Source organism: Lathyrus oleraceus, chromosome 2 (assembly GCF_024323335.1).
Source record: "Lathyrus oleraceus cultivar Zhongwan6 chromosome 2, CAAS_Psat_ZW6_1.0, whole genome shotgun sequence".
Classification (NCBI taxonomy): domain Eukaryota; kingdom Viridiplantae; phylum Streptophyta; class Magnoliopsida; order Fabales; family Fabaceae; genus Lathyrus; species Lathyrus oleraceus.
Window position 1 is genome coordinate 83,236,885 of NC_066580.1, and position 144,179 is coordinate 83,381,063.

At 38.8% G+C, this 144,179-nt stretch overlaps 3 long non-coding RNA genes across 6 annotated transcripts; 1 reads left to right on the forward strand and 2 right to left on the reverse strand.

Moving 5' to 3' along the window:
- Positions 1–74,973: 74,973 nt before the first annotated feature.
- LOC127118233 (uncharacterized) lies at positions 74,974–78,577 on the reverse strand. 4 transcript variants are annotated; one of them, XR_007802135.1, is made up of 9 exons: positions 78,199–78,577; positions 78,078–78,103; positions 77,916–77,993; positions 77,560–77,636; positions 77,229–77,467; positions 76,600–76,808; positions 76,405–76,516; positions 76,101–76,314; positions 74,974–75,707 (listed from the first exon to the last, which is right to left on the reverse strand). It is a non-coding gene; the product is annotated as an uncharacterized LOC127118233 (long non-coding RNA). The 4 variants fall into 4 exon arrangements; XR_007802133.1 differs by having other exon boundaries at positions 78,217–78,575; XR_007802136.1 differs by lacking the exon at positions 78,078–78,103 and having other exon boundaries at positions 78,199–78,576.
- Positions 78,578–92,259: 13,682 nt separating this feature from the next.
- Positions 92,260–97,254, reverse strand: LOC127118236 (uncharacterized). Its single transcript, XR_007802138.1, has 2 exons — positions 96,707–97,254; positions 92,260–92,566 (listed from the first exon to the last, which is right to left on the reverse strand). It is a non-coding gene; the product is annotated as an uncharacterized LOC127118236 (long non-coding RNA).
- Positions 96,341–99,512, forward strand: LOC127118234 (uncharacterized). The gene is made up of 4 exons (XR_007802137.1): positions 96,341–96,741; positions 96,941–97,044; positions 97,157–98,124; positions 98,212–99,512. It is a non-coding gene; the product is annotated as an uncharacterized LOC127118234 (long non-coding RNA).
- Positions 99,513–144,179: the final 44,667 nt, after the last annotated feature.

Below are 144,179 nucleotides of genomic sequence, written 5' to 3' on the forward strand. Positions count from 1 at the left end.
TGTTGAATAAATGTTAATTTTAAGATATTACAGTTGTTGAATGATTTTATCCGCTGCGTATTTTGCAAGGAGTTTTATGTTGAATTAAATAATGAGCATGACTGCTTTTATGTTGAAATTTTGTGAAGAAGTTGTTATGTGACACCCTTGAGTTGCAATATTTACTCTGATATGTATGAATTATTTGTTGTTGTTTTAATTAAATATTTGGGGTATTTAGAAGGGTGTTACAGATTGCACATCCCTTCTATCTGCCAATGCCTCTTCACTTAGGAGGTCTTTGAATGTACAAGGCACAAAGATAAACAAGCACAAACATTGCCTCTTAAGGAGGGCTTAAGACAGGTGCCTGCCAAAGTAACATGACAGGTCTTCCAGACTACATGAAGAGTAGGAATTTAGCTAAGTGGTATGCCAACCACAAGCAAAGCAAAGCAACTCAAATAATGAGTTAAAGCGGCTAAAGTACTTGTGTAAACAACCAAACAATCAGTATAGTATTCAGACAAACTATTCACAGACAAACAAACAGTACAAGGCCTAAGAGGCAAGCAACTCAAATTGTTTCATCATTCAAAGAACCTACAAAATCGCAAATGTTAGTGGAACACATCATTTTGCATCTCAATTTATGAGATCAACATCATCCATCAAGACTAGAAGCTTGAACTTGAAATGCACAATTCAAATGTGAGTTCAAACCCCTAGGTCAAAGCCTAGGGTCAAAAGTGAGGAAAAATTTCAAAACAGAAGCTAATACTCAACACAAAGCAACTTTAATCAATCATGAACATGTCCTAAAAAGGACCAAATCAAAATCATTGAGCATGTTCATTTCATGTGCAATAGAAGGCAAGGGCAAATTCAAAGCTCACAAGGGATCATCATGAAACAAAATTTCCATATCAAAACAGAAATGACTCAAACAATTCTGGAAATTTTATGAGCATTCAACACATCAAACACAATCATCATACCAAAAATCAGCATCATCAAAGTTCAATTGATATGGAAATGAAAATGCATAAGCAAACCATCCAATTGTGTGACACGAATTGTCACACCTAAAGTACATGTGTCCCAAATAGTGAAGACAATAGCACAAAATGCCAAATAAAATCACACGAGTCTATCCACATGTTAAGAATCATCATGCAAAATTTCATGGCATTTGGATCATGTATGAGCATTTTATGGTAGGATGAATAAAGCAAGGTCACCAAGGCATACATGTTCAAAGAGTCTAGCACATTTTAATTTCCAGGCATGGTAAAATCACAAAGTTACTACCATAAAATTCTAGACATCTCAAGGATCATGTAGAAAAAAACCTGGCATTATTTGGATCATTATTCTATTTTTTATGGTTTTTTGAAGTTCATGGAGAAAAATGAAATAAAAATTGAAAAAAATTGAAATAATGATGAACAAGGCCTAAAACTACGTCGTTTCATTAAGTACAGGAAAAATGAAAACAAAATTCCAAAACGCTGGAGCGGGGATTCGAAGGGAGGGCCTGGATACACGAAACAACGTCGTTTCAGCATGCGCCCTAGGGTTTTGCAGAAGCGCTGGAGCACTATTCCTAGCGGCGGCCGGTGCGGTGGAAACCACCGTCTTCTTCATGAAGACGGTGGCGCGAACAGTGTCAACCACGAAATTTTTTCCAGAATCACAAAAATCTTATATCATTTTAAAGCTTGTGGCCTGTAGATTCCGAATCTATAATTATTTTGGCCTAATACCTCCTAAATCCAGAGAATCGAAGAAGAACATGTTATGGATCCAAGCCTTCAAATCATCATATCTCCATGAATACACGTTCGTTTTTAATGAATTTTATGTCAGAATTCTCACCATGAAACACTCTACAAGATTATATGCATAAAAGAGGTAATTAAGAGGTTCGAAAATTGCACCTTCTTGAAGCTTCAACAATGGCAGTGGTAGATTCAAGTGTCCAGCAACATCCAAACCTCTTCTATCAACCTTGTTAACACCTCTGAAGCACAAATCAACCCTTGGAATGACTTGGATCTAGCTAGATCTTCAAAACTCCATGTTCATGTTCATGATTGGAATTGCTTGATTCTTCACCAATTTCTGCAAATCAAGGCTTGATTTGTACCAAATGATGATCAAGAATCCAGAATATGCAATAAAAATCAAGTGTTCTTTGAAGAATTTTTGAATTTGGAAGAAGAGAACGCCGGTGCTACCTACCAAAGAGCTATGACGACTCTCTTTCATGACATGATGCACAAAGAAATTGAAGTGTACGTGGATGATATGATTGCGAAGTCTCAGACAGAAGAGGAGCACTTGGTAAACTTGCAAAAGTTGTTCGAAAGATTGAGAAAGTTCAAACTGAGGCTGAATCCAAACAAGTGTACATTTGGAGTGAGATCTGGAAAGCTGTTAGGTTTCATTGTCAGTGAGAAAGGGATTGAGGTTGATCCAGCAAAAGTAAAAGCTATTCAAGAAATGCCTGAACCAAGAACGGAAAAGCAGGTTCGTGGGTTTTTAGGGAGGCTGAACTACATTGCACGGTTCATATCTCACCTAATAGCTACGTGTGAACCGATATTTAAATTGCTAAGAAAAGATCAAGCAATCAGGTGGAACAATGATTGTCAAAAAGCTTTTGATAAGATAAAAGAATATTTGCAAAAACCTCCAATTCTTATACCTCCAATTCCTGGGAGGCCTCTGATAATGTACCTTTCAGTAATAGAGAATTCGATGGGGTGTGTATTGGGACAACATGACGAGTCTGGTCGAAAAGAGCATGCAATATACTACCTTAGCAAAAAGTTTACCGACTGTGAAACAAGATATTCGTTGCTCGAGAAAACTTGATGCGCTTTGGCATAGGCTGCTCGCCGACTAAGACAGTATATGTTGAACCATACTACCTTGTTGATTTCTAAGATGGACCCAGTAAAGTATATCTTCGAAAAGCCAGCTCTTACCGGACGTGTGACTCGTTGGCAGATGATTTTGACAGAGTATGATATCCAGTACACGTCGCAAAAGTCCATCAAGGGTAGTATTCTGTCTGATTACCTTGCCGAGCAACCAATTGATGACTATCAGCCGATGATGTTTGAATTCCCCGATGAAGATATCATGTACTTAAAGATGAAAGATTATGAGGAGCCTCTTGTCGAGGAAGGACCGGATCCCGATGACAAGTGGACACTGATGTTTGATGGGGCGGTAAATGTGAATGGAAATGGTGTTGGGGCAGTACTCATTAATCCTAAAGGTGCACACATACCTTTTTCTGCCAGATTGACTTTTGAAGTAACCAACAATGAAGCTGAATACGAGGCTTGTATCATGGGGATTGAGGAAGCCATCGATCTAAGGATCAAAACTATGGATATTTATGGAGATTCTGCTCTAGTGATTAACCAAGTCAATGGAGACTGGAATACTCATCAGCCGCATTTGATTCCTGATAGAGATTACACCAGAAGGATCCTGACTTTCTTCAAGACAGTAAAGTTGTATCACGTACCCCGAGATGAAAATCAAATGGCTGATGCCTTAGCCACATTGTCTTCCATGATTAAAGTCCATTGGCAGTATCATGTGCCACACATCACTGTGAATCGACTCGAGAGGCCTGTGTATGTGTTTGCAGCCGAGTTTGTTATTGATGAGAAGTCGTGGTTTTATGATATTAAGAATTTCCTCAAAAGCCAAGAGTATCCTGAAGAAGCGTCAAAGAATGACAAGAAGACACTGAGAAGGCTAGCTGGAAGCTTTTACTGGAACAAGGATGATGTGTTGTACAAGAGGAATTTTGACATGATTCTGCTCAGATGCGTGGTTAGACACGAAGCAGACATGTTAATGCAGGAAGTACACGAGGGATCTTTCGGTACCCATGCTGGTGGTCATGCAATGGCCAAGAAATTGTTAAGAGCCGGTTATTACTAGATAACCATGGAATCTGATTGTTTCAAATACGCTCGGAAGTGCCACAAATCTCAGATCTATGCAGATAAAGTGCATGTACCACCAAACCCTCTGAATATTATGAATTCTCCTTGGCCATTCGCAATGTGGGGCATCGATATGATTGGAAAGATTGAACCTACTGCTTCTAATGGACACCGCTTCATCCTAGTCGCGATTGATTACTTTACCAAGTGGGTGGAAGCAGCTTCCTATGCCAATGTTACCAGACAAGTGGTTGCTCGATTCATTAAGAAAGAAATTATCTGTCGTTATGGGGTTCCTGAGAGAATCATCACTGATAATGGTTCGAATCTCAATAACAAGATGATGAAAGAGCTTTGCAAAGACTTTAAGATCGAACACCACAATTCTTTTCCTTACAGACCAAAGATGAATGGTGCTGTAGAGGCGGAAAACAAGAACATTAAGAAGATTGTGCAAAAGATGGTTGTGACGTACAAGGATTGGCATGAGATGTTGCCTTTCGCTTTACATGGGTATCGTACTTCAGTGCGTACGTCAACCGAGGCAACTCCGTTTTCACTTGCATATGGCATGGAAGCAGTCTTGCTAGTAGAAGTTGAAATCCCTTCTTTGAGGGTGATGATGGATGTAAAACTTGACGAGGCTGAGTGGGTTCAAGCCAGGTTTGATGAGTTAAATTTAATTGAGGAAAAGCGATTAGCAGCTGTGTGGCATGGACAACTATATCAGAGAAGGATGAAGAAGGCCTTTGATCAGAAAGTGCGTCCTCGAAGCTATCAGATAGGTGATTTGGTTTTGAAGAGGATCCTTCCTCCCGGTACAAATAACAGGGGCAAGTGGACTCCGAATTATGAAGGTCCATATGTTGTTAAAAAGGACTTTTTTGGTGGAGCCTTGATGCTTACAACTATAGATGGTGAAGATTTTCCGTCTCCTGTGAATTCAGATGTAGTCAAAAAATACATCGCATAAACTGACCCGCTGGACAAAAAAAGAATGTTCAGGCAAAAAAGGGCATCCCGACGAACCAAGAGAAAAAGAAAAGAAAAAAGGTTCAGGCAAAAGTTAGGGATAAAGAATTAAAAAAATAATAATATGTACACCCGGTAAGTCGAAAACCTGCAAAGGCGGCTTAGGCAAAAATGGGTATCCCGGTGGATTGAAAACCTGAAAAGGAGGTCCAGGCAAAAGAGGGATTAAAGCGAAGACTACAGTCTAAGTTATCTGTACTTCATCGCGTTTCAGTGTCTACCATCTTGAAGGATATGATCGGTCAAATCACTCTTCTCAGAAAGCAAAGAATTCGGGGGAAATTGAAGATCTATAAGGCATAACAGAATTGGAAAATAGTGATATGCCGTGTTCGCATTGCCAATAGGATAGTTTATTTTCTCTTTTTGCGCAATTACCTCTTCCTAGGAATTGCTTCCTGATGTATTTGCCTTTATAGGCCATTTTCAATCAATAAAAGTCGTTATTCAGTCAAATTTCTCTCTTGTGTTTTTATTTTACTGTTTTGTTTGCAAAAAACGTCCGAATTTTTTATAAACATCGCATCTAAAAACATGAAGGCTAGACAATGACGTGCGGAAAGATAAAACATCTGAAAATCATTTTGAATGATGAGTACACTTGAGTATATCTTGTCCATACGATCCCCTGGGGCATGCATGTCCTGCCGTTTTGCAGGTTACTATCTTTGATTGATGGTTAAAGCAGATGAGCCAAAGTTTGTTCGAAGGAAGACCCTGTTGTTTCAACACAGTCCAGCCAGGTAAGAAGTTGGGTCGTCTAAGTCGAGTTCAGAATTTGTTTCCCCAGCATGGTCGAGAGGTTGATGTTTTCCCAACATGTGACTCCCTAGTTGAGTTAGTTTCTCTATCATTCCGAGAATGTCAGATCACTAAGTATCCTCAGCAGAATTATTGTATGTCCCCACAGAGTTGGAAGGTCGAATCAGAAATTGTATGCTCAGTAAAGTGATCATTTGCTTTCCCAGCAGGAGTTTTCCTCCCTTTGCATCTTGCATGTAGTAATCATCATTTGCATTCACATTCTCAAATCGCGTAGCATTTCCATTAAGTGTGGAGCATTACGCCATAGAAAACTCAAACATATGCATACATGTATTAAACCAGATTGGATCATATCTCCGGAAGAGACGGATCATTTTTCAACATCAGTGTGGCACATTTGCAGCAATTGCTCTTGGCAACATTCAGAATTAATAACCCCAGTGAGATTTATTTTCTCACCAGTCCATGAAAGGAAAGCTTGATTCTCTTCCGATTTAGTCACCAGTAAGTCTCGGCCTTATTTTGACATATTTAGATGTCATCCTTGCAATACCGGTAAGTGTCGTGTTGATCCCCGTAAATGTCTGTGCTTTTCTTTGGTGTCGGCAAACATCATCTTTCGATGTCGGTAAACGTCGAATTCCAATCGTTGGCGACCAATAAATGGCATGTCTCTCATGGTGTCTACAAAAATCGTTCTGTCAACACCCGTGTGTGTCCTTTCCTTTTTTTTGGTATCGATAAACATCATTGATTCGATGTCAGTAAACATTAGTCGCTTGTTAACCATCGGTAAATGGTTTGGTCGTTTAAGATTCCCCAGCAGATTCGCTATCCATAAATATCGAGTGTTTCATTTTTGCCATCGGTAAATGGTTTCGTTTCATAAGTGTATTCTTTCTTTGACATCGGTAAATGTATGGTCTTGTTTCACTTATAAATATCCTTGTTCGATGTCGGTAAACATCGAGTTCCTTCCCAGTCATCGGTAAATGTCTGGTGGTGTAGCGCTTTCTTTGACATCGGTAAATGTCTGGTCTTGTTTCACTTATAAACATCCTTGTTCGATGTCGGTAAACATCGAGTTCCTTCCCAGTCATCGGTAAATGTCTGGTCGTGTAGCACTTTCTTTGACATCGGTAAATGTCTGGTCTTGTTTCACTTGCTCCTCCCCAGTGAAGCCGCCATCGGTAAATGGCCTCGCTTTCCTTGATATCGATAAATATCAAATCTGTTTTGAAGTCGCCATCAGTAAATGGCCTCGCTTTCCTTGATATCGGTAAATATCAAATTTGTTTTGAAGCCGCCATCGGTAAATGGCCCCGCTTTCCTCGCTTCGTCACCTACAGAGTGCAAATTCTCCGGTTCTTTTGGTATTCAATCCCTGTTTACCTTGAAAGTCTGATAGCCGCTGCTTTCATCCGTTCAGGTTCACAGTTGATTGAATAGGGGCAGCTGTAGCACCTCAAATTTGCCCTCCTCATTCATGCATTCATTTTTTAGGTCATTTAACATTTCATATTGCATTTCATCATGTCAATCAGAATTAGCTCCAAGAGGATGTCATCCAAGTCACTTTGTGGGTTCTATCTGAAGGATCAAGCTTAATGGGCTCAGTATAGTTCAAAATTCAACTATGAAGCCAAAAGTCAACTATTGGTCAACTAAAGGTGAAATGGCCAGGGAATGACTTGAGTTACTTCCAACATGTTCAAATAGGGTCTATTCATCATTCAAAATGTTAATCTTGAAGGAGCAAAAGTTTGTTCATGAGCTGTCATGCTCGCTAGGCGAGCAGAATGGGTCGCCTAGCGAGTCCCAAGAAAAGCCACCAGAATCACCTGCGCTCAGAGGAATTTCCTGAACTATCATGCTCGCTAGGCGAGGCACACGCGTATTTAAAAAAAATGAAAAAAAAAATTAATAATAATAATAAATAAATAAATAAAATATAGCAGAAAAATCTTGGACTTGGACCTCTCTCATTTGAGCCCACAAAGCCATGAAAATCAGGTTATAAATTCTAAAAAAAATCAGTGGAAAAACTCTAGAGAGATTCTAACTAATTCAGAGCAACCTCCAGAGACTGAAGGGAACTCATCTGCAAAGAACCAATTCCTTCTCATATAAACCCTAAGATTGTTCTGCAAAGACAACGGTGCAATTCAATTTCAATCGATCTCTCCAATCAGTAGGTATGTCATGTCTTGATGTGTGGATCCTTGCCCCTGACTTTGAGTTTTGATACCCTTTTGATGCATTTGTTTGACAAGGGGTTTAGGCCTCCTGTCCTTGGTTGCTTTTTGTGAGCTTTTTTGTGAATTTTAATGGCATGATTCATGTGGTTATATTTTGATTCTGGTTTGGTGTAACTCTTGATTGCACCCCGTCTTGTTATTCTAACCTGTTTGTTGAGTTTTTTTGTGAGGGCTCATATGACTCTTGCAGAGATAGCTTGCTTGGTATTCCACTTTATTTGTGGGATACCATTTGGAGATTTATTTTGATTGATTTGCTGACTTGTTTTCTTTGATGGTGCTATCCTGAGAGATCTCTGGGTTTCTTATTTCTTTAGTTGCTGTTACTTCGGATCTTTATCCGTATGGTAGATCTCTTGATCCCTTTTACATCTTTCCCGTATTTTACCGTTTTCTTAGCTGGAAGACCTCGATATGAGGCAATGTTTTTGTGTATTTACTTTTATGCCCAAAGACCTCCAAGAAGAGGCACCAGTGCTAAAGACCTCCCTGAAGAGGCAATTGACGGATAAAAGGGATTAGTAGTCAATCCCCCGTTATTCAGTGTGTCGTTCTTTAAGCTCGCACTACGTGTTGATGCTTCAGAACAAAAGCCCAAGATCTTTTGTCCGGTCAGTCAGTGGAGAGGGTTCCACCTTCCTGAATCCCCACTTTTTGTCATGAGCTCACCCCGTCCAGGGTTAAGAGCTACGAGGTCTTATCCTCATTACCCTTTTGATCTGCTCACCCTGACGTTCAATGTCAGTGGTTAAGAGCCCATTTGATTACCTTTCCATGGCTTGTTTGTCGAGGTTGATATGACTCCTCTTGACTAAAGCCCTACCCACGTATGTTTGAGCCCCCTTGTTGGCGTGTTTATTTTATGCATGTTTGTTTTGTATGGTGTGATCATCTCCCCATAGGATTGCTAGGCTTCGTATAGTCTCTCGTTTGCATGTCAATTAAGGTAGCACGGTTCCTTCGTCTAGGACTTCCTTTTTGCATGAGCATTCCTAAAACAAACAAACTCATTGATTTTTCTTCTCCTAAGAACATGTTAACTCCTTCTACTACAGGAGAGTAAGTCTCCAAAGGTCGAGCATCCGGTAGATTGCGTAGTAACATCGTTCATCTAAAAAACACAAAACAAACAAAAATAGGTTAGCCGAGCTACGGTGCTCTGATTCTCAATCCTTCTTGAGATACGTATGCAGTAGGGTAGGGCCTGTGCGAGCAATAACTCTTTCTTTTCCCTACTTTGATTTTCTCTCTTTCGCATCGCATATAGGACTTTTTATACACATACTTTAGACATAAATAGCAATCGTGGATCATGTGGAGTACCATAGACGTGAAGGGGTGCGATAACCCTCCCTTCACGTAACCGGCCCCCTTACTCAGTTTTCTTTGATTCGAGACTTTATTTTATCTGTTCCCTCTTGGTTATGCAGTATTACCTTTCCCTCCTCTTGGGATAAAAGTACATAGCTGGCGACTCTACTCTTTTCTTCCGCGCCACTCTTTTCGCGTTTGTACTTGGATTCGGGAAATCCGGGGAGCGACACATAGGTGCCCCAACTCTCTTCTCAACAGCAATAGATAGGGCTTAGAACGGAGTTCCAACCTCATCCTCAGCTTCCACATACGAGAAAGATGACAGATGGCTAACCAACAACGCTTTCTCTCCTCCAACAATTACCAACTTGTGATTCTTGACAAATTTCAGTTTCTGATGCAGAGTGGAGGTAACATCCCCTACCTCATGAATCCATGGCCTTCCCAATAAACAGCTGTAGGCCGAGTGAATATCCATTACCTGGAAAGTAATATGAAAATCACTCGGACCTATCTTAACTGGAAGGTCCACTTCTCCAATGGCTGTCTTGCGAAAACCATCAAAGGCTTTAACAATCACCCCACTATATCTCATTGGAGCTCCTTGGTAAGATAACTTTGACAATGTTGACTTCGGAAGCACATTGAGTGACAAACCGGTGTCAACGAGCACGTTTGACAAAGAATCTTCCTTGCAATTCATTGAAATATGCAAAGCCAGATTGTGATTTCTTCCCTCCTTAGGGAGCTCTTCATCACAAAAGCTAAAATTATTGCATGAAGTGATGTTTGCCACAATGTGATCAAATTGATCCACAGTAACATCCTGCTCCACATATGCCTGTTCAAGAACTCTCTGGAGTGCTTCTCTGTGCGCTTCAGAATTCAAAAAGAGTGACAACACGGAAATCTTTGAGGGAGTCTGGAGCAACTGCTTAACCACATTAATTTCGCTCCTCTTAATCAGTCGGAGTACCTCATCATCATCACTGGCTTTCAAATTGCTGGATTCACCAGACTTATCCTTTGAACAACCAATAAGATCTACATTAGGTATCTCCACCTTCTTGCCAACAACTGTTTCTTCTTTATTCTCCGGGAACACTGGTCCAAAAACTCGACCCTTGCAGGTCACCTTCGTAACATCTGCAATGTTCACCATTGAACTAGTGGTAGGTAACAAGACCTCTTGACCATTCTCTATCATCGTAGCATTGTATTGATACGGTACAACCTTATCAGATGCATACGGGACTGGGCCCACTAACCGTATTACCAACGGCGAAACTGGTCTATTGCTGACGTTCTTGTTACTGCTGCTATCATACTGGATCACCAACCGCTCAAGTTGCTTAAAAATGGGCACTATGACATTGACATCGTCATCTTCATGACGAGATTGACAAATCTGGATCATGCCTTCATCCATCAGACGCTGGATGCCCCTTTTCACCATAACACACCCTCTTGGTTTCACGCTACAAATATCACAACCATCGTGATCATGTTCACAGTCACTCACCATACATATATCCTTGTGTATCTGCACCAAGGATCCATGGATAAAACGCACATCAAAAACTTTGTACTTACCAGGACAACCGTCCACCATATTAACTGAAGAATTCCCATGAGCGGGCAAAGGGTTAGCTTTCACATTAGGCGCGCGGTCTTCAAAGAACACCATGCCACTCTTCATAAGCTTTTGCACCTCATACTTCAGCGGATAATATTTTTCAATATCATGCCCAGGTGCACCCTGATGAAAAGCACAGTGAAGCTCAGGTTTATACCACCACGAAAGTGGTTCTGGGATCTACGGTGGGATCCTCGATTGAATCAAGTTTTTGAGGACTAATGATGGGTACATTTATGCATATGACATAGGAATTGGGTCAAAAGAGACCTTCTTCCTCTCGAAGTTCTGTTGCTGATTATTGTTAGAATTGTTGTTGTTGTAGGTGTTTGTTCTTTGTTGCGGTTGTTGTTATTGACGTTGATTTTGATATTGATGTTGTTGTTGTTGTTGTTGAGTTGGTGTTGTTTGTTGGTTAGAAAATACTGGAATAATGGAAGATACTTGATGATGATGATGATGTTGACGAGGTGGTGGAACTACTCCCATACTTCTTACTCGTTGATGCCTCCTCTTTTGACAAACGTCCTTCATGGACCCCCTCTTCAAGTCTCATCCCCATATACACCATTTCGGTAAAATCACTGGGGGCACTGGCGATCATGCGTTCATAGTAAAATGAACTCAGGGTTTTTAGAAAGATTTTTTCATCTCTTTCTCCTCTAGAAGAGGAGTGATCTGGGCAGCCAACTCCCTCCATCGTTGCGCATACTCCTTGAATGTCTCCTTATCTTTCTGAGACGTGGACCTCAGTTGGTCCCTATCCCGCGTCATATCTACGTTGTATTTATACTGCTTCACAAAAGCCTCACCTAGATCATTGAAAGTGCAGATGGTTGCACTATCTAACTCCATATACCAATGGAGTGCATCAATTGGTCATTATCTGTCTGGGATGACATCTTACGGGTATACATAACAAGATGAATGAGTGGACAAGAGTTCCCCTTATACTTCTCAAAGTCAGGCACTTTGAATTTCATTGGGATTTTCACACTGGTGTAGCGGGATATTCGTTACCATTAGAGATATTGACTAAATCCAAGGTAAATCATACAAGTCGAGTCGCCACCGCACTTCTATTTATCCAAAGGAATGGTTAGAAAGCGAACAAAAATCTAATAGTTTTAACAAAAACTAGTAAAAGAAACAGAGATTTGGGTAAGGGGGTTGGTTATGCAATGGAAGGTGTTAGGCACCCAAAACATCCTAGGTACTCCTAGGGAGCCCTTTTCGTACTTGTTGTGAAGGTTGTTGTTTTTGTGAAAATTGGTTTGTGCAAACATGATTGAACAGATGAGAAGAGAATGTACAAGTTATTTACATTTTGTGTTTGGATGGATAAACCCATTGCCTACGTACCATCTTATAAAAAGATTAGGATCAAAACCTCGTAGTTCGGGGTAAAAATTTCAAAATGAGTTAGTGAATTGATTGGTCCAAAAGACTTAAGGTCTTTTCTTATCAAAGGGAGAAAACTCAACCAAACCACAAATCCACCATGTGAGGATAGCTTTAACATGCTAGTGAGGGGTTAACCCTATAATAAGCATGGAAGACTCATTGTCCATCACTAAGGATATAGGTGAGTATTACATCTACCACAAAAATAACTCAAACCTAATAGCTAAAGGTTATGAAAAATTTGATTAAGAAAGTGGCCATTGGAACCATAAAAGACATTTGAATGGGTTATATTCACCAATTAGAAGTATATACAAAAATGGTCAAAGTTGACTTAAAGATTCAATTCAAAATAAGTGTTATGAAAAGAAAGTTTGAAAATCAAAAGCATAAGGCTTATGTTTCTAATGTTTGAAAACAATGGTTAAATGTTTGCACAAAAAGTTTTGGCTTGGGTTAGAGTGGAGAGAAGAAGAAGAAGGGCTAAGTCCTAAGTAAAACAAAAAGGTGAAGGATAAAGAAACAAAACCACAATGGAGTCCCTCTCTTGAGATCATATTGATGATCCAAGTAATTCCCATCCTTTAGAATAAGCAATCACACAAAGCATAAGCAATCATCAAACAAGCCTCTTAAAAGATACTCAATGTATCTTACATCTTCCACTTTGGATGAACATGGCAATGGTCCTCCAATTGAGCTCAAATGGAAACTCCTAGCACAAAAAACACACACATCAAAAGTTCCATGAAGTAAATCAAAAATGGACAAGAGTGAGTTTAGAGATTTGGTCCTTCTAATCCATCTTCATCATTAAGATCCATTTACTCTAATTTTGCATAAGGAAAGTCCTAGGATCTAAGTCCAATTCTCCATTTCTTTGCATAGGGAAAGTCCTAGAAACTAAGTCCATTCTTTGCATTTGGTTCACAACAATCAAAATAAAACACAAGCACAATAATATATATACACAATTATGTGCTCAAGTGAGCAAAAGGCAAATGGCATTAACATAAACATGTGCTCAAGTGAGCAAAGAGAAAAACAAATAGATAATATGTGCAAGAATAGTAAATTGCATAAAAGTAAATTGCATAAAGTAAATGTTAATTGTCAATAGTTAGTGTTAGTATTTAGTGTGCCATAAGGCAAATTTAGCGCTATGTTAAGCAATCGTAATTGGACTTATGTAGAAGTCACAACTATCTGAGGTCGGTCAATAATAATGTAGGCAACAACACAAGTTACGAGTCTTGATTAGTGAACCAAGTCCCAATAACTTTCCATGCAAAAAAAGGAAATGAGAATTGATCTTGTATTGGTTTAAGCCATTTGCATGATTTAGAAGACAACCTATCCTTAACGCAAAGTCATTCACTTGATCAATTGATCAAGATGAATTAGGTTTGAATCAAGGAAGATTAAGTCTCCCTAATCAATGCTAACTTATCAACCTTTAACTCATTGATCAAAAAGAAAAAGAAGAAGAAGAGGAAGGAGATGAATAAGAGAAATGGAAATGGCAAAATTAAAATGCATTAAATGAAGTAACATGTACCAATCCTTATATGTTGACCAATAACATTGAAAGTCAAGGTCCAACAATCAAAAACAGAAGTGAGATGAAGATTGGAAGTCAAGAAATGAATAAAATATTTTTGGCATTTTTTTAATATTTAATTAAACTTGAATTAAAAATAAATGGAAAGGTCAAACTTCAAAATTACTTCAAATCAACCTTGGAAGGTCCAAGTAATTTATCCCAAGTTCAACAAGGTCAAACAAAGTTTGACAAAAAAAAATCAGCATTTTTAAAAGTCAGAAACTATTTTTAATCAATTAAAAAATGAATAAAAATAACCTTATTGAACTAAAATCTCAAATAAATCTCAAATCAATTTAAAAATTGATGCGAATATTTTTCATAGATTCATCATCATTCAAATAGGTTAGGAAAATATTTTTGTATTTTTTGAATATCAAAAACTAATTAAAATGAATTAAAAATAATCAGAAAAGAGAAAATTCACAAAAAATATTAAATGACAAAATAAAAAATATTAAAAATTAGAAATAGAAATTAGAAATTATTTGGAGACTAATGCAATTGGTCCCATAATTTTTGGAATTAAAATGAGAGAGATATGATTTTTTGAAATAAAAGGAATTAAAGAAAATAAAATCAGAAAATAAAAAATGCAAAAAAACAAGGAGCGTTGGATCTGAGCACATTTATTTAGCTGGCAGATCACACGCTCCTGAGGCGCGCTCCCACCATACTCCTTGGTCAACTGAACCACACACAGCATTAAAACAAGTCATAAGAACCAATGGCCAGGTTTAGATCTGGAAATGCAATCACACGGTCCAGATTGGATCTGGCAATGATGAAGCCATCGGAGCCACCGTCTTCTCCGGTGAGCTTAGATTTTCCGGCCAAAATTGCAGAGATCCAAACCTTAATGAGAATGCACGATCTATACATATTTAGAAAGCTGGGATGATGTACATCATCCCTGTACCATCCATTTTCACTCTAGATCTCCATGGTGTGAGAACTTAAAGGTTGAAAAATCTGGTGTTGATCATGAACTTAATGGATTTCAAAAATTGAATGCATAATCATGATGCCTCTATTGAGGGGACTTCAGCCAACACAAGATGCAACCAAATAGGTCAATGGATGATGAGATTCGAAGAAAATACCAGTTGAAGAGTAAGCTTAAATTCTGGTAACTTGAGCTCGATTCTTTGCTTGCTTTGCTAAAACAGAATATCAGTGAGATGAATGATGAAGGTTTAGAAGCTTAAGATCCAAGAATTCAACCAGATGAAGTTGAATTTTGGATTTGAAAAATTTGAATAAAATGAAATTGCTTCTTTGGTGAGAGGTTGAGTTTTGATTTCTGCAGCAATTCAGGTTGAATCAGGTGTGAATTTTGAATGGCATAGGGTCTCTATTTATAGAGGGAATGACAAGGAAATGATGAATTGATCCGTGTGCATGAATTTGGATAATCCTTGCATGGGCTTGCATGATCATGCACAAGGCCCAAAAACAATGCCAAATGCAATCTGAGTTGAAATGCTAAAGGTTTGGACGTGCAATTTGCTTGGAATTTGCTTGTGCATCAAGAATTTATGTGCATTCCATAATTTTGACCTAAACCTTCACCTCTTCGAAAATACCATTTCCCAAATCCAAATATGATCATGTGAGTAATGTTTGGAAAGGTCTTGGTGTAAGGAACAATTGTTATGTTGGGCAAAAATCCATTTGGAGTGTGGAAATTTATGAAATTTGAGTTTAAAGTGTGATGTGCAAAACATGTCAATGCAAGGTTTCTAAATTTGGCCAATTTTCAAGCCCCACTGTTTTGATGATGCAAGCCTCAAATTAAAAAACCTCCAACATACAAGTTGTAGATCTTTTCAAGACAATAAAAATGGACTTAAATTTTTCATCATTTGAATTTTTGATAAAAGAGTTATGGGCACTTGAAGTTGGACTTTTATTACTTTTAATGCATTTGACCCAAAAGGACCTATAATGTCTTGCATTATCACATGCGTTTTCTTTGAGAGAGACTTTGGGGGGAGTAAAAGGGATGAAAACGTGTGAGCAGGTCACGACTCAAAGCTTGGGGAACAGAATTCCAAAGGGAATAAATCCAATGGAAAGACTCGAGTTGACTCGAAGGTGCGTGTGTGTTGGGGAATATGCCAACACAGCAAAATTATCCACAATGGATACTTCGGATAAAAATCCGGATGAAGACAATCCACTAAGGGACTCCGCTGGGGATATCTAAAAGGACTCTCTTAGGGGAAGCAACGGGATGAGGTATTACCGGTTACTGGGTAATAAACTCAAAGAGACGTGTGATCTGATCACCGGTATAAGGGTGAGAGAACAACATGCTCGGGAAGAATGAATATCTACGACCGGTATAAGGGTGAGAGATATAAATCAACCAAATCATCTAAGGAAGACCTAAAAAGGTATATTTCAACTCAGGAAAATCTGACTCCGTAGGGGACATAAAGTCATAATAGGGAGCAGAAGGAAGGAACGCCAGGGATGCCGGTTATTGGGCATATAATAGGTGACCAACCAAAGCGTGAATTGGGGAATATTCCCAAAGCACTCATCATCCAAAAAGAGGGCAAAAAGCAAACTCGATTATGGGATGGACATTCGATTCCAAAATAGGGATACGAATCTTACTCAACTGGGGAAGAACAAAAGGCTTCGACCAAAGAGTGCATGAGATATATTATCTATTACCGTCAGAACGTAGATAATACACTCGCATGGAAGATTATCCATAACCGGTTACTGGGTTAATAAAGGGTAGATCGACTGAGAGAGAAAGGCATCGGGATATCGAAACTAGGTATATAATGATGACCATTCAAAGGGAGCAACAAACATTATCGGCAACCGGCATGAAAGATGACTTGCCAGGGGGAAACTGCCTAATCAGAGCAATTATCCAACAGAATGAGGGAATATCAATACCGAATATTGGATAATTATAATCGTCAAGGAGGGGATTACATCTACCGGATACTGGGTAGAAAACCACGGAAAAGTAACCGTCATCAACTAGGATAAACAACAAGGTTAACTCTGCAAAGGGGAGAAAATAGGGTTTACAACTACCGGTATAAGGGTAGAAAACCACAGGCTCTGCCGAGGATAAGATGAATGATTACCGATCACTGAGCAATTATTCATTTATCATGGAGAAACACAGGAAACAATCTCAAGAGGCCAATTTAGGATCAAACCAAAGAGGCAAACTGAATCAAGACTTGTCCTAATGAGGATATAACTCAATCGGGTAACCCATCCCAATATATGTGTTGGGAGGAAGCAAAAACAACCGTCGTCCACGAGGATATGATCTCAATGGGGAATACGGAAGGAAAGATAAACACTTTTTGCTTAATGGGCTGACTTTATATTGAGGGATCAGACACCGACATCTGCTTGGGAAATTTATTACCAACTAGCAGAGGATAACAAATAAAAGATATATGGCAAAGAATGCAATCAGGAATATCTGCATGTTTGAAAACATGTGCACATATGCGTGGTTTATGTATGATGAATACTGACAAACAGACATTTCTAACACAAACAGCTCTAAAGGATAAGCGCACAAAGATCCGGTACTATATCTCGAGAGAGAAAGCCAAATTTATCGGAGAATATCCAATCTGCCGGGGATCAGAGATACCAGGAAACAACAAAATCTCTGCAGGGGATGAATCATCGGTCAATCCGGCTGGGGACAGGAGTTTATTGCATAGATAAAATCTGGCACATAAGCAATTCTATTGGGGACTCCATCCGAGGAGGTAAATGGATTTTGAGGATCAACCACCAAGTACCGTACCCACCAAGGGGATCACGTCTGCTGAGGAGGAAAGGTAGCTACTCCACTGAAAGGGGGGGGGGGGGAGTGGATGAATATCTCAACAAGCATTTCACTTAGTAGGATAAACCACAAAAAGGTTCCGGAGGAAGAAGATACAGGCATGCCAGGAATATGAACAAATGTCTTACCCTGTTGGAGATCATACCATCCTTGGGAGAGCACTGAGGATCTCCTAAGTATCTTTTCGTCATTGTGAATGTTCACTTTGTTTAAAAATAAGTTATGAAAAATTCATTTATTCAAAACAATGATATTTTCTCAATTAAAACGTGCAAAACATTTGTTGAATAGAAACAAATAAGAGTGCAAATAATTGGATAAAAGGCTCAAATTTATTTGATGGAATGGTAGTCTGCAAATGGCAAGACTCCATAGATCTTTACAAGTTTGAAATTGGTGATATATATTGGAAAAGGGCTACATTGAACATAATGACCATTTCTCCACCAATACTGAATTCGATGTATTCGAAGCTTCGGTTGATGACGAATGAGCAAGAATCTCCGACGGATGACAGTTGTAGAACAAAGTCTTGTCAGGATGCAGTTACTTGCCAAATCCCTAATTTTTGCCTAGATTGCCCCAGGATGAGGTACTCAATCTAGCGGGATACAAATATTCATTTTTTCATGTCTCTAACTTTTGCCTGGACCGCCCTTTCGGGTTTTCAATCCACCGAGACGCTCATTTTTGCCTAAGCCGCCCTTTCGGGTTTTCAACTTAGCGAGCCATTCTGTTTTTATTTCTAGGCGAAGTATTTCTTAACTGCGTCTGAATTCATAGGAGGAGTGAAATCCTCCCCATGCATAGTTGTAAGTATCAAAGCACCGCCTGAAAAGGCTCTCTTAACAACATACAGACCTTCATAGTTTGGAGTCCACTTGCCCCTGGAATCGGGCGTGAAAGACAAGACTTTCTTGAGCACTAGGTCACCTTCTCGGAACACACGAGGATTGACCTTCTTATCAAAAGCTTTCTTCATCCTCTGCTGATACAACTGACCATGGCACATGGTAGTCAATCTCTTCTCTTCTATCAAATTCAGCTGGTCATAGCGACTCTGAACCCATTCAGCATCAGTCAACTTGGCCTCCATCAAGACTCTCATTGATGGGATCTCCACCTCTACTAGGAGTACAGCCTCCATGCCATAAACAAGAGAGAAAGGGGTTGCCCCTGTTGAAGTGCGGACAGACGTACGATATCCATGTAAAGCAAATGGCAACATCTCATGCCAATCCTTATACGTGACAACCATCTTCTGGATAATCTTCTTAATATTCTTATTAGCAGCTTCAACAGCCCCATTCATCTTGGGTCTATAAGGAGAAGAATTATGGTGTGCAATCTTAAACTCACTACACAGCTCTTTCATCATCTTGTTGTTCAAGTTGGATCCATTATCAGTGATGATCTTATCTGGCACACCATAACGGCATATAAGTTGATTCTTGATAAACTTCACAACCACCTGCCTGGTCACATTTGCATATGATGCAGCTTCAACCGATTTGGTGAAGTAATCAATTGCTACGAGAATAAATCTATGTCCGTTAGATGCTTTGGGCTCTATCATGCCGATCATGTCAATTCCCCACATGGAGAAAGGCCATGGTGATGAAATCACATTCAGGAGTGTCGGAGGAATATGAATCTTATCCGCGTAAATCTGACACTTATGGCATTTCTTCACATATTTACAGCAGTCAGACTCCATTGTCAGCCAATAGTAGCCTCCTCTCAACATCTTTCTAGCCATGGCATGCCCATTGGAATGAGTACTAAATGAACCCTCATGGACCTCAGTCATCAACAGGTCTACTTCGTGTCTATCCACGCATCTGAGCAGAACCATGTCAAAATTTCTCTTGTACAACACATTGCCATTGAGGTAGAAACTGCCCGACAATCTCCTCAAAGTCTTTCTATCTTTTACAGATGCCCCAGGCGGGTAAGACTGGTTCTGAAGGAAACACTTGATTTCATAATACCATGGCTTATCATCTTTCACTTCTTCAACTGCACATACATGAGTTGGTCTGTCTAAGCGCATCATAGTGATATTGGGGACTTCATTCCAAAGTTTAACCACAATCATCGAAGCAAGTGTAGCAAGAGCATCAGCCATCCGATTTTCATCTCGAGGAATGTGATGGAAGTCAACCTCAGTAAAGAACGTTGAAATCCTCCTCGCATAATCTCTATATGGAATGAGACCAGGTTGATTCGTTTCCCATTCACCCTTAATCTGATTAACAACGAGGTCCGAATCACCATATACATCAAGATGCTTGATCCTTATATCAATGCATTCCTCCAAACCCATAATACAGGCCTCATACTCAGCCATATTATTTGTGCATTTGAAAGTTAGCCTTGCTGTAAAAGGAATATGTGTGCCCTGAAGAGTAATAATCACTGCCCCAATACCATTTCCATACTCATTTACAGCGCCATCAAAAACCATACTCCATCTGGAACCAGGCTCTGGCCCTTCATCGAGTGTAGGCTCATCACAATCTTTCATCTTAAAATACAGAATCTCCTCATCTGGGAAGTCATACTGAACTGACTGATAATCCTCAATAGGCTGATGTGCCAGGTGGTTAGCCAAAATACTATCTTTAATAGCCTTCTGAGCTCGATACTTTAATAGCCTTCTGAGCTCGATACTCAATACAGAATCTCCTTGAAGGCGATCGTCTGCGGTAAGTGAGAAATAAACCACTTATACAACAGAGGCAAACAACACACAATGGCGCCACCACCCTTTGCATTCCTCATATGCAAAGAGAAATAAGTATCACCCAACAGAGTCAGAACGGGATTAAGAGTAGAAAAGATCCTAACAGCGTTCACATCCACAAACTTGTCGATGTTGGGGAACAATACCAATCCATAGATGAGAAGTACAAATATGGCTTCAAAGGTGTAGCGGTGTATTCGTCACTTTATGATTTATTGATTAAACCAAAAGCAAAGTATACAAAGAATCGAGTCGCCACTGCACTTTTATTTATCCAAAGGATTGGCTAAAAAGCGAACAAAAGTCTAAGAAGTTTTACACATAGAAAACTAATGAAAGATCAGAGATCGGGGTAAGGGGTAAATTACGCAATGGGAAGGTGTTAGGCACCCAAAACGTCCTAGATACTCCTAGGGAGCCCTTTTCACACTTGTTGTATAAAAAAGTTTATTTGTTTATGACATATTGTGCAAACATGATTGGGAGGATGAGAAAAGAATGTACATTTTTTATGTTTTTGTGTTTGAACGGATGAACCCGTTGCCTACGTACCCTCCATGAAAGGTAAGGATCAAAACGCCGTAGTTCGGCTAAAAGATTTCCAAAATATGAGTGGGTTCATTTTAAAACAAAAGCCCTAAGGTCTTTCGTTATCCACGGGAGAAAACTCAACCTTATACAAACAACAAGTCCACCATGTGAGAACAGCTTCAACTTGCTAGTGAGGGCTTAACCCTATAATAAGCAAGGAAGTCTTACAATTCAATCACTAAGGACAAGAAGGTGAAATTAATATCAACCAACTAGGATAAATCAAACATATGGCTAATGTATGAAAACTTAACATGAATGGACAAAGCCACAAAACAATTGAATGAGTTGGATTAACCAATTATGATTTATTCACAAAAGAGGGTCAAAGTATGATTAGAATTCAATTCAAAGAAGTATTATGAAATGGAGTTTGAAAAGTCAAAGGCCTAAAGCCTAGGTTTCTAATTTGAAAAGAGATGAAAATGTTTGCACAATATATGTCAAAGGTTTTGAATTAACATGTGAAAAGGGAGTTTTGAAAACACACACAAACAATGGAAGGGTGAGGAAGTAAAACTTCTTAGAGGTTCACCTCTTGAGATCATATGGAAGATGATTCAAGTGTGTCCTTTGGAATGAGGCAACAAAACAAATAAGAAAATGAACAAAGCAAGGTGATACCGGATGCCAATCAATGGACTTATACCAATCTCACAAACAAAGGTGGATACCGGATACCAATCAATGGATTTACACCAATCTCCTAAAACAAAACAATGATACCAGATGCCAATCAATGGACTTACACTAATCTCACAAAACAAAAACGGATATCGGATACCAATCAATGGATTTACACCAGTCTCCTAAAACAAAACAATGATACCGGATGCCAATTAATGGACTTACACTAGTCTCACACCACATCATTGGAACAACTGCCAAGTAATGGACTTATGCTTGTCTCCTCCATGGACAAGGCAAAAAAAATGCTATAAAGCAAAGCTTATGAAATGATATACAAATGATGATGATAAATGCACTAAGGCACACTCAAACAGATATGCACAGATGAATCAAGTAAACAGACAATCAATTCAGTTAGCACATACTATATACAAGCAATTAGGCTCAAGCAAGGTTAGACTTTACAGTCAACTGGAATGGGGTAAGTTGTGCTCTTAACCTTAACATTGAGAGTTAAGGTGAAGCAGATGAAAAGGAGATGAGGGGTGTGCCTCATAGCTCTTATCCCTGGCCTGGGAGAGCTTTGAATAATAGAAGGTGTGGGAGTTCAGAAAGTGGGAACTCTCTCCACAAGAGAATGACTCTATAGATCTTGGGTTAAGATCCACAATGCATCATCATGTAATGTAAGCAAAGGGATGACACACTGAATAGTAGGAGATGGACTACACATCTCTTTTATCTACCAATTGCCTCATATGAGGACTTTTCCTGCTTAGGACAAAGATAAACAAACACAAGCATTGCCTCTTAAGGAGGACTTCAGACAGGTGTCTGGCCACATAACAAGCCAGGTCTTCCAGACTACATGAAGAAGAGAAATTATACCTAAGTGGTTAAGCAACCAATCAAAAGCAAGTTCAAAATGAACTTAAGCAACTAATGTACCTGAAAACAATCCAACTCAATGAGTATACAACTCAAAAAGTCAAACAGATAATCCAACAGTCAACAGACAATACACAATCAAACAAGCAAGGCTACAATGTGCAAGGCACAAACTCAACTCAAATGAGCTAAAAGCATCCTACAAAACAAGTCAAGGTTAGTCAATATCAATCAAATAAACCAACTCAAGCAATGTGAATTAACTCCTTATGGCCATGTACTTCTTAACCTGAAAACAAGCTCAAACATGAGAAGCAAACCACTAGGTCAAGGCCTAGGGTCAAAGAAGGAGAAATAATCCAAAACAGAACATGAAAATTGACATGAATCAAACTCAACCAATTAAGAACATAATCCAAAAGGTCTCATGTCAATAGCATCAACCAAATTCATTTCACAAATCAAATAAGGCAAGGCATGCAAATTGAAAGCTCATTGAAGCAACAGAATGAACAAATGCACATTAATTCTAAAATGGTGCAATAAATCTCAAGAAAAATCATGGCTAAACAAAAAAACATCACATGATCAACACACCAAAAATCAAGGTATTTGGACAAGTTTAAGAATGGCAATCAAATTCCATAAGGCAAGGCAATCACAAACAAACTCAATTGAGGCACAATTTGATGCACTAACTTAGCACAAGCCTAAAACAGAATGGACAAATTATAAACGACCCAAACCAAAGCCACAATAAACTTCAAAGTGTCTAGAATAAATGTGCAAAATTTCAAGTTCATATGATAAAGCATAAGCATTTCCCAAATCATTGAAGTTCAACACTCTTCAAAAGTTCAACAATGGTCAACCAGCAAAGAAAATCTCAAACAAATCAGAAATGGATCCAACAATTCCACAAATATTCATGATCAATTCTAACATCCAGAAGAAACATCATGAAAAAAATCACATCATTTGGCATTTATTTGGCATGGCAAAGAAAATCATCAAATTGAGCAAGCAAAGGTGTGACACACATTGTCACACCTACATTAAACAGATCATATCTCAACAACCATAAATGATAAAAATGCAAACTCAAAACCAAACGATCAAGAAAAGAGTCTAGTTTAAGCATGCCAAATTTCACATTCATTGGATCAACCATCATCATTTCACAAAGAAAATGGCAAGCAAGGTACAAGATAGCATATGCATACCTAAACCCTAGGCAAATTTAAATTCCAACCGTGCACAAATTCTGAAAAAATAATCGAAAAAACGTAGACAGGAAATAGGACCTAACACAAAAAACCTCATATATTTTGGAGTTGTTTTCAATTATTTATGGATTTTATAAAGTGATGAAAAATTAAAAAAAAGAAAGCAAAGGCATATGAATGAATGGAGATAAGGCAAATAAATCATGAAGCAAACTTGGAAAATGATGGAGCGGGGAATCGAACCATTGCAAAATTTAAAAGCCAAGCGCGCTAAACCTAAACACAGTCGTTTTTGACCAAGCCCTAAGCGCATGCACAACCATGATCCGCAGGTAACGCGGATGAACACGCGGGAAAATCCGCAGGAACTAGCATGAAGGCCGTGGGAGAATTCGCAGGTAAAACGCAGCAAACAAGAACACGATGAAGATCTTCATGATCTTCATCATCAATTTTCCAGAAAATTTTCAAAGTCTCCAGAAACATGAATTAGGCATAGCATTATGAAGATCCAACAGCAAGCAACAAGAATCAACAACAATTACATCCAAAAACAGTATCACACGCATGAATCGAGCCAAGTAAGAATCAACATGAAAACTTCAAATCATCGAAACTCAGTGGATATAGCATGAAATCAAGTGAAACAAAGCTCAGAATCATCACACAAACGAGATCTATAACAATCACATAACAAAATTAAGAAAAGGGAGGATCGATTTCAACACCTCTTGAAGAGCAGCTTTCAAATTCGTGAATTCCAGGCCTTGTAGTGATCAAATCTTCCTTTAGCAAGCTTATGGAGTGGATTGGAGGAGTTCTTGATGCTCAATTGGTCACGAATCAATAGTTTGAAGAATCCACCATTGTTGATGTCCTTGCTTGGAGCAGCTTCAAGACGCACGAATTGGAGTAATTCTTGCTTGAATAATGATCAATGATGATACTAGATGATGAACTAAGCAAGGATTTATGAATTGATATGAAGAAATGAGAGAAAAATTTGAGAGAAAATTGAGAGCAAAAATTTGAGATCTGAAAAAAATGAATTGTGGTTACTGAATTCTGTTAGGTTTGTGTTTAAATACCCTCTACTAATCACCCTCTAAACATGTTTAATTAGTTGGTTAAGTGAATTAGCAAAATGAGGTGTTTTGGCCAAAATTGCATTTCACCCTTATGCATGTGCATGGTGCATGAACAGTGCACGTGGCTCACTTGATTTCACTTAAAAACACATTTTAAAACCATTGGCAATTGTAAAATATTCAAATGAATTACCAATTTTAAATTGTGAAAAATCCCTCCAAAAATCAAGATTTTTGCAAATGATCATGAAATGAGAAATGATGCAATGTAATGCAATATTTGGATAATAGAGTTCAAGAGAGGAATTTAGCAAAAAGAACCACTCCATTTGGCCATTTGGTTGAGAAGTTATGCATGTTTGAAGCTCCATGTACACCTTGCCATGTTTTGATCATATCTCTTCAACCACGAATGCGAAATTCATGTTCTTGGACATTTTGGAAATGGGAGAGAAAGATCTACAACTTTCATGTTCAACAAAATTTCATTTGAAGCATTTTTGGTCATGTAATCTTGAGGAGAAAACCTTTCCATTTTTGGCAATTTTGAATTATAGGTCACTTTCTATTTTTGGCAAATTTTCATCTGACTTTATTTTCTTCAATGTTGATGTTTGAAATGTCAAATGAGACTTGTTTTAACATGAATGAAGTATTTCTAGGCTCTTCCCACCTCCAAAAATCACAGTTGACTGGCAGTTGACTGGCTAAGGCTTCAATTGACTGAAGAATGCCTTGATGAGATTCAAGCCTCTACCACTTGAGATTCTGATTCAAAATAACATCATAGCTCATATGAACTCTTGATTAATGATCATGGTGCCCAAATTCTCAAGAATGGCCACCATCTATGGCTCAATGACTGCCTTGACCTGTAATTGCTTCATCTGCAAGTAACAAGGTTAGATGACATATTTTTGTACTTTTGGTTAGTGAACAAGTGAAAAGCAATGATATACAGATGCAAAATATGCTTGGTGATCAAGAAATCACTCTCAAAAGAATAACACACCCACAGGGAAGCAGGCAAGGTGCACAATGATCCTTGAGGCAATGATATGATATGATATGATGCCATGAGGGATCTTAGGGACAAAATTGGGGTCTTACAAAAGGCATCCTCACTCATGGCCTTCCCATAGATAGTAGCTTGAGTAAGGAGGAACTCAAGAGGGAGACCTTGAATTCCACCTTTGGTAGTCATATGAGCACCAACCAGAGATTCATTATGTGCAACATGTCTGCTATATCTTGAGAGGTAGGAATACTCTCCAAGCCACTGAACGGCAATTGATCTAGAATAGGTATACCCACAAGATAGGCATACTCCTCAAGTGTAGGCAAAAGCTGAAAATCCGGAAACGTGAAGCAACGGTACAGGGGATCATAAAACTGCACCAATACACTCATCAACACTTCATCCACCTGAGTAGTCAGGAGAGGAAGAAGCTTCCCAAAACGAGCTTTGAAACCCAAAGGATCCAATACATAGGATGTCAAATTCCTTAACTCTTTCAAATCCGGTTGTCTGAAGCTGTACTTCTTTGTATTCCTTCTTTGTCTTTCCATGTCTGAAATTTTTGCAAATAAACCCCTTAAGTTCCTTGAAAATTTTCTTCATTATTGATGACATGGATGCAAATGAGTGCATGGATGCATGAATGCAACAATCACACTCAAGAATCAAGCAAAGCACACCAAACAAAGGTCATGGGATGGATCATATCATCCTTAATATCAATCATCCATTTTGGTGGATTATGGTTTACACCTTATCAACACCCAAGTTCCATTGATATTAAGGATATATGAACGAATCAACCATGAATCAAGGGTTTGTTGCAAGTCACGAGCATGGAGTTTAGGTTAAGAACCACCCCAAAGGGAGTGTACTGGGTTTAAACCTGCCAAACATGTTCTACAAGAGGTTCCCATAGTCATCATCTCATCTTTCGGATATTATCGGAGAAACGACTACTCGTATTCCAAAAATATTCTCAAGAGAGACTCTTATGAGTGTAGTATCGCGTAACAATCGTACCAAATCTTACATTTGAACGACTTTCGCACTACATCCTAAGAACAGGCCAAGATGGGCTTGGTAAACTAAGGTCCTTGGCTTCTAAGGTCCATGATGGAAAGAGTAATGTCTAACCACAACTTACTTGTGTGACATTATTGATCCCAACATGACCTCCACCAAGTGAATGGACTTGCAAGTCAACTTGCTAAGGAATAACTCCACACAAGTCAACAAGACTACGCCATTCTCCTATCCTAAGAGCACTCGAGTCTGGGTATAGAACTCATCTCACAAAGATCACCAAGCATACAAGGAATTAATATCAAGCAAATCAATCATTACATACAATACAGTAATCCCAAATTGCACAAAAATATGTCACAAGACAATACAATACAACAAGCATGAAAAGTTGGCAAAACCCACCAGGGAAAATAAGTCCCCAACAGAGTCGCCACTTTTCTGTAGCGGGGTTTCATTATCCTTCCTCTTGCTGAAACTACTCCCATACTTCTTACTCGTTGATGCCTCCTCTTTTGACAAACGTCCTTCATGGACCCCCTCTTCATGTCTCATCCACATATACACCATTTCGGTAAAATCACTGGGGGCACTGGCGATCATGCGTTCATAGTAAAATGAACTTAGGGTTTTTAGAAAGATTTTTTTCATATCTTTCTCCTCCAGAGGAGGAGTGATCTGGGCAGCCAACTCCCTCCATCGCTTCACATACTCCTTGAATGTCTCCTTATCTTTCTGAGACATGGACCTCAGCTGGTCCCTATCTGGCGCCATATCTACGTTGTATTTATACAGCTTCACAAAAGCCTCACCTAGATCATTGAAAGTGCGGATGCTTGCACTATCTAACCCCATATACCAACGGAGTGCAACACCTGTCAGGCTATCCTGGAAGTAGTGAATCAGCAATTGGTCATTATCTGTCTGGGATGACATCTTGCGGGTATACATCACAACATGAATGAGTGGACAAGAGTTCCCCTTATAGCGGGATATTCACAAAGTCAGGCACTTTGAATTTCATTGGGATTTTCACACTGGTGTAGCGGGATATTCGTTACCATTAGAGATATTGACTAAATCCAAGGTAAATCATACAAGTCGAGTCACCACCGCACTTCTATTTATCCAAAAGAATGGTTAGAAAGCGAACAAAACCCTAATAGTTTTAACAAAAACTAGTAAAAGAAACAGAGATCTGTGTAAGGGGGTTGGTTATGCAATGGGAAGGTGTTAGGCACCCAAAACATCCTAGGTACTCCTAGGGAGCCCTTTTCATACTTGTTGTGAATGTTGTTGTTTTTGTGAAAATTGGTTTGTGCAAACATGATTGAAGAGATGAGAAGAGAATGTACAAGTTAATTACAATTTGTGTTTGGATGGATAAACCCATTGCCTACGTACCATCTTATAAAAAGATTAGGATCAAAACCTCGTAGTTCGGGGTAAAAGTTTCAAAATGAGTTAGTGAATTGATTGGTCCAAAAGCCTTAAGGTCTTTTGTTATCAAAGGGAGAAAACTCAACCAAACCACAAATCCACCATGTGAGGATAGCTTCAACATGCTAGTGAGGGGTTAACCCTATAATAAGCATGGAAGACTCATTGTCCATCACTAAGGATATAGGTGAGTATTACATCTACCACAAAAATAACTCAAACCTAATAGCTAAAGGTTATGAAAAATTTGATTAAGAAAGTGGCCATTGGAACCACAAAAGACATTTGAATGGGTTATATTCACCAATTAGAAGTATATACAAAAATGGTCAAAGTTGACTTAAAGATTCAATTCAAAAAAAGTGTTATGAAAAGAAAGTTTGAAAATCAAAAGCATAAGGCTTAGGTTTCTAATGTTTGAAAATAATGGTTAAATGTTTGCACAAAACGTTTTGGCTTGGGTTAGAGTGGAGAGAAGAAGAAGAAGGGCTAAGTCCTAAGTATAACAAAAAGGTGAAGGATAAAGAAACAAAACCACAATGGAGTCCCTCTCTTGTGATCATATTGATGATCCAAGTAATTCCCATCCTTTGGAATAAGCAATCACACAAAGCATAAGCAATCATCAAACAAGCCTCTTAAGAGATACTCAATGTATCTTTCATCTTCCACTTTGGATGAACATGGCAATGGTCCTCCAATTGAGCTCAAATGGAAACTCCTAGCACAAAAAAGCACACACATCAAAAGTTCCATGAAGTAAATCAAAAATGGACAAGAGTGAGTTTAGAGATTTGGTCCTTCTAATCAATCTTCATCATTAAGATCCATTTACTCCAATTTTGCATAAGGAAAGTGCTAGGATCTAAGTCCAATTCTCCATTTCTTTGCATAGGGAAAGTCCTAGAAACTAAGTCCATTCTTTGCATTTGGTTCACAACAATCAAAACAAAACACAAGCACAATAATATATATACATAATTATGTGCTCAAGTGAGCAAAAGGCAAATGGCATTAACATAAACATGTGCTCAAGTGAGCAAAGAGAAAAACAAATAGATAATATGTGCAAGAATAGTAAATTGCATAAAAGTAAATTGCATAAAGTAAATGTTAATTGTCAATAGTTAGTGTTAGTAGTTAGTGTGCCATAAGGCAAATTTAGCGCTATGTTAAGCAATCGTAATTGGACTTATGTAGAAGTCACAATTATCTGAGGTCGGTCAATAATAATGTAGGCAACAACATAAGTTAGGAGTCTTGATTAGTGAACCAAGTCCCAACAACTTGCCATGCCAAAAAAGGAAATGAGAATTGATCTTGTATTGGTTTAAGCCATTTGCATGATTTAGAAGACAACCTATCCTTAATGCAAATCCATTCACTTGATCAATTGATCAAGATGAATTAGGTTTGAATCAAGGAAGATTAAGTCTCCCTAATCAATGCTAACTTATCAACCTTCAACTCATTGATCAAAAAGAAAAAGAAGAAGAAGAGGAAGGAGATGAATAAGAGAAATGGAAATGGCAAAATTAAAGTGCATTAAATGAAGGAACATGTACCAATCCTCATATGTTGACCAATAACATTGAAAGTCAAGGTCAAACAATCAAAAACAGAAGTGAGATGAAGATCGGAAGTCAAGAAATGAATAAAATATTTTTGGCATTTTTTTTAATATTTAATTAAACTTGAATTAAAAATAAATGGAAAGGTCAAACTTCAAAATTACTTCAAATCAACCTTGGAAGGTCCAAGTAATTTATCACAAGTTCAACAAGGTCAAACAAAGTTTGACAAAAAAAATCAGCATTTTTAAATGTCAGAAACTATTTTTATCAATTAAAAAATGAATAAAAATAACCTAATTGAACTAAAATCTCAAATAAATCTCAAATCAATTTAATAATTGATGAGAATATTTTTCATAGATTCATCATCATTCAAATAGGTTAGGAAAATATTTTTGTATTTTTTGAATATCAAAAACTAATTAAAATGAATTAAAAATAACCAGAAAAGAGAAAATTCACAAAAAATATCAAATGACAAAATAAAAAATATTAAAAATCAGAAATAGAAACTAGAAATTATTTGGAGACTAATGCAATTGGTCCCATAATTTTTGGAATTAAAATGAGAGTGATATGATTTTTTGAAATAAAAGGAATTAAAGAAAATAAAATCAGAAAATAAAAAATGCAAAAAAACAAGGAGCGTTGGATCTGAGCTCATTAAATGAGCTGGCAGATCACATGCTCCTGAGGCGCGCTCCCACCATACGCCTTGGTCAACTGAACCACACGTAGCATTAAAACAAGTCATAAGAACCAATGGCCATGATTAGATCTGGAAATGCAATCACACGGTCCAGATTGGATCTGGCAATGATGAAGCCACCGGAGCCACCGTCTTCTCCGGTGAGCTTAGATTTTCCGGCCAAAATTGCAGAGATCCAAACCTTAATGAAAATGCACGATCTATACATCTTTAGAAAGCTAGGATGATGTACATCATCCCTTTACCATCTATTTTCACTCTAGATCTCCATGGTGTGAGAAATCAGAGGTTGAAAAATCTGGTGTTCATGATAAACTCAATGGATTTCAAAAATTGAATGCATAATCATGATGCCTCTGTTGAGAGGACTTCAGCCAACACAAAATCCAAGCAAATAGGTCAATGGATGATGAGATTCAAAGAAAATACCAGTTGAAGAGTAAGCTTGAATTCTGGTAACTTGAGCTCGATTCTTTGCTTGCTTTGCTAAAACAGAAGATCAGTGAGATGAATGATGAAAGTTTAGAAGCTTAAGATCCAAGAATTCAACCAGATGAAGTTGAATTTTGGATCTGAAAAATTTGAAGAAAATGAAATTGCTTCTTTGGTGAGAGGTTGAGTTTTGATTTCTGCAGCAATTCAGGTTGAATCAGGTGTGAATTTTGAATGGCATAGGGTCTCTATTTATAGAGGGAATGGCAAGGAAATGATGAATGGATCCGTGTGCACGAATTTGGATAATCCTTGCATGGGCTTGCATGATCATGCACAAGGCCCAAAAACAATGCCAAATGCAATCTGAGTTCAAATGCCAAAGGTTTGGACGTGCAATTTGCTTGGAATTTGCTTGTGCATCAAGAATTTATGTGCATTCCATAATTTTGACCTAAACCTTCACCTCTTCGAAAATACCATTTGCCAAATCCAAACATGATCATGTGAGTAATGGTTGGAAAGGTCTTGATGTAAGGAACAATTGTTATGTTGGGCAAAAATCCATTTGGAGTGTGGAAACGTATGAAATTTGAGTTTAAAGTGTGATGTGCAAAACATGTCAATGCAAGGTTTCTAAATTTGGCCAATTTTCAAACCCCTCTGTTTTGATGATGCAAGCCTCAAATGAAAAAACCTCCAACATCAAAGTTGTAGATCTTTACAAGACAATCAAAACGGGATTACATTTTGCATCATTCAGATTTTTGATGAAAGAGTTATGGGCACTTGAAGTTGGACTTTTTTGACTTTTAATGCATTTGACCCAAAAGGACCTATGATGTCTTACATTATCACATGTGTTTTCTTTGAGATTTTGAAATTTTGTTCAACATAACATTTGAAGTAGACATCTTAAGCTTTCCAATGCATTTTATCCCACCTCAAAATCATAAAAAATGAATGAGTTATGTCCTTGGGAAGTTGACCCAAAATTAGGGTTTAAGTCAAAATGACCTATAATGTATTGGAATGACAGATGGCCTTCCAAGCTTCAAATCAATTTTTGATGAACATGAAAGTTGTTAATATTGTCCTTAATAACATTTTTGCTTTTGGAACCATCTCCATTTGACCAACACATAAAAATTTAGGTCTCAGTGCATTTCAAAATAGTCAGATGAATTGACTGATCAACTTCTCAAGTCCATGACTCATATCTTTATGAATTTATGATTGAGGATACTCAAATAAGTTCAAATATGCATGAAATGAAGAGTTAAATAACTTCCCCTGATTGTATTTGATCATGGGCTGAGGTTGCTTCAGGAGCAAGGCATTGTGGTGCACAGATGAATTAGGGTTTCCTTGGTGCACAAACCTCAAATCCTTTGACTTGCTATGACCAAAATGATGAATTGAGATGCTGGGGAGGCATATTTGATGGGTGATAGCTTTGCGAACCATTGCCATGCTTGCTATCATCTCCTCTTGACCATGTCTTTGTACCAATGATCTCCTTGAAGCTTTAAACCTTGTGATTGCTTAAGCTACAAACAAAAGATATTAGTGACATATTTTTGTGCTTTTAGTTAGTAAACAAAATGAGAAAAACAATGATATACAATTCAAGCATGCTTGGTGATCTCAAACCACTCTCAAGAGGTCCCACCCAAAGGCAAAGGGAACCAAGATGCTAATGATCCTTGAGGCAATGCAAATGCAATGTTATGATGCCATGAGGGATCTTAGGGACAAAATTGGGGTCTTACAATTGGGTACCAAGTGTAATACCCCAGAGTTTACCCTTCATTTTTCCTGGAAGCATGGGATTGTGTCTTACATTTCATTAGCATCATACTAGGTCATACTCATTGCATACTGCATCAGTGACTTGGGAAATCAGGGTTTGATTGATCACTCCTTAACAGAAGGAGCCCACACAAGGCAAGACTGAGAATTGAACTTCATTCTCCAAATATACAAGTCTCAAGGTGGTCCAGGTATCTTATGGTGGTCTGTAGTTCATCAGTGGAAGATTCAGAGCTCTCAAAGTGTGCATCTGCATTTAATCGGAAATTAGGGTTTCATGGCTACCTGCAATAGGAAATGTTTGGTTGAAATTAAAGGGGGCTCATTCATGTCATGATTGGAGAGGCATCTTGGTCTAGGAAGACTCACATTTATCTCAAAAAGATCCATTGGCAATCAGTGCAATCAGTTCCTGATCATTTTGCCCTAAAACTAGGGTTTGGTATAAAATAGGTTTATTTCTGATTCCTTGGTTGAAACTCTTTTCCATGGCCCTCCGCATGTCCATAAGGGTCTACATACAAAAAATCAGCTCTTTATTTGAGCCAGAGGTGCTTCAATTGATCAATGGAATCGGGAATCAGACAGTTTGGGAAACGTCAAATGTGGGTCAGAAAAGTCAACTCCTGACATTTTGAAAGTGGAATCTCAAAATTAATGCCTAAGGGAGCCTACGTATGAAATTTGATCAAGGTTGGATCATGGATTCATCATTTAATCAGGAGTTGGAAAAGTTACTAAATTTGGAAATAATTGACTTTCCATTTAGGGCATGTTTTCATGATTGTTGCACTCACTGTAAGCCTATTTTCCATCAAGATGCAAGCTCCATTTGAAATTTTCTCCAACATGAAAGTTGTTCCTCTTGTTCCAAGATTTCTAGAGATATAAAGTTTGTTTCATTTGGATTAGAATTGAGAAAGTTATGCTTGGTCAAAGTGAGACATTATTTTAGAACACTTAGAAAATTTTCTAAGTCCAAAATTTGCAAAATTTGTCAAGACTTATGGGCTAGTTTTCTTGCACTTCAAGGAATCTTTTGAAAATACTTTCTTCATGACAATTGTACCTTGCCATGTCCTCTTTCACATCCTTTTGGAATCATCCCATTTGGATCATTGGTTTGGGAGATGCACTCATCTAAAGTTGGCATCATGGACTGAATTTTTAGGCAGCATTTAGGCCAAACTGGCCCAACCATTTTGCAGTTATGGAACCTGAACTTTAAGGCCATTTTTCACCTTTTTCCACACATCATTTCAACTTGTGTTCAAATGAAATATGTTAAGCTCCATGCACTCTTCCTATTGTTTGCATTGCCTTGCCATTTGGTTACATACTCATCAAGATACAAGGTCTCAAAGTCACCATGTTGGACTATTTTAATGCTGCAGCCAGACAACCAATAAAGCTGCAAAATCGACCAACCCTCTTTCTTTACCTCATTTGGCCATTTGCTTTTGGTCTCACTCACTTAAGTTTTGCCACAATTAGATCTTCTAATACACCTCACCTTTTGCATTGCATTTTACACATAAACAAAACCAAACACTTCAAGCCCATTAAACACTTCAAACCCTACATATTGAAAGCACATAAACCCTAATCTGAAAGGGTGGCTACTATTTTCGACCTAAGAAAGAGCAAGGCAAGTGGACAAGGTTGCTTTCCTTCCATTTCCATTTCACAAGTTTCTCAAGCACAAGCATCAAAACAACACCTCATTTTCCTTCCATTCCTCCACTATCAAGAGGCAGTGGACCTTGCATCCACTAGGTAAACATTTTATCATTCTCTTCCATGCTCATGCTATGCTTTCTCATCATATTTCCCATGTTCAATCCATGTTTGTTCACCATGCTTATCATGTTACCATGCCATGCCATGCTTACTTTATGATGTTTAACAATATACCATGATTGTTTGTGAAGCCCTCAACATGAGGCATTGCTATTAGGTTTGAGTTTGTGACAATATTTTTTGTTGTATCCGTGTTCATGAGGGTCCCTTGTTATTCACTTTTCACCATGTTTAAGTTACCATTTCCTTCAAAATAAAGCACCATGATGATCTACTCGTTCCATACCAGAACTTTGCTTTTTATACCATGTCATTTGGAGCACTGTAGCGAGAGCATTGTTGTGTGGAAGATTGAGAAAATGTACTGTTGTTGGTCGCGTTTTCATTCATGCATGAAGTTAGGGTTTAGTTTGCATGGAAGAGACGACGACGTGTCCGTTTAACAACCATTAGATCAAGCGCGCTCCTTATAATCTCGTCCGCCCATTCACCTATTTTGTCTTTTGTGACTTAAGTATAACTGGACCGATGCATGTTACATAGCCTTTAATAATAAAATGTTACATTTATTTTAATGTCACGCTGATACATCACGTGGATTGGGCCTGGCGCGTCAAATGTTGTTCCCACCTCCCACATTCAGGGCCCATGATCCATTTCACTTCATTTTTATTTTCTTTTCTTAATTCTTATTCTTTATTTTCTGTTTTGCTTTTTTATTTATAAAAATATTTTATTTATAAAAATATTTTATTTATTCATAAAAATACCAAAAAATACTTTTCACATTTCTTAATGTCTTATCTAATTTTATTTAATTTTTATTTTCATATTTATTTAATGTTAATATTTTATTTTAATAATTTGTTTCAAATAGTACATTTTAACAGACTTATTTTTATTAATTTTATTTTCATGACTTAGAATTATTTTTAACTTCTGATTTTTGGGATGAGGGTTGACCAATGTCTCATGGTCAACCTGACCTTTTCTTGGAATTTTATTTCCCATTTTCAATTTATTTTGGATTTATTTTTGACCTAGTTTGTTTGGTTGACTTTTCATTTGACTTCTGTTTTATTTCAATTAATTTATACACTAATTCACATTATTTTTAAAATATTTTTGGGGGATGATTATTTCCTGACGCCACCTTACTTAGTTTAATTTTTCTTGATTAATTTGCTATTTATTTCATATTTTTTAAGTTGACTTGACTTTTCAGTTGACTTTTCCATGATTGATGTTTGACTTAGGGATTGCTTAGGGCAATTGAAGAGATCTTTTGATCCTCCCTTGTTCATCTCATATGCCATGTATTAGAGGCCTTTTACCTTGATTTTATTTGATCCTTGCATCATTTCCCGATTAAATTATTCAGTGATCCCTTGTGTGCATAGTTTCACTTGTCTGCTTCATCTGGTACTTTTTATACTTGTTTCTTTCATCCATGCTTCTATTGTTTGATTGCTTAAAATGTTTATACTTCTCATGCATTGTCTAATGCTTCATTATTTCGTTCTTTGATTCTTTGATTTGATTATATACATGTTTGCTTATCTTATCTGTTTGATTAACTATTGCCTACGTGTATGGTGTATGAGGCATATATTTTTATTGTTTGATTGCCATGAACAACCCCCATTCATAACAAATGTACCCCTCTCCCATAAAGTGTATAATATTTATTCTTTTATTCTTTATTCATATTTTAATACAAGTGAAGTTCTAGTTAACAGACTTTCGATGTCACACGGGATGCTATGACATCCAATTCTGCGCAGACAAGAATTATGCAGAACTTAAAAATAAAGTGCAGTAAATAACACAGGGAGTTGTTTACCCAGTTCGGTGTCACACACACCTACGTCTGGGGGCTACCAAGCCAGGAAGGAAATCCACTATTAGTAGTAATAATTCAGACCTTAAACCAATTGTTTAACCCTATCACTTAATACCTACCCAATGCAATTTCAATCTTACTCTAAGATCAGAGTTCCTACTCACTCCCCCTCAATCACCTCAGTGATTACAACCTTTAATTATATTAAAGTTTATAGTGAAGTCACACTTCAAACAACTCTTGATTGTGCTTAACAACTTTAATTAAGATACACAGCACTCACGCTTAAAAGCTTAGAGTGACACAACACTTACAACTCAATGAACACCCTAGTCCAATACAATCATCTAGGTGATAATTGCTTGGCTCACGAGATACACCTAATACAAGACACACACAAAAATACCGCACTGAAGTATGATGGAACACTAAAATCTTCACGCCTAAAATCCCCGAGTTCTGAATGAAGGATTGCCATCCTTTTATATTGCAGCACTTGCGCCTTGTACTTGTATTTCCTGAAATTAAGGTCAAGCAAGTTAACCTAATTTCCACATATTAGGGTACTAACTGTAGCACCTCAAATTTGCACCTATCATTGTACATACATTTTCATTATTAGGTCATAACATTAACATAGTCCACTGCATAGCATTGCATTGTCCTTTGCCCAAGTGCAAGTTCAACTGACAGAATTAGGTCAAACTAGTCAGGAGATCAGTCCATCAAGCAAGCAAGTGCAATTTTCATTGAGACAAGGCCCTAGGGTTGGTCCAACATGTTCACATGACCTAGGGGTCCTTTTGAAGTGTTTTGGTCAAGGATTGGATGCTCAGAAGTCATCAGTCAATGTGCAGTCCACCAGAAACCCTAGAAAGTCAACTATGGTCAACTGTGGTCCACTGTGCCTGATTTTATGGATTTCAAGGTGGGAGATGGTTTTAAAGGGTTCATTCATGTCCATACAAGTCTCATTCAATATTTCAAAGGTCAAGATTGAAGAATTTGAAGTCAAACAAGAAATTTCCAAAAATAGAAAGTTGACCTGTAATTGGAATTTGCCAAAAATGGAAAGTCTTGATCCTCAAACTTACTTCATCATACAAGCTTCAAATGAATTTTTGCCCAACATGAAAGTTGAAGATCTTGTTCTCCCATTTCCAAAAGGTCCAAGAACACTCAATTCCCATTTATGGTTGGCAAGTTATGATCAAATCATTCTCAAAAATTTTTGAACTTCAAAGTGGCATATCTTCCAAACCATTTGGCCAAATTGGGTGGGGTTTTTTGCTACAAGTCCTATTTGATGTGCTCTATCCAAATCTTTCATCACAATTCACCAAAAATTTACCAATCAAAATGGCCTTTTTCCAAGTGACTTGAATTAAAATGAGTGAGGTGAAAAAATGGACTTTCAATTTAAACATTTCCAATTATTTGTACCAATTACATTTGTTCAGAAATCATGTTTGGGGTATGTTTGAAGCCCAATTTCGTGCATATACATGCACCCCATGTAATTTGGTGTGATTTTTAGCAAATGGCAAAAACATTTCATTAAGCTAATTTCCAATTACCACTTCAATTAACCAAGCTTACAAACACTAAACAGGGTATATATTTGACATTTCAGACTGCAAAAACCCTAGCACACTTTGTAAAACCAGATCAAAAACTGCATTTCCTCTCAAGCTCATTTTTGCTCCATTTGAACTTTTTCTGAAAATTCCCAAAGAAGCCCGTGCTCTGTTGTTTGTTCCATCATCCACCAACATTGTTGAAGCTTTTGCAAGCCCTAAACCCCAGCTGTAAAGCCATCTCATACTACTGTTTTGAAGAAGCTTCATCCATGGCAGAGTTCAATTGAAGCTGTTTCGAAGATTGTTGAGCCAAAGTTCTCCTTCCATTCATCAACGCCAACCTTAGTGTGCACCTGTTTCAGCCATTTGAAGCCAAAAAACCACTGTATCATCACAGCTCTTCAGATTTGGTAAGAACTCGAACCTCACCATTTTCAAAATTATGACATGCTTTAGAAAGATCCTTCCATGCTGAGTCCATTGATGTTTGTGGTTTGAAAAATGGTTGAGTATTTTGAGTGTTATGCTGCCATGAAGTTTGACATTCCAATATGTTTTTTCTTGGTTCATGCTGTTTAGCTCGATTTAATCGAAACTAGGGTTAGATTTGGATCATATGTTGTTTGCTGGTTTGGTTAGTGTGCTCATTTCCAATTTCTGGGATTTTTGTTCTTCATCATGATGAATGTACACTGTAGCGTGAAAACCCTAGCTTGTTGTTGCCCAGAATCACTGTTTGATCGTGTTTGGCTGTGTGTTTTTGTGTTTTGCATGAGGCACCACTGTTACATTGCCATGCACCACTCACTGCGTGACACCTCCTTAAGTGAAACGCAGCGTTTCACTTAAGGAGTCCAATATTTACACAAATGCCATTCCGTGTTATTTAATTCATTTAATCATTTTATTTCTCAATTTTTATTTCATTTTGATACCAAACTTACAAAAATCATAGAGCACTCATTTTTAATCCAAATTTCATGGGATTTTTTGCAAAATGTTTTTATTGATCTCTAGTTTTTTATCATGTTTTTTCCAGATTTTTTGCATGTGTGAATTTTTAATTGTGCTAGGGTTTGTCATATGTGTCCATTTTATGTATGTCTCACCAAATCAATTGTAAAATGATGATACTTTATCCAATGCTTCCCAAATTTTTTGCTCTTAATCTAGACACACTCATGGTGATTTTGGTGTAGAGTTTGTGAATTTATCATTGCTGGTTCTGGAGTTATGAATTTTTGTATAGGGGTGTGACAATTTGTGTCACACCATTGATGTCCAACTTCATGATTTTAATTACCATGCTTCTTGAACTCAAATTGGTTTGAATTTTTGCATGAATGTACTTATGGATGTCTAGTTTACATGTTAATTTTTCTGGAATTTTGGAATGCATTTTCTATTTGATTGATAATTTCTCCCCTGTTTGACCAAAATGTTGACTTTTTGTGACACATATTCTCATTTGATTTGTGAAATTCTCATACATTATTGGATGGACATGAAATTTGACATGTGATTAGTAGACATCTTAATGTTTATCATGGTTTTAATCCCATTCATTTCTCATATGTTTTCACTGATTTATGATTTATTGAAGTTGGTGCATGTTTGGTTGACTTCTTTGAGCATGTTTGAACTTGCCTTGCATTTATGATTTTCATTGACCCATTTCCCTTTATCCAAATGAGCTGAAATTTGGTATGCTTATCATGTTATGGATGGTGTTTGATCATGAATTATTTGAGAATTTTTTGAATTGTTTGTGATTGGATTTGAGTTGCATCATTCTGTTGACTTCTTTGAGCTTCTATATGCCATGCTTTGACCTAATTTGCTTATGAAATGATGATGATGATTGATATGAACATGAAACCAATTGAGTTTGTTTCTTGATTGTTTGAACTTGATTTTGGACACTTGTCACTTGCTGTTTTGACTTTCTTATCTCTTTTTGACCCTAGGCTTGTCCTAGTGGTCATGTTGCTCATGTCTAAGTTTGTTGTTTCAGGTTAAGCAACAAATACCCAAAGAGATCAATACAAATTGATTGAGCTTGATTGATTATCATGACTAAATTGTTTGTTTTGTAGGTTGCTTGGCTCACATGCTTTGAGCTTTGTGCATTGCACATTTAACTGATTGTGTTGACTGTTGATCTCTATCTCATTTTGATTTAACTTTGAATTGTATACTGATGTTGTCTGACTGGTTTCAGGTACATTAGTTGCTATTAGTTCTTTGAGAACTTTGCTTTGCTTTGCTTAATAGCAATTTGCATTGAGGTATAACTTCCTTACTTCATGTAGTCTGGAAGACCTGGCCTGTTACTTGGCCAGGCACCTGTCTGAAGTCCTCCTTAAGAGGCAATGTTTGTGACTGTTTACTTTTGTCCTTGTATATATTCAAAGACCTCCTAAGTGAAGAGGCAATTGGAAGAACCCAAGGGATATGCAATCTATCCCCTGCTATTCTGTGTGTCATCTGCTTTGCTCACACCACTGTGTTGATGCATTGCAGATACAAACCCAAGATCTTGTACATTTGTACAGTTGAGTCAGTGTCATATGTGTAGAAGGGTTCCCCCTTTCTGAACCCACACATTCTTGTCTTAAGCTCTCCCAGGCAAGGGATAAGAGCTGTGAAGTCTTATCTTCACTCACCTTTCATCAGCTTCACCCTAACTCTCAATGTTAGGGTTAAGAGCTAACACTACCCAGTTACAGTGGTTTGTTTGTTGAGGTTGATATGACCCCTCGACTAAAACCTAACCTTGATTGAGCCCATTGCTTGCATATAGTGTGTGCTACTTGTGCTCGTGTGTTTGTTTGACTTGCTTCCTGTGCAAGATAGGTTTGCTTTAGCTTGCTTCCTGTGCAAGTTAGGTTTGGTGTGGCTTGCTTCCTGTGCAAGTCATGTTTAGGATAGGCTTGCTTCCTGTGCAAGTTAGCTAGAACCTTAACTTAGGGATGATTTTGCATGATAACATCTAGGCTCGAGTCGTAGTCTCCCTAGTTGTGTCTCCCTCTGTTATCTGGTTAGGCTAGTCCTTTGTCCCTCCGTAGGGGAACTACGTCGCCCTGATCCTCATACCAGATGAGGTACGTAGGAAGGAGATTGAGCTGATCTCTCCGGACGCCTTTTCTTTTCTTTTTAACCTTTGTGTCTCCACACTCTTTGTGTGTGTTTGATTTGGATGCTGATGTAAGTCCATTGATTAGCATTCGGGCTCCACGTTTGCCTCTTTGTGTGTGTTTGGTTCGGATGCTGATGTAAGTCCAGTGATTGGCATTCGGGCTCCACGTTTGCCTGTGTTTGTTTGTGTGCGTGTCAGCCGAGCTACGAATGCTCTGATTCTCCTTCGTCCAAGGAGATACGTATGCATAGGATGCGACATCCTAGCGAGCATGTTTTTTTCCCCCAGTCCGAACTACTTCGACTCTGATGTCTATGCCTGATAGACTAAGTAGGCCCAGGATGCGATATCCTACCGAGTCAGTCTTGTCTGTCTTCTTGTGTCTCGTTCAGCCAGTGTGTGTATGTTTGAGCAGTGTTTTAGCAACCATTTTCCTTCCTATTGTGCGTGGATCCCGTCGAGTACGACGGATGCGTAGGGGTGCTAATACCTTCCCTTCACATAACCGACTCCCGATCCCATTCTCTTTGGTCGCGAGACCATGCTTTTTCCAGGTTTACTCTGAGTGTTTCCTTTCCCTCCTTTGGGATAAATAACGCACGGTGGCGGCTCTGTTGTTCTTGTTTCCCGCCGGTTTTTCGCGTAATGCGACACTAACAAATAGGCTATTTGTTAGGTTCATTAATTGTAGCTCAGTTGTTAGTTTCCTGAATTTTAGCTCAGCTGTTGGATTCCTAAAGAATGGCCTGAGAAAAATGCTGAAACAGAAAAACTAACCATCCTACAATTTAGCATATGCTGTCAGGAATGAATGTCACAACATTCATATGACGTTCAGAACATAGGCCATATGCTAAGTCTGTTATTTTTCTGAAAACAGACTGTACACAATGTTGTACTGTAAAAGACCAACCAGTCTATACTTCAGTATCAACTGACAGTAATAAATGTCAAAACATCCAATTTGACATTTACAGAATGGGCCTTATGCCAGGGCTGTCATCCTCCTGGAGAACAGACTGAGATACATAGTGAACTGTAGCAGAAAACCAACCTGCCTATTATTCAGTATATGCTGTCAATGATGAATGTCATAACATCCAGTTTGACATTCGGACAGTAGGCCTTATGCCAGGTCTGTTATTCCCTTGATAAACAGACTGAAATTAACTATTGAGTTATAGCAGACAATCACCTATTCTATACCTCAGTATCTGCTGTCAGGGATGAATATCATAACATCTAGTTTGACATTCAGTAAATCCTGTATTAGCTAAACCTGCGGCATACTACTCAAGTATGTCATGACATCAGTCAAGACATCAGAGTACAGTTAGATGTTCTAACACAAACTACAACCAATCAAACATCTCCAGAGCATGTCATGACATCAGTTAAGACATTAGAGTCCAGTTAATGTTTTAACATAAAATGCAGCCAATCAAACATCTACAAACTCCCCCTTTGGCAAAGTTTTGGCTAAAACACTTTGGCATCACAACAGAGTTCACAGCAGCGGAAAACACACATTTAGCAGGGAAATTAACCTAGCTAATACACTCAGAGCAGCAGCACACTCACCACAGATAGAAGTTAAATAAAAACTTCACATATCAGCACACACTTCTAACAACAGCACACACATAGAAGTTAAATAAAAACTTCTAACTGCAGCACACATACACTCATCACACATAGAAGTTAAATAAAAACTTCTAATAGCAGCACACATAAACACACTCACACTCATAGAAGTGGAACATCAGCTGCAGCACAACCTCTGGATTAGAGGATCTTCAATATCTGTTTAATCACATAATTTGTTGTCCTGGGGCATCACAGGTGTTACTCCCCCTTTTTGTCAAAAATGTTGCCAAAGCAACACTTTAAATTACAGACCAAAAAAATTACACACATGACAGAAATACAATCTTGATTTTACTTCACAGTTTCAATCAAGAATACCCCCTCTTGATCTTGCTTTACAGCTTTGATCAAGACACCAACCACTCGATCTTGCTTCACAGCTTTGACCAAGTAGTCACACACTCTTGCTTTACAGCAGGTACACCCATATCATATCCCATAACTTTGAGTCTGACATCTTGACCCACTCCTGCATGAACACTTTCTTGAAGTCCAACAGGCACATAGGTTGTCTCATGTTAGGATATCCTCTCAACATCTTGCAGCAAGTAACATAGCTGTGATCTGTTGTCCAGTCATAGCACACTTTCAATTGTTTAATAGGTTGAGATATTAAACAATACATCCCAAACATCATTGGTTGCTATAAATCCTCTGAAAGGCATATTCCTAATTTGCCCCTTAAATTTTCAAACTGAGTAGCATCCAGAGCCTTTGTGAATATGTCAGCAAGTTGTAGTTCAGTGGCTACATGTTCCAAGGTAATCACTTTGTCTTCCACCAGATCTCTGATGAAGTGATGTCTAATGTCAATATGTTTGGTCCTGCTGTGTTGGATGGGATTCTTGGAAATATTGATGGCACTGAGATTGTCATAGAACAATGTCATGACATTTTGAGAGACATTGTACTCAGTAAGCATCTGTTTCATCCACACCAGTTGGGAACAACTGTCTCCAGCTGCTATGTACTCAGCCTCTGCAGTGGACAGAGATACACAGTTCTGTTTCTTGCTGAACCATGATATGAGATTGTTTCCCAAGAAGAAACATCCTCCTGATGTGCTTTTTCTGTCATCGGCACTCCCAGCCCAATCAACATCACAATACCCAGATAGGACAGGCTCAGAGCCATGAGAGTATAGCATACCATAGTCACAAGTCCCACTGACATACTTGAGAATCCTCTTGACTTGATTTAAGTGGCTCACTTGGGTTCTGCTTGGTATCTAGCACACACACCAACTTCATAGGAAATATCAGGTCTACTGGCAGTTAGGTATAATAGACTACCTATCATGTTTCTATACAAGCATTGATCAACACTGGGACCTCCATCATCTTTGGTTAACTTTAAATGAGTAGGTGCAGGAGTTCTTTTGTGCCTAGCGTTATCCATACCAAACTTCTTAACTATATTTTTGGCATATTTGCTTTGGGAGAGAAACATAGAATCCTCCATTTGGTTAACTTGCATTCCAAGAAAATAAGTCAATTCCCCAACCAGACTTATTTCAAACTCAGATTGCATCTGGTGAACAAAATGTTTCACCATTTGCTCTGACATTCCACCAAAGACAATATCATCCACATAAATTTGGGCAATCATGATTTTGCCATCTTCATCCTTCACAAACAAGGTCTTACCTATCCCACCTTTTCTGTACCCATGAGAGGTCAGAAATTCAGTCAACCTTTCATACCAAGCTCTGGGTGCTTGCTTCAACCCATACAAAGCTTTCTTCAACTTGTACACATGATTAGGCAGGATAGGATCACAGAACCCTTTAGATTGTTCCACGTATACTTCTTCATTCAAGTAGCCATTTAAGAAGGCACTCTTCACATCCATTTGGAACAATTTGAACTTCAGAATGCAGGCCACACCTAACAGCAATCTGATTGACTCAAGTCTAGCAACAGGTGCAAACGTCTCATCAAAATCAACCCCTTCAACTTGAGTATATCCTTGAGCCACTAGTCTTGCTTTATTCCTAGTGATTACTCCTTTCTCATCAGATTTGTTCTTGTAAATCCACTTGGTACCAATGATGTTAGTCCCTTCAGGTCGTGGAACTAACTCCCATACTTCATTCCGTTTAAACTGCTCCAGTTCATCTTGCATGGCATTGATCCAATATTCATCAGTCAGGGCTTCTTTCACATTTTTTGGTTCAACCTTGGATACAAAACAGGAATTTGAGCTATTCTCCCTTGATCTGGTAGTCACACCACTATTGGGATCCCCTATGATAAGATCCTTGGGGTGGTCCTTCTGAATTATGATAGAAGGCACTTTGTTGAATGCATCTACCTCACACTCAGGAGGAGTCTCATGTACCTCTTCGGACTTGACTGAAATATTTGTTGACGTATCAAGGAATGTTCCAACATCCTCTATGACATTGATTCCTTCCTCTTTATCATCCACAATAACATTTATGGATTCCATCAGGACATTGGTCCTGTAGTTGAACACTCTGTAGGCTCTGCTGTTAGTTGAGTATCCTAGGAATATACCCTCATCACTTTTGGGATCCATTTTCTTTCTCTGTTCACGATCTGTAAGAATGTAACATTTACTTCCAAAGATATGAAAGTACTTCACAGTGGGTTTTCTGCCTTTCCATATTTCATACAGAGTGGAAGAGGTTCCTTTTCTCAAGGTAACTCTATTGTGAACATAGCAAGCTGTATTCATCGCTTCGGCCCAAAAGTGCATAGGAAGCTTCTTTGCATGAATCATTGCCCTGGCAGATTCTTGAATAGTTCTGTTTTTCCTTTCAACTATCCCATTTTGCTGAGGAGTTATAGGAGAGGAAAACTCATGACTTATCCCTTCAGACGAGCAAAACTCATCAAACTTGGAATTCTTAAACTCCGTTCCATGGTCACTCCTAATTCGGACAACACAACTGTCCGTTTCCCTTTGAAGTCTGATGCACAGTTCTTTGAAGACATCAAATGCATCTGACTTTTCTCTGATGAAGCTTATCCAAGTGTATCTGGAATGGTCATCAACAACCACATAGGCATACCTCTTTCCACCCAGACTCTCAACCTGCATAGGTCCCATTAAGTCCATGTGCAAAAGTTCCAGAGTTTTGGATGTTGTAGGATGTCCCAGCTTAGGGTGTGACGTCTTGGTTTGCTTTCCGACCTGGCATTCTCCACAGACTCTTCCTTCATTAATAAGCAGCTTTGGGATTCCTCTAACTGCTTCCTTGGATATGATCTTTTTCATTCCCCTTAAGTGGAGATGACCAAGATGTCTATGCCACAGCTTCACCTCCTGTTCTTCCTTGGCTGAGGAGCAAATTATGGAGAGGTTTGAGACTTTAGGTTCCCACAGATAACAGTTATCTTTGGATCTGGATCCTCTCATAACTTCTTGATTATCTCCATTCGTCACAACACATAGCTCCTTAGTGAACTGAACATAGAACCCTTGATCACACGGCTGGCTTATGTTGATGAGATTAGCAGTTAGTCCTTTTACTAACAGCACATTATTCAGTTCTGGAACTCCAGAGCTGTCCAGCTTACCCACACCTTTGATTTTTCCTTTAGCACCATCACCAAAGGTCACATAACTGGTAGTGTGAGGTTGTAAATCCACCAATAAATTCTCCATACCAGTCATATGTCTTGAGCAGCCACTATCAAAGTACCAGTCTTCTCTGGTAGATTCCCTTAGAGCTGTGTGAGCCAACCTAGCATACCATTGTCGTTTCTTGATGGGGGCGTTATGCTTATATGTCTTATGCTTAGGTCTGACATGAGGGGTTTGGTTAGGATAACCATGCAGCCTGTAGCAGAAGGCTTTTATATGACCAAACCTACCACAGTGGTGACATCTCCATCTCTGAAATTTCTTCTTCTGATGATTACTCATCCTGGTTCCCAGATGTTGAGACATCGGTTGTGACTTCTGCTTGAGTTTCTGAACTTCAGCCTTTGATCTTTTGAGTTTAGTTGAGGATTTCTTAACAAAGCCTAAACCAGACATGGTTCCTGACTTCTGTCCCACCTTTAGAATCTCTTCCAAGGGGTCAGTTCCTTTATTTAGCATTCTGATGGATTTCGTCATTTGATCTAGCTTGGAGGTCAGCAAGGTTATCTAACCATTTAGACCATCTATGACTGTCAGATGCTTCTGTTTCTCATCCTCCAGCTCCTTGATGAGTTTCTTCTGATTTTCTCCTTGTACACGTTGTCGCAACCTGAAAAATACAGTGCGCGAAAAAACAACCGGCGAAAGAAAATGCCAGAAGAGTCGCCACCGTGCGTTATTCATCCCAAAGGAGGGAAAGGAAACGCTCAAAGTAAACCTGAAAAAGGAAAGGACAAGACGGGGTCTTGCAACCAAATCTTGGGTTCGGGAGTCGGTTATGCGAAGGGAAGGTATTAGCACCCCTACGCATCCGTAGTACTCTACGGGATCCACTTTTGTAGTTCTTGTCTAAAGGGTGTGGGTTTATCTAATATGTTATTTACTAAAAAAAAAGGGTTAAATGAAAATGACTCGCGCGGATGTCGCATCCACTGCATACGTATCTCATATGAATATGAGAATCAGAGTCTTCGTAGCTCGGCTGACCTATGGGTTGGGGGGATGTGTGCTCGCTAAGACATCGCGTCTTATGCCTACGTATCTCATCTGGAATGAGAATCAGAGCAAGCCGTAGTTCGGCTAACTACGGGGTTATGGATTGGGTTTTGGACGAACGACGTCACTACGCAATCTACCGGATGCTCGACCTTTGGAGACTTACTCGCCTGTAGTAGAAGGAGTTAACGTGTTGCTTTGGGTTTTAGGGTTTGGGATGCTCAAGGGCAAAAAGGCAGTCCTTGACGAAGGTACCGCGCTACCTGCAGGGATACGAACACATACAAAACGAACATGTATAAAGTAAATGTGCCAACAAGGGGCTCAAAAGTAAATAAACAAAAGAAAACAAATGCCTCCTATCGAGGTCTTCCAGCTAAGAAAGTGATAAAATGCGGAAAAGAGGTAAAAGTACCACACGGATAAAGATCCGAAGTAACAACAATTAAAGGAGTAAGGAACCCAGGGATCTCCCAAGCTAATGCCATCAAAGAAAGGTGAGTCAGTACAGGTAATCGGAATGAACCTCCAAGGGGTATCCCACAAATAAAGTGGGAAAACCACGCAAACCATCTCTGCAAGAGTCTGTGAGCCCTCGTAAAAACTCAACAAAAGGGTTAGTGAAACACGATAAGCATTTTTTTCATGGATAACAGTATGGTTTCAGAAACCTCAAACCATGTGGCATACATTTCAGAAATCATGTGATTAAACATTCAAGGCATAGGTTTCACCCATTCATGCATAATTAAACCCGTGGGCAAAAACATAATGAAATTCATCCATCATACCTCACACATTCAGATGATCCAAATTAAGAGCATAAAATCATGGGAATGAGGCAAACCTGATGGGAGAGACCGGTTGAAATCAAATGGCACGGCTGGGTTTGCAAGGCAATGTTAGGGTTTGTGTGAGATGAAAGTGTGTGAGTCAGATTGAATTTTTCAGAGCTGCCTGGGGGTTGCTCTGAGTTCTCTATCAGGTTTCTCTCCAGGTTTTGTCAAGGGTTTTGTTTCAAGGAAACCTCAGAGTATTTTGCTTCTCTTCCTTTTTCTCAAGTGAAACCTTGGTATTTATAGACTGAATTTCATGGTTTTGTGGGCTCAAATGAGAGAGACCCAAGTCCAAAAATTTTTTGTTATATTTTATTTATTTTTTATTATTATTTTTATTTTATTTATTTTTTTGTAAATTTTTTTTTTTTTTTAAAGTTTCTTGGATCTAATTCTGATTGACATGATGAAATGCAATATGAAATGCTAAATGAATGCGTGAATGTGGAGGGCAAATTTTGGGGTGTTACAGCTGCCCCTATTCAATCATCAGCTAACCCGAGTAGGATGAAAGCGAACAGCTTATCAGACAAACGGGGTGAGCTGTGATTGAATACCAAAGACAGACCGAAAATTTGCGCTCCGAGAACACCACAAAAACGTGGAAATACACCGGGCTGTTTATTTTTTTTCCGATCCTCTGGCTGGATCTGAATCAGTCTTCTGGCTTAATCTGGAGTTTCGATCCTCTGGCTGAACCTATACTCAATTTAGTCCTCTGGTTGGATATTAATTTTGATCCTCGGGCTGGATACGATTTTGATCTTCTGGCTAGATCTTCTTCGATCTTCTGGCTAGATCTCCTTCGTTTCGATTCTCTGGCTGAATCTATTTCCTTTGATTCTCTGGCTGAATCTACTTCGATCTTCTGGCTAGATCTGAATTGTTGCGATTTTCGATCTTCTGGCTAGATCTTCTTTGTTTCGATTCTCTGGCTGAATCTACTTCGATCTTCTGGCTAGATCTGAATTGTTGCGATTTTCGATCTTCTGGCTAGATGTGAATTGTTTCGATTCTCTGGCGGAATCTACTTCGATCTTTTGGCTAGATCCGGATTGTTTTGATGATAAATTCCCATCATTAGGATCCCGCATCTGAGGCATGCGCTGGTTGACCCTCTTTTGACATCTACCCCCAACCTTCATATTAGACATGCAGCTTCGAGAATATTCCACTTTTGGGCTTCGTACATATTCTTCGGGCTAGAACATGTTGTAACGACTCCTCAATTAGACTTGGGCTTGCTGGGGAAATAAAGCTTGTAGGAGACTTCACTGGGGAATCTTCAAATTGAGCCTTAGGCTGGCTTACTGGAACACGATTCTCAGGCTGAATCTTCGAAATGACCCTCAGGCTGGATCACTGGAACACGATTCTCAGGCTGAATCTTCGAAATGACCCTCAGGCTGGATCACTGGAACACGATTCTCAGGCTGAATCTTCAAAATGAACCTCAGGCCGGATCACTGGAAAACGATTCTCAGGCTGAATCTTCGAAATGACCCTCAAGCTGGATCACTGGAAAACGATTCTCAGGCTGAATCTTCAAAATGACCCTTAGGCTGGATCACGGAAAACGATTCTCAGGCTGAATCTTCAAAACGACCCTCAGGCTGGATCACTCACGCTTGATCCTCTGGCTGGATCTCATGACCTTGATTGTAAAGTAATTCTTCAGTCTGCTTGGAAGAAACTGTTTATCAGCTTATGTGTATGCTTGATATGATATGCATGCAAATGCAAATGTTATGCATGGTGTAAAAAGAAATCTGCTTGGGGAGGCAAACTCTGGTAGGGAACAGATCGCTGTATCAATCCTTGAATGCTCTGTGGGGAATGATCCATCTGCCGGGACCAATGAGCCACCAAAAATAAATTGGATGCTTGAAAAGTTGACCTTGCGGGGGGAGTATCGACTATGGAAACTTTGTTCGGCGAGGCTCTGTGAGGAGAGTCTGTGGGGACAACACTTCCTGGGGAAATGTCGTAGGAAACGACCTTTGCTGGGATATGAACTTGCTAATCGCCCTCAAGCTGGGGATTAACAAATCTGTTAAAAATAATCTACTGGGGAATGAGATGAACACTGGCAACACCACCCTCTCATCTGTTGGTTATGCAACCACTCCGCTGTTGCTAGGAAGATACAGTCTGACACTGTCAACTCCGCTGGGGATATATAGTCTGGATACTGTCAACTCTGTTGGGGAACATGCTCTGCTGAGGAGAGACTTTGTCAACCGCTTGGGGATGAGGATTCATGACTTGGCATCCGGTTCCTGTGACCTGCAACCAAAAATACACGTATGCCTCGGGGGAATTACTCGGTTTGAATTCACTGTCCGGGATTAAGCACATTCAAAGCAATTTTAAATGTTTTCCTGTGCAAATCATCTGCAAAAGCCACCATTATGTTCATATGCAATATGTTTTATCAAAAATTCGGACATTTTTGCAAAAAAACTGATAAATGAAAAATAAAGAGGCTCTTTAACTGAATTATTCGACTCTTACTGGGGAGAAAATTTGTGCCAGGAATAGGCGAGGGTATCAGGAAGCTGATCCCTGAAAAGAGGTGATCGCTATAAAAAGAGAATTATTCTAATGGCAATGGGGATACGGGGTCCCACCGAGTTTCGACTCTGCTATGGCTCGTATGTCCTCAAGACGCTCTGCTCATCTTGCTTTCTGAAGTGGATGATTAGTCGATCTTTAACCTTCGAAGATTGCCGGATTGAATGAAACGGTGATATAACACTGATGAACTCAGATCACAGTCATTCGCTTATTCCCTAACTTTTGCCTGGATCGCCCCCTTTTCGGGTTTTCAATCCACCAGGATACCCATTTTTGCATGGGCCGCCCTTTTGGGTTTTCGACTCACCGGGTGTACTCTTTTTTTATATCCCTAATTTTTGCCCGAACCTCTTTATTCTTTTTTTTTTGGTTCGTCGGGATGCCCTTTTTTTTGCTTGGACTATTGTTTTTATCGTCCAGCGGGTCTATTTTATGTGAAGTATTTTTTTTTTAACTGCGTCAGAGTTAATAGGGGACGGGAATCCTTCGCCATCCATGGTTGTTAGCATCAAAGCTTCGCCATAGAAAATCCTTTTAACCACGTACGGACCCTCATAGTTCGGTGTCCATTTGCCCCTATGATCTGTGTTGGGAGGAAGAAATCTTTTGAGTACCAATTCACCGACTTGATACCCCCGAGGGCGCACTTTCTGACCAAATGCTTTCTTCATTCGTCTCTGACCGAGATACGTCAATTTTGGGCACGTAGTTCCAGCATAGCACCATTTCCCGTTGGTTTGATTGATGACCAAAGCTGAATCCCCGTATACATCCAGGATTTTAATCTGTATATTGACGGCTTCCTCAAGTCTTAGGATACAAGCTTCGTATTCGGCTTCATTGTTGGTGCAAGGAAAAGTTATTCTGGCACCAAATGGCATATGAACCCCCTTCAGGTGTGATCAACACTATACCAACTCCGCGACCATTGACGTGGACCACCCCATCAAACATCATAACCCATTTGGATTCAGGGTCAGGCCCCTCCTCCGGGAGTGGTTCCTCTCAATCTTTCGATTTGAGAAACATGATATCCTCATCAGGAAAGTCAAACCTCATAGGTTGGTAATCATCAATCGGTTGCTCTGCAAGATAGTCTGACAAGACACTTCCCTTAATGGCTTTTTGTGAAGTGTATTGGATGTCATACTCTATCAGTATCATTTGTCACCTAGTAACCTTTCCGGTAAGTGCTGGCTTTTCAAAAATATACTTGACTGGATCCATTTTTGATATCAATAGAGTCGTGTGAGTCAACATATACTGTCTTAGTCGGCGAGCAGCCCATGCCAAAGCGCGGGAAGTTTTCTCGAGCAATGAGTATCTTTGTTCACAGTCGGTAAACTTTTGCTAAGGTAGTATATTGCATGCTCTTTTCGACCTGACTCGTCATGCTGACCGAGCACACAACCCATTGACCTTTCTAACACAGTCAAGTACATGATCAACGGTCTTTCCTCTCGGCCTGTAGACTTGCCCCGATCTTGATCTCTTTCTTGTCGTCTGCGGTACCGATGTTGACGGTCTCGATCACCTCCTGATAAGGTGTAATAGCTCGGTCCTCCTGTTTCAACAATCTGGCTAACCCTTTAGGCAATTCACAATCTTCCTCAACCCCTTCTTCGGCTTAATAGATAGGATTGTCGAAGTCATACTTGGCCATATCAGTGTCGTTAGTAGTGAGATCCGGGTGGTCCGCTCTGCATGATGGAGGATCATGCTTTACCTTAGAATGAGAGATTTTTTTTGGAAAGAAAGAAAAAACGAAAAAAGAAACATTGCCATTTTTTTTTGTAAAAGTAAAAAAAACTGAAAGAAAGAGAACACAAAATTGTTTGCAAAAACCGTCCTTTATTGATGATAAAAATAATTGTGAAATGTAACTAAATGGATGGCCCTACAAATGAGCCGTTACACCTTGGGCAAAGTGTAAGACTTTATTATGCATGTAATAAAGGAAAACAATAAAAATCACTCTTTTAGTAGAGTAACCCGGACGGTTTTTTCAGACGACCAATTGTCGAGCTTTTCTCCCGGGACACACGGGCGAATCCAGCTATCCAAGTCACAGTCGCTGTCAGCCTTGTCTTCATCTGCAGCATTGACGATGTAGGGAGAAACCAAACCCCCGCTGGAGAGAGTACCGGTTTCATTCTTCTGAGATCCCGGAGCATACCCTAATTCAAACTTGTCTTCTTTGATGACTGGCTCCACAAATTTGCCCTAGCCGTGGGCATTACCAGTTTTAACCACTTCGACAGCTTGCTTGTATGAAGAGATAGAGGTCCCGACCTTCTCAAACTCAAGTGAAAAGACAGCTTCGGGCGCGACCTCATTGATGTTTATGGCTTCGAAGCCCTGACACAGCATCTCGTGCGTCTCGCCGTCCATCTCTACATACTTAAATGTAGACAGGTGGCTAACAAAAATATCCTCTTCCCCACAAACAATGACGACCTGACCTTCTAGTTCATATTTGAGCTTCTGGTGGAGGGTAGAAGTAACAGCACCGGCAACATGAATCCAGGGTCGACCTAGCAGACAGCTATAGGCAGGCTGGATATCCATCACATAAAAGGTACTCTTGAATACCTGCGGTCCAATCTTAACTGGCAACTCAACTTCGCCGAAGACTGCTCTCTTAGAGCCATTAAAAGCCCTCACAACTAAGTTACTTGGCCTCAGGATGGTGTTATCGCAATCCAATTTCATTAAGGCTTTCTTTGGAAGAACATTCAGAGAAGAGCCTGTATCAACCAAAACATGGGAAAGCATCACCCCTTTGCACTCCATTGTGATATGCAAGGCTTTGTTGTGATTCCTGCCCTCAGACGTCAGGTCATAATCGGTGAAACCTAGCGCATGGCTAGTGTGTACATTCGAAACTACCGACTCCAGCTGGTTAACAGTTATCTCCGGGGGAACATAGGCCATATTCAGTACTTTCAACAAGGCTGCTCTGTGCGCCTCAGAGCACATCAATAGTGAGAGAATGGAGATCTTTGAGGTGTCTGATTTAGCTGGTCGACTACCTTGTAGTCACTTTTCTTGATAATCCTCATAAACTCATCCACTTCCTTCTCGAATGCGGTCTTAGGGGGATCTTCCTCAGTAGTAACCTCTTCGGTGGCCATCTGTTTCCCTTTAGCCTTGGCAGCTGCCTCGGCTTCAGTATTCGCGCGTAATGTTGATGGTGCAAATAGGCGTCCACTACGAGTGAAGTCACCAACCCCTCCAACATTGTCTACAGCGGAGCTACCAATGTCAATGTCTTCTTCGTTAACTCTATGCCCCTGGCAGTAGATATCAACCCCATAGTGCCACGGGATAACACTGTCTTTCTCATACGGAACGGGTCCTGGTATTGTGATGGTGATCGGACCAACCAAAGTCGGTTGAGGGCTATCAGAGTAAATTGCAACTGGTGCTGAACTTTCAATGTTCACCGCTGCTGGTTCTGTACTTTCTGGGAAATATATTATTGTCGGAGCGAGTCTCTCGGGAACAGATATTTCTTCAGGAGGGAAATAAAACGTCACCGTCGATACATCATTCTTCACTGGACGGGCCTGATCGAACTGAAGACAACCTTCATCTATCAGTTGCTGAATACCCCTTCTCAAACTGTCACATCCGTTTTCGGCAGCTTGACAATTTCTGCATTCTTCCCCACAGCCCGGGAAAATTTGTCCTTTCAGAAGTCGGTCTTTAACCACCGATAGCGAAGTCTTCACCTTAGTCACATCAGAAACCAAATTCAAAGTTTCCCCACTATCAACAGCATTAATCCTCTGCCCGCCGTGAGCCGGCATTGGGTTCTGGATAACATTAGGCACCGGAGCAAAATTGATAGCCTGGGCATCTCTCAAATCTTGTACCTTTAACTGGAGAGCCTTGCAATTATCTGTAGTATGGCCAGGTGCGTTGGAGTGAAAAGCACATCTGGCGTTGACATCATAACCTCTAGGCAAATTATTGGGATCGATTGGTGGGGCCAGAGTTCTCAACGTAACCAGATTCATGTCAATCAGCTTGGGAAGTAATACTGAATAAGGCATTGGGATTGGCTCGATGACCCGGTCCGTCTGCCTTGGACGTTGTTGATAGTGTCTCTGCTGACCCGGATTACCTCCTTGTTGTTGATTGTTGTACCTGGGTTGTTGTTGCGGATGATATTGCGGTTGAGGAACAGGTGTTGGAATAGTGACTGCGGCCACTTGATCTTGATAATAATTAGGGCGTCCTCTACCCCTGCCTCTGCTGGCATACACAACGTTTGCCTCGCCTTCTTTTCTTCGCTGACCGTTACCAGCAAACGGTCTCTTGGGACCTAATGAGTTGGAAGCACTATTGTCTTGAATTCGGCCCATCTTCAACAGACTCTCGATTCTTTCTCCAGCAATTACTATCTCTGCAAAGCTGATTGACGGGCAAGCAGCCAATCTCTCAATATAATTGCCTTGAAGAGTGTTCATGAACATGTCCGCCATCTCCCTTTCAGACATAGGGGGTTGGACGGACGCAGTAATCTGTCTCCAACGCTGAGCATACTCTCTAAAGGTTTCCTTGGCAGTCTGAGACATACCTTGCAGCAAGGTCCGATTTGGAGCCATGTCCAAGTTGTATTGATATTGCTTGACAAAAGCCTCTGCCAAGTCTTTCCAGCTCTTGATGGTAGTACGAGACAAATGAGAATACCATTCACGAGAAGCTCCAGTTAGACTGTCTTCAAAATAGTACATCCACAGCTTTTCATCTTCCGTGTGAGCTCCCAACCTTCCCAGATAAGATTGGAGATGAGTGCGTGGGCAAGAAGCCCCGTTGTATTTCTCAAAAGTAGGGGGTTTGAACTTGTGAGGAATCCTTACTCCCTGAACCAGACCAAGATTTGTGACATCAAAGCCTAAGGAATTTTGAGACTCCAAAGATTTGAGCTTCTCAGCAAGCTCATCCACACGGCGAGTGGACTCGAGGGCCTCGTCGTGCAAAGAAAATTGATCATACTGATAATCTTCATTAACGGGGCGCCGGTTAATCCGAATTCCTTGATTCACATTGTACCTTCCGCCAATACCATTTCCAACATTCCCTGTGTTGCCAACATTACCCGGGTTTCCATCAGCATTTGCGTTACCCGCGTTACCAGTGTTCACAGGGTTATCAGCGTTCCCAGGGTTACCCGGGTTTCCCTCAGCATTCGGTATCTCCACCTCCGGATCGGGTCTCGGTTGCTCAACCAATTCCCTCAGCTTTTCCTGGCCTTCTGCCATACTAGTCATCAATATCATGAACTGATCCATCCTTTCACGCATATCAGCCAGCTCTTTCTGTACTTGGTCCATCGCTAGCTGTGGACGATTTTCCTTTGTCGGGTACCTGTGGACTCGCTTGGGACCAATAACTGCCTGATACAGGGAACAAACATTAGACACTGCGGTGACACCTGCAAAACAGACAAGGGTTAATATGCATGGTATGCGATGTACTGCTTGTTCAGTTTTAAGGCACCCCCGTTTTGAATGGGAATACCCTGCAAATGAATAAGCATGAGATGTTGGATGCAAATATGCAAATGATGTTATGCAATGCAAAGGCATGTCAATCAGAATTGATGGATCCGCTTGAACATCTGTCAGGTTGCACTGCCTGGAGAGAAATTCACTGAGGAATATAATAAAAGACCAAAACTCTGCTCCAGAAAACCGGGTTGGTTGGAGGTTAAGGTTTCCTGAATTTAGCCCGCCCCTCACTGGTAGGTTCTAAGATCAGAAGTTCGTCAGCTTCAGCCCTTCAGTCGCGAATAATACGTTTACCACTGAAGGTTTGGTATTATTACGGGACAAAAGACCTCCATTGACTCCCCTCAACAGGACATCCTAATAGCAAGTTCCCAGTCTCGGGATCCTCGGATTGAGCAACGAGAATGCACCCACCAGAGCTAACATAATCACGTCTCGGAGGAGAGGCCTCGACTGAGTTCTCGGGAAATGGTCACCAGAGTCGACGATTTCTAGAGGAACATCCTGCCGTTACCGAACACCCGTAAGACATAATATATCCAAAAAAAAAACACGTCTGGGTGTGGTTCTTCACGAACGACTTAACGTAGCAACACGCCACGCAAGCCTCATGATTATCCACTATAAAACCTGTGTGTGCACTCAAGCCTGGGTAATGGGCTTATCTCTCATAGAACACCCCATCCCAACAAACAAACAAACAGATCCAACAGATACAACAGATGCATGCAAGCAGGTAAGCAAATGATGGTACAAAAATATGAACACCCAATAAACAAGAAATCACACAAGCTAGGAGGGACTCGCTTAGGGAAGATGGACCAGCAAGAGGTCAACTTCTTAGTATGTCCCCAACAGAGTCACCAGCTGTCGCAACCTGAAAAATACAGTGCGCGAAAAAACACCCGGCGAAAGAAAATGACAGAAGAGTCGCCACCGTGCGTTATTCATCCCAAAGGAGGGAAAGGAAACGCTCGAAGTAAACCTGAAAAAGGAAAGGACAATCAGCACTCCCAGCCCAATCAACATCACAATACCCAGATAGGACAGGCTCAGAGCCATGAGAGTATAGCATACCATAGTCACAAGTCCCATTGACATACTTGAGAATCCTCTTGACTTTATTTAAGTGGCTCACTTTGGGTTCTGCTTGGTATCTAGCACACACACCAACTTCATAGGAAATATCAGGTCTACTGGCAGCTAGGTATAATAGACTACCTATCATGCTTCTATACAAGCATTGATCGACATTGGGACCTCCATCATCTTTGGTTAACTTTCAATGAGTAGGTGTAGGAGTTCCTTTGTGCCTAGCGTTATCCATACCAAACTTCTTAACTATATTTTTGGCATATTTGCTTTGGGAGAGAAACATAGAATCCTCCATTTGGTTAACTTGCATTCCAAGAAAATAAGTCAATTCCCCAACCAGACTTATTTCAAACTCAGATTGCATCTGGTGAACAAAATGTTTCACCATTTGCTCTGACATTCCACCAAAGACAATATCATCCACATAAATTTGGGCAATCATGATTTTGCCATCTTCATCCTTCACAAACAAGGTCTTATCTATCCCACATTTTCTGTACCCATGAGAGGTCAGAAATTCAGTCAACCTTTCATACCAAGCTCTAGGTGCTTGCTTCAACCCATACAAAGCTTTCCTCAACTTGTACACATGATTAGGCAGGATAGGATCACAGAACCCTTTAGATTGTTCCACATATACTTCTTCATTCAAGTAGCCATTTAAGAAGGCACTCTTCACATCCATTCGGAACAATTTGAACTTCAGAATGCAGGCCACACCTAACAACAATCTGATTGACTCAAGTCTAGCAACAGGTGCAAACGTCTCATCAAAATCAACCCCTTCAACTTGAGTATATCCTTGAGCCACTAGTCTTGCTTTATTCCTAGTGATTACTCCTTTCTCATCAGATTTGTTCTTGTAAATCCACTTGGTACCAATGATGTTAGTCCCTTCAGGTCGTGGAACTAACTCCCATACTTCATTCCGTTTAAACTTCTCCAGTTCATCTTGCATGGCATTGATCCAATATTCATCAGTCAGGGCTTCTTTCACATTTTTTGGTTCAACCTTGGATACAAAACAGGAATTTGAGCTATTCTCCCTTGATCTGGTAGTCACACCACTATTGGGATCCCCTATGATAAGATCCTTGGGGTGGTCCTTCTGAATTATGATAGAAGGCACTTTGTTGAATGCATCTACCTCACACTCAGGAGGAGTCTCATGTACCTCTTCGGACTTGACTGAAATATTTGTTGACGTATCAGGGAATGTTCCAACATCCTCTATGACATTGATTCCTTCCTCTTTATCATCCACAATAACATTTATGGATTCCATCAGGACATTGGTCCTGTAGTTGAACACTCTGTAGGCTCTGCTGTTAGTTGAGTATCCTAGGAATATACCCTCATCACTTTTGGGATCCATTTTCTTTCTCTGTTCACGATCTGCAAGAATGTAACATTTACTTCCAAAGATATGAAAGTACTTCACAGTGGGTTTTCTGCCTTTCCATATTTCATACAGAGTGGAAGAGGTTCCTTTTCTCAAGGTAACTCTATTGTGAACATAGCAAGCTGTATTCATCGCTTCGGCCCAAAAGTGCATAGGAAGCTTCTTTGCACGAATCATTGCCCTGGCAGATTCTTGAATAGTTCTGTTTTTCCTTTCAACTATCCCATTTTGCTGAGGAGTTATAGGAGAGGAAAACTCATGACTTATCCCTTCAGACGAGCAAAACTCATCAAACTTGGAATTCTTAAACTCCGTCCTATGGTCACTCCTAAATCGGACAACACAACTGTCCTTTTCCCTTTGAAGTCTGATGCACAGTTCTTTGAAGACATCAAATGCATCTGACTTTTCTCTGATGAAGCTTATCCAAGTGTATCTGGAATGGTCATCAACAACCACATAGGCATACCTCTTTCCACCCAGACTCTCAACCTGCATAGGTCCCATTAAGTCCATGTGCAAAAGTTCCAGAGTTTTGGATGTTGTAGGATGTCCCAGCTTAGGGTGTGACATCTTGGTTTGCTTGCCGACCTAGCATTCTCCACAGACTCTTCCTTCATTAATAAGCAGCTTTGGGATTCCTCTAACTGCTTCCTTGGATATGATCTTTTTCATTCCCCTTAAGTGGAGATGACCAAGATGTCTATGCCACAGCTTCACCTCCTGTTCTTCCTTGGCTGAGGAGCAAATTATGGAGAAGTTTGAGACTTTAGGTTCCCACAGATAACAGTTATCTTTGGATCTGGATCCTCTCATAACTTCTTGATTATCTCCATTCGTCACAACACATAGCTCCTTAGTGAACTGAACATATAACCCTTGATCACACAGCTGGCTTATGCTGATGAGATTAGCAGTTAGTCCTTTTACTAACAGCACATTATTCAGTTCTGGAACTCCAGAGCTGTCCAGCTTACCCACACCTTTGATTTTTCCTTTAGCACCATCACCAAAGGTCACATAACTGGTAGTGTGAGGTTGTAAATCCACCAATAAATTCTCCATACCAGTCATATGTCTTGAGCAGCCACTATCAAAGTACCAGTCTTCTCTGGTAGATGCCCTAAGAGCTGTGTGAGCCAACCTAGCATACCATTGTCGTTTCTTGATGGGGGCGTTATGCTTATATGCCTTATGCTTAGGTCTGACATGAGGGGTTTGGTTAGGATAACCATGCAGCCTATAGCTGAAGGCTTTTATATGACCAAACCTACCACAGTGGTGACATCTCCATCTCTGAAATTTCTTCTTCTAATGGTTACTCATCCTGGTTCCTGGATGTTGAGACATCGGTTGTGACTTCTGCTTGAGTTTCTGAACTTCAGCCTTTGATCTTTTGAGTTTAGTTGAGGATTTCTTAACAAAGCCTAAACCAGACATGGTTCCTGACTTCTGTCCCACCTTTAGAATCTCTTCCAAGGTGTCAGTTCCTTTATTTAGCATTCTGATGGATTTCGTCATTTGATCTAGCTTGGAGGTCAGCAAGGTTATCTCACCATTTAGACCATCTATGACTGTCAGATGCTTCTGTTTCTCATCCTCCAGCTCCTTGATGAGTTTCTTCTGATTTTCTCCTTGTACACGCTGTCGCAACCTGAAAAATACAGTGCGCGAAAAAACAACCGGCAAAAGAAATGACAGAAGAGTCGCCACCGTGCGTTATTCATCCCAAAGGAGGGAAAGGAAACGCTCGAAGTAAACCTGAAAAAGGAAAGGACAAGACGGGGTCTTGCAACCAAATCTTGGGTTCGGGAGTCGGTTATGCGAAGGGAAGGTATTAGCACCCCTACGCATCCGTAGTACTCTACGGGATCCACTTTTGTAGTTCTTGGCTAAAGGGTGTGGGTTTATCTAATGTGTTATTTACTAAAAAAAAGGGTTAAATGAAAATGACTCGCGCGGATGTCGCATCCACTACATACGTATCTCATATGAATATAAGAATCAGAGTCTTCGTAGCTCGGCTGACCTATGGGTTGGGGGGATGTGTGCTCGCTAAGACATCGCGTCTTATGCCTACGTATCTCATCTGGAATGAGAATCAGAGCAAGCCGTAGTTCGGCTAACTACGGGGTTATGGATTGGGTTTTGGACGAACGACGTCACTACAAAATCTACCGGATGCTCGACCTTTGGAGACTTACTCGCCTGTAGTAGAAGGAGTTAACGTGTTGCTTTGGGTTTTAGGGTTTGGGATGCTCAAGGGCAAAAAGGTAGTCCTTGACGAAGGAACCTCGCTACCTGCAGCGATACGAACACATACAAAACAAACATGTATAAAGTAAATGTGCCAACAAGGGGCTCAGAAGTAAATAAACAAAAGAAAATAAATGCCTCCTATCGAGGTCTTCCAGCTAAGAAAGCGATAAAATGCGGAAAAGAGGTAAAAGTACCACACGGATAAAGATCCGAAGTAACAGCAATTAAAGGAGTAAGGAACCCAGGGATCTCCCAAGCTAATGCCATCAAAGAAAGGTGAGTCAGTACAGGTAATCGGAATGAACCTCCAGGGGGTATCCCACAAATAAAGTGAAAAAACCACGCAAACCATCTCTGCAAGAGTCTGTGAGCCCTCACAAAAACTCAACAAAAGGGTTAGTGAAACACGATAAGCATTTTTTTCATGGATAACAATATGGTTTCAAAAACCTCAAACCCTGTGGCATACATTTCAGAAATCATGTGATTAAACATTCAAGGCATAGGTTTCACCCATTCATGCATAATTAAACCCGTGGGCAAAAACATAATGAAATTCATCCATCATACCTCACACATTCAGATGATCCAAATTAAGAGCATAAAATCATGGGAATGAGGCAAACCTGATGGGAGAGACCGGTTGAAATCAAATGGCACGGCTGGGTTTGCAAGGCAATGTTAGGGTTTGCGTGAGATGAAAATGTGTGAGTCAGATTGAATTTTTCAGAGCTGCCTGGGGGTTGCTCTGAGTTCTCTGTCAGGTTTCTCTCCAGGTTTTGTCAAGGGTTTTGTTTCAAGGAAACCTCAGAGTATTTTGCTTCTCTTCCTTTTTCTCAAGTGAAGCCTTAGTATTTATAGACTGAATTTCATGGTTTTGTGGGCTCAAATGAGAGAGACCCAAGTCCAAAATTTTTTTGTTATATTTTATTTATTTTTTTATTATTATTTTTATTTTTATTTTATTTTTTGTAAAAAATAATTTATTTATTCTTTTTCGTTTTTTTTTTTCGTTTTTTTTTTTTTTTTTTAAAGTTTCTTGGATCTAATTCTGATTGACATGATGAAATGCAATATGAAATTCTAAATGAATGCGTGAATGAGGAGGGCAAATTTTGGGGTATTACACACGCACTTCTGCACTTTTGACACATAGCTCTTTATATGATGTAGCAAGTTCATCAAAGGTAAGTTCATCTCCACTTGAGTCATCATCAGTGGCACAAACACTAGTTAGTGCAGTGACATGTTTGGCAGATTCTCCTTCAGATTCACTCTCAGAATCTCCTTCAGACCATGTGACAGATAGCCCTTTCTTTTGCATCTTGAGATAAGTAGGACATTCAGCTCTAACGTGTCCAAAACCTTCACATCCGTGACACTGGATTCCCTTGCCTTGGTTGAACCTTTCTTCAGAAGTTGATCTTTTCCTGATGTCAGACGAAATGTTCTTGACGTTTTGTCTACCTTTTTGATCAATCTTCTTTACGAACTTGTTGAATTGTCTCCCAAGCATGGCTATGGCTTCTGATATGCTTTCATCACCACTAGTACTTCCTGCTTCTGAGACCTCTCCAGTATTTGATACAAAAGCTACGCTTTTGTTCTTCTTTTCAACATTCTCACACAAGCCCATTTCAAACGTTTGGAGAGAACCAATAAGCTCATCCACTTTCATATTGCAGATATCCTGAGCCCCTTCTATAGCAGTGACCTTCATGGCAAATCTCTTAGGTAATGACCTGAGAATCTTTCTTACAAGTTTCTCTTCAGCCATTTTCTCACCTAAGCCACCAGAAGTGTTGGCAATTTCAAGGATATTCATGTGGAAGTCATGAATAGTCTCATCCTCTTTCATCCTCAGATTTTCAAACTTGGTGGTCAGCATCTGAAGTTTAGACATCCTCACCTTGGAGGTACCTTCATGAGTTATCTTGAGGGTATCCCAAACTTCCTTAGCCAGCTCACAGTGATGCACCAGTTTGAAGATGTTCTTATTTATTCCATTGAACAATGCGTTCAAGGCCTTGGAATTTCCAAGGGCTAATGCCTCTTGCTCCTTGTCCCACTCTTCTTCAGGAATTTGTATACTGACTCCATCTTTCCCTGTCTTCATTGGATATTCCTATCCTTTATTGACAGCTCTCCATACCTTGCTGTCTAGAGACCTCAAAAAGGCTATCATACGAGGTTTCCAGTCATCATAGTTAGAACCATCCAGCATGGGCGGTCTATTTGAGTATCTTACATCCTTGTCCATGGTACTAGAAAGTAACTTCCCTAGATCTCACCCAGAAATTAACAGGCAGGGTGCCTGCTCTGATGCCAATTGAAATTCTAGTTAACAGACTTTCGATGTCACACGGGATGCTATGACATCCAATTCTGCACAGACAAGAATTATGCAGAACTTAAAAATAAAATGCAGTAAATAACACAGGGAGTTGTTTACCCAGTTCGGTGTCACACATACCTACGTCTGGGGGCTACCAAGCCAGGGAGGAAATCCACTATTAGTAGTATTAATTCAGACCTTAAACCAACTGTTTAACCCTATCACTTAATACCTACCCAATGCAATTTCAATCTTACTCTAAGATCAGAGTTCCTACTCACTCCCCCTCAATCACCTCAGTGATTACAACCTTTAATTATATTAAAGTTTATAGTGAAGTCACACTTCAAACAACTCTTGATTGTGCTTAACAGCTTTAATCAAGATACATAGCACTCACGCTTAAAAGCTTAGAGTGACACAACACTTACAACTCAATGAACACCCTAGTCCAATACAATCATCTAGGTGATAATTGCTTGGCTCACAAGATACACCTAATACAAGACACACACAAAAATACAGCAGTGAAGTATGATAGAACACTAAAATCTTCACGCCTAAAATCCCCGAGTTCTGAATGAAGGATTTCCATCCTTTTATATTGCAGCACTAGGGCCTTGTACTTGTATTTCCTGAAATCAAGGTCAAGCAAGTTAACCTAATTTCCACATATTAGGGTACTAACAAATAGGCTATTTGTTAGGTTCATTAATTGTAGCTCAGTTGTTAGTTTCCTGAATTTTAGCTCAGTTGTTGGATTCCTGAAGAATAGCCTGAGAAAAATGCTGAAACAGAAAAACTAACCATCCTACAATTTAGCATATGCTGTCAGGAATGAATGTCACAACATTCAGTTTGACGTTCAGAACATAGGCCATATGCTAAGTCAGTTATTTTTCTGAAAACAGACTGTACACAATGTTGTACTATAAAAGACCAACCAGTCTATACTTCAGTATCAGCTGACAGTAATAAATGTCAAAACATCCAATTTGACATTTACAGAATGGGCCTTATGCCAGGTCTGTCATCCTCCTGGAGAACAGACTGGGATACATACTGAACTGTAACAGAAAACCAACCTGCCTATTATTCAGTATATGCTGTCAATGATAAATGTCATAACATCCAGTTTGACATTCAGACACTAGGCCTTTTGCCAGGTCTGTTATTCCCTTGATAAACAGACTGAAATTAACTACTGAGTTATAGCAGACAATCACTTGTTTTATACCTCAGTATCTGCTGTCAGGGATGAATATCATAACATCTAGTTTGACATTCAGTAAATCTTGTATTAGCTAAACCTGCAGCATACTACTCAAGTATGTCATGACATCAGTCAAGACATCAGAGTACAATTAGATGTTCTAACACAAACTACAGCCAATCAAACTTCTCTAGAGCATGTCATGACATCAGTCAAGACATTAGAGTCCAGTTAATGTTTTAACATAAAATGCAGTCAATCAAACATCTACAACAAGAATTAAAACGAACATCCGATAACCATTTCAAAATAAGATCAAAAGCTCGATCCAACGTCGAGTAATCATTTTCAAAACTTAACAGAACCAGCACGTATTTCATCCATCCTTTTGTAAGTCGATTGCTTCATGCATCGCCATTTTTCTTGTAAGTCGATTGCTTCAGGCATCACCATCTACCTGTAAGTCGATTGCTTCTGGCATCGCCATCTACCCTGACCCGTGGTTCCTCTCCTTGCTCCATTCATCAACTTTTGTTCCGTTTAGGTAGCACCCATTAGGTAGAACCCTTTGTATGATAACATAGGTAGCATTCCCTTATTCTTTTGTATGATAACATAGGTAGAATTCCCTCATTCTTTGTATGATAACATAGGTAAAATTCCCTTATTCTTTGCATGCTAACATTAGGTAGATATCCCCATTTGTAAATCCTAACATTTAGGTTCACATTGCATGACAACTCTAGGGCAGAGCTTCCCCATTTTTAGACCTTCCGTGCGTCTCCGATCCTGTGGCATGTCAATCTGTCCTATTGTAAAGAGGTAACTGCCTAAGACTCGATTCAGCGATCTGCGACGCCTATTGCTAGGACGTGAACACATTGCCCACTCTCCTTTGACACAACTGGTGTCTTCCTATGTAAGTCCATGTTCAGATGGCAATCCCTATGTAGCCGAACTACGGAAACTCTGATTCTCATGTTCAGATGAGATACGTAGGCACGAGATGCGATGTCTTGCCGAGTTTTTTTGACTAACAACTAACAACTAATCCTTGTTTGCTTTCGCCCTTGTTGCGATTCCTTTCTCTCACCCTCGTTGCGATCGAGACATTCCCTTTCTCTTGCCCTAGTGGAAATCGAGACCCTTGTTCCCGTAGTTAGTTGAACTACGTTTTGCTCTGATTCTCATTCCAGATGAGATACATAGGCATAAGACGCGATGTCTTAGCTAGCACACTTCTCTTTAACCCATAGGTAGCCGAGCTACGAAGACTCTGATTCTCATGTTCAGATGAGAAACGTATGCAGTGGATGCGACATCCGTGCGAGTCATTTTCTTGTGACCCTTTCTTTTAGTAAATAGTACCTTAAATAAACACACACCCTTTAGACAAGAACAACAAGAGTGGATCCCGTAGAGTACTACGGATGCGTAAGGGTGCTAATACCTTCCCTTCGCATAATCGACTTCCGAACCCAAGATTTGGTTGCGAGACCTTGTCTTTTCCTTTCCTTTCTCTAGGTTTTCTTCGAGCGTTTCCTTTCCCTCCTTTGGGATAAATAACGCACGGTGGCGACTCTTCTGTCATTTCTTTTTCGCCGGTTGTTTCTTCGCATTCTCTATTTTTTTAGGTTGCGACAGCTGGCGACTCTGCTGGGGACCCGGTTTCCCTATGCGAGTCCCTCCTAGATTTTGTAGGTTTCTTGTTTGTTGGGTGTTTATTCTTTTGTACAATTATTTACTTTCAGCATTTATCTTCTTTATCTTATTGCATTTGTGTACATATCATTGCTTGTATCTGTTGGCTCTGTGGGGGGTTGATTGTTTGTTGGAATGGGATGTTCTATGAGAGATAAGCCCACTACCCAGGCTTGAGCGTACACACAGGTTTTAGAGTGGATAATCATGAGGCTTGCGTGGCATGTTGCTACGTTAATTCGTTCATGAGACCCACATCCAGACGAGGTTTCTTTTGGATATATTTTGTCCTATGGGTGTTCCATAACGACAAATGTTCCTCTAGAAATCATCGACCCTGGTGACCATTTCCCGAGGACTCAGTCGAGGCCTCTCCTCTGAGACGTGATTATGTTAGCTCTGGTGGGCGCATTCTCGCTGCTCAACCCGAGGACCCCGAGGCTGGGAACTTGCTTTAGGATGTCCTGTTGAGGGGAGTCAGTGGAGGTCTTTTATCCCGTAATAATGCCAAACCTTCAGTGGTAAACGTATTATTCTCGACTGAATGGATGAAGCTGACAAACTTCTGTTCTTAGAACCTACCAGTGAGGGGAGGGCTAAATTCAAGAAACCTTAACCTTCAACCCACCCCATTTTCTGGAGCAAAGCTTTGATCTCGTATTATATTCCTCAGTGGGTTTTCTTTTCAGACAGTGCAACCCGACAGATGTTCAAGCAGATACAGAAGTCCTGATTTCCATGTCACTGCATTGCATCACATCATTTTGCATTCACATCATTTAATACATGTTTATCCATTTCTAGGGGTTTATATCTTCTTCTTGATTCCGGTCGGGGTTCTCTGGTTTTTCTAAGATAGACATTTGTAGAAAGAGACACGTCGCCTACAAGTTTCCTGTGGTTTGTTTGGAGTCTATTCAACAGCTGATGAAGTCAATGGATCATGATTCTCTAGAAGGATTCCGGAAGGAGTACGGTTTGATTCTAAGTTTCATCACAGTTCTCTCCAAAGATTAACATGATGCTCTCTTTACATTGCTACAGTTCTATGACCCTCAATTGAGGTGTTTCACATTCCCATATTAGATCTTGGTCCATACTTTGGAGGAGATTTCCAGTTTTCTCAGAGTTCCTATCAAGCCGCAGTTGTTATTCTACAGTTCAGAGTTTCTGCCCGATCTCAGCATGGTTGCTTCAGCCACATATTTGGGGAAATCAATCATGAAGTCTAATATGTGTCAGAAGGGAGGAGTCAATGGTTTTCATTTGAGTTTCTTAGTGGGAGAAGCCAAGAAGAAGATTGAAGATGGTGATCAGAGGGGTTTCAATGTTGTGTTAGCTCTTTGTGTGTATGGGATTGTCTTGTTCCCTAATGTTGCCAAATTTGTGGACATAAACGCAATACGCCTCTTCGTGTTGGGAAATCCGCTACCGACCTTTTTGGGAGATTTCTTTTATTCGGTGCATCACAGGAATGAGAACAGAAAAGGAGGATTGGTGAGTTGTTGTGCGCCCCTATTTTATAAGTGGTTCAGTTCCCACCTGCCCAAGTCAAGAGCGTTCATTGATGTCGAGCACTCGTTGAGTTGGTCGAAGAGACTAATGGGGATAAGAGCTAAAGATATTTCTTGGTGGTCAGACCAGAACTAGCTTCGGGCAGATATCATTCACAGTTGTGGGAACTTCCCGAATGTACCGTTGGTAGGAAGAAGAGGAGGTATCAACTATAATCCTTCTCTAGCAGTCAGAGAATTTGGATATGCTTTAAGAACTCCGCCTTTGGAAAAGGATGTGGAAGAATCTTTGTTTTTCCATTCTTCATCTGATTTGACTGTATCCGATAAGGCAGTTGAGGCCTGGCTCAAGGTGATTAAGAGAGGAAGGACTGTGCTTGGAAAAGGAGATTGCAGGACTTATCCTCAGTATGAAGATTGGCTTCAGGGAAGAGTTGAAGAGTTTGGTCTGCTGTTTCCTATTGAAGAACCTTTATATCCACCTACTCCTGAGCAGTCAACAATGGTGAGCCGAGAGGAGTACGACAAATTGAAGAATGCCATGGAGGAACTTCAAACTGAAAACTCGGAGTTGAGTGTGAAGTTGCAAGACTGTATGCATCTATACCATGAGGCGGGATATCAGAAGAGGGAAGCTATCAGATTGCAAGAGGAAGCAGAGAAGAAATTGGCTGTGGAGGTGGACTTCTTCAGGAAGACTGACAAAGCCTTGGGGTCATCCAGTTCTGAGTTGAGGAGAGTCAAGCAGTAGTTAACAGATGCTCATGGTAAGTTAGCTGGGTGGCAAGAGCAATGGGATGCATTTTCAGCTTCTCGGAAGGCAAAAGAGGAGGAGATGGTGGCTCAATTGAATGATCATTGGAGAAGTGGAAGACTCAATTGAAGGAGAAGAACAATGAGCTTTTGTGCGCCCGTTCAACTAATGGTTACATCACAGATCAACTCGACAAAGCTCAAGAACAGATTGAAGAACTCAAGGTGCTGGCGGGTTTGAAGAAGTCTAGACTTGAAGAGGTATTCAGAGAGGATGATGGGAATTATTACATAGAGCACATCAACAAACTGGATGGGGTTATTCACAAGAGGAATTTGCTTATCCGGCGTTTGACAGAGTCCCTAGATCATCCTGACACGATGGCACTGTTGGCTGAAGTGAGGAGCAGTCCTTATGGGTTGTACACAAGAGGCTGATTCCTGATTTTTGTTACTCTTCTTACTTGTTGTGTTTACTTGTCGCTTTGTAATGATGATCAACAGACTGGTTGTGGAGATCCTCTTTTGATACTGTTGGCTAAGGCCCCTCTCTTTGAACTTACCGGTATGAAGTTTTTCTCTCTATTGCATCTTGATCTCAGAAGTTTATCCACAAATCGGTCTTCTTGCACTTTTACCTAATGTGAGACTGGAATCAAGGGGGTAGAATACCTTTTGTAATTGATAATCATGTCATTGCATTTACATATTCATTTGCATGTCTTGCATAACAGGTACCTCCGCAGTGGTTCTCATTTTGTTTGGTGTTCCACTAGCAGGATAGCTGACTCAGGAATTCACCGGTACGGTACCCGCAGAAATCAGCAGAGAGCAATGGAAGGCCTAGAAGCAGAACTCGCCGAGATGAGGATCCGCATGACTCAGTTTATGGATGTGGTTCAAGGGGTGGCTCAAGGGCAGTAAGAGCTCAGGCAGATGATACAGAGGAATCCCGCCACTACTCAACTAGAGACGGTAACTGATCCTCCAGCTGGAGAAGTTAACGGACCCAGTGGACCGAGGCCTATCCCGATACCACGTGCTAACCCTGATCAACAACCCATTCATGATGATCAGGAGGATCAGTTCACTTTGATGCAGGAGGACTTTGGCATGGGCCATGGCATGGACCCCATGTTCAGGAGATTGGAGGAGAGACTGAAGGCTGTAGAGGGGCAGAATCCTCTCGGAGTAGATGTTGCTGACTTGGGATTGGTCCCAGGTGTGAGGGTGCCATCGAAATTCAGAGTCCCAGTATTTGACAAGTACAATGGCAACTCTTGCCCAAAGACTCATGTGCAAGCCTACTTCCGTAAGATGGTTGCATACTCTGATGATGAGAAACTGCTTATGTACTTCTTCCAGGACAGCCTAGCTGGGGCATTCTTGGAATGGTATATGAGGCTGGACAGAGGCCACATCCGCTGCTGGAGAGATTTGGCTGAGGCCTTCGTAAAGCAATATCAGTATAATGCAGACATGGCGCCTGACAGAACCCAACTTCAGAATCTATCTCTCAAAAGCAATGAATGCTTTAGGGAATACGCTCAACGCTGGAGAGAGACAGCTTCCCGTGTTCAACCTCCTATGTTGGAGAAGGAGATGGCCAACATGTTCATGAACACTCTGCCCGGACCTTACTTGGAGCGCCTGGTGGGTTACAACACCTCCAACTTTGCTGATGTAGTCTCTACCGGTGAGAGGGTGGAGAACTATCTGAAGACATGCAAGATCCAGAATGGAGTTGGATCATCATCAGGGGTGAAGAAGCCATTTATTAGAGGACAGAAGAGGAGGGAGGGGGATGTTAATTCCTTGTCTTCATATCAGAGCAGGGGTATCAGAAGGAACAATTTCAAGAGCTACCATCAGCAGCCTTATGTTGCAACTGTGACCATTTCGGCTGCAGCACCGGTGCAACAACAACAGCCACAACGTCAACTAAAGCAGTAGCCACAACAGCAACAGGGTAACAAACCCGCCTACCAATAGAGGCAAAAGAGGATGGACAGGCGTTTCGACACCCTTCCAATGTCGTATGCTCAGTTGCTTCCTAGCCTTCAACAATTACAACTCATGCAGTTATGCACTCTGGCTCCTCCCATTGGCAGGCTTCCGGTGGGTTATGACGCCAACGCTAGGTGTAATTTCCACTCTAGGGCACCTGGCCACAATATTGAGAACTGCAAAGCTTTTAAGCACATAGTTCAGGACCTCATAGACTCAAAGGCCATCAACTTTGCATCGGCTCCCAATGTCGTCAACAATCCCATGCCGCAACATGGTGGTGCAAATGTTAATACGGTGGAAGGAGAAGCCAGGTCTGTCAAGGATGTGTTGAGGTTGAAGACTGCGCTGTTGGTTAGTTCTAGTTGGTTAGTTCTCTCTATAGAGCTAGGCAAAATGATTTGTACCAGCTTCGTGGAATGCTATATCTCTTTATATCTCTTTATATCTCTTTATATGAGTTCGTGTTTACATGAATAAACTTGTGGTTGCCTCTGAACGAATTTGAAGAAGAAGTGTTAAAGTTCTTAAAGATAGCCCATTCATAGCTTCATCCTAGTGCATGGGCTTTAATAAAGGTGTTTTAATTCAGGGTTGATTATCGGCTTTGGAAGCCTTCTTGTCGACTATTTTTTACCTCTTTGTAGTGGTGCATACTTCACTAAATAATCTTCGAGATTATAGGTTAATCTCACTACGTCAGGATGTTCCCTAATTGGTGTTTACATTGTCCTTGAACTCGATCTTTTACTCCTCCTCCGACTAGATTTGATGTCTATGCCACCAATCAAATTCCTTTGGTCTCCTTTAGTCAAGGTCAGTCTTCAGCCAATACTGTCACTAAAGGGTTTGAAGATTGGGTTTCTCCTCCTCCTAATAATAATAAATTGGATCAGGGGTGAAAACCACACCCTTCTGTTGGGCATGTTGTTCCCACCACCAAATACTTTTCCTATTTGATAAAGTTGTGGATCATTCTTCCGTCCTAGATTCCTCGTACCTCTTAAGAAGTTCCATCTATAAGAAAGATCTTTCTTATATCCAGAATCTCCCCAAAGAGGAGATGATGAAACTCATTTTTGAGGCGACTTGATATGCTTATCATACGACTTCTTTGTTTTCCTTGGCAGATGTTGGTTGGGGTGATGTTTTAGCCATGAGAAATCCTTCAAAGGAAGGGGGTACTTGGAAAGGTAAATATGAGGCGGTCGAGCATGATAAAACCCAACTTTAGAAGAAAAAGTTGGATCTTCAGGAAAAAGTGAAGGTTAATGGGACAACTTTTTCCCTTTTATTGTGAACACTGAGCTCTAATCCTCCTTAGAGGTAAAGAAGTAATTTTGCAAAGAGGCGACCACTACTACATCAACATTGACATCTCGATCGACGAGGATATGAAGGCTCTTTAGAAGTTGAAAGAGTCTTGGGAAGATGAGTAGGAGATATATGAGGGATAACCAGTCATCTTAAGAATGAAGGTTGATAACTAATATTGAGGCAATGAATAGGCTACCTTGAGCCAATACTTAATATTAGAAGATTAGAGTCTCAGGAAGATGATCAGGAGATATATGAGGGACAACCGGTCATCTTAAGGAAGAAGGTTGATGAGTAATTTTGAGATAATGAATAGGCTACCTTGAGGAAATACCTAATATTAAAAGATGGCGACAACATATAATAAGCGGAAGACAGGGTATAAAATCCTGTAGGTTTTGGAGGCATAGAGAATTAATTATTGAGTGTAATTTTAGAAAAATAGAATAGTTATTTGGTAGGGAAAACGTATCATGCTCTTTAATTAAATTCTTTAAATCATATTTGTTAATTAAATTTAACTATTAATATGCATACAAGTTGTACTCAACAAATAATAATAAAATAGTGATTAGTAGGGATGTTCTGGTGGATGAGAGAAAATGGTGGAACGAGACTCAGGGATCAGTTCGACATGAGCAGGATACAGACACAACTATTCTTGAAGAAGACCAACAAACTAACGACACAATCACTCTAAATGAAGAACCACTCAATCAGAATGTTAGAAGATATGCTAGAACGAGAACTGAGTCAACAAAGCTAGATGGATATGAGAGATTTCCAGACCAAGCAATCGATGCAGATGGTGAAGAAGTGATAACAATGGAAGAATCACAACCAGATAGGATCAAACCATGAATGATTCAAATTGGTTGGCAGCAATGCAAGAAGAACTCATGGAAATCGAGAAGAACAAGATCTGAGAGCTTGTAGAAAATTAAACCAAGACGCCAATTGATGTGAAATGAGGCTAAAATTTGAAGCTAATGCCAAATGGTGAAATTGGCAAGCATAAGGAAACACTAGTGGCAAGAGGTTTTCTGTAAAAACATGGTATTTACTTCGATGAAGTCTATGCACCTTTTGCAAGGTTGGAAACCATCAAAATTGCTTTGTCGATTGCATCATACAAAGGATGGAAGATACATCAACTAGATGTAAAGTCAACATTTCTTAATGGAAAATTGGAAGGATAGGTATATGTTAGTCAACCACCAGGATTCGAAATCAAAGGGTAGACGAAGAAGGTGTATAGATTGAGGAAGATTCTATATGATTTGAAGCAAGTCCCAATGGCTTGGTACAAAAGAATAAATAGCTTACTGATCGAGAAAGATTTCACAAAATGCTTCTCAGAACATGGAATGTATGTCAGCAATACAAGCAGGCTCATTCGAGTCATTATATGCTTATATATGGATGACTTGTTAATTACAAGTGCAAATGAAGCAGAAATAAAAGGGATCAAGTCGAAACTGATGCATGATTTTGAAATGTCCAACCTAGGGAACTTTTTGATTTTTTAGCGATGGAGTTTCAAGATACAAGTGAAGAAGTGTTCTTGCACCAAAAGAAGTGTGCCCAAGATATCTTGAAAAGGTTCAAGATGAGTAACTGTATTGCAACTGTCACACCATTGGAGAGTGAAGAAAAATTGAAAAAGGATACAAATGATAAATTTGTAAGTGCAACATATACAAGTAAATCATTGGATCCTTAAGATGTTTATGCAACACCAGACCAAATATTTGTCAAAGTGTCAGGTTGTTTAGCAGATTCATGGAGACACAATCAGATTGTCATCTCACTGCATTCAAGAGAGTGTAGAGATACATAAAAGGTACAATTTATTATGGTATGTTGATGCCAAGGCACAAGAATATCAACACAAATACAGAGGTACATGGCTATACTGATTCATATTCAGTGGAGGTAAGGATGAGAAAAAGACTATTGCAGGCTACATGTTCATGATTGGAGTTGCTCAAATCTCTTGGAGCTCAAGAAAACAAAGATTTATGACTTTGTCATATTGTGAAGCTGAATACGTGATTGCATCATATGCAACATGTCAAGCAGCATGAATAAAGATGTTGCTAGAAGAGCTCAAGATCATGGGTCCAAGAAAATGAATTATTTGTCGACAACAAGTCTGCTATCGACCTGAAAAATCATCATGTGTGTCATGGTCGAAATAAGCACATAGAGGGAAGGTATCATTTTCTTATGGATCAGGTAATTAAGTTGGAACGTGATCATTGCAATTCATAATGGAAACTAGCTGGTATACTCACCAAGCCTCCGAAATTTTTTGGATTTGACGAGTTGAAGAAGCATTGGGATGAGAAGCCTCAAAAACATGAATTAGAAGGTTTGTTAGAAGATATAATTCAGTGTTTTACAACATGTGTCAAAATGTGTACGCAAATATTCGATAAAGTCGAATACTGTAGTGCGTAAATTGTATTTTGGTTTAGTATATAAACAGGTAACGTTGTAAATCAAACGAATTTCATATTAGGAAAATTCTTCTTCACAATTTAGTTTCTCTTTCTCTCTTCTCATTCTTCTTTAAACTATTCCAACAATTAGCACAAAAGTTCATTCATTCTCAGAAACATGTAGAGTAATATGCATATTCATCTGAATAGAGTTGATTGTTTCACCCTTCAACTCTATTTTCTTCTTTTGTTTTGCACATTATGAATTTTTACTTGACAGTCTAAAACTATATGCTTCTTAAAATTTTACTTGTCATTATGAGTTTGTATAAATATTTCTGCAATTGAAATGATATGAGTTCCTAATAAACAAGGAACTTACTTAATCCATCAGATTGAACATAGAAATTAAATATAGTAATAGATTTTGGCTATGCATGTCATCCTTTCTTAACGCACATGACTTTTCATCTACATACAAAGCCTCTTTCCTCCTTCTTTATTAGCTCCATTGCAACATCTTTTGTTAAACCATGAATGCCAACTTACCCTATTTATAGCCTCCATCATATATCATATAACTCACATAAAAAGAACACTATATTTTGGCATATGCTGTCATAATACAGAAAAGAAAAGCAAAAATAAAAATAATAACCGCAACTACAATAATAATAATATACAAATTTGAAGAGCCTGTAACTTTCTCAGCTCTTTCATCAAAAACAATTATTGGACTTCTCACTCTAAAATTACCATCGTTCCATACCAAAGAAGCTGACAACACAATATCCTTCTTCATTTTTCCATCTATAGTAAGGACATATGTCTTTTTTTCACCCACTGAAGTGAATGACAAAATTGCAGGATTCATTTTGCAGGATTCACTGAAATATGAAGTCCTTCAGGGGCTGTCACATTTGCGGTGTATATAGAATTTGGTCTTCCAACATTTGTGACGGTCCTTCGAAAGCTTCCTCTAAAACTATGTGTGGAACTTTGGACATTTAGAGCAAAAGATGGGTAGTTTAAATCCCTTGCAGATGGATATGATGTGTTAGAGCATATGCTGTCATCCCTCGTGATTTGTCGTAGATCAGTTGTTTTGAAGCCCTGTCCACATAAAAACCTGACATAATTCCCTTTCATCAGCCTCATATATTATAAAGATAAAATGAAGTTTCAATTTTTAAATATCAAATTTGAAGCATTTTCGAAAGTTTTTAAGCATTTTTTATGGTGTAGTTATATAATGAGTTTGATGGTATATACATTAACAATTTTGACAATAAAGGAGATAAAAACATTCACACCACTTTGAACGAATTTAAAAGAAATGAAGTATAATGCATGCATGTTTTCAAGAATGTATACGTTTCAATATATAAAACAAAAGTGTAAGGAAGGATTCTAAGATAATTTTCTTAACGTTATTTCAGTTACACATTCTATTGTTATCTATAAGTATAGTTTTAGTTACACATCATTACTTATATTACACATCATTATTTATATCTACTACCTGTTGTCATAAGAGCCGACCGAATTGCAGCCGGTGACCATGTGGGATGGAATGACTTTATGTACGCCGCTGCTCCGGATACATGAGGGCATGCCATTGATGTTCCTGATATAATATTGAACTTCAATTTTCTGGTCTCACCAAAAAATTCAGAAATCAGAGAGATTGGAGACCAGCTCGCTATGATGTCAACTCCAGGAGCAATTAAGTCGGGCTATAATATTAAATAAATAAAAAAAGTTAATCAAAAATTATTGTTAAAATAAAAAAGTTATATTTAATTTATTCAAATAGAAAAAAGAACCTTCAAAATCTCAGGCGTAACGTTGTTTAGACCCTTCGATGAGAAAGATGCAACAATAGGTGGTAAACTATCTTTTAACTCAATTGTCTTAAATATGGTTGCAGTCGGAAAGCTGTAAATTAGAAAACTATCATAAATTTTAGATAAGTGATTTTCAAAATTATTATTTATGCATATAAATTTTTTACTTAATACCTCGTAGAACTTGTATTTTCACTACATCTTTTGATTGAAGATAACACGCAGGCAAAGGAAAAGAGATTGCCATATCAATATAAGCTTGTTCTTGCATCAAGACACCAACAGCAACTACCCGAAAGGCTTCCGCGACTCCTAGGTCTCCATCACATAAAACAATTTTTCCTTTCACCAACTTATCATCTAAAGAGTTGGTTAGACAATTCCTACAATTAAAAATATTTCATTAACAAATCTTTGGTTTTAAAAGTTTTTTTTTAGTGTTTAATAATGGCCATGTTAGAGGAGACATATATTATTTTCCATATTAATTTAAATATGTTGCATTTTCTTATTAAATTAAGAGTTTTTATTTTCACTATAAAGATATTATCATTATGGAGTACTTCAAAAATATATATAAAAAATGTATTATTTGTCTTTGAAGAGAGACATGATTTATTGTTAACTGTTAGCAGTAATTGAATAATTTTTATAACACTAAAGTTGAATGTTCAATGGTATGTAATGAATTATAGAGGTTCAAAACAAAAACTTTCCTTTGTTATTTTCCATAATTTTAGTGTTTTAAATTGTTTGATACTTTCCTTTGTTATAGAGCATGATGAAAAGTGAGAGAATATTACTTATTGCAGGTAAAATCAAAAGCTTGGCATGAACCCTTCCATTTGGCAGGTGGTGGACTGAACCCTTTATCATCGAAGCTTTTCGATTCTGGCCAAACTCCAGAATCAATCACTCCAACTATAACATCACTTTCATAGTTTTGTCTTTTCACCTCTTGTGTAAAGCCAATAATCCCATGATCTTATTGTGAGGAGTTGTCTCTTTTCATCCGGAAAAACAGAAACAACTCCAACAACTCCTGCATTACAATAATTCATAGTTAACAACTTTATGAGTATTTAAAAAAATAGTATGGAAGTTTTCAATAAAAAATTAGCTTCTAAAACACACCTGCCATTTTATCGGCTTCACAACAAATCCGTTGAAACTACGCCAATAATAAAAATATAGTTTTTGTTGTCGAGTTGCTAAAATATAGGACAATTCAAAATAGGACAATTCAAAATATTAATAAACAAATATAAAATGAGCATCAAACTTTTAATTATAGATAAATAAGAAATTAAAATCATAAACTAAGGCTTAAAGTAAAAACATATTATAACTAAAGCTATATGTATAAATAGGACAATTCTAGTAAATCAAAATCCAAACATGATATCAAGTCACAACATATTAACATTTTTTGACAACCCAAGGTTAATAAGTGGTTAAAAATTGAAAAAATTATGTAACCTGTCTCTAACCTGTTGTAGCAAATAATTATAGTGGAGCAAACAAGAAGCTTCATCTTTGATGGTATCTCCGGTATAGACAATATAAATCTGCATTTTTAATTCCACATATATAATTATTATAACAAAAAAAAATACACTTATTTAAAACAAATAGAGATGATATTTATTTACTTTGGTGTTAGCAGCTAGGGGTTCATCTAAAGAAACAAAAAGTTATAATTAGCGAAGGAATTAAAAGTGACACTTAAAATAGAAAAAGAAAGGATTAAGTGAAAATGATAAAAAAAAAAACCATAGCTAGAAGAAACACCTCCCAATAATAGCATGAAGAAGAAAAGGTATTGCAACATCTTTGATGAAATATTTTGCAGTGTTTTTTATGAGAAAACTTCTTCAGATACTACCGAGGGTAGTTTAACACACCATCTGATGCCGAATCGGATTTTCAATGCAAACTATACCAAAGCTTAACCAAGTTATGCTTTTGATGCTGCCATAGAGAGAGAGAGAGAGTAGTGCAAAGATATTTCACTAAGAATCAGCGCCATAAAGTTAATGAGTATCACTCTGAATATGCAACATCATGCTTATGAATAAAGTACAATAATGCAAACAAATTAGCTAAGCTGTATGCATTAGGGTGCAGAAGAGTTTCTATTTTACATTACACATTCATACATATTGCTTTTCGCATGGCTTTCTATGTTTGGTTGATGACTCACATATTTCAAAAATGGATACATATTGCTTTTGGCATGGCTTTCTATGTTTGGTTGCTGACTCACATATTAAAAACCGGATACAATAACAGTTATGTTATAGTAAATTTCAATATATGTGATATAAAGTTTAAAACAAGACAAGATTTGGCTAAGTACTTAATTAGTTGAACAGAACTTAATCTTATTTACAATGATTCTCACATGTAAATAAAAGACATTATGTTTGCAATCCTCTCAATATCTCAAATTTAGTTTTTAGTCTCTCTAAGATGTTTCCTTTAAAAAATAATTTTTCTAAAAATTTTCATTCACATTTTTTGTACTTCCTACAATTTAGCGACAATATTTACAATTTAACGACTGAATTAGCGACGATTTTAGCAACTGTTTTATTACTTAGTGATCGAATTAGCGACAATTTTAGTATAAGGGACTGTCGCCGTCGGGATTTCACGCAGATGCCGAAACCGAGACCGCCGTCTTGTTTAAAGGAAAAAAAACAGGAGAGTCGCCATCAAATTATATTTTTTATGCCTCCACCGGAGAAGGCAAGGAGAAATAATCGATAAAACCCTCAAAAAGATAGGCGCACGGTGTCGTACCTCGGAAAAAATGAGAGACACGACCTAGCCAAGCGCAATCGCACGCTCGCAATGATGGACTGAAAAGAGTCGCCACCGAACTTTATTTATTCCTAAAAAGGAAAGGGGAAATATCGATAAAACCCAAGAAAGAACGACAATGATTATGGTCGTCGCAACCAAATCAGGGTTCGGGAGTCGATTACGCAAGGGGAAGGTATGAGCGTCCCTTACGTCCGTTGTACTCAACGGGAATCATTAGGTTAGTTGTGTGTGTCGCACCTCGAAAAATGGGGATACGACTTTAAAGCAAAGCGCGATCGTACGCTCGCAATGATGGACCGAACAGAGTCGCCACCGATCTTTATTTATTCCCAAAATGGGAAAGGGAAAATATCGATAAAACCCCTAAAAGAAAAGGATAGGATATGGTCATCGCAACCAATATCAGGGTTCGGGAGTCGATTACGCAAGGGGAAGGTATTAGCACCCCTCACGTCCGTTGTACTCAACGGGAACCATTAGGTTAGTTGTGTGCGTTAGTGTTAGTTGAAATGTTAGGCTTTTCAAGTTATTAAGTGGGAAAGAAAGAATAGAAGAGAGAAGAAATGTTTTTGGATTTTTGACGAAGGACTAAACCTAAGTTTTTTATTAGTGGGTCTGACAAGATTTACGAATCCTGCTCCTACGTATCTCAAAAGAGAAATCAAGGCTTACGTAGTTCTGGATAGAAAAATGTTTGTTTGTTGGTCGATTTTAGCGAAAGCTACTTTGTGTCAAATCGACGAAAACATTGTTGGACTACCCAAAACAGGTGGAGAAACATTGCCTTGTATTGTTTTGAAACAAAGTACCTTTCGTTTCTGAAAAGGTTTAAGAGATCAATCGCACGGCGGCGAGGAAAGAAATTGATTGATTTGATGTGTTTTGAATAATGGCGAGAACTTGGATGAGCGAGATATACATCTCGAATCCTGGTCTCAGGAGTGCATGGTATACACCATGTTCCATTTCCATCTTTATTGGCAAAAGTTTTAATAGAGATTAAGTATTTTTAGTTTGATTGAGAAAGGGTTTGAAGAAACCGTATTGACAATTTTAGGCGATGGCGAGAGTTAAGATAGGCGAGGCATCCGCCTCGAATCTTATTCTCAGGAGTGCACGGTATACACCATGTTCCATTTCCATTTTTATTGAAAAAGGTTAAGATCGGAATTAAGTATTTTGGAGTTTGAAAGACGAATACTTGTGACTTGCAAGCTCTTACAGCTTGGGTCTAATACTCGGGACTACGTCTGGACATTCCACCTAGGCAGTCTGTTTCTTTCCAATATTGCTAAGAAAACGATTCGAACATTTACGAATGTTTTGGAGGGAAGACGAATATTTATGGCTTGCAAGCTCTTACAACTTGGGCCTAATATTCGGGATTATGACTGGATATCCCCTCCAGGATAATCTTTTTCTTCCAACTTTGTTAAGAAGATGGTTTGAGATACTTACAAGTGTTTTGGAGAGAAGACGAATATTTATGGCTTACAAGCTCTTACAGCTTGAGCCCAATATTCGGGATTACGATTGGATATTCCCTCCAGGTAATCTTTTTCTTCCAACTTTATTAAAAAGAGGTTTTAAATATTAGAGTATTAAAAGGAAGACAAATATTTATGGCTTGCAAGCTCTTACAGCTTGAGCCTAATATTCAGGATTATGACTGGATATTCCCTCCAGGATAATCTTTTTCTTCACGCTTTATTTAGAAAACGATTTGAATATTAACAAGTGTTTTGAAGAGAAGACGAACACTTATGGCTCACAAGCTCTTATAACTTGGACCTAGCATTCGGGACTACGACTGGATATTTCATCCAGGTAATCTTTTTCTTCCAAATTTGCTTAAGGAAATGGTTTGAATAATGGAGTGTGGGGAAGAGAAGACGAATATTTGTGGCTTGCAAGCTCTTACAGCTTGAGCCTAATATTCGGGATTATAACCGGATATTCCATCCGGAATAATCTTTTTCTACAATTCTACAAATCATCACATTACATTCAAACAACCATTCAAAAACACAAGTACACACACTACATGTGTAATGCACAAACTATAGTTAAAGTCGTACATATTCTCATGCATGTGCACACACAATTACTTGTGTTCATACAACATATAGACATTATCATTACATTTTTGCACAAACACAACATATGCTTAAAAGACATTATCATTACTTAATAATATGTCACACACATGCAACATCACATTAACATACTAGAAGTTACTGTTAAGATGGTGGTCCCGACGGGGCATCGAACCCACGACCACACACATCACACATATACTTATATCAACTTAGTTTGCACACTGTGAATTCATAATTTAAGTATAGTACATCATGTATTTCAACTGTAACACGCAATTTCTTCTTCAGTACATTAATACAACATTACTACAAATCATTAATGCGTATACTAGGACACATCAATTACATCACAATATCATTAACTTACAAACATTCAGAGAGTATACAATACACGCATTATGATCATTGAACATGTACTGCATACTATAATCACATCACGAATTTATTAGTCATTCACATGCATAAATATAAAGCACATGAACAACACATGCGCACAAAAAAATATAGCATCCAAACAGCCCTGCATAACTATCATTTCGAAGAACAAACAAAACCTGAAACAACATCAACAGAAAGAGCATATATAGGACCATAAGCATGAAAAAAAGGGTATTCAAACAGAACCGAAATGCATAATGAATGAGCAGTATAATCAACTTATTTCTGAAATGAAATCCGAGTAGCTAACAATACGGCCAATCTCGATTCATTACCGTCAGTGGGAAACTGCTAGTGTAGTGTTGATCTGCCACTGCTGTGTCGGTCAACGCTTTGTGACTGTATTCGCTCTTCGAACTCGCCATAACTTCCATCAACTCTGGAACCTTTAACCTCAATCCTTCAACCTGCATCCAAAAGTCTTGTGGACAATAATTATCGACCCAGGACCATCTGGTAAACTATCATCCATCGGCTGCAACGAGTAATGCTGAGCCACCCGATGTGCAGCCAACCACAAATAGGAAGTTGGTAGTTTCTGAAATTCAAGCTTCTGTTGATTGGGATCATGAATGAACTTCACAACATCCTAAAAGCCAATCCAGTAGATTCTTCCAAACGCTGAAGGCCTTGTTGATCGGACGGGAACTACGTCTTTTTGAGCGATTCTCTCAGACGAACGGACCCGAATCCGGTCTGAATCCCCACAAACCCCATAACCTTATGCCGATTGGGAAGGTTATCAGTTTGACGGTGCCATTAGCTACGGTGGCGACTACGACGGAATCGTGAGATTCAGACCAGGTAACGTCATAGATTCCATCGGCGGTGTCGTAGGCGATGAGTTCGGTGATTGGGAGAGAGGGGTTGTTGATTTGTGAGGAAAGGATGCGTGATGTTCGCGGTAGGGGAGTTTATTGGTGGTTTGGGGTGGTGTAACGACGGATGAAGGTGAGTGGAAGCGAAGAAGGTTTGGATATGGTGGCGGAGGATTTAGGGTTTCGTGAGGGAGTGAGGGTTGAGATTAGGATTGGGAAATGAGTTGAAGAAGCTGAGGAAGTGTTTTTTTTGCGAGAGAGACGATGAAGTGAGGAAAATGAAGGTGGCGGTGGCTAGGGTTTCGTCGTGAAGAAGAGGAAAGGGTTTTCTTTTTATATTTTCTTTTTTCTGTAACGTTTACAGAGAGAGATCCTAATGTGAGAGTGAGGATTAGGTCTGCCGTTTAGGCAACAGTTGGATCTCTTCTTCATGAGCCAATGACATTAGTTTAAATAGTAAGGATTTCTAGGGTTCTCTTGACACACAAAGACCAAAATGTCCCTTTTAATCATTTTAATTGATACAATTAGTTTAAAAATCAAATAAACAAAGACAAATATACGTTTTTTTGTTAAATAAAAATAAATAAAACAAATAAATATTTTAATCATTTTTATTTAATTTTTTTTAATTAGATAATAAAAAAAAATTGAAATGGAAATATGAATAATCCTATTTATTTCTTGTGAACCTGTTAAAAAATATATAAATAAAAGGGCTCAAAATGAATGAAAGATGTGCGCAAAAACGCTCAAAAAATTAAAATAAATGCACCAAAATGATCAACGTGAAATAAATTTATTGGAAAAATACAGCGTTTCTTTTAATTTTGAAATAAATTTTGACCGGTTAAACAGGCTTGAGCTGATCAAAAAGTGGCCGAGAAATTAGCTGAAAAATAAATCGAGCATACCAGTTTAAACTACGCAAAACGTAGATTAATAAAATTGATGTCTAGAAGCTTGATTTTTAAAACATTTCGTCTACTGATTTGACGCACATCTGGCGATTAACTTGACCGGTTCGCCTGTAATTCCAAAAAAATTATTTCGACTGATATTCTAGGCATCATGCGGTACGGAATGCATGGTATGCTATGTAGACATGCAATAGATATGATGAATGCATTGAATTGGCGATTCAGGGTCAAAATTGGGGTATGACAGTTGCCCCTATTTAAGCGTCTTCTACTAGAGAATATGAAGCAGGACACTCTTCATATGATCATAGTGGGAGATGGTTAAATACTAAGAAGACCCGGATTTTGATCCTGAATCCCTATGACATGATGTGATATGATATGATATGACATGATATGATATGCATGGATGCATGATTCTTTTTTTTTTTTGTAATTTTTATCTGCTAGGGATATGGTGGACCCTTAACAGGAGATGCCACTAGACAGACCAATCTGTGGGGAATGCTGATGATCTATAGGGAGACAGACAAATGGTAAAAACAACTTGCTGGGGAAAACAAATCCGCTGGAGAGTCAGACACACACCGGGGAGTACTCACAGTGAAATTTGATAAACGACACTTAGAATACAAGAGATTTCGGTAGCAAGTTCACATATGACTTACTAAACCTGAATAGGAAAATTTCTACAACAGGTTCATATATGACCTGATAATACTGGAATAAAACCTCAACAGCAACGGGTTCATACATGACCTGACAATGTTGGGGAATACCAAGAAGTTCTGACAGCAGGTTCATACATGACCTAACAAACTCAGAAAAATTCAAAAAGAGTATATCAACAGGTTCATACATGACCTGATGACAAACTTGAATACTTTAGAAAATTTCCACAATAAGTTCATACATGACTTGCCGACACTGGAATAATCAAAGAGAAAGATTCTTCAAAACAGGTTCATACATGACCTGGTAATACTTGAATAAAGGCTCAACAGCAACGGGTTCATACATGACCTGACAATGCTAGAGAATATCAAGAAGTTCTGACAGCAGGTTCATACATGACCTAACAAACTCAGAAAAATTCAAAAAGAGTATATCAACAAGTTCATACATGACCTGATGACCAACTTGCACATTTTGAGAAAATTTCCACAACAAGTTCATACATGACTTGAAAATATTGGAACAAAAAGCTCAGCAACAGGTTCATACATGACCTGGTAAAACTGGAATAAAGGCTCAACAGCAACGGGTTCATACATGACCTAACAATGCTGGAACATTTTGAGAAAATTTCCACAACAAGTTCATACATGACTTGACAACATTGGAAAGATTCTTCAAAAACAGGTTCAGACATGACCTGAGAATATTGGAATAAAAGCTCAACAGCAATAGGTTCATACATGACCTAACAATGCTGGAACATCCAAAGAATTTTCAATAACAGGTTCATACATGACCTGACAACACTTGATTATTCAAAGAATTTTTAACAGGCAGGTTCATACATGACCTGACGACACTTGATTATTCAAAGAGTGCTCAAATAAAAGGTTCATACATGACCTGACATCACTTGGGAAAAAATCAAAGGGAGTTTTACCAATAGGTTCATACATGACCTGAGAATATTGGAAAACATACAAAGCAAGTTTCATCAATGGGTTCATACATGACCTGACATCACTTGGGAAAAAAGCAAAGGGAGTTTTACCAATAGGTTCATACATGACCTGAGAATATTGGAAAACATACAAAGCAAGTTTCATCAATGGGTTCATACATGACCTGACATCACTTGGGAAAAAATCAAAGGAATTTTTACCAATAGGTTCATACATGACCTGAGAATATTGGAAAAAACCCAAAGAAAACTTCAACAACAGATTCATACATGACCTGCTGATATTAGAAAACATACAAAGCAACATCATTGGAGTTTTCTAACACAAAAACCTTCAAGCTTCTGGGAATTCCTAAAAAATGATGAGTCATACATGACTCTCACGGAACCATCAGGAAAGACAGGGTAATTAAACTCTCTGTACGTGCCAACAGCAATTGGACTTTGACTGTAAGCAATGGGTTACAACTGGCTTTTAACAGATTGGTGCCAACAATAATTGGACTTTCACTGTAAGCAATGGATTACAACCAGCTTTTAACAGATTTTGCCAACAACAATTGGACTTTGAAATGAGTTCTAGTAACAACTGAGCTTGGAATAATGCCTAGTAATAATTGATTTTTACGAGACACCAATGAGCCTTAAAATAGTTCCAGGGAATGACATAGGGGTTCTGGAAGTTCGTCAGAACAAAAATGACATGTCTGGGAATTCATCAGAGAGTAAAAGAAACAAATTCTGGAAATGCATCAGAATTACAAGTGATATTCCGGAAATACAACAGAATACAGACACATCTGGTAATACATCAAGGAAATTCTGGAAATACATCAGAATATAGACACATCAGAGAACACCTCAGATAGATGGGGAAATATCTGCAAATACATCAGACAAGTTGTGGAAATACATCAATAAACCAAGGAGTAATCCGGAGATTCATCGGATAATCCAAAAAGAAAATGAACCTTAATGGAAAATTTTCTAATAGGTGCCAACTGGGTTGGATTTGAAAATGACTGCAAAAACCGGATGATGGCTTAAGGGCACCAAAGACAAACTGGAATTAGAGGTCAAAGGATATAGGATCAACAACAAGACCTGGGTCAATGCAAAATGAGCACGAAGTACATTTCGGCCATGCATGATTTGAATTCTTTTATGCATGATATATGAATGATCATGATACGAGAATGCTGATACTTGAGTGGATTGGGAGTTGTAGAGGCTTTTTACGGAGATCATGATTCCTCAACACCGAGAACTCAACCAAATATTTTATGATAGATGTTATCAAAGGAGAATTTTATCCAGCTTGACAGCCACAACTTAGCCAATGGGATCCTTTTGGAGGATTAATGAATCATGCTAGCATAATTTTAGGGCACTCGTCTTAAACTCAATAGTTGTTGACGTATGGCAGAATTTGTTTGAGCAGTTTGAAAGCACGACGAAAGAGGTTCTGCCCCTCTGTGGCTCATTTTTCCCCAGTCTGTTGGGTCTTTGGAAATGTTCACCTTGAAATTGAGTTTGGAAACAAATTGCCATGAGACTACCTCGAGATGGCTTGCCCCAAGTGTTTGAAACTTGCAATGGTTTGAACTTGACTAACCAAATGTTGGAATGGTAGACTCTTGAGTGACTGTCCTTTGGATAGTTAGACTCATTGAGCTCTGAGGTGGCTTGCCCTGGTCTGAGTCTTGAAACAAATTACTCTTGGCGAGATGACCCTTAGGGTGATTAGCTCGAATTAACTGATGCTCAAAGTGATTTGCCCCTAACTAGACTTCTTTCACTTTATCAAGTTCCTCAACTGTATTTTGTTGGGACTTCTTTGATGCTAAGTGTTGACTCGCAAATAAGATTGTTCATTAAAAAAAATGGTAATTTTAATGCAACGTTTATGCAAAAATTTGAACTCAAAGTTTATTGATATGAATGGGTGAAATACAGTGAACGAGTCGTTGATAAGAACACAATGGTGATCAAGTCATTCACAGTATGCAAGTTGGTGCCATCAAATGATTAACAAAAATCGTTTAGAGTCAAGTTAACACAACCTTGTTATAGTATGCTTTCAAAATAAACCCTGCCTCAATTAGGTCTTTTAAGGGTTGTAACGTGGTCTGGTTCACAGTTTTTTGAAACAAAAGGATATAAGGCTCAATATTTATTTTTACCCACCCCTTCTTCTTGATGATCTCCAGATCCTACGTTCAGCTAATTCGATACACGCATTCGAGTTCCAAGGGGGCTCGAAGGTGTGATGAGGATTCAAGACGAATTTTCTTGAAATGGCAGTCACCTTATTTTGTTTTTGTTGAGAATTTAATGACCTCTTTTGATTGATTTTCTTTATCCCTAATTTTTCCTGGACCACTTCTTTGAAGCTTTTCGGTCCATCGGGATGCCCTGACTTTTGCCTAAGTCATTTTGTGGTATTTGACTTAGCGGGCTTTTTTGTGTGTTTTTTTTTTTACGTTTTGACTGCCATATTATTGGTGGATGAGGATCAACCAACACTAATTTTAGCTTTTCTCAACTTCTTCGACACCTCAACATGTGTGCGAAGGATAACATGTGGTTGAACCTAATTGGAGGGTGTACATATGGACGATTTTTTTTGAAAAATCGAATGCACGATCAAACTATCTGAACATAACTACCCTGCCCCAGGTTAAGATTAAGGGTTTTAGATCCGAAATAAACACCAACTTCTAGGCTCAAAGTGGTTGACTAGGGATTAACTCCTTATCTCTTCAGTGTTTGGGGATTTGAAACAAATGCCTTACATCATCGACAAGGTTTTACTCAAAAGCATACCGCAACAATTTCAGGTGTTTCGTTTTCATCATCCTCCTTCCAATCTTTGTTAACACAACGGTTTGATAAACAAAAGTGAATGAGAGGAGTATTTTTGCTTTTAACATAAATGAAAAATGAGTGAATACGAATGGATTAATTCAAAAGATGCATAAACTTTTCATTAATCTTACCAATTCAAAGAAAACAACAATGCTTAAAAGCAATTAACAATCAACATGCAAAGAAACTACAAAAGAAGTGTTGAAACAACCAAATGATTGCCAACTTTAGAGAATTGACTTCTTCAAACTTGAAGGTTGGGATCAACAAGCTTTTTGACATTGGCATGATGATCTTCAAATTCCTTTCCTTCAATCTCATCGTTGAACGCAACCCTCTTGGATCCACTACTCACTTCTCCTTTTCTTTCATTGGTATGGGTCCTGACATTGGAAATCCAAGGCGGTATCTCAATGCTCTTACCAGGAAACAATGATAGCTCATTAGCCACATCCCTGACATCTTCCTTGTGGAACAAAACCTTGAGGGGTTTCAAGGGTCCTTTCCCTTTCTCATTACCTGGTCCAGAAATCAAGGTATATGTACCTGAGCCTTCCTCCTTGAGGGTTGGTGACCTTATGTCAATCAATATTTGCAGCTTGAGCTTAAAACTCTTGCATTCCTCGATGGAGTGCCCCATTTTTTCAGTATGGTATCCGCACTTGATCTTCGGGTGATCTTCTTCAAAGACTAAGCTCTTTTTGTTAATCAGTTCTCGTACCAAAGCTTTTAGCGCTAAGCAAGAATCTAAGTCATGTCCCAATGCTCCTTTATGGAATTCACATGTTGCATTTGGATTGTACCATGGCAGGTACGGTGACACAGGTGTTAGAGCTCGAGGGGTCACCAAAGCATTCTGGATCAGCTGTGGGTAGAGCTTGCTATATGGCACCGGAATTGGGTCATTGTGATTTTTGTTCCTCTTGTTCTGATTCTGATTTTTGTTCTGAATCTGACTTCGGTGATTTTGAGGAGGAATAGCCAGAGGATGTTGATGATGACGTCTTGAGGGAGGGTCATATGCCGGTAGACGAGGAGTTGCCATATAGAATTTCCCTTGACTTGGGGTAACATCATATGGATGTGGGGAAGCAGCTCCCTTTGTTGCAGCAGTGTATATTGGGTGACCCTCTTTTCTCAATAAGACTTGCAGGGTTTCCAAGACCCATCTCATTTGGCTCTTCAAAAGATTAAGTTCCTCCTTCAGTGCTTCTTGGCTTTTTCTTAGCTCGTCCGTCATCTCCTGAGACATGGTTCTTTGTTTAACGCGTGTTGAGAATCACTTTGCTGATCACGGACAAAGGATGGATGAGTTTTTTTTGTATTTTGTCTGGAAAATGACATGCGTTATGATGAGATGCAGAAGCAATGAAATGTGAATGAATGCAATGCAAGCCATGCATATTTGTTTTTTCTCAATACACGGGTTCAAAAGTCTGTGGTACTGATGAATCAGATTGCTCTCCAAGAATAGGTTCTCACCGGGTATGATCTAAGGTTACAAAGGTTCCTAGAGTCATGGATCCATTAGACTGTTTGCTACCTGCGGCAACTTACTTGCCGGGCATCAACTCCATCCAAAGAATCTACTCTAAGTGAGGTTCTGGCATCGATCCAACGAGAAATACATCTCGCAGACCCACACTACACAACCATCTTTCCTAGTTGGGCAAAGAACTAAGGTTCTACCAATGGTTCTCAGAGTCATGGATCCTAAAGAAAATATCAAAGCTTACGGCAACTTACTTGCCGAGCAACAACATCCTCTCAAGAATCTACTCTAAGTAAGGTTCTTGTACCGACCCAACGAGAAATACATCTCGCGGACCCGCACTACTCAACCTCGTCCTATCTTATGTTTTTACTCGAGACTCGGGTAAAAAGTCTTTCCCACAAGGTTTGCAATCAGAGTATCCAAGTACCAAACCATAATCGAACCAATACAACATATTCATATCAATATGACAATAGAGATAGTAAAAACAATAAAGAAAAGCCACATAGGTAAACAAACAAAAGCACACAAACGACCTAACTAGGCTTGACTCACTTAGGGATGAGTGATATCCCCAGCAGAGTCGCCATCTGGCACACCTCGAAAAATGGGGATACGACTTTAAAGCGAAGCGCGATCGTACGCTCGCAATGATGGACCGAACAGAGTCGCCACCGATCTTTATTTATTCCCAAAATGGGAAAGGGAAAATATCGATAAAACCCCTAAAAGAAAAGGATAAGATATGGTCATCGCAACCAAAATCAGGGTTCGGGAGTCGATTATGCAAGGGGAAGGTATTAGCACCCCCCACGTCCATTGTACTCAACGGGAACCATTAGGTTAGTTGTGTGCATTAGTGTTAGTTGAAATGTTAGGCTTTTCAAGTTATTAAGTGGGAAAGAAAGAATAGAAGAGAGAAGAAATGTTTTTGGATTTTTGACGAAGGACTAAACCTAAGTTTTTTATTAGTGGGCCTGACAAGATTTACGAATCCTGCTCCTACGTATCTCAAAAGAGAAATCAAGGCTTACGTAGTTCTGGGTAGAAAAATGTTTGTTTGTTGGTCGATTTTAGTGAAAGCTACTTTGTGTCAAATCGACCAAAACATTGTTGGACTATCCAAAACAGGTGGAGAAACATTGCCTTGCATTGTTTTGAAACAAAGTACCTTTCGTTTGTGAAAAGGTTTAAGAGATCAATCGCACGGCGGCGAGGAAAGAAATTGATTGATTTGATGTGTTTTGAATAATGGCGAGAACTTGGATGAGCGAGATATACATCTCGAATCCTGGTCTCAGGAGTGCATGGTATACACCATGTTCCATTTCCATCTTTATTGGTAAAAGTGTTTAATAGAGATTAAGTATTTTTAGTTTGATTGAGAAAGGGTTTGAAGAAACCGTATTGACAATTTTAGGCGATGGCGAGAGTTAAGATAGGCGAGGCATCCGCCTCGAATCTTATTCTCAGGAGTGCACGGTATACACCATGTTCCATTTCCATTTTTATTGAAAAAGGTTAAGATCGGAATTAAGTATTTTGGAGTTTGAAAGACGAATACTTGTGACTTGCAAGCTCTTACAGCTTGGGTCTAATACTCGGGACTACGTCTGGACATTCCACCCAGGCAGTCTGTTTCTTTCCAATATTGCTAAGAAAACGATTCGAACATTTACGAATGTTTTGGAGGGAAGACGAATATTTATGGCTTGCAAGCTCTTACAACTTGGGCCTAATATTCGGGATTATGACTGGATATCCCCTCCAGGATACTCTTTTTCTTCCAACTTTGTTAAGAAGATGGTTTGAGATACTTACAAGTGTTTTGGAGAGAAGACGAATATTTATGGCTTACAAGCTCTTACAGCTTGAGCCCAATATTAGGGATTACGATTGGATATTCCCTCCAGGTAATCTTTTTCTTCCAACTTTATTAAAAAGAGGTTTTGAATATTAGAGTATTAAAAGGAAGACAAATATTTATGGCTTGCAAGCTCTTACAGCTTGAGCCTAATATTCGGGATTATGACTGGATATTCCCTCCAGGATAATCTTTTTCTTCACGCTTTATTTAGAAAACGATTTGAATATTAGCAAGTGTTTTGAAGAGAAGACGAACACTTATGGCTCACAAGCTCTTACAACTTGGACCTAGCATTCGGGACTAAGACTGGATATTCCATCCAGGTAATCTTTTTCTTCCAAATTTGCTTAAGGAAATGGTTCGAATAATGGAGTGTGGGGAAGAGAAGACGAATATTTGTGGCTTGCAAGCTCTTACAGCTTGAGCCTAATATTCGGGATTATAACCGGATATTCCATCCGGAATAATCTTTTTCTACAATTCTACAAATCATCACATTACATTCAAACAACCATTCAAAAACACAAGTACACACACTGCATGTGTAATGCACAAACTATAGTTAAAGTCATACAAATTCTCATGCATGTGCACACACAATTACTTGTGTTCATACAACATATAGACATTATCATTACATTTTTGCACAAACACAACATATGCTTAAAAGACATTATCATTACTTAACAATATGTCACACACATGAAACATCACATTAACATACTAGAAGTTACTGTTAAGATGGTGGTCCCGGCGGGGCATCGAACCCACGACCACACACATCACACATATACTTATATCAACTTAGTTTGCACACTGTGAATTCATAATTTAAGTATAGTACATCATGTATTTCAACTGTAACACGCAATTTCTTCTTCAGTACATTAATACAACATTACTACAAATAATTAATGCATATACTAGGACACATCAATTACATCATAATATTATTAACTTACAAACATTTAGAGAGTATACAATACATGCATTATGATCATTGAACATGCACTGCATACTATAATCACATCACGAATTTATTAGTCATTCACACGCATAAATATAAAGCACATGTGCAGCACATGCGCACAAAAAAATATAGCATCCAAACGCTCCAATATGCACGCCTGCGTCGATACCGATCTCAAACTGCAACAACCCTGCATAACTATCATTTCGAAGAACAAACAAAACTTGAAACAACATCAGCAGAAAGAGCATATATAGGACCATAAGCATGAAAAAAAGGGTATTCAAACAGAACCGAAATGCATAATGAATGAGCAGTATAATCAACTTATTTCTGAAATGAAATCCGAGTAGCTAACAATACGGCCAATCTCGATTCGTTACCGTGAGTGGGAAACTGCTAGTGTAGTGTTGATCTTTCCACTGCTGTGTCGTTCAACGCTTTGTGACTGGATTCGCTCTTCGAACTCGCCATAACTTCCATCAACTCTGGAACCTGTAACCTCAATCCTTCAACCTGCATCCAAAAGTCTTGTGGACAATAATTATCGACCCAGGACCATCTGGTAAACTATCATCCATCGGCTGCAACGAGTAATACTGAGCCACCCGATGTGCAGCCAACCGCAAATAGGAAGTTGGTAGTTTATGAAATTCAAGCTTCTGTTGATTGGGATCATGAATGAACTTCACAACATCCTAAAAGCCAATCCAGTAGATTCTTCCAAACGCTGAAGGCCTTGTTGATCGGACGGGAACTACGTCTTTTTGAGCGATTCTCTCAGACGAACGAACCCGAATCCGGTCTGAGTCCCCACAAACCCCATAACCTTATGCCGATTGGGAAGGTTATCAGTTTGACGGTGCCATCAGCTACGGTGGCGACTACGATGGAATCGTGAGATTCAAACCATGTAACGTCATAGATTCCATCGGCGGTGTCGTAGGCGATGAGTTCGGTGATTGGGAGAGAGGGCTTGTTGATTTGTGAGGAAAGGATGCGTGATGTTCGTGGTAGGGGAGTTTATTGGTGGTTTGGGGTGGTGTAACGGCGGATGAAGGTGAGTGGAAGCGAAGAAGGTTTGGATATGGTGGCGGAGGATTTAGGGTTTCGTGAGGGAGTGAGGGTTGAGATTGGGATTGGGAAATGAGTTGAAGAAGCTAAGGAAGTGTTTTTTTTTGCGAGAGAGACAATGAAGTGAGGAAAATGAAGGTGGCGACGGCTAGGGTTTCGTCGTGAAGAAGAGGAAAGGGTTTTCTTTTTATATTTTCTTTTTTCTGTAACGTTTTCAGAGAGAGATCCTAATGTGAGAGTGAGGATTAGGTCTGCCGTTTAGGCAACAGTTGGATCTCTTCTTCATGAGCCAATGACATTAGTTTAAATAGTAAGGATTTCTAGGGTTCTCTTGACACGCAAAGACCAAAATGTCCCTTTTAATCATTTTAATTGATACAAATAGTTTAAAAATCAAATAAACAAAGACAAATATACGTTTTTTTGTTAAATAAAAATAAATAAAACAAATAAATATTTTAATCATTTTTATTTAATATTTTTTAATTAGATAATCAAAATAAAATTGAAATGGAAATATGAATAATCCTATTTATTTCTTGTGAACCTGTTAAAAAATATATAAATAAAAGGGCTCAAAATGAATGAAAGATGTGCGCAAAAACGCTCAAAAAATTAAAATAAATGCACCAAAATGATCAACGTGAAATAAACTTATTGGAAAAATACAGCGTTTCTTTTAATTTTGAAATAAATTTTGACCGGTTAAAGAGGCTTGAGCTGATCAGAAAGTGGCCGAGAAATTAGTTGAAAAATAAATCAAGCATACCAGATTAAACTACGCAAAACGTAGATTAATAAAATTGATGTCTAGAAGCTTGATTTTTAAAACATTTCGTCTACTGATTTGACGCACATCTGGCGATTAACTTGACCGGTTCGCCTGTAATTCCAAAATATTATTTCGAATGATATTCTAGGCATCAAACTAAGTTTTTTATTAGTGGGTCTGACAAGATTTACAAATTCTGCTCCTACGTATCTCAATAGAGAAATCAAGGCTTACGTAGTTCTGGGTCGAAAATGTTTGTTTGTTGGTCGATTTTAGCGAAAGCTATTTTGTATCAATCGACGAAAACATTGTTGGATTACCCAAAACAGGTGGAGAAACATTGCATTGCGTTATTTTGAAATAAAGTACCGTTCGTTTGAGAAAGGGTTTAAGGGGTCAATCCCACGACGGCGAGAAAAAAGTTTGATTAATTTGATGTGTTTTAAGTAATGGCGAGATATCCATCTCGAATCCTAGTCTCAGGAATGGGTGGTATCCACCACGTTCCATTTCCATCTTATTTGCAAAAGTATTTAATAAGAATTAGGTGTTTTTTTGAATTTGATTGAGAAAGGGTTTAAAGAAACTGCTTTGACAATTTTGAATGATGGCGAGAACTAAAATAGGCGAGGCATCCACCTCGAATCTTAATCTCAGGAGTGCATGGTATCCACCATGTTTCATTTCCACCTTTATTGAAAAAGTGTTAAATAGGAATTAAGTATTTTTTGAGTTTTATTATGAAAATGGCTTGAAGTTGGATCAAGCATTGATGAACGTTTTAAGAGAAATTTGAATGAAGGTTTGAGAGAAACAGAATAGATAGATTTGGATGACGGCGAGAGCTAAGGTAGGCGAGACATCCATCTCGGACCCTAGTCTCAGGAGTGCGTGGTATCCACCACGTTCCATTTCCATATTTATTGAAAAGGTTTTAAATATGAATTAAGTTTTTTGAGTTTTTATTGTGAAACTGGCTTGACGTTGGATCAAGTATTTGGTGAGTGATTGAGAAAGATTTAAATGAAGTGGTTTGAAAGAAAGGGAATGGGTAGAAACGGATGAATAAAAATGGATGTATTTGAGAAAAATACCCGATGTTGGATCGAGGTTTTATTTTTGATCTTTTGGAAATGGTTGATTTTATTCTTTTATTAGTAGTTAGCTAAATAGTTAAGCAAATAAAGAAGGAAAATAGTAAAATATTATTACACATCATGGGAGTGGGGGTACATTTTGTCAAATGGGGATTCAAAGTAAAGGAATAATTAAAATTGAACAAAATAATCAACGAGCAATGCATGAGTGTAAGTGCAAGAGAACCGTCTCATTGTAAGAAAGCCCAAGAGTAAGTTGTGTGAGGTTGACGGCGATGCTTAAAGGCAATCGACTTACAAGGGTGTGGAGATGGGGAAATTACAACTAAGTACTGTGCTCAAAACCAGTTTATGCATCATGTCAACATTGAATGATCATGCGCGACCAATTAAAACACGGAGAAATTCTATTATTATCTCGATAAAATAATCGTGGATAAACAACATGAGAGTTGTTGAATCCATAAATTAAAATCGATGCTTTGTCAATTAAAATAAATAAAAGGGGTAAACATTAAAAAAATAATGAGTATAGGAGAAATTAGATTAAAACATAAATATGAGAGGATTAAAAAGAATAACATCAAAAATTTAAATGCCAAGAAAAATAAAAAAGGTCACACACGGGAATCAAACCTAGGACTAAGAGGGAGATGACTATCTCCATTTCCACCCGGCCATGAGCTGCCTGCTACTAGACTAAGACTAAATAAAATACAAAAGGAAACAAGCAGTCCACTCACGAGAAAAAACAAAAAGGCTGTAATGTGGGTTGTAAAATATGAATTAAACAAAGTCCACAGATGGAACCCTTGGATCGTCGGACCCTGGGTCGGTGAAGATCCATTTCACCATGACCGGTCCAAACACGGAAATAAGCAAGGGAGACCAACCGACGAAACCCTAGCCGCCTGGTTGTTGGGTACGGACTACGAGGATTAGCCAACACTAATAATTGTTGTCAGTAATTAATAAAAAATGGTTGCAAAAGAAAACCAACGGGTAGACTTAAAGGGGGCATGGTAATCGATCCTTAAACCAAAGATTCCCCAGAAAATAATCAAAATAAAGGGGCAATCCTACAGGACCCGAAGCCAAAATGAAAAGAAATTGTCTCCTACTTCAAAAATCCAACACTTTTCACAAAGGAACAGTTCCTTCATCCTGGAACTGAACGACAAGTATATAAAAGAATAAACAGATGAAAGCGAAAAAAGAAGATAACATGCTTTCCATCTGTTACCAAACAGGGACATGATGGGCAAATTCTCAATCGGTAAAAAGAGACAACCAGCATAACGATAATTATTCCTAATTCGACCCAAGGTCAAGAATGGATCATTCCGGTCATAAACAAACGAAAACCAAAACACACGATTCGCCAAGAAAGCTTACCTGTTACCACTAGATCAAAATGGTGATTTGAGAAGGTAACACCCCGTCTGACCCTTTTGTTTTCTTCGTGCTTTATTCTCCTTTCTTCTTCTTCTGGATGGTTCGCGAGTTGGGCTTGGTGAGGGTTCGCCGTTTCACTTTCTCGCCGTAAAAAATTATTAGGTTTTTTTTTCTCTCGGATCCCCCTTATATACGACTGGTAATCTTTTCTTTCTCTCTACTATGCTTCTTCAGAGTAATGGAACACGTCCGTACGAAAGACGTTTGGAGATTTTTGTCCTCATCCCAGCTTGTGGTCCCTCTTCGTTTCAAGCTTAACCCTTTACTGTTTGTAACAGGTTATTTTACCATTATAAATTTACTTGAACAAAACAGAATGTGTTTTTTTAAAATCATATGATTTGATGTGTTGTGTTGCTTTTTCTAACTTGAGATGAACCACTTTTGTAGGGAAATACATTGTGTCATGCTGAGTATAGCATAACTTGATCAAATGGTCAATCAGGCTATCAAATTGAATAAATAACTGTTGGCATTACTTCCTGAGTTGAAACCATTATGTGTAGCTTGTATGATTACAACTACTGCTTCATGCCTTAAAGGAACAATAAATTTTGAAACTGCAACCATAATCCATAGGCCTTGTTGTGGATACTCTATGAGAACAGAGGTAATGATATCTTTGACTATTCGAACAACGTCTACATTTTGATGGCAAATTCTTGAAACCAATTGAGGTAGCATGGACAACCAATGGTGTGGTGGTAAACCCCTCAAACAGCCTCTCATAACACTCAGTGCCTCCTTATGTACATCCTCTAAATCCTTTTGTGACGAACCACTTCTTAGATACTTGCTTCCAAAGTTAAACCAGAGGGCTAATAACCTTGGAAATGCCCGAAATAGGTTCTTGTTTCCTTTGTGAAGTCCTCTTGCATAAAATAACAGCACGCCGGGAATATAACACCACCAACGTTTCTGATTATTTAATTTTGAAAAGCCAACAACATTATTTGCCAAAGGAACTCGTCTAGGGCCAAGTTCAGAATTCTCCTCTTTGCAGGTTTCCTGTCATCACCAAGCACTTCATGATAATACTTAGCCATGTACAAGTATCCTTCTTCCCATTGAGGTTGCAGTTCCCTCACCCTGGTGTAAAGACTTATTAAATCTTCCTTCTGTTTATGCCCAGTGTAATGAGTCCATCTTGAGTACAGAAGAAAGGTCTTTCCAATGTCTCTGTTCTCATTTGGAGCATGATGTGATTGTAGTGGTTTGGTAGCATGGTTTAATGGTTATTATTATTGGACTGATGTGCACTTCATTTTGCTTGTTTGGAGACACAACCTGCAGGTTTGAGGTCTGTTGTATGGCTCGACGACAAATCGGTTTAGGGACGTTCAAGGCATAGAGAAATGGTAAACTTCTTGGTACTTACTCCTCTCTCATGTGTACTGCAGAGCTTGGTGAAGTATGCCTAAACTGTTGCAATTAATTTTATGCAGCATGAAAACCAAGGCACCTCTGGTTTGCTTCAAAAGCTTGAAAAGAAAACTAAGGTTGGACCGAGTAGAACGACTTTGTATGGCTTCTTGCGCATGGTATCGATCAACGACCTGGAGTGAAGTAGGGATTGGGATTTTTTTGGGGTTTGGGTGAATTAAATTTGGTCCAAACGCCATTTGTGTAACCTGATTCAGTGCTTGGCCAACATACTTTTCACAAACGGAATTGGATGAGGTATATGTCAGGCTAATTATAGGTTCCCCGTCAATTTCCAGCCCAAGCAAGAGCGTGACATCTTTAAGGGTTACTGTCATTTCACCAACATTCAAATGAAAAGTGTTTGTTTCTCTTCTCCTTATTACTGATAACATGGCTCTGCTTGGTTTCAGTTTGGATTAAAACATTAACATCTTCCAAAATAATCTCGCAAATCCCGATAACCTGATGGTTTGATTGAGATTCCCATGTTATTTGCTTCCTTCTTATATTCTAAGATTTAATGTGTTTGGTGGTTTGAAAATGAACTGTTATTGCAGGATGATATTGCATCGCGTTGAGTTTTAACTGAGGTCTCTAAGCACCATTGTCGGTTCAGGAATTAAACCGGCATCGATGTGAGATCGTGTAACCGTTTACCATTGATTAACATTCCGTTTAAATTATCAATTTGCATTCTTTGCAGGTTCAGCATTCTCAAATTTGGCAAAGCTAAAACCTTTAGAGTGGCTAGAACCAACGGTAGCCATTTTGTAAAACAGGATGTGTCCAACAGTAGAAAAAGTGTCACACAAGGCCTTGGAATCAAATGTCTTGTCCAAATTCTTGATATAATATTTGCGTTCAGAGCGTGAATGTTGTCCGAAGGTGCCAACACAGCCTGTTAAACCTGAATCTCTAGTCTTGGGAATTATAGATGCAATAAGGTTAGCATGAGCATCATTCGACTCTGCATTGTACTTGATAAAGTCGCCCGTAGCAGCATCAAAATCAACACCCGATCCAGCGGAAACCAAATTAATTCCAAGCACAAACAGCGATGTTAACAACAGGACCGACTATTAACTTAGTACTTAAATTCATTGCAGTAGCTTCAACATATTGGATTTAACTTGTTGAATGGTCTTTTTCTTTTGGTTTTGCAACAGCTTAGAGCGAAATCGCAACATGTACAAAGATATACGCAAAACATACTTAAGTATTATGTTTTTTTGTAACTTCATGAGTTTTCTTGTAACACAAATATTTAGTCATGTTTCCTTAAATTTGAGAGTAAAAATCACCCACCGTACACATTTCCACACTCAAGAACTCCAATCAAACATTCAAAACCAAATACATGTAACTCAAAAACTTCATGGCGATTGCGTGTGGGAATGTTGTTAGCATAGTTTTCCAAAGCATTCCTTGCATCAACCTTCTTCTTGTCTTCAGGAGAGAGCTTTGATCCAATCTTTTCATCATTGATTGTGTTCCTCGTGTTGTAAGCATAGTTTTCCAAAGCATTCTTTGCATCAACCTTCTTCTTGCTGAATCCACCAATAAAGGCGAAGATGGTGACCTTGCACCTGAACAAGCTGTTGCAAAAGTTATTGATGCAATGGCTTTGAACATCCCAAAGAAAAGTTTTTTTCCGTGTTTTTTGAACTTGTTTCAGCTGCAGAGCAAGCTTTCTCTCCTTATGTGTTACACGTGACCAAATCTTCAGTAGATGTTCATAGTGACTCAAACTCTGGCGTTCAAACAAAAATACCATTCAACTTATTCCAAAACTACACCATTGTACACGATGTCCCGATCCGTCTTAAGGACAAACGAAACATAAATCAACTTAAAACCTTCGGGGCCATCATATAAGCATGGGAAATTTATGACTATACGAGTGATTGACTGGGAAATGTTTCAGGACCAAAATCAGGGTATGACACACGGGAAGCGCCAAGAACAAGATAGGGTATCAATCTCGCAACCGAGATTAGGGTTCGGAGTCGGTTACACAAGGGGAAGGTATTAGCACCCCTCACGTCCATGGTATTCCATGGGAACCATTTGGGTTGTATTTACATACATGGAAATTTATCTGTCATTGCTTTTTATTTTTAAAAGAACATGTATGAAATAGGGTTTTTTTTATTACTATATTGCTCACCAATGATTTGGGTCTTTGTGCCTATGTATCACTCATTCGGGGATGAGGAATCAGAGCTCCATAGTTCGGAGTAGAAAATATTTTTGTTTTTGGTTGATTTTATCTTTGAGAAAATGGATTTCAGAATGGTGCCCTAAGGCACAAAAATTTAGGTTTGATGCGTTGTGTTGGTTTTGCCTTTGACAACGGTTTATGAAAAGATTTTGTGATTAGATTGCACTAAAGTCTAGGGGAGAAGGTGATTATTCTAGATAACAAGTCAAGCATATTGCTCCAGAATAATCAGAGTGAGGATATGAATGCTCCATTCTCACTCATTCTTCACCATTTAAGGCTCGTGGCGCACAATACTAATCGTAGTTATTAAGTGTTTTTGAGTTTGATTATGAAAAAGCCACTTGACGTTGAATCAAGGGTTTTTTTGTTTGTTTGATTATGAAATTTGACTTATACAACATGAATGCAAAGTAACCAACAAGAAAGTAAAGAAGCTCATTGTTAGGTAGCCCAAGAGAATGTCTTGTGTGTGCAAAGTTACCTATTTTAAACAAAGGATAATGGTCTTACAAACATGTCTCCTTAAGGTGGTGCCATGATGTCATTCTTTCAACCGGTATGTAAGTTACAGATGAAATCCAAGTGCTTACAACAAAATATCACAAAGGAATAAATGAAAGGCCTCCAAGCAAAGGTCCTAAATGGGATCCTCTAAGTTCAAGTGGTTAAGTGAAGTAAATTGTTTTTTGTCTTTTAATTTTATCATGTTTTGGTTGTTTTTAAATGATGACATTAATAAAGAACAATAATAAAATATGTATGATGAATTTGTACAATGATGATGATAATGATGACTTAAATGTAAATGAAATAATAAGTAAATAACAATGGATAATAACAATGATAATAACAATAGTAAAGGTTGGTAATAATAAAAGTTAAAAAAGTCAAAGTTAGGGTTATAGACAACTTTTGGGTATTATATATCTTTAGTTCAATAGATTCAAAATATGGTGCATCAAGGGATAACTTGTCACTGATGAAAATTAAGGAAGATGGTTAATGGATCAACTTACCCTAGATTTGCAACAATGAAAGTTGTTCAACCTTAAGTCCATCTATCAATAGATTGACAAAGAAGAAGACTATACAACCTAAAATTGAATGATTAATTTTAGTTGTTTATAGGTTATATTGACAAGTTATATGAACAAAATAGTGTTAATAAGTTATATGAACAAGATATAATATTAACAAGTTAGTAAAGGGTTAGCATATGATATAAACAAAAAAGTATAGAGGGGTTAGTAGGTTAGCACAAAAAACCAAAGTGTAAATATATCAGATGAATCCATGAACATATGTACAAATAAGCATCATCTATAAGTCAAATGACCCAAGTTAGTTGGTGTTGGGATAATATATCCATGATTAAAAGTCTCATGGATGAACATTTGATCAACCATTAGGAGGTTTGAAACAAGTAAAGTTCAATCAACCCTCACCAATCCAACATCATGACAAAAGCTAGATTTAATTGGCCCTTAACTTAAAGGCTTTATAAGTCCATAAAAAATAACCACAATGAAATAGATAAAATCACCATTAAATTCTAGAGGCAAAAATAAGGGGGGTTGATGTTCAACAGCTTGTCAAAAAAAAGGAGGTTAAAAATTAAATCAAACGAGAAAATAAAATGAAATTAATAAAATAAACAAAATAACGTAAAAAGTGAAAAATGTAGTCAGGGTACACACATAAGGCTCAAACCCCTGACCTTGGGGTTATGGGGGGGACTATCCCCTCACCCACTCGGCTGATGGCCCTGTTGTGTTAACAAAACACGCTCGGATGTATAAATAATAAAAACATAAAATAAATGAGCTATGCATGCAAACCAACCAATTAACATGTGACAAACAAAGTTTTCAAATTCAAAAACACGGACACAACTTCATCTTCTTCCCCGAATCAACTCAAAATAAAATCGTCAAAATACAAGTTTTTAATTGGATTTGATCATGGAAATAGCTTGCAAATAAATATTTGAACTAACCTCGACACTTAAAAGCCATTGATTCGCTCTGAGTGTAGAGTATTTTCAAAAATATCAAATGAACAAGATAACCTAATTTATAAATTAAATTCTAGATATGGAGTAATCAAAGATGGAAACTTAGGGTTAACGATCAGAAGAACATTTCAAGTTGAATGGTAACTTGTTTCAGAAATGAGGGTAAATGGAACTACCTGATCGGAATCGATCTCAGAGTGGAGTTCCGATAACATAGCCCAACTCAGGTGAAGATCAGGGAAGATGGGTTAGGACTTGGAAAATTTTGAGTGGATGTCAGTGAAGGTTTCTAGATGATTGTTTGGGGTTAAAACACTTTGAAACATGAAAATGTAATCTCTGTTTTGGATGGTTCAGCTCGAGTATGCAGCAGGGTTTCTTTGGCCAGAAAAGCTAGGTATTTTTGTGAGACACCTTCCCCTATTTATAGGGAATGTGGTGGAGTGGTTTAGGAGGGAGAATGAAGTTATTTGATCAAAAAAGTATGATGGCTCGAAGCATGCTTAGGTGTGACTTGTGGAGGAAGTGTGTCTGAGATTATGACCGGGTTTCTCCCTCGACTCAATTTGTTTTCACTTTAGTACCAAAAAGGTGTGACAAGGAAGCTTGGACCATAGTTGTGGTGGCTTTTGTTTTTAGCCATTTTGGGAAATTGAAACTTTTTCCACATGGCTCGGTTTCCTTGGTTTGTGACCCTTTTGCATCCAAGTTGACTTCCAAACGTACCTAACTAAGTTATGTAATATGTTAGAGGTCAAAAGGGATCAGATCCATGTGGTTTGGGAGCTTGGTGAGCCAAAATGCAAATTTTGACTCGTTGTGGTCTGATTTGTGCATTATGGTGATTTCCAAATTTTGAACCAAGGCCAAATGAAATTGGCTTATGCACTTTGCTTCAATTTTGGGCTATTTATTCCTTGCCATGAACTTGATTGAGTGCAAAAAGAACCAGGGCAAAAGGGCTTGTGGTTTGGAAAGGGAAACATGTCAAAGTAGTGGTCATGACATGATTTTAGGGCATGGTAGGTATGTTGGACCAACTTGGCCAATAGAAAAATTGAACCTATTCCTCAATGAATTAGGTCTTGGACCTTGAAACAAAGTTGGAGAGGAAGTTATTTAGGACATTTGGATCAAAGTGGAACTAAAAAATCTTGAAAAATGATAAAGTTGTGGTCCTTGGAACTTCCCATAAGCCATTTTTCCCAAAATGTGACCAACCAACATGACCTAGTTTTAGGGTTTTTCTGATTCTTTGCTTTTCAGGCCACAAAAATGGATATTTTAACCTCAAATGATCATATCATGATGGGACATGAAGTTTGGGCCTTTGTGGAATGATTTTAGGTCAAATTGGTGGGTGGATCAAGTCATGGAAAATTGAAAAATCAAGTGTGAACCAACTACGTGCAACATGGATTGAATGGATGTTTAAATGGTTGATTAGGATTTTAATGGACATGAAAATATGTTAAATGGATGGTAGGGGTGATTGGATGGCCCAAAATGATCAAGATTAATGGTCATGAAGCCCCTAAATTAGGGTTTATTGAGCCACAAGTTTCATCAAGAACTATGGTCAGATGAATTAGGGTTTGAGTTGTAGGGATTTAATTAAGATGTTAAAGGTCATGGGGAATGAATAAACTTTCTATTTGAGGGGTACCTAGTGGCATGGCCAATATTCATGGTGAACCAATACTTGTATAAGCCAAGAGGGGTGGCGGGGGCAAGAGCTTGTGTTTAGTCATTGCGTGACCAGATCAATCTTAAAGCTTCTTCAAGAGGACTCACCACCCAAATTGAACTCGGGGAGTGAGTGAGATATATTGAGTGATCCTCCAAACCTTGTGATATGCTTGAGTAGGAGATTATGTTTGAGGTAGCTTGGGCACACCTCAACATGAACAGAGGATCTTAGGGCTTTGCAGATGAATCTCATGCCTTGGGCTTATAGATTATTGTGACTATTAGGTATGAATGCATACGAGATGACATGTATGAGATGTATTCTTAGGGATTAAGGTTCAAGAGGATGATATGGGATAGGGAAAATTGAGGGTATGACAGGGACCAAAAGTGTGGATGCAAAATTTTAGGAAGACTATTCTTTAAAGAAAATATTTTGAAGAACTAAAAATAAAATTTGAGATATTTAAAAGGGCCACAAATATATTTAACCATGATACAAAATTATAAGAGTGGTTTTGAGATTCATTCATTCTTCAACATTTTAAAATAATAAAATAACATACTATTTCAAATATGTTTTTTATTTTGATATACTATTTATACTTAACTAAACAATTATTTTACATAAAATTTCTCTACAATCAAATAAAAAAATAGTAACAATTAAAAGTTTAGTCGAATTAACTTTTCATTTTAAATATTTTTAAAAATTTTATAATCCATAAAACATCAAAGTGAAAATACTTAAAATGATTTTTCATGAAAATCTATTTAAGTGAAGTTTTCCTAATTTGTTTTACTATCCGTGTATATCATACATTATTTCTCTATTAATTCACACCAATAGTTCACTCTATATTTTTTTTAATAGCAAAGCAGGAACAATATATTATTATAAATAGAAGGAAAATTTATTGAAAATACAAAAGGAGTAGAAACTACCAGAAGTTCACAAGAGCAACACATTGGGTTAAAGTGTAGGTCAAAAAAAAAAAAACTACATAACAACAAGAAAAAGAAACACAAGCCAATTAATCCAACAATCCAATCTATCATGAATACTCAGACACAATAAATCTCTATCGAGAGTGAGCTTTAGAGACGTAGACACGACCACATACACAAAATAAAAGGAAGTCAGTTGGCCACCCAACACACTCCTAAATACCTAACCTTTTGAGCGGGTCCCGCTCTCAGTCAACTAGAAAAATGACAAAACCTGAATCATGGACATGAATATAATTCCATGGTAAGCTAAAAACCGTAGAGACCACACACCCCACATTACCAGAACCAAACACAATTTTATGCCTCAAGAAATTATGCTTAGTTAGAAACGTATTCTGAAGCAATTTCCACGAGAACACTACTACTTTAGAAGACACCTAGCTCTTCAAAACTCTAGAGAGTCCCCATAACATCCTAGTCAGATATGGTATTCAAACCCAATAATCATCATTGCCACACCTAACCACTCTAGAAATTAGGTAAAACAAAGCCTCAAAACCCCCTCCTCCCTAATTAGAAAATGCCCCCTCCACCTAAAACACCAAACCCAAACCCCTAGAAGAACCCACCACTAGAGAAATTTGTTCTAAGATAAGAAAAAGCCTGTCAAAAGAGAGACACAAATCGGGTTATCCCCATCATGTCATCATGCCAAAACTTGGTCTTCTGTTTATCCACAACCAACTTAACTAAAGATGAGGGAAGCCAGTTAGTCTCTTAAGAGTAACGAAAATGGATTAACTTCCACAACTCCTGAAAAATAAGAGATTTACATTCCATATCCTTATGACAGAGACCCCTAGACTTAACACTCAACTCCAGACACTCAAGCTTATCCGAACAAAACTTAATCTTAAAATACAAACTACCAAAAACCTCCTTATTCATGACCTTAAGAATCCTTTTAAGATATCCTTAAGCATGCAAGCTATCCAACCATCCCGAACCTCCATTCGCTAGGACTCTTGAACCACCATCTCAAAGTTAGGATCCCTCAAAAAAAGATTGTTAACTCGAAATTGAGAAGGATACTTAAAATCTAATTAAAGATGATCCAATGCATCGCGAGCCCAAGCCCATAGACTACCATGTCCCCACTCCTCCTCCCACCCTATTGACAAAAAAAACTCGATAAAACCTACTCATTCAGAACCTATTAGAATGAAACTGGTAAACCTCCTTCTTAGAAAGGCTAAATCCACCAACCTCATCGCCTCACTGAAAGTCTCAAACTCGTGTTTTTAGGAGTTATACCATGTGTTATATTCACTAGAAATAACTGAACATGAATTATTTGGGAATAAGAGAAGTTACAAGGGTGATTCTTTAGGAAAATACATGGACGAATCGATTGGTTTTGGGTTTCCTACTAGAGAAATCAATTGGTTAGGCTTGATTATGTAGAAAAGCTAAATTTTCACTGCAAACAGTCGATTGGTTAAAGGTACAATCGATTGGTCTCTATGTTTTTGAAGAAAATTGATTACAGGGAGTTAAGAGAGTCGTTTGGCTTACACCACAATCAATTGTTACAAGTGAGTTATTCTGAAAAATGAGACAGAGAGCTTAAATAATCAATTGGCTCCCCAACCAATCAATTGGCCTATGTTGGTTTTCTTCATATCTTGTTTTGGATGATTCTTAAAGTACTAATAAAAATTCTAAACACATATCATGATACATATGCATTGAATCAACAATAATTTAATGAAACTCATGATGACCAATGTGATTTACCCCAGGGACTCAATTAGGTTAAAAAGGTTAGATACATGACTTAGACTATAAGAACAACTTAGACGATGATCCATGGATGCAATGGTACCTCGGTGTGTATCATGGACGAATAATCTCCACACTTAGGAATATTAACCCTTGTATGGAATATGTGTTAATGATGTGAATATTTGTGAATGAGGTCACCTAGTGATTAACGAATTCAATCACGTTTTGTGGATCTAATCACATATTCAGATACTTTTCCCTTGATCACGCACACACCCTTCTTGAGATGCTTATGTAAAGTAGAGAATGAGATGTGGCACCATGGGGGAGAGGTGGACACCTAAGTGGGTTCGAGTCCCATACAAGGAAAGATACTCAAAGTGGGTTCGAGTCACAAAAATTTCTTGGCCTAAGTCAGAGTATATACATAGACAAAGTGCTGAGACGCTTTAATATGCATGATTCCAAGAAATGATTCGTACCTATGCAAGATGGCATGTGTCTATCAAAAACATAATCCCCTTCAACTAAGGCAGAAAGGGATCGCATCAATAAGATTCCATATGCATCTGCAATAGGATCTATCATGTATGCCATGTTATGTACTCGAGCAAATGTCTCGTATGCTTTAAGTGCAACGAGTAGGTACCAATCTGATCCCAGTGATGCTCATTGCGTAGCTATCAAGAATATCCTTAAGTATTTGAGAAGGACTAAGGACTCATTCTTGATATATGGAGGTCAGGAAGAGCTTGTTGTAACTAGATACACCGATGCTAGCTTCCAGACAGATAAGGATGACTTTAGATCGCAATCTGGTTATGTGTTTTGCTTAAACGGTGGCATTGTGAGCTGGAAAAGTTCAAAGAAAGATACCGTTGCTGATTCTACAACCGAGGCCGAGTATATTGTTGCCTCAAGTGCAGCAAAGGAAGTTGTTTGGATCAAAAAGTTCATTAGTGAACTTGGCATAGTTCCTAGCATTGTGGATCCCATTGGTCTCTATTGTGATAACAATGGTGCTATCGCACAAGCTAAGGAGCCTAGATCTCACCAACGATCCAAACACATACTTAGGTGTTATCCCCTCATTCGAGAGATAATAGATAGAGGAGATGTGAAAATATGCAGAGTACCTACACTTGACAATATTGTTGACCCACTGACAAAGCCTCTTGTGCAGCAGAAGCATGATGGCCATACTAGATCTATGGGCATTAGGGATATGCCTGATTGTCTCTAGTGCTAGTGGGAGATTGTTGGTGTAAGCCCTAGAGACCAATACTTTTGGTACTTGTATCGAATTATTTATTAATAATAAAAGGCTTTTTGTTTATTATGTTTGTTTAATAAAGTCCCTAGAATAACTAGTCTGTTTAATGTATCAAGTGTGACTTAATCATGAGATCACATTAAACATAAGGACACTATTCTTAAAGTATCTGTAGTCGAGCTTTATTGTGAAGTGGGATAACATTAAATCATTAAGACTATTACGTATATAGATTAATGATCACATCTCATGGGTCATGGATAAAGAGTTATCAAGTCTTAAACATATGTATGAATATTAAGAGTAATATTCATGTTGGATTGACCTGCTATGAGAATAATATATAGGATGATATGCAAAGTGTCATAAGTTATTCTCATGGTGATAATGGTGTATACCACCCTTCGACCTGAAACCACTATGGACCCTAGATGTAGAGACGAGTGCCTTATTGTTGATCAAACGTTGTCCATAACTAGATGACCATACATATAGTTAATGGGTACTCCACGAAGCATGTTGAGGGTCATGAGTGACCTAGATGGAATTTGCCCATCCTGCGTAACCGGATAAGTGTCTATGGGCCCAATATTGAACTGGACAAGGATATACATAAGGGCAAAAGGGTAATTGTACACATAAGTATTATCACAAAAGGATCTGTCAGATCACATGACATTTTCGTGTCTTGGGTAGCAGTGATGTGTTGCTAGATATCGCTCACTGTTTATTATGTTAAATACGTGATTTAATATAATTGTCAATGCCGCGAAAATCTACAGGGTCACACACAAAAGGACGGATTGATAAGAGATATAGTAACTAAGGAACACCCTAAGGTACGGTGCACTTAAGTGAATTGTAGAACATCATAAGGTATGGTGTACTTAAGTAGAATATGAAATATGGTAAGGTACCACACGCTTAAGTGATTTTGGAATATTATAAGATATGGGTCACATACACATAAGTGGACTTTTTAGCTTGTAGCCCACACAAGGGGTTCTGTAAATAGAACCCTTGTGTAGAAGCATTTGTGCAGTTGCAATTTCGTTTCTCTTTCTCTCTCTCGCTCTCTCTCACTCAAAGCCTTCACTCGTAGCAGCTAGCACTGAGATTGAAGGAATCCATTCGTGTGGACTGAGTAGAGGCGTTGTCAATGTTCAACGTCCGTGATCGCTCTATAGATCTTCATCAAAGGTTACAATCGCCATAAGAGGTAATGATTCTATCACTGATCATGCCCATTCATAAGGATCACTAAAGGAGAAATTTTTAAATCCCGCTGCGTTTTGGATCGCTCTTCTCCTTCAATTTTGTGGATCTAATCACATATTCAGATACTTTTCCCTTGATCATGCACATACCCTTCGTGAGATGCTTATGTAAACTAGAGAATGAGATGTGGCACCATGGGGGGGAGGTGGACACCTAAGTGGGTTCGAGTCCCATACAGTGATAGATACTCAAAGTGGGTTCGAGTCCCATACGAGTGATAGTTCTTGAAGTGGGTTCAAGTCCCATGGAGAATCCGGCATGCACATGAAAGTCGAATCATATGAACATATGTGAACCGAGCCTTTCCCTAGACATACGTCTGGTCGAGAATCGATGTTTTGTGAATCTAAATAGGGATTGATTTAGTTATATCAACTCAATTGACATGTTTCCATTCAAAGGTTTCAATCGCCACAAGAGGTAACGATTCTATCACTGATCATGCCCATTCGTAAGGATCACTAAAGGAGATTTTTTTTATTCTGCTGCGTTTTGTATCGCTCTTCTCCTTAATTGGTATCAGAGCCACTTATGAAACCATGCATCTGATAGCTATTTAGTTTTTGTATTTTCTGTATTAATACGATTAAAAGATAGAATGAATCAAAGAATAAATGAGTAATTAAATTTGGCATCATGTGTGTACGATTTGGATTATTGATGTTGACTATGCTTCGGAATCCAATGTTAGTATGGTGAAGCAGCGATACATCGATCGTCCGTAGGTTATGCAATAGAGATCGATCAAGTTATATATATGATATAAGTAATCCTGATGCAAAATACGGTATATATGATATACTGTTTTTATTTTTTTTATTCAAACACTTAATGGTTGTTTTCCTTTGAGTGATCGATGGTCATTTTCTTCTTGATCCGACATTAGTATGGTGAAGCAATGATGTGTTGATCAATCATACTTAATTAACAATCCAGGTGTGTTTGACGGTCTGAAATTGGTGCATTAGGGTTCATGACGGCACAAGGATTGTGCTGTCAAAGAGTTATGCGATTAGGGTTGTGACTACGCAAGAGTTGTGCTTTAAAGTATTAAGTGTTGATGCGAAAAACGACGTCGATTTCAAATGTGAGAACCCCCGGCTAACTCTGCGTAATGTGATTGGTCGCTGAAATTTAACTTGATTTTAATTAATTAACAGAATTTAAATTAATAATAATAATGTGTTTATTATTATTGTCTTGTGGTGATCGGTTGTGGCCTTAGTTTTCCTTTATTTTATTTTGGGATTTTAAAATACGACTTGCATGTCGTGCCTCTCTTTTAATCTCTTAATGTAACTTCTTTTCTCATCTCACTCCCTCGTATGTAAAACGATTTTCTTTTATGTAATGTAATGTTATGAAGAAAGAGAAGAATACAATATCAAAGGAGGACAACCTTGAAGATCTTGCTTGGAGAAGCTTGGATCGTTATTAGGTTAGCTTAGGTTCTCTCATTGGCTTGGGAGAACAATTGCGCTAGGGGCCATAATTGTTTCATTATGTATGTTGATGCATGTGAGAGACGATTTATATGATAAATAAGCCGGTCAGATCAGAATAACTGCAAATTCCCTCAAATTAAATATTAAGTTTATGCTTTCCAAGTTTTAGCACTCATCAAAACTAGTATCGAATAATATAGGTTTCGCCTACGCGAGGTGCATATTTTATATTAGTAAGGTGCGATGGGATAATTGTAATATTCAATTGCTAAAACAATGGATCAAACTTAACTAAAAAAATTATAATAAGATTATATATGTTTAGAAGAAAGAGTTGGAAATGATCCATGTGATGGATTGGAATAAGGATTTATTCACCAAACTAAAATATTCGAGAGTTGTATTAGATACAATTGGAAGGAGTTCCTACCTAAATAACCTAGTTTTGTGTAATCCGCCTACGTGGACTTAAAACAAAGTGAAATGTTGATCTCGACCCACTAGAAAATCTTCCAACGGGATTTTCTGAATCAAATGGTGAGGGTAATTTGTTTTGAGTAAAATAGTGGGAGCATATTTAATTAAAGGCCTAATTAAACATGTTATTGATACTTATATTTTTATTATTTTCATGTAGATTACCATGACAACAAACACCTCTAACAACATTTTGCGATCAGTTCTTGACAAGGAAAAATTGTCTAGGTCAAATTTTCTGGATTGGCACCGAAATCTGAGGATTATCCTCAAACATGATAGAAAGTTATATGTCTTGGAGAAACCTATTCCGGAAGAGGAACTTCCTAGTTCTGCACCTAAGGCAGAAAGAGATGCTTATAAGAAGCATGTCGATGATGCCAATGAAACTGCTTGCCTCATGCTAGCTACCATGAACTCAGAGTTGTAAAAGCAACATGAGAACATGGCAGTGTTTGATATGATCGAACACCTGAAGATGCTCTATCAAGAGCAAGCAAGGCATGAAAGGTTTGAAGTTTCAAAAGCCCTTTTTCAAGGCAAGTTAGCTGAGGGATCCCCTGTAGGTCCCCATGTGCTCAAGATGACTGGGTATGTGGAGAACCTTGAGAGGTTGGGTTTTCCCCTCAGAAAGGAACTTACGACTGATTTGATCTTGCAATCGTTGCCAGATAGATTCAGTCAATTTGTCCTTAATTTCAATATGAATGATATGGACAAATGTCTTCATGAACTGCTAGCCATGTTAAGAACTGTTGAGCAGAATCTGAAGTCAAAAGGGAAGTCCATTCTGATGATCGAAAATGGAAAGAGACAGAATAAAAGACCCACCAAGTAGGGTGATAAAGGGAAAAGGAAGAATGTTGCCAAACCCAAACCCACTGCTCCTGCTTTGAAGCCTAGTGGAGGCATGGCAAAGGAAGATAAGAAGAATGGAGTAGAGACTTCAACTTCAGATATTTTTGTTATTGAAATTAATTTATCTACTTCTGCATCATGGGTCTTAGATACTGGATGCGGTTCTCACATTTTTACCAATGTGTAGGGGCTACAAAGGAGTAGAGATTTGGCAAAAGGTGAAGTTGACCTACGAGTTAGAAATGGAGCAAAGGTTGTTGCTTTAGCCGTAGGAACTTATGTATTGACTTTACCTAGTGGTTTAATAATTCAGTTATAGAACTGTTATTATGTACCTGCAATTAGCAGGAATATTATTTCCATTTCTTGTTTAGACAAGTTTGGTTTTTCATTTATAATAAAGAACCATTGTTGCTCAATTTATTTGAGTGATATATTCTATGCTACTGCACAAATGAACAATGGATTATATGTCCTTGATCTTGAAATGCCTATTTATAACATTATTACTAAAAGGATGAAACCTAATGAGTTAAATTCAACTTACCTTTGGCATTGTCGATTAGGCCACATAAATGAGAAACGCATTTTCAAACTCCATAAAGATGGACTCTTGGACTCTTTTCATTATGAATTATATGAGACATGAAGATCTTGTTTAATTGGAAAGATGACAAAGTCTCCATTCACAGGAAAAGGTGAAAGAGCTAATGATCTTTTGGCCCTCATACATACTGATGTATGTGGACCACTGAACATACTAGCGAGAGGAGGTTTTCAGTACTTCATCACATTTACTGATGATTTTAAAAGATATGGTTATGTGTATTTAATGAAACACAAATCAGAGTCCTTTGAAAAGTTCAAGGAATTCAAGAATGAAGTACAAAACCAACTAGGTAAGAATATTAAAACTCTTCGATCAGATCGAGGTAGTGAGTATTTAAGCCTAGAGTTTGATGACCATCTAAAAGAGTGTGGGATCCTATCCCAACTTACTCCTCCTGGGACACCGCAATGGAACGGTGTATCTGAGAGAAGTAATCGAACCTTGTTAGACATGGTCTGATCCATGCTGAGTCACGTCGATCTTCCAAACTCCTTTTGGGGATATGCACTATTAACAACAGCTTACACACTTAACCGTGTTCCATCCAAAAAGGTTGAGAAGACACCATATGAGATATGGAGTGGTAAGAAACCACATATGTCTTACATGAAGATTTGGGGTTGCGAAGTTTATGTGAAACGTCAAATTTCAACTAAGCTTGAGCCCAAATCTGACAAATGCTTATTTTTGGGGTATCCTAAAGAAAAAAGAGGGTATTACTTCTACAATCCTTCGGAGGGCAAAGTGTTTGTCGCTCGAACTGAAGTTTTCCTAGAAAATGATTTTATTTCCAAAGAAATCAGTGAGAGGAAAGTAGAGCTTGAAGAAATTCAAGAATCACAAAGCATTGATACACCTATGGAGGAATTAGAGTAGGAAACACAAGTAGTTATGAAAGAGCAACTTGCTCAAGTAGAAAAAGACCAGTGTAGGTTAAGCAGGATACGTCACCTACCTGAGAGATATGGAAATCTCATAACTGATCAAGGTGATTATTACTCATGGATCAAGACGAGCCCGTGACCTACCAAGAGGCCATAACTGGTCCCGAGTCTGAGAAGTGGCTAGAAGCCATGAAATCTGAAATGGATTCCATGTACACAAACAAAGTTTAGACCTTGGTAGAGCCTCATGTAGGAGTTAACCCTATAGGATGCAAGTGGGTCTACAAAAACAAGACTGACATGGATGGTAAGGTACATACCTTTAAGGCAAGACTGGTTGCAAAAGGATATAAATAAATTCATGGGGTTGACTATGATGAAACCTTTTCACCAGTTGCAATGCTTAAATCTGTTCGGATTTTACTTGCTATCGCTGCATATCATGATTATGAAATATGGCAGATGGATGTCAAAACTGCTTTCCTTAATGGAAATCTTCTTGAGGATGTGTACATGACACAACCTGAAGGATTTGACATACCAGAAGAAGCCCAAAAGATATGTAAGTTACAAAGATCAATCTATGGATTGAAGCAAGCTTCTAGAAGCTGGAATCTTCGTTTTGATGAAATAGTAAAACAATATGGATTCATCAAGAACAAAGATGAGCCTTGTGTCTATAAGAAGGTTAGTGGGAGCATGACCATTTTCCTGGTATTATATGTAGATGACATATTACTCATTGGAAACAATGTCCCTACCCTGCAACAAGTAAAGTCTTGGTTGGGGAAATGCTTTTCTATGAAGGACCTAGGTGAAGCAGCCTATATATTAGGAATCAAGATCTATAGCGATAGATCATAAAAACTGCTTGGCCTAAGTCAGTGTACATACATAGACAAAGTGTTGAGACGCTTTAATATGCATGATTCCAAGAAAGGATTCATACCTATGCATTATGGCTTGTGTCTATCAAAAACACAATCCCTTTCAACTAAGGAAGAAAGGGATCGCATGAATAAGATTCCATACGCATCTGCAATAGGATCTATCATGTATGCCATGTTATGTACTCGACCAGATGTCTCGTATGCTTTAAGTGCAACGAGTAGGTACCAATCTGATCCTAGTGATGCTCATTGGGTAGCTGTCTAGAATATCCTTAATTATTTGAGAAAGACTAAGGAATCATTCTTGATATATGGAGGTCAGGAAAAGATTGTGGTAATTGGATACACCGATGTTAGCTTCCAGACAGATAAGGATGACTTTAGATCGCAATCTGGTTATGTGTTTTGCTTAAACGGTGGCGCTGTGGGCTGGAAAAGTTCAAAGCAAGATACAATTGCTGATTCTACAGCTGAGGCCTACTATATTGCTACCTCAAGTGAAGCAAAGGAAGATGTTTGGATCAAAAAGTTCATTAGTGAACTTGGCATAGTTCCTAGCATTGTGGATCCCATTGGTCTCTATTGTGATAACAATGGTGGTATCGCACAAGCTAAGGAGCCTAGATCTCACCTACGATCCAAACACATACTTAGGCGTTATCACCTCTGTTGATTCTAAGAGTTGGCAGCAATTTTGGTAAAACAAAGAGTGTTCACAAGATGTTATGTGTGATGTCTTAACATGAGATATCCTATGTACCTGCTGGAGTTAAAGAAGATATGCAAGCAGGATTGTTTCAGAATGCCACTTACAATGCTAAGGCTTCTGATATTGGATGTACCTGCTAGAGCTAAATTGGAAGACATATGCTGCAGGATTGTTTCAGTTGACATACTCATTGTCATGGTAACTGATATGGCTGTACCTGCTATAAAAGGAAACTGGATTATGCAGGATTTTTTCAGATGTCAGACCCGATGTCATGACATCCTGTACACAGAACATTCAGTATGAATGTCTGGTGTTTTGTGATTGCACAATTGGTGGCAATCATTGGTTTATTGAAGATATGGCTAGCTGGCGCATTCAATCATGGATTACAACCAGATTTACTTATTTTCCAAGGAGATCTATACAACTGTTATAAAAAGATTTGATTGGAAAATAGATTTAGGGTTTTCAAGTTGTCCAAGCCCAGTTGTGTATAAAACTGAATTAGTTAATTCTGTTATGTGTTAACTGATTTAATATTCTGGGATTAGTTAGAATCCTATGTGGCGTTATTTGTGGAGGTCTTGAAGACTCAATCAGAATATTTGGTGAATATACAGTTTCCAAATATGGAGATCTTTTAGGAAATAAAAGATTGAAGACCTTGATTGTAGCAGAAGAATTCTGCCAGCTCTGTAACAGCAAAGAAGAAGATTTGCTGCGATTTTTGAAGGCCCAAATCCAGTTGGGTGGTTAGGTTATAAATAGGAGATTGTAACCTAGGTTTTGTAAGCCTCAAACAATGTAGAAATTAGGGGTATTTGTGAGGTAAACCTCCCAACCTGTGGGAAGGTTACCAAGTGTTTCTCAGTGCTTGAAAGCATGAGATTAGTTGTAACTCAAAGCCTGTAAGCAAGAGTGATTATGTTCTTGAACGAAGCTGTGAAACATGTTCAAGATGTTTTGACATTACATGGTAATTGTAGTGATAGGAATGGAAACTGGAGGTTTCTATCTAGGAGTTCCTAGGTATAGATTGCATTGGGTAGGGATTAAGTGAAGAGTTGTAAACGGGGGAGTTTAACTCTGAATTAATACTGCTGATAGTGGATCTTCTTCCTGGCTTGGTATGCCCCCAGAGTAGGTGATGTTGCACCGAACTGGGTTAACAATTACCTATGTTTTTACCTTCTGTACGTTATAATTCTGTCTGTTATAAAATAAGGTAAACTTGTAATGTTGTAACAGGTGATGTTCAAATCAATGTTGAGACATCATGCTGATAACTGTGCAGGCTCCACAGAAGTAAGTGTTGTGGTTGATCTCTGCTGTGTCTTTGTACCAGATGGACAGAACTGGGTGTTCTTCCATACTATGGTGATATAGTAGCAGATGTCGTGACATCTGTGAATGTGTGCATATCAGTACTGGATTTTAATTTGTATAAATACCTTGCTGTATTAGTAATATTGTTGGATCAGATGTCATGACTTCGTGTAGAACATCTGAACTCTGACTATACCAAAATTTCAAATGGTATCAGAGCAGGCATCCTGTTCTATTTCTAGATGAGATCCATGGGTGATACGTTCTGGTATCTTGCAAGGAGTTATGCTAGTACTGGTGTTGGAACCTGTGGAAGGTTCTGTGATTTACCTGAATGGTCCCTTGAAGTAGGTGGATGGACTATTCATGACAGGAACTGCGTGTACCTGTCTCTGGAGGTTGGCAATTGGCCTTTGTGTGGGACACCTGTGCTAGTATTGAATCATATTCAAACTTGGTATGTTCTTGGAGGCTGATCCTGTGAAGTGTGTGTTCATAGGTTGAGTTGTATTATGATTTCCGCTGCATAATACACTACGCCAAAAATTGGAATAGACAGTGCCCCTTAGAGGGCGCTTTATTACAAAAGCGCACTCTAAAGTGAAGAGAAAAAATAAGGAGCATACTACTAGAATAGACAGCGCACTTTAGAGGGCGCTTTTGTAACAAAGCGCACTCTAAAGTGAAGCGAAAAAATAATGAGGAAATGGAGGGACACCAATAGAGGACGCTTTATTGAAAGCGCCCTCTAAGGGTAACCTTAGAGGGCGCTTCTAAAAAAACGCTCTCTATGTCCATGTACATTTCCAGTTTATAAGGCGCTTTTGGAAAGCCTTAGAGAGCGCTTTTAGAAGCGCCCTCTTAGGCCCCCTTTAGAGGGCGCTTTTGTAACAAAGCGCCCTCTAAAGTGAAGCCAAAAAAAAAATGGAGGGACAACAATAGAGGGCGCTTTTGTGAAAGCGCCCTCTAAGGTTACCCTTAGAGGGCGCTTTTGAAAAAGCGCTCTCTAAGTCCATATACATTTCCAGTTTAGAAGGCGCTTTTGGAAAGCCTTAGAGAGCGCTTTCAGAAGCGCCCTCTTAGGCCCCCTTTAGAGGGCGCTTTTTTAAAAAAGCGCCCTCTAAGGTCCCCTTTAGTAAACATTAAAATTATAACATATACTGCATGTCTCTTTATTTTCCCTCTCTATAAGCTATTTCGTTTACGTAACTGGGTTTTCTCTCAACTGCGATTACTCTCGTCCTCCGTTCGTTCTCCCTCCCTCACCGTCATCGTCGCCGTTCGTTCTCCCTCCCTCACCGTTCACGTTCACTGCGTTATCCTCTTCCACCGTCACTGTTCACTTTCTTCTCCATCGTTACCGTCACCTTTAAGGTATTTCTCTTCTCCATCGTTACCGTTCACTTTCTTCATGTATTTGATTAGGGCATTTTCTAAACTTAGTTTTTCATTTTGTGCATTATGTTGATTAATGTTGTTTAGGGCAAACTGAGTTTTTTATTTCTGATTGAAAACTGATATATTTGAAGTGTGTTTGAGCTTGTGCTTGGAAGTTTGATGATTATGGATGCAAGTTTGTTCATGTTCCAAACACCATAAGTTTGCATTGGTCTTTTGCATGCAGTAGGTGTGTGTGAGTTTGTATTCAATAATGATAAAAAAAAAGAGTTTAGATTGTTGTAACATGAGAGAAATGGAAGGTATATGAATGTGTTCACGTATTGAATCATTGTCTTACTTGGGTCTTATTGAATCATTTCTATATTACAGATAAAATGGCTAACCAAGACGATACCCATGCCGCGAATGAATCACGTAATAATGTTGAAAAAGAAATCAAACGAGGATTGACTGTTATGAAGTCAATCATTCGTGCAAGAGACAAGGGTGTAAAATTTGAAGTACATTGGAGTGCTGAAGACCAACTAATTGAGCCTAACGGTTCAATGTTGGCAAGTTACATTGGTTTCCTTGTTCGCCAACATATTCCGATTACATGTGATAATTGGAGAAGTCCGGACTTGAAGGTTGGCAAGGAAAAAATATGGTCGGAGATACAGGTACTTACCATATATTGTTATATGTTTTTTTTGTTGACTATTTGTTAACCATATATTGTTATAATATTACTTTATAATAACACACTCCATTTGTATGTTTTTTAGAGATCCTTTCACATCGATGAAAGCCGACAAAAATATTGTATTCAATTGGCCGGAAAAAGACTCCGAGGATTTCGATCCTTTTTGTGCAACAAATTTCTCAAGGATGAGGAAGGAAAATTTGTTGAAGGAGAACGGCCAATGAAGTATGCCGAGATTATTTCAGCCGATGAATGGGATAACTTTGTCGCCAAACGAAGAAACGAAAAATTCCATGTAATGTCTATTAATTATGGTATTATACAATTGTTAAGTTACTTGGTTCTAATATGCCTTAAACTTTTTTATCCAGGAAGTAAGCGACATAAATAGGAAAAGGGCATCAAAACCCGCGTATCCGTACAAAAAAGGGCGTACGGGTTATGCACGGTTACAACAAAGAATTGTGAGTATATTCAAATGCTATGAGCTTATACATTGTCACAATATGTTATAATTGATGATCTTATAATCTAATTCAATGTGTAGCTAGTCGAGGAGAAAAGTGACGCAACATCTCTTCCGGAGCACGTATTATGGAAGGCTGCTCGGGTTGGGAAGGATGGGGTTGTCGTTGAAGCGGCCCAAAATGTTTATGACGAATGTGTAAGTATATGTAACATTATTTCTTTAATTATATCGAAAATTTTGTTAGACATATAATTCATTTTTAATCTCCTCTAATAATATTTCAGGAGACTTTATCCCAAACCGTACCTTCAACCGAGGTCCAGGATTGCAGGAGCGTACTTAGTCGAGTACTAAATGTTCCTGAGTATTCCGGTCGTGTGAGGGGTAAGGGTTTTGGTGTGACTCCGTCGTCATTTTATAAAAAAACAAAAACAAAAAATCCTACCAACAAAGAGGTGATGGAGACCTTGGCGGAGTTAAGGGCACAAGTACTCCAACTGCAAAACGAGAATGCAAGGTATAGAGAGGAAAGGTGCGCTTCCGAGGCAAAAGATACTAGTGACCGAGCTAGTATCAATCATCAACCGAAATTTCCCGAGGTAATTATATATGTTATTATGAAATTAAAATAGCACTTTTTTACTTGACACATATACAAGTTAACAATAACATTTATTATTGGTTTAGGGCATTTCACCTTGTCAGCTGTATCTATCGTCACCAACTTATCGCATGGTTGGCAAGGGAAAAGTGCACAATACTTCGGGTGAATTACTTCACCATAATCCCCTCCCGGTGGGATTTATGAAAGTTTCGGTTGACCTCGTATTAGATACGGACGCCCGTCTACCATTACCTGACGTTGTTTCAGAGACAACGTTGATGCGAGATGCAGTCGGATCCTTTGTTGGTTGGCCGTCAGATCTAATTTTCCCTGATGCCGAGGTATATATGTTCTAAATGATTATGAATATTTAGTATTCACATTTCAATTCAGCTACAATTATGATATTTAATCAATTATATGGTAATGTTAGACTCCTACAAGACCCACACATAAAGTTGGTAAAGGGATTTCAAGACGCATCGAGTCGGTTGCATCTCAAAAAGAGGTACAAATATATATACCCATTGAATTATATACGCAACGATTCTGTTGCATCACAAAAAGTCATGATTTATTTTATATGAATTTTTAGGTTCCCGGTCGAGAGTTGAAAAGCGCTGCTAAGGATATTCCAACGACGTCCGGGACAAAATCTCAAATTATGATGCGTCTTGAGAAAATGGTGGAGGAGTCCGATATTATGCAAGGGTCCGTTCGTAGTATAGATTTTGATGAAGGTGTTTTCGGAGCTGCTCAGTTCGAAATAATTGCAAAGGAGGACTTCCAACAACTTTTTGAACACACCGAATTGGGCATCGCTGTCATTCATACATACATATGGTACTCCGATCAATCTATAATTTACTTAGTTGAACAATTTATTTACACATTTCAATGAGTAGTCTAATGTTTATTATGTTTCTATTTAAGGTATATATATGTAACATTGATGCGGGGAACTGAATTGTGTAACCGTTTCAATTTTATTGCTGCTTCCCGTATCAATGCAACGTTAATAACGAATAATCCAACATAGGTAAAGAATGATCTAGTCGATAGATTCATGGCGGCCGGCGATAATACTACACCCAGTTTGTATTTTTTACCGTTTAATTCTGGCAACGGGTTAGATTTTCTTTCTAATAATTTCATTCTAATCTATGTATATCTTTTACATAGAAAATTTTCATTCATCTAAATTTTTGTTTTATTTTACAGTGGTCACTGGGTGTTGGTTGCTATGGATCTTTCGAGACTAATAGTGTATTATCTCGATTCTTTATCGGGTGATTGGAGTAAATATCCGAATATGAAGAAGACGGTTGACGCGTAAGTGAAATTCCCCTAAATATTCGTGTGTATTTGTATATTTAATTATGTCTGTCAGATTGATCTCAATATACGTTTTTATTTTGTTAGGGCAATAATAAAATTTAGATTGAAAAAGAAATACCGCAATAGGAAGGACATTACCTGGATCAGAGTTCAGGTATATATTAAGTATCTTATTTTTGCTTATAATAGTGTTTGTTTTTTTGCTTATAATAGTGTTTGTAAGAAATTAACTATATATATATTGTTTGTTTTTCTGTGTAGTGTCCTCAGCAAAATAATTCGGTCGATTGCGAATTTTTTGTATTGAGATTTATGAGAGACATCATTGCGTTGAATCGTATAGACATCCCAAAAATGGTATGGAATAATAACTTAGGGTTTATTTTAATATTATCGAATATTTCATCTAATTTGTTACTAAATCATGAATATGTTTTATTCTCTTAATTGTAGTACTTTGAGGAATACAAAACTTACTCAAGAGCAAATTTGGATGAAATCAAGGATGAATTGTGTCAATTCATTGTTGATCAAAGAATCATATAGCTAGGTTGTATATTGTTGTACATATATGTATGGAATGTTGTTGTTGTATGTTGTTGTTGTATATATGTTGTATATTGTTGTTGTAATTTTACTAAATCATGAATATGTTGTTGTATATTGTTGATCAAAGAATCATATATTAATGTTGTATATATGGAGGATTAATGTTGTATATAAATGGATTCATGTTGTATATATCAATGGATTAATGGTGTATAACATTGGATTAAAGGGTGAAATCAATATGAATTTTACACTTTTGCAGCATGCGAACAGGTTACCAATTAAATATCCACTGTTTTTCAAACAAATTTTTTTAAAATAACTAACACTTTAGAGGGCGCTTTGTCCAGAAAGCGCCCTCTAAACACTTTACATTGACAACTTTAGAGGGCGCTTTTTCCTGAAAGCGCCCTCTAAACACTTTACATTGACAACTTTAGAGGGCGCTTTTTCCTGAAAGCGCCCTCTAAACACTTTACATTGACAACTTTAGAGGGCGCTTTTTCCTGAAAGCGCCCTCTAAACACTTTACATTGACAACTTTAGAGGGCGCTTTTTCCAGAAAGCGCCCTCTAAGGTGTCCCTTTATGGACCACTCCAGAGGGCGCTTTTTTCTGAAAGCGCACTATAATGTGGCCACTTTAGACAACGCTTTCTCCAGGATATTGGTGTGGAGTTTCCATGATTGTTAATTTGAAGGGGAGTTTTGGTTAACCTCCTCACGTATTGGTCAGCCTAGGGTCTGGTTGGCTGTTGACCTGTGTCACAAGGGTTCTGGTGGTTGTGTGACACATTTGCAAGGAAGAATTCATCTATCTCATTCCTAAGGGTGAATTTAATCTAGGAAGATTGTCAAAACTGTTGAGGTACTTGTAAGCAGAAGATGTTGACACTAGAAGAGTATTTTCAAAGTATTCTTATGGTAGAAGTATCTGAAAGGAATATTGGGAAAGGATTTAAGATCAATGTCTACTTGTGTCAAGTACAAGTATTTAGTTGATTATCCTTGGAGCTCAAGATAACTGATGTTTTAAAAGATGTTGGATTATCTCATCTTCAAGATCCTGTGCAGAATCACAGGAAGGATAGTACACTGTTTTATGATCTATCACTTTGGTGGCAGCAAAAGCATATGATCTCTGAAAAGGTTTCCTGGCAAGAAACATGTTCAGCCTTGACGTGTACAACAAGAAGAAAAAATCATAATTTTGATGGTGGTTACTTGGATCAGTTTACTTCTGATCTAGGTATGGAAGTGCATTGGCTTATGCACACTGTGGAGTTAAGAATAAGTGGCAGCATTCTTGACATCATGGAAACAACTTTGCCTTAGGAAGTGGAATCCTTGGTATAGCTGAAGGGACAGTTTCTAACTGGTCCTTCTGAAGACTCATGCATCAGAGTGTCTGAGGTCTTTGGAGAAGAAGCAGGGATTCATCAAGGTGTGAGCTTGGATGACTTAACTGCAAACATGCAGGATGGAGGTTGTTTACTCAAACTTGGTTCCACAATCAAGTCTATGAGAACATTGAACTCTTGTTCTGTGAAGGGAGGAAGTTCTTTCAAGTGGCAGAAGAAGGAGCTGAATTCAACAGCTAGATGTCAAAACACAAGGTTATGACATTTGGTTCAACATCAGAATCTTAGTTGGTGAAGTGGCACATCAACTTGAGATATAAGGGTCTACTGGGTTGTAGATTGGATACTTCAAGAAGCTTGAAGGTATAGTCTCACTTGGAAGGTCAGAATATCTCTAGGAGAAGTCTGATAAATGTGGAGAGGTCAAAGAATGGCATTTGAATTTTTCATATGAGGATTCATGAAGGAGGTAATCAACTAGTGGCATTTGGTATATCTCAGAAGTGAGTTCGAAGGTTCAAGACAATCAACTTATGGCAGCTGATTTTTCTTGAGGAAGGTCTGAGACAAATTACTTTGAGCAGAAAAGTAGTAAGTTGAAGACATAAGGAGGTGTTTCCTTTCATCTCTTGGAGCGTGTGGAAGGAGTTTTGAGCTATCTATGGAAGATTATCTCTTGCAATGGGATGAGAATGTATATGTCCAAATTTTTGTCTGGGTTCAAGCAAATGACTCGGTGATTTCTGAAAATTTTCAGATGGTGTTGTTGGGAATTGGGTTTCTGTTCTGGTTAGAAGAGAGATTGACACAGAGTGTGGATGTGTTCAGCCAAGAGGGTTGAACAGAGGGTGTTCTCTTGAAGACATGAAGATGCGTCTTATGTTTTCCATTCATCAAGTGGTATGAGTTCTCTTGAATCAGGAAGTCTGTAAAGGTTCAACCTTGGAGTGTTGGATATGTTCATATGTGATCTCCATGTTTCAAGATGAGAATTGGTTGTTCATGACAGGGGGAGTTCTGTCTTTGCACTGCAAGTAATCATCAAGCTTGTGGTCTATGTTTTCTCAGTTAACAAGGTATGGAACCCTGTTAGTTAGTGAGATGTTGTGGTAGTTGTCAAGGCTGAGTGAGCAGAAGAATGTCTGACCGAATGTCATGACATTGCCTTGGACAATATTGTTATTTCCTTCTGAAACTTACAGTCATAAGGAAATATGGATGTGGTGTGTACTTCCTGAATATTTTGTTTTAACATGCTTAATGTTATAACATCTAGTCTAACATTCTCTACTAGGCTAATAGACATTTATTTTGTCTAATTGGTCACCTTTGGTCAATTTTGACTAAAAAGGGGGAGAAGTGCTTGATATGGAAGCTGTTGTGGAAGTTGTATGTGGCTGGACAGAAGGACAACTATTATTGAAAGAAGTGCACAGGTGTTGATGTTGAAGCAGATGTCAGTATGACATTCTGGCTGGTACAGGTGCTGGAGTTACAATAGCTGTTATTTGATGAATGCACAGGTTTAGGGGGAGAAGAAGTACCCTTGTGCATTATGCATTTGGCTGGTACAGAATGCCACTTACAATGCTAAGGCTTCTGATATTGGATGTACCTGCTAGAGCTAAATTGGAAGACATATGCTGCAGGATTGTTTCAGTTGACATACTCATTGTCATGGTAACTGATATGGTTGTACCTGTTATAAAAGGAAACTGGATTATGCAGGATTTTTCTAGATGTCAGACCCGATGTCATGACATCCTATACACAAAACATTCAGTATGAATGTCTGGTGTTTTGTGATTGCACAATTGGTGGCAATCATTGGTTGATTGAAGATATGGCTAGCTGGCGCATTCAATCATGGATTACAACCAGATTTACTTATTTTCCAAGGAGATCTATACAACTGTTATAAAAATATTTGATTGGAAAATAGATTTAGGGTTTTCAAGTTGTCCAAGCCCAACTGTGTATAAAATTGAATTAGTTAATTCTGTTATGTGTTAACTGATTTAATATTCTGGGATTAGTTAGAATCTTATATGGCGTTATTTGTGGAGGTCTTGAAGACTCAATCAGAATATTTGGTGAATATACAGTTTCCAAATATGGAGATCTTTTAGGAAATAAAAGATTGAAGACCTTGATTGTAGCAGAAGAATTCTGCCAGCTCTGTAACAGCAAAGAAGAAGATTTGCTGCGATTTTTGAAGGCCCAAATCCAGTTGGGTGGTTAGGTTATAAATAGGAGATTGTAACCTAGGTTTTGTAAGCCTCAAACAATGTAGAAATTAGGGGTATTTGTGAGGTAAACCTCCCAACCTATGGGAAGGTTACCAAGTGTTTCTCAGTGCTTGAAAACATGAGATTAGTTGTAACTCAAAGCCTGTAGGCAAGAGTGATTATGTTCTTGAACGAAGCTGTGAAGCATGTTCAAGATGTTTTGACATTACATGGTAATTGTAGTGATAGGAATGGAAACTGGAGGTTTCTATCTAGGAGTTCCTAGGTATAGATTGCATTGGGTAAGGATTAAGTGAAGAGTTGTAAACGGGGGAGTTTAACTCTGAATTAATACTGCTGATAGTGGATCTTCTTCCTGGCTTGGTATGCCCCCAGAGTAGGTGATGTTGCACCGAACTGGGTTAACAATTACCTGTGTTTTTACCTTCTGCACGTTATATTTCTGTCTGTTATAAAATAAGGTAAACTTGTAATGCTGTAACAGGTAATGTTCAAATCAATGTTGAGACATCATGCTGATAACTGTGCAGGCTCCACAGAAGTAAATGATGTGGTTGATCTCTGCTGTGTCTTTGTACGAGATGGACAGAACTGGGTGTTCTTCCATACTATGGTGATATAGTAGCAGATGTCGTGACATCTGTGAATGTGTGCATATCAGTACTGGATTTTAATTTGTATAAATACCTTGCTGTATTAGTAATATTGTTGGATCAGATGTCATGACTTCGTGTAGAACATCTGAACTCTGACTATACCCGAATTTCAACCTCATTCGAGAGATAATAGATAGAGGAGATATGAAAATATGCATAGTACATACTGTAGGTGTTTAATTGGCTGCATTATATGGTAAAACACTAATGTCTTGACTGATGTCATGACATGTAAGTGTGACTACATTGTAGTTACTGCAGGACTAGCTAACACAGGACTATTGAATGCTGTGACATTCATTCCTGTCAACAGATACTAAGGAACAGAAGTTCTGTTAGAACTTAGTATTCATTTGCAGTCTGGTTATCAAGGAAGAACCAGACCTGGCATAAGGCCTACTGACTGAATGTCAAACTGGATGTTGTGACATTCATCATTAACAGCAGCTGGTGAAGATTAGGCAGAGTGGTGTTCTGCTATACTTCAGCATATAACTTAGTTTGTTCTTCAAGAGAATAACAGAACTAACTTAAGGCCAAATGTGTAAATGTTAAGTTGGACACTTTGACATTTACTAATGTAAGCTGTTACTGTAGTATGGTCAGTTTGATCATGTACAGGTCAGCAAATTGTACAGTCTGTTCTCTGGAAAAACAGACTCAGCATATGGACCTTGATGTCAAGCTGAATGTCGTGACATTCGTGCCTGACAGCATATGCTAAATTGTAGGTTGTTCAGTTTTCTGTTTCAGCTTTTTCTCAGGCTATTCTTTAGGGATTCAACAGCTGAGAGAAAATACAGGAAATCAACAACCAAGCTACATTCAATGAACCTAACAAATAGCCTATTTGTTAGCAACCTAAATGTTGAATTTGAGGGAACTTGTGTGACCTAAAATTCAGGAAAATACAGGTGCAAAAGCCCAGGTGCTGCAATATAAAAAGGAAGGCATTCCTTCATTCAGTTTCAGGGATTTTGAAGCGTGAAGAGTCAGTGTGTCCATCATACTTCACTGCTGTATTTTGTGTGTCTAGTATTAGACGTATCTTGTAAGCCAAGCCATTATCAAGTAGATGATTGCTTTGGCATAGGGTGTTCATTGAGTTGTAAGTGTTGTGTCACTCAAAGCTTTTAAGCGTGAGTGCTGTGTATCTTGATTTAAGCTGTGAAGCATAATCAAGAGTTGTTTTTGAAGTGTGACTTCAAAGTGTCTTTAATATCACTGAGGTGATTGAGGGGGAGTGAGTAGGAACTATGATCTTAGGTTAAGATTGAAATTGCATTGGGTAGGGATTAAGTGATAAGTTGTAAACGGGTGAGTTTAGCTTTGAATTGATACTACTAATAGTGGATTTCCTCCCTGGCTTGGTAGCCCCCAGATGTAGGTCATGTTGGACTGAACTGGGTGAACAATTACTTGTGTTATTTACTGCACTTACTATTAAGTTCTGCATAATCCCTGTCTGTGCAGAATTGGATGTCATAACAACCAGTGTGACATCCAAAGTCTGATAACTAGAATTTCAATTGGCATCAGAGCAGGCACCCTGCCTGTGAAGTTCTGGGTGAGATCTAGGGAAGTTACTTTCTAGTACCATGGACAAGGATTTAGGACACTCAAACAGACCACCCATGTTGGATGGATCTAATTATGATGACTGGAAGCCTCGCATGATAGCCTTCTTAAGGTCTCTAGACAGCAAAGTCTGGAGAGCTGTCAACAAGGGATGGGAACATCCAACGAGGACTGGTGAAGATGGAGTCAGTGTGCAGATTCCCGAAGAAGATTGGGACAAGGAACAAGAGGCATTAGCTCTTGGAAACTCCAAAGCCTTGAATGCACTGTTCAATGGAATCACTAAGAACATCTTCAGGCTGGTGCACCATTGTGAACTAGCTAAGGAAGTTTGGGATACCCTCAAGGTAACTCATGAAGGTACTTCCAAGGTGAAGATGTCCAAACTTCAGATGTTGACAACCAAGTTTGAAAATCTGAGGATGAAAGAGGAGGAGACTATTCATGACTTTCACATGAATATTCTTGAAATTGCAAACACCTCTGGTGGACTAGGTGAGAAAATGACTGAAGAGAAACTTGTAAGAAAGATTCTCAGGTCCTTGCCTAAGAGGTTTGCTATGAAGGTCACTGCCATAGAGGAGGCTCAGGACATCAGCAATATGAAGGTAGATGAGCTCATTGGTTCTCTCTAAACCTTTGAAATGGGCTTAGGTGAGTATGCTGAGAAGAAGAAAAGCATAGCCTTTATATCAAATGCTGAAGAGGAGTCAGAAGAAGGATATACAGGAGGTGATGAAAGTATATCAGAAGCCTTAGCCATGCTTGGGAGGCAATTCAACAAGTTCATGAAGAAGATTGATCAAAGAGGGAGACCTAATGTCAAGAACATCCCGACTGACATTAAGAAAAGATCAACTTCTGAGGAGAAGTTCAACCATGGGAAGGGAATCCAGTGTCATGGCTGTGAAGGGTATGGACACGTCAGAGCTGAATGCCCTACTTACCTCAAATTGCAAAATAAGGGGCTAGCTATCACATGGTCTGAAGGAGATTCTGAAAGTGAATCTGAAGGAGAATCTGCCAAACATGTCACTGCACTAACCAGTGTGTGTGTCTCTGAAGATGACACAAGTGCAGATGAGCTGACATTTGATGAACTTGCTGCAGCATATAAGAAGCTGTGTACCACCAGTGCTGAAGTGCGTGCACAAGGAGAAAAGCAGAAGAAACTCATCAAGGAACTGGAAGATGAGAGACAGAAGCAAATGTCTACCATAGAGGGGCTAAATGATGAGATAGCCCTGCTGACCTCCAAGCTGAACCAGATGACCAAATCCATCAGAATGATGAATAAGGGAACTGACACCTTGGAAGAAATTCTAAAGGTGGGACAGTAGTCTGGAACCAAATCTGGGCTAGGATTTGGAAAAAGAGTTGAACACAAACGCCCAAAGGCTAGAGTTCAGAAGTTCAAGCAGATGTCAAAGCCAATGTCTCAACATCGAGGAGCTAGGATGAATGATCATCAGAAGAGAATATACCAGAATTGGAGGTGTCACCACTGTGGCAGGCTTGGACATATAAAAGCCTTCTGCTACTGGATTCATGGCTTCCCTAACAGAGCCTCACATGTCAGACCTAAGCATAAAACACGTAAGCGATGTGTTCCCATTAAGAAGCAACAATGGTATGCTAGGATAGCACACACTGCCCTAAGGGCTTCTTCCAGAGAAGACTGGTACTTTGACAGTGGATGCTCAAGACATATGACTGGTATGGAAAATCTACTGGTAGACATTCAACCTCACACCACCAGCTATGTGACTTTTGGTGATGGTGCCAAAGGAAAAATCAGAGGTGTGGGCAAACTGGACTGTTCTGGAGTGCCAAAACTGAACAATGTGCTGTTAGTAAGAGGACTAACTGCAAACCTCATCAGCATAAGTCAGCTGTGTGATCAAGGTTTTCATGTTTAGTTTACTAAGGAGCTGTGCATTGTGACAAATGGTGACAATCAGGAAGTTATGAGAGGAACCAGGTCCAAAGACAACTGCTACCTGTGGGAACCTGATCTCTCTAACTTTTCCACAACATGCTCCTCAGCCAAGGAAGAACAGGAGGTGAAGCTGTGGCATAGAAGACTTGGACATCTCCACTTACGGGGAATGAAGAAGATCATATCCAAGGAAGCAGTCAGAGGAATGCCAAAGCTTCTGATTGATGAAGGAAGAGTCTGTGGAGAATGCCAAGTGGGCAAGCAAACCAAGATGTCACACCCAAAGCTGGGACATTCCACAACCTCCAGAGTTCTGGAACTGTTGCACATGGACCTAATGGGACCTATGCAGGTTGAAAGTCTTGGTGGGAAGAAGTATGCCTACGTGGTGGTTGATGACCATTCCAGATACACGTGGATAAGCTTCATCAGAGAGAAGTCAGATACATTTGATGTCTTCAAAGATCTGTGCATAAGACTTCAAAGGGAAAAGGACAGTTGTGTGGTCCGGATTAGAAGTGATCATGGTACTGAATTCAAGAATTCCAAGTTTGATGAGTTTTGCTCATCTGAAGGAATAAGCCATGAGTTCTCCTCCCCTATAACTCCTCAGCAGAATGGAATAGTTGAAAGAAAAAATAGAACTATTCAAGAATCTGCCAGAGCAATGATTCATGCAAAGAAACTCCCTATGCACTTTTGGGCTGAAGCAATGAATACCGCGTGCTATGTTCACAACAGAGTCACCTTGAGAAAAGGAACCTCCTCCACTCTGTATGAAATATGGAAGGGTAGAAAACCCACTGTGAAGTACTTTCATATTTTTGGAAGTAAATGCTACATTCTCACAGATCGTGAACAGAGAAGGAAGCTAGATCCCAAAAGTGATGAAGGCGTGTTTCTGGGATACTCCACTAACAGCAGAGCCTATAGAGTGTTCAACTACAGGACCAATGTCCTGATGGAGTCCATAAATGTCATTGTGGATGATAAAGAGGAAGGAACCGATGTCATGGAGGATGTTGAAACATTCCTTGATAGTCCAACTGACAGTCCAGTCAAGCCTGAAGAAGTACAGGAACCTCCTCCTGAATGTGAAGTAGAAGCACCCACCAAAGTGCCATCTATCAGAATTCAGAAAGACCACCCTAAGGATCTTATCATAGGGGATCCCACCAGTGGTGTAACTACCAGGTCAAGAGGAATAAACTCAAATTCTTGCTTTGTTTCCAAGGTTGAACCAAAGAATGTGAAAGAAGCCTTGACTGATGAATACTGGATCATTGCCATGCAAGAGGAACTCGAGCAGTTCACAAGGCATGAAGTATGGGAGCTGGTTCCAAGACCTGAAGGGTCCAACATCATTGGTACCAAGTGGATCTACAAAAACAAATCTGATGAGAAAGGAGTAATTACTAGAAATAAAGCAAGACTAGTAGCTCAAGGATACACTCAAGTTGAAGGAGTAGACTTTGATGAGACATTTGCTCCTGTGGCTAGACTTGAGTCCATCAGATTGCTGTTGGGGGTAGCATGCATCCTGAAGTTTAAGCTATTCCAAATGGATGTGAAGAGTGCATTCTTGAATGGCTACCTGAATGAAGAAGTCTATGTGGAACAACCCAAAGGGTTCTGTGATCCTAACCAACCTGAGCATGTATACAAGTTGAAGAAAGCCTTGTATGGGTTGAAGCAAGCACCCAGAGCTTGGTATGAAAGGCTAACTGAATTTCTGACCTCTAATGGATACAGAAAGGGTGGCATAGATAAAACCTTGTTTGTGAAGGATGAAGAAGGCAAAATCATGATCGCTCAAATCTATGTTGATGATATAGTCTTTGGTGGAATGTCAGAACAAATGGTTAAAAAATTTGTTCACCAGATGCAATCTGAGTTTGAAATGAGTCTAGTGGGAGAATTGACCTATTTCCTTGGAATGCAAGTAAACCAAATGGAGGACTCTATGTTTCTCTCCCAAAGCAAGTATGCCAAGAACATAGTTAAGAAGATTGGTATGGATCATGCCAGGCACATGAGGACTCCAGCTCCTACTCATCTGAAACTAACCAAAGATGATGGAGGGCCTAGTGTTGATCAATGCCTGTACAGAAGCATGATAGGTAGTCTGCTGTATCTAACTGCAAGTAGACCTGACATCTCCTATGCAGTTGGAGTGTGTGCCAGATACCAAGCAGAACCCAAGGTGAGCCACTTGAATCAAGTCAAAAGGATTCTCAAGTACATCAATGGGACGTGTGACTATGGGATGCTGTATTCACATGGGTCTAAGCCTGTCCTATCTGGGTACTGTGATGCTGATTGGGCTGGAAGTGCTGATGACAGAAAAAGCACATCAGGTGGATGTTTCTTCTTAGGAGAAAACCTCATATCGTGGTTCAGCAAGAAGCAGAACTGTGTCTCTCTGTCCACTGCAGAGGCTGAATACATAGCTGCTGGAAGCAGTTGCTCCCAACTGGTTTGGATGAAACAAATGCTCACTGAGTACAATGTCACTCAAAATGTCATGACATTGTTCTGTGACAATCTCAGTGCCATCAACATCTCCAAGAATCCCATCCAACATAGCAGGACCAAACATATTGACATTAGGCACCACTTCATCAGAGATCTGGTGGAAGACAAGGTGATCACTTTGGAACATGTAGCCACGGATCTTCAACTGGCTGACATATTTACAAAGGCTCTGGATGCTACTCAGTTTGAAAACTTAAGGAGCAAACTGGGAATATGTCTCTCTGAGACCTTATAGCAACCACTGATGTTTGGGATAAATTGTTTAATATATCTGCATATTAAACAATTTGTACTAGGCTATGAATGGTCAACAGATCATAGCTATGCTGCTTGCAACAAGGGTGGATACAAGAGGGTTAGGAGACACCCTACAGAGAGAAGACCTCTGTACCTGCAGGAGTTCAAGGATGTTGTTCATGCAGGAGTGGTTCTGGATGTCAGAAACAAAATCATGGCATCTGATATGGTGGTACCTACTGTAAAGCAAAAGTGGGTGATCACTTGATCGAAGCTGTGAAGCAAGATCAAGTGGATGTTAACTTGGTTGAAACTGTGAAGTAAAACCAAGTCTGGAACTCTGTCATTGTGCTCTGGCTATGTTGTTTGCTTTGGCAACATTTGTGACAAAAAGGGGGAGTAATAACCACCAACACCCCTGACAAACAGAGTGGGTCTCTACAACAGACTCTCATGACAGATCTGAAGATTCCCCCCCCCCCTGCAGCTGATGTTGAAGTTTAGGTGCAACTTCTAATATGTGTGTGCTGCTATGCGAAGTTTTTGTTTAACTTCCATGTGTGTGAGTGTGCTGCCACTCTGAGTCTATTAGCTAGTAGTATTCCGCTGCCATGAACTCTGTTATGGGGATCAAAGTGTTTTAGCCAAAAATTTGCCAAAGGGGGAGTTTGTAGGTGTTTAATTGGCTGCATTATATGGTAAAACACTAATGTCTTGACTGATGTCATGACATGTAAGTGTGACTACATTGTAGTTACTGCAGGACTAGCTAACACAGGACTATTGAATGCTGTGACATTCATTCCTGTCAACAGATACTAAGGAACAGAAGTTCTGTTAGAACTTAGTATTCATTTGCAGTCTGGTTATCAAGGAAGAACCAGACCTGGCATAAGGCCTACTGACTGAATGTCAAACTGGATGTTGTGACATTCATCATTAACAGCAGCTGGTGAAGATTAGGCAGAGTGGTGTTCTGCTATACTTCAGCATATAACTTAGTTTGTTCTTCAAGAGAATAACAGAACTAACTTAAGGCCAAATGTGTAAATGTTAAGTTGGACACTTTGACATTTACTAATGTAAGCTGTTACTGTAGTATGGTCAGTTTGATCATGTACAGGTCAGCAAATTGTACAGTCTGTTCTCTGGAAAAACAGACTCAGCATATGGACCTTGATGTCAAGCTGAATGTCGTGACATTCGTGCCTGACAGCATATGCTAAATTGTAGGTTGTTCAGTTTTCTGTTTCAGCTTTTTCTCAGGCTATTCTTTAGGGATTCAACAGCTGAGAGAAAATACAGGAAATCAACAACCAAGCTACATTCAATGAACCTAACAAATAGCCTATTTGTTAGCAACCTAAATGTTGAATTTGAGGGAACTTGTGTGACCTAAAATTCAGGAAAATACAGGTGCAAAAGCCCAGGTGCTGCAATATAAAAAGGAAGGCATTCCTTCATTCAGTTTCAGGGATTTTGAAGCGTGAAGAGTCAGTGTGTCCATCATACTTCACTGCTGTATTTTGTGTGTCTAGTATTAGACGTATCTTGTAAGCCAAGCCATTATCAAGTAGATGATTGCTTTGGCATAGGGTGTTCATTGAGTTGTAAGTGTTGTGTCACTCAAAGCTTTTAAGCGTGAGTGCTGTGTATCTTGATTTAAGCTGTGAAGCATAATCAAGAGTTGTTTTTGAAGTGTGACTTCAAAGTGTCTTTAATATCACTGAGGTGATTGAGGGGGAGTGAGTAGGAACTATGATCTTAGGTTAAGATTGAAATTGCATTGGGTAGGGATTAAGTGATAAGTTGTAAACGGGTGAGTTTAGCTTTGAATTGATACTACTAATAGTGGATTTCCTCCCTGGCTTGGTAGCCCCCAGATGTAGGTCATGTTGGACTGAACTGGGTGAACAATTACTTGTGTTATTTACTGCACTTACTATTAAGTTCTGCATAATCCCTGTCTGTGCAGAATTGGATGTCATAACAACCAGTGTGACATCCAAAGTCTGATAACTAGAATTTCACATACACTTGACAATATTGCTGACCCACTAACAAAGCCTCTTGCGCAGCAGAAGCATGATGGCCATACTAGATCTATGGGCATTAGGGGTATGCCTGATTGGCTCTAGTGTTAGTGGGAGATTGTTGGTGTAAGCCATAGAGACCAATACTTTTGATACTTGTATCGAATCATTTATTAATAATAAAAGGCTTTTTCTTTATTATGTTTGTTTAATAAAGTCCCTAGAATAGCTAGTCCATTTAATGTATCAAGTGTGACTTAATCATGAGATCCCATTAAACATAAGGACATTATTCTTAAAGTATCCGTAGTCGAGCTTTGTTGTGAATTGGGATAACATTAAAGCATTAAGACTATTATGTATATAGACTGATGATCACATCTCATGGATCATGGATAAGGAATTATCAAGTCTTAAACATAAGTATGAATATTGAGAGTAATATATATACTGGATTGACCCGCTATGAGAATACTATATACAATGTTATTCTAAGTGTCATAAGTTATTCTCATGGTGATAATGGTGTATACCACCCTTTGGCCTGAAACCACTATGTACCCTAGATGTAGAGTCGAGTGCCTTATTGCTGATCAAACATTGTCTGTAACTGGATGACCATAAAAACGAGAAGGGACCGAAAAAAAATCCATCAACCAAGTTCGTTTCCTAATAGTTCATACCAATTACAGAGATATTAAAAAAACATTCTAACAATTCAACCACAACAGTATTATTAACAGAAGAATAAGAAGAATTTTACTTTCTTGGAATCATTTTTTTGGGACGAAAGAACTTGTTTCCCAGCACCATCACGTTCACTGTCGTTGCTTGTTTCTTACTTTACGCACATTCATCGGTCATCGACACGTGTGAATCTTGGAGATTTGTACGGTTTGCTTCCTGTTCGAACATAGGGTGAGACGACGACTAAAGGTTGAGGCCGGTTTTGAATCGTTGATCCTGGTCGTCGTTGAGTTAGGGTCGTTCGTCGTGGAGGTTTTGGTCGGCCGATTCGAAATCATGAGGGGAGGCCATTTCGACCGTGCAAGAGTGAGACAGAAAGTGTGAGGCGAGAGGGATTTTCGTTTCAAAGAAAGAATATAAGTCATGAACAAACGCATTGACATGGTTGGAAGAGTTCCACTATCAATTTCGTTTTTTAGCGTTGAAGGGAGAAGTTCAGAAGAGGGGCGCCGTTTTCGTTTTAGGGTTTCTAACATGTTTAGTTGTTTTTTAGAAATGGGGGTTGGGTTGGGTCCGACCCACCTCAAGGCCTGGCCCATTTTTTTTCATATTTTTTTTATAAATTCGTATGTGTATTAGTGAATGCATGTTTCCCAAAAATACATTCAACCAATCAAACTTTTTTTCGCCACCGTGCGATCTTTAAACCTTTTCATAAATAAAGAAATCTTGTCTTAAGATGATGTGAAACAATGCTCCGTCCACAATTGTTGAGTTGATTTGTAAATCCATTTTATGAGTGGTATACGTCCCCTCCTCATCTGTTTTAGGTAAAACAATGTTTTTTGTCGATTAATATAATGTATCTTTTGCTAAAATCGACCAACAAACAAACATTTTGCTACCTAGAACTATGTGTGCCTTGAGTTCGATATTGAGATATGTAGGAGCAGGATTGCGAAATCTTGTCAGACCCATTAATAAAAAACTTAGGTTTGGTCCCCTTAGTTTCAAAAGCCAAAAACATCTTCTCTTTTCTTTTGATCCTATTACTATTTACCACCTAATAAGTTAAGTAGCCTAACATTTAAAGCTACCACTAACGTGCACAACTAACCTAACGATTCCCGTTGAGCACAACAGACTTGAGGGATGCTAATACCTTCCCCTTACGTAATCGACTTCTGAACCATGATATTAGTTGCGAAGACCATAATCATTGTCGTTCTTTCTTGGGTTTTATCGATATTTACCCTTTCCTTTTATGAATAAATAAAGTTTGGTGGCAACTCTGTTCAGTCCATCATTGTGAGCGTGTGATTGTGCTTCGCTAAGTCGTATTCTCATTTTTTCGAGGGACAACAAAATGCAATGAGATGCCATGCATTTTTTTGATTCTTTTAGGTACATGGGTTCATAGGTCCGAGGTACGCACAAATATGATTGCTTTTCACATAAGGTTCTTATCAGGTGTGATCTAAGGCTTTGAAAAAGTTTCTAGACACGATTCTTAGAGTAATGGATTTGCAAGACTATTTTCCACTTAGGGTGAGTACTTGACGAGCGTCAATTCCTTCAAGGGAATCTATTTTGGGTAGGGTTCTCGTATATACCCTTATGAGATATACACTTAAGGGATTCATACTTTGCGACCATCATTCCTAGTAGGCCAAGTGGGTTCAATGTTCTACAAAATGTCCTTAGAGTCACGAACCCCTATGAAACATTGAAGTTTACAAGAAATACTTGTCGGGTGACAACACTTTCAAGAGGATCTATTCTAAGTGAGGTTTTCGTGCTGACCGTTATGAGATAGACACCTCGGGGACTCGAAATATGAAACCATTGTCCAATATTATGTTTACTCTCTAGACTCGGGTAGAAAGTTTTTTCCACAAGGTGTTTGAACAATCAGAGTATTAAATCCAATACCTTAACACAATGAATCAATATAGCAGATTATAGGATACAATAACACATGAGATAATAAAAATATAAGATAGACGAAGCCACACAAATAAAGAAAACATAAAAGCACAAACACACCAAACTAAGATTGACTCTCTTGAGGGAACCAAAATCCCCAGAAGAGTCGCAAATTGTCGTACCTCGAAAATAAATACAACCTTCGCGAAGCTCGTTGCACGCTTGCAAAATTGAATTATAGAGTCGCCACCGAACTTTATTTATTCCCAAAAAAGGGAAAAGGAAAATATCGATAAAACTCTTAAAATAAAGACAATGATATGATATTCACAACCAAATTGGGTTCGGGAGACGATTACGCAAGGGAAAGGTATAACATCCTCACGTCTGTTGTACTCAACGGGAACCATTTAGTTAGCTATGCGCATTAGTTTTAGCTTAAAAATGTTTGCTTCTCAAGTTATTAAAAGTAAAAAAGAATAGAACTAAAGGTGAATTTTTTATTAGGGTGCCTAACGAGACTTTGAATCTCGCTCTTACGTATCTCCGGGTGCGATGGAGAACTCAAGGCTACATAGTTCTGGAAATCTATTTTGTCTGTTGGTCGATTTTAGAGAAAGCTATTTTGTCACAATTGACAGAAAATATTGGTCACCCAAAACAGGTGAGAGGAGGGAGCATTTGCATCACATTGAATGGATTTATGCATATTAACATTGAAAATCTAGTTAACAGACTATTGATGTCACACAGGATGTTATGACATCCGATTCTGTTCAGACAGCAATGTATACAGCAGGTAAATGTAAAGTGCAGTAAATAACACAAGTAATTGTTTACCCAGTTCGGTGTCACACACACCTACGTCTGGGGGCTACCAAGCCAGGGAGAAAATCCACTATTAGCAGTATTAATTCAGGCCTTAAACCACCTGTTTAATCCTATCACTTAATACCTACCCAATTCAATTTCAATCTTAAACTAAGACCAGAGTTCCTACTCACTCCCCCTCAATCACCTCGGTGATTACAACCTTTAATTCGTTTAAAGTTAAATGGCGAAGTTATACTTAAAACAACTCTTGATTGTGCTTAACAGCTTTAATCAAGAAACACAGCACTCACGCTTAAAAGCTTAGAGTGACACAACCCTTACAACTCAATGAACACCCTAGTCCAATGCAATCATCTAGGTGATAATTGCTTGGCTCACAAATTAAACCTAATACAAGACACACATAAAATACAGCAGTGAAGAAAGATAGTACAATGAATGCTCCATGCTTAAAACCCCTGAGTTGTTGAAAGTAGGATTGTCATCCTTTTATATTGCAGCACTTGGGCCTTGCACTTGTATTTCCTAAAATTAAGGTTAAGCAAGTTAACCTAATTTCCACATATTAGGGTGCTAACAAATAGGCTATTTGTTAGGTTCATTAAATGTGGCTCAGTTGTTAGTTTCCTGTATTTTAGCTCAGCTGTTAGATTCTTGAAAAATAGCCTGAGAAAAATACTGAAACAGAAAAACTAACCATCCTGCAATTTAGCATATGCTGTTAGGAATGAATGTCATAACATTCAGTTTGACGTCCAGAACATAGACCATATGTTAGGTCTGTTATTTTCCTGAAAATAGACTATACTAAATGCTGAACTATAACAGAGAGACCAACCAGTCTATACTTCAGTATCAGCTGTCATAGATAAATGTCATAACATCCAGTTTGACATTTAGACAGTGGGCCATATGCCAGGTCTGTTATTCTCCTGAACAAATAGACTGAAATAAATACTGAACTGTAGCAGAAAACCAACCTGCCTATTTTTCAGTATATGATGTCAATGATGAATGTCATAACATTTACTTTGACATTCAAACAGTAGGCTATGTGCCAGGTCTGCTACTCTCCTGAAAAACAGACTGAACTCAATACTGAGCTATAACAGAAAAACCAACTTATTCTATAGTTCAGTATCTGCTGTCATGGATGAATGTCATAACATCCAGTTTGACATTCAGTAAATCCTGTATTAGCTGATCCTGCAGCATGCTACTCAAGCATGCAGTCAATCCTATATTAACTGATCCTGCAGCATGCTACTCAAGCATGTCATGACATCTGTCAAGACATCAGAGTACAGTTAGTGTTTTAACACAAAATGCAGCCAATCAAACATCTACAAACTCCCCCTTTGGCAAATTTTTGGCTAAAACAACTTGGCATCACAACAGAGTTCACAGCAGCGGAAACCACACATCCAAGCAGAGAAATTAACCTAGCTAATACACTCAGAATGGCACCACACTCAGCATACATGGAAGTTAAATAAATCTTCAAACAGCAGCACATACAGAAGTTAAATAAAAAACTTCAACCAACAGCACACACACACTCATCATGCACACACATAGAAGTTGAACATCAAGCTGCATCACACCATCTGGATTAGAGGATCTTCAATATCTGTTCAAGCACATAACACATATGTTGTCCTGGGGCACAGGTGTTACTCCCCCTTTTTGTCAAAATTTTTGCCAAAGCAACAGTTAAAATTACAGACCAAAACAAAAGCTTGATTTTACTTCAAAGTTTCAATCAAGGCCGCACCCACTTGATCTTGCTTCACAGCTTTGATCAAGTAGACACACACTCTTGCTTCACAGCAGGTACAACCATATCAGATGCCATGACTTTGTGTATGACATCTTGAACCACTCCTGCATGAACAAGTTCTTGAACTCCAGCAGGTACATAGGTTGTCTTATGTTAGGATATCCACTTAACATCTTGTTAACACACTTGTTGCAAGTGACATAGCTATGATTTGTTGACCAATCAGAACACACTTTCAATTATTTAATAGGTAGTAATATTAAACAATACATTCCTAACATCCTTGGTTGCTATAAATCCTCAGAAAGGCATATTCCCAATTTGCCCCTTAAATTTTCAAACTGAGTAGCATCCAAAGCCTTTGTGAATATGTCAGCAAGTTGTAGTTTAGTAGCTACATGTTCCAAGGCAATCACTTTGTCTTCCACTAGATCTCTGATGAAGTGATGTCTAATACCAATATGTTTGGTCCTGCTGTGTTGGATAGGATTCTTTGAAATATTGATGGCACTGAGATTGTCGCAGAACAATGTCATGACATTTTGAGAGACATTGTACTTAGTCAGCATCTGTTTCATCCATACCAGTTGGGAACAGCTGCTTCCAGCTCCAATGTACTCAGCTTCAGCCGTGGACAATGATACACAGTTCTTCTTCTTGCTGAACCACGATATGAGATTGTTTCCCAAGAAGAAGCATCCTCCTGATGTGCTTTTTTTGTCATCAGCACTCCCAGCCCAATCAGCATCACAATACCCATATAATACAGGCTCAGAGCAATGAGAGTATAGCATACCATAATCACAAGTACCATTGATATACTTGAGAATTCTCTTGACTTGATTTAAGTGACTCACTTTGGGTTCTGCTTGGTATCTAGCACACACACCAACTACATAGGAAATATCAGGTCTACTAGCAGTTAGATATAGTAGACTACCTATCATGCTTCTATACAAGCATTGATCAACACTGGGACCTCCTTCATCTTTGGTTAATTTTAAATGAGTAGGTGCAGGGGTTCTTTTGTGAATAACATTATCCATACCAAACTTCTTAACTATGTTCTTGGCATATTTGCTTTGGGAGAGAAACATAGAATCCTCCATTTGGTTAACTTGCAATCCAAGAAAATAAGTCAATTCCCCAACCAGACTCATTTCAAACTCAAATTGCATCTGGTGAACAAAATGTTTCACCATTTGCTCTGACATTCCACTAAAGACAATATCATCCACATAAATTTGGGCAATCATGATTTTTCCATCTTCATCCTTCACAAACAAGGTCTTATCTATCCCTCCTTTTCTGTACCCATTAGAGATCAGAAATTCAGTCAACCTTTCATACCAAGCTCTAGGAGCTTGCTTCAACCCATACAAAGCTTTCCTCAACTTGTACACATGTTTTGGCAGGTTAGGATCATAGAACCCTTTAGGTTGTTCCACATAGACTTCTTCATTCAAGTAGCCATTTAAAAAGGCACTCTTCACATCCATTTGGAAAAATTTGAACTTCAGAATACAGGCAACACCTAACAACAATCTTATTGACTCAAGCCTTGCAACAGGTGCAAAGGTCTCCTTAAAGTCAACTCCTTCAACTTGAGTATACCCTTGTGCCACTAGTCTTGCTTTATTCCTAGTGATGACTCCTTTCTCATCAGACTTGTTCTTGTAGATCCACTTGGTACCAATGATGTTAGTCCCTTCAGGTCGTGGAACTAACTCCCAAACTTCATTCCTTTTAAACTGCTCCAGTTCATCTTGCATGGCATTGATCCAATATTCATCAGTCAGGGCTTCTTTCACATTCTTTGGTTCAACCTTGGATACAAAACAGGTATTTGAGCTATTCTCCCTTGATCTGGTAGTCACACCACTGTTAGGATCCCCTATGATAAGATCCTTAGGGCGGTCTTTCTGAATTCTGATAGAAGGCACCTTGTTGGATGCATCTACCTCACATTCAGAAGGAGTTTCATGTACCTCTTCAGTCTTGACTGGTATGTCTATTGAAGTCTCAAGGAATGTTCCAACATCCTCTATGGCATTGGCTCCTTCCTCTTTATCATCCACAATCACATTTATGGATTCCATCAGGACATTGTTCCTGGAGTTGAACACTATGTAGGCTCTGTTGTTAGTTGAGTATCCTAGGAATATACCCTCATCACTTTTGGGGTCCATTTTCCTTCTCTGTTCACGATCTATAAGGATGTAACATTTGCTTCCAAAGATATGAAAGTAATTCACAGTGGGTTTTCTGCCTTTCCATATTTCATACAGAGTGGAAGAGGTTCCTTTTCTCAAGGTAACTCTATTGTGAACATAGCAAGCTGTATTCATAGCTTCAGCCCAAAAGTGCATGGGAAGCTTCTTTGCATGAATCATAACTCTGGCAGATTCTTGAATAATTCTGTTTTTTCTTTCAACTATCCCATTTTGCTGAGGAGTAATAGGTGAGGAAAATTCATGACTTATCCCTTCAGATGAGCAGAACTCATCAAACTTAGATTTTTTAAACTCGGTCCCATGGCCACTCCTAATTCGGACAACACAACTATCCTTTTCCCTATGAAGTCTAATGCACAGATCTTTGAAGACATCAAATGCATCTGATTTTTCTCTAATGAAGCTTATCCATCTGTATCTGGAATGGTCATCAACAACCACATAGGCATACCTCTTTCCAACCAGAGTTTCACCTGCATAGGTCCCATTAAGTCCATGTGCAAAAGTTCCAAAGTTTTGGATGTTGTAGGATGTCCCAGCTTAGGATGTGACATCTTGGTTTGCTTGCCAACCTGGCATTCTCCACAGACTCTTCCTTCATCAATAAGCAGCTTTGGGATTCCTCTAACTGCTTCCTTTGATATGATCTTTTTCATTCCCCTTAAATGAAGATGACCAAGTCGTCTATGCCAAAGCTTCACCTCTTGTTCTTCCTTGGCTGGGGAGAAAACTAAGGAGTAGTTTGAGACTTTAGATTCCCATAGATAGCAGTTATCTTTGGATCTGGGTCCTCTCATAACTTCCTGATTATCTCCATTTGTCACAACACATAATTCCTTTGTGAACTGGACATAGAACCCTTGATCACACAGCTGGCTTATGCTGATGAGATTAGCAGTTAGTCCTTTAACTAACAGCACATTATTCAGTTATGGAACTCCAGAACTGTCCAGCTTACCAACCCCTTTGATTTTTACTTTAGGACCATCACCAAAGGTCACATAACTGGTAGTGTGAGGTTGTATATCCACCAATAAATTCTCTATACCAGTCATATGTCTTGAGCAGCCACTATCAAAATACCAGTCTTCTCTAGTAGACGCCCTTAGAGCTGTGTGAGCTAACCTAGCAACCCATTGTCGTTTCTTGATGGGGGCATTATTCTTAGATGCCTTATGCTTAGGTCTGACATGAGGGGTTTGGTTAGGATAACCGTGCAACCTGTAACAGAAGTCTTTTATATGACCAAATCTACCACAGTAGTGACATCTCCATCTCTGAAATTTCTTCTTCTGATGGTTACTCATCCTGGTTCCCTGATGTTGTGACATTGGTTGTGACTTCTGCTTGGGTTTCTGAACTTTAGCATTTGAGCCTTTGAGTTCAGTTGAGGAGTTCTTGACAAAGCCTAAACCAGACATGGATCCTAACTTCTGTCCCACATTTAGAATCTCTTCCAAGGTGTCAGTTCCTTTATTCATCATCCTGATGGATTTTGTCATCTGTTCTAGCTTAGATGTCAGCAGGGTTATCTCACCATTTAGACCATCTATGACTGTCAGATGCTTCTTTTTCTCAGCTTCCAGCTCCTTGATGAGTTTCTTCTGCTTTTCTCCTTGTATACACACTTCTGCACTTTTGACACATAGTTCTTTATATGAAGCAGTAAGTTCATCAAAAGTCAGTTCATCTCCACTTGAGTCATCATCAGAGGCATAGACACTTGTTAGTGCTGTGACATGTTTAGCAGAGGCACAGACACTTGTTAGTGCTGTGACATGTTTAGTAGATTCTCCTTCTGATTCACTCTCAGATTCTCCTTCAGACCAGGTGACGGATAGTCCCTTCTTTTGCATCTTGAGGTAAGTAGGGCATTCAGCTCTAACGTGTCCAAAACCTTCACATCCATGACACTGGATTCCCTTGCCTTGGTTGAACTTTTCTTCTGATGTTGATCTTTTCCTAATGTCAGACGAAATGTTCTTGACATTTGGTCTACCTTTTTGATCAATCTTCTTTATGAACTTGTTGAACTGTCTTCCAAGCATGGCTATGGCTTCTGATATGCTTTCATCACCTCCAGTACTTACTTCTTCTGAATCCTCTTCAGTATTTGATACAAAAGCTATGCTTTTGTTCTTCTTTTCATCATTCTCACACAAGCCCATTTCAAAGGTTTGGAGAGAACCAATAAGCTCATCAACCTTCATATTGCAGATATCTTGAGCCTCTTCTATGGCAGTGACCTTCATGGCAAATCTCTTTGGCAATGATCTGAGAATCTTTCTTACAAGTTTTTCTTCAGCCATTTTCTCTCCTAAGCACCAAAAGTGTTGGCAATTTCAAGAATATTCATGTGGAAGTCATGAATAGTCTCATCCTCTTTCATCCTCAGATTTTCAAACTTGGTGGTCAGCATCTGAAGTTTAGACATCCTCACCTTGGAGGTACCTTCATGAGTTGCTTTGAGGGTATCCCAAAC